Genomic DNA, 144,179 nt, shown 5'->3' with positions numbered 1-144,179 from the left:
AGTAATTCGATACCTAAATTACTTGCCTGGACAATAACATCAGGGTGTACACTCAAAATATTGCAACTATGCAAACACAGCATCCAGGCCACTCACACTGGAATTTGACATTTAGCAGACAACCAAGCTCTGACAGAAGGGTAGAAGGATTTTTCTTTCCTGTCAATAGTTTCATTAAAACAGAATTTAAAGGATAAACTATGTTAGAATGATTTCCAGACATATTTGGGCATTTCTCTGTGCAGTATTTTGGATTCAGTCTTAAAACTGTGATTTAGTCCTAAAATTGTTTTAAAGTTTGAACTCAGTGTCTGCATGCAGAGGGTTGTAAAATGTCACCTATTTTTTCTCATTTAAAAATGATATTTTACCACTTGTTCTTCCCATTTTCGCAACTTTCAATCCATACCTTTCTGCCCATTGTTGCCTCTGTTGGTCAATTTTTGCTACTATTAACCCCTTCGACCACTTTTTACACCCATTTTTGCCCATTTTAAATGTCTTTCACTATCTGTTCTACCCATTTTTGCAGCTTTCTTGCCATTTTTACCTCTTTCAGCCCAGTGTTGCCTCTGTTGACCCATTTCTGCAACTATTAAATGCTTTCACCAACATTTACGCCAATTTATGCCAATTTTGTCTGTATTTCACTATTGGTTATTGCCACTCTGAACCAATTTGTGCCATGTGTAACCTCTTTCCAAAATTTTTTCTGCCATTTTTGCCACTATTAACCCATTTTTGTTACTTTTCCCTTATTTTTGCAAATCTTTGAACCATATTTTGCGACCTTAAACATGTTTCTCCACCTTTAAACCAATTTCTCCTACTTTCAAAACCACATTTCACCAACTTTTCTGCCAATATTTGCCACTTTCAACCCAAATATTGACACTATTAACAAATTTTTGACTCTTTTGCTATTGTTGCCACTATTAGCCCCTTTCACCACTTTTTACTCACATTTTTGCCAATTTAGACTGTAATTCACTATTTGCTGTGCAGATTTTTGCCACTTGTAACTCCTTTTCCCACCATTCTTTCTGCTGGTTTTGGCCACTTTCAACCATTTTTCCCGCTTAAACACATTTGTACTTCTTTTAAAACCACATTTCATCACTTTTCTGCCAATTTTGCCCATTTTAACCCATTTTTGACAATTACTGCAGATTGTTGCCTCTGTTGACCCATTCTGCCACTTTAAGCCCCTTTCACCAACTTTAACCTAATTTAGACAACTTTAACTTAAATTCACTATTAGCTATGCCCATTTTTTGACACGTTAAACCCTTTCTGCCACTTTATGCCATTTCTTTTACTCTTTTTGCCACTTATAACACACTGTTTCCAGTTTAAACCCATTTCTGCTACTTTAAAACCCCATTTCACCACCTTTCCACCCATTTTTGCCACTTTTAAACCTTTTTGAGTCTGTTTTAAGAAAAGGGGGTTACACTTTTAAGAAGTCCTGATACTATGGCATAAATAATTACGATCTGGTTGCTCTTGAAAAAGTGCTGACCATTCAGTTTAAAAGATAAATTATGGTTGATTTTACAATGGACCGTAATGTGCTGATCTCTATGGGCCCCCAGTTTGACTGGGCCCTAGAAGGCTCTCCTCTTTATCCCTCTTATGGGCAGTCTTAGGACATGTAGGGGGGCCTGGAGTCCACCTGAAGATTACTACATTAAATCATCACAGGTCTAACAACAAACTGTAGGTGATGTTGGTTCAGCTTCATTCATAATGATCTGATTTGTAACTTCAGGTCTTGCTAAAATGATGACGTTCTCTCTGCTGTTCATGCTGTGTTCTGACAGAGATCACAGCTGGGTGTGTTCAGGTGCAACAGAGAACACCACTTCCATATTGATGCAGATCTTTGTGTTCAAAAAGGTTAGAATGGGTTCTGCTCAGTGAAATAGGATTCCTCTGGTCTTTATGAGACAACTGTAGTTTTTGTAGGTCATTTACCAGAGTCAGATTGGGACTCCTTTTTCATCCCTGGACTTTCATGGTTCAGATCAGCCCAGTTTAGTTCACATTTCACTAGAGTTATTTAATTGTGAATTTATTACATTTATGATAATACTTTTCTACAATTATGAATATTTAAAACAATTAAAAGTCACTTTTATTTGAGTACAAATGTGTATGATATTTGAATTGATCTGAAGTGCAGTTGTTCACACAGGTAAAACAGCTCATTGACATTAACAATACACTACTACTACTGGGTCCTGGCACTTCTACTGGCACAAAGATCAGGTTTAACAATGGTGTCATTCATTACTATCTCATAATTAGGTCTTATCATAGGATTAACATTTTTACAACGTGATACAGTTTTATAGTTTTACAAGTCTTTGTTGTTGTAGAAATTCCAGACATCTTTAAGCCAAGCAAGTTGTAAATATATGAGGCTGAATCGATACGTTTTGTTACAGAGTACTTTTCATATAGAGCAGGTCTGTGAGCAGGACTGGAGGCTGCTCTTTAGAAATACAAACATAAACTGAAGCCTACCTGCCCTCTCTCACGGTTAGTACCTGGTAGAGTTGGCTCTTCCTCACTCTCACTGTCAGCAGCAAACTGTTTCAGGTGCTGCAGCTGCTGCAGGGGTGCAACATGGCAATGTTTCACACTTTGTTCATGTTTCAGCATAATTAGCATTTGCCAAGAGCTTGTTATCGTATGCATTAGGCTTTAAAACACCACATTACTCACTGAATTGATTCATAAACTTGGACGGTGGCCTGCATGTTATAAGCCGTGTTTTATGTTGCACACCTGGTACTGCTAGCTTATCTGAGTCACCCCCATCCGGCACGTTTCTATCAGGCTGCATGCTTGTAATACGTTTTGCACAAACCTTTTCAGCACCACTTTTGCTCTTTTTTTTAATTCCACTCAGACTTGGATGGACTTCTCAACGAAGCGTACTGTTTGGCTGTCAGTCGGGTAGGAATACAGAGGTGTTGAGAGATGCCGAAAGAGACAGAGAGGGCCGCTGAAAGAGAGCGGAACTGTACGGCCCTTGTTGCTCCATAAGCAGTCTGGCCCACCATGAATACTCCCAGTTCTCTTGATTAGTGACTTCTGTCCCATGTACATATTATACCATGTGGCCAGCATAAGAAATGAACAGTTATTAAAAACTGAATGCCATTTTTTTCTAGTTGTAGTCTATTTTCCACTCCCTCTGTTTCCTTGCAGACAAAGGCTTTTAATGACTGAACTAATCTAAACTGTTATCGCCTGCAGGGAGGGAGTTTTGCTCCGTGACTTTGGGTAAACCCCTCAACTTGGCAATGCATGAGATCCTCTGGCTCAATGGAAAATGACTCACATGGCTGTAAAAGATACGACTAAACATTCATGACATCCTGCAGGAGTTGTGGTTTCATGTCTCTAGTTTCTGTTTTAAAATTTGATGTGGTTTGATATCCTAACAAATGTAATCTGACTTTATTCAGAAGGTAAAGACTATTCAGACTCCCATCTCCTCTGAAGTATGTCTTGCTCACACGACCAGGGCTTGTAATAAGATCTAAGGGTAATTCAATCAAAACACTGGGTTTCATTATACAAAAAGTTCTGTGGTATTTACCCCACAGTTACAGGAATCCTGGCCATGGGTGCAATTTGATTTCAAATAAACTTAGAATCTGACAGCACAGATGCTGAGGAAAGATGAGAAGGAGCTGCATTATTGTTTAAAATATCAGATTATTTATTGTAATTGCCTTTATCCCTCACCTCTGGCACTTTTTCATTCGCCTCTCCAGAGATTTCTTTGATTTTCCTTCTTTATTGAGGTTTCTCATGGCGTCTCCTTCTTCTTCTTTGACAGTTTTGGCCAAATCAGCACTGAACCATCACTGATGTGTGCCAGTAAGGTCTGTTGGGGCACTGTATGTGATGGTATGAAGTCATAAGAATGGTGCAACACCTGGCTTTGGTTTTATTTTTCCCTCTACATCATACTTTTTCAAGTGTGAAACTTTGGGGTTGCTTCATACCAGTTATGCTTTATGGGAAAGCAGGGTGTTGGATATTATTAAAAACTAGTTTCCAACTGCATGATGACTATCGATTTTTGAAGGGAAAGAGCCGGACAAAAGTGCTGATACTGCATCAGATAGGCAGCTGTTTTACAGGTGTTGAATCAGCAACTTTGACTAAAATCTAAATTGAAATAGGATGTTGGAAGATCAGTGTCTTTGCATAACAAACATCCTCTTTTTTAAAGTCCACGATCAAGGTAAATGTTTAAATTAAAAGGGCTCAACATAAAGAATACTCTAAGTGGACTAAAGTATGTGGCAACACCTGTTAATTATTGAATTCAGGTGTTTCATTTAGCAACTACCCATGCAATCTCCATTTACAAACATTTGGTTTACAAAATGGGCCATTCTGAAGAGCAGTGACTTTAAGCATGGTACTGGGATGGATGCCACCTTTGCAATAAGACAGTCTGTTAAATGTCAACCCTGCTGGATATTCTAAATTGTACTGTGAGTGATATTGTTAGAAAGTGGAAGCGTTTAGGAACAATGGCAACTCAGTCACAAAGCCGAAGACCATGTAAATTCACAGAGCACAGTCAATGATCTTAATGCTTCAGCATACCAAGACATTTTGGACACTGCTATGCTTCCAACTTTGTGGCAACAGTTTGGGGAAGGCCCTTTTCTATTCCAAATGACTGTGCCCCAGTGCACAAAGCAAGGACCATGGTTTGACATAAAGACGTGGTTTAATGATTTCCGTGTGGAAGAACTTGACTTGCCCACACAGAACCCTGACCTCAACCCCGTCAAGCACCTTTGGGGGGAACTGGAAGAGATTGCGAGCCAGGCCTTCTTTGTCCAACATCAGTGCCTGACCTCATAAACACTCTACAAAATGAATGGGTACACATTCCCACAGAAACCCTCCAAAACACTTTGGAAAGCCTTCCAAGAAGAGTGGGGCCTGTTATAGTTGCAAAACAGTGTAACTCCATATCAGAGTACAGTGTTGTTAGTTGGTGTCCCTGTTGTAATAGCCAGGCAGTTAAAAACTTTAATCCATATAGTGTATAAGTCTAATGCAGTATCACACAATTATTGCATAGGCCTAGCTCAGCTCAGCACAAAAATTAGAAAATCAACCATCTAGAGTCTCCAGTGCTCACTGATCAACACATTATGTTATTCTTTGTTGAGTCTGTACAAACCTGAAGTGTGAATATTAATCTTTGACGTAGGGTATCGGCATTTTCTCAGCACTGGGATGTAACGTCTTTAATCCTTGGTCGTTTCCTGCAAATCCAGTAAATTAAAAAAGCAATTCTTCAAGAATGATGTGCAGCATGTAGCTGTTTCTAAAACCCCAAATTGTTGTTTAAACGTCTGTGTTTATGGGTTAGACAAACAAAATGCTTTGTGTATTTGTGCTGAGAGGCTGTGGAGTTACTCAGGCCTATTTTAACTTTGGAGGTCCGTGCTGCCTGTGTCCCCGTGCTTCTTGACAAACAGCATGAAGTTTTATAAAGACCATTAATTAAATATTAATAATAGATGATGAATAGAATCAAAGATTGTTTATAGAATCACAGAGAGACCAACCATTTGTACCGTAGACTTATCCTGGAAATAGGTACAACTACAGATGAACAATCACCAAATAACACTGATGATATAACAGATATTACAGATAGAACATAAACTAATGGGTAGAACATGAAAAGAATCACAGATTAATCATGAAATTAATGACAGACACCAAATATAAAGAATCACACACTAAAGATACAATCACACATATCTACATCATACATAGAAACACAGACTATGATTAAACTACTTAAGGTCCATGATAGAATCCAAGGGTGTTGATAGGCCCAGACAGACAGACATGTTTATTTTCTGCCAGCAGTAAGAGAATTAGCAACAAACTGCGAGGTTAGCAATGCCTTTTTAACCACTTTTCTCCTTCATGTTGAGATAAATTTGCTTTTAAGGGACACTGGAATGTACAATTTAGCACAATTAAGCAAATTAATATAATGGGGTACTAGTCTGAAATGACAACTCAAGTCTAGTTATGATGTATCATTCACGGTGTAGCCTGTTCCAAGAGCAGCCCCGGTTAAATTGTGGTTTGTGTCCAGGCCTGATACAACCCTCCACTGCCATGGCCTTCACATCAAATATTTCTAAACACCTACAAAGGCAGCATACTAACACAGTGCTAGAAGCTAAAGACCCCCAGAGCCCAGGCGAGGCTCAAGACAACTGCATGACGCGGACACCTATGAAGTTGCTGAAACCTTCTTTTCAACAACAGCGACAGTGTCCACAAAAGCTGAGATAAATGGCTTAAAGCAGCATATATCCTGGAGGAAACGTTTCCTATTTTTGCCTTGTTCTTGATGTACATATTTGTCTGTAAGGTGCTGTTTTGGTCTGATTTTTACAACTTTGCTGTCACCTTTTCTTGTTAGAATAAGGATTTGTGCTAATGTAGGAATATGTAGGTTAAACATTTTATTTTTATTTGGCAATTAGATTATTGAAGAGCTCAGGTGATAAGGTGTAATGCAAAAGTAATGTAAATTTTAGTGCAACTCTACTTTTAGCTGTAAGTAACTAAGAAATGTAATGCATTACTTTTAGAAAGTGACTAATGCATTTGTTTTACTGAATGACTTCCCTGCCACTGGTCTAGTCCATTAGATCCCAACCCAGGGTCTGGGACCCCCCAGGGGAGTGTCAAAGATCTTATGGGGGGCGCGAGGCTTTGTCTGCTCTGAGGCTGCCAAAATTAGATTTGCAAATATTGACTAAAACCATGATAAAGCAGTTATAAATCAGTTTATACAAATGACTTTTGATAAGAAAAGCATGCATAGGCCTTATCAGTTAAACAATTAAAATCTATGTTGATTTTTGGTGGCAGTGTGTCACTTTTTCTCCTCACTTGGGTCCTGGCGGTGGCTCCACTTTTTTTCGGTACATGTAGGGGGACTCCAAGGAAAAATGGTCGGGAAACACTGCCCTAGACAACCAATCCAGTCAGAATTTCAGAATGCATTTTGTTGCATCCACACCTAGCATCAAGGATTACCACTTGGCATCCAAATGCACAAATAGGATCTAAACCCCTGTTAATTCAATGTATTACCCTAACTCTACACAAACAAAGAGACACTACAAGTCAGTGTTGATAAGTCATTAGTGACTGACTTATGTAAGAGCCAGCTCTCACTTGAGAGACTGTTTCCTTTTTCCATTCTTGTTGTTTTTTTAAATAGACACAGTAAAAACCAAAATGGTACCAAATGAAGAGCTGTCTGGAAGCCAAAAGACTGACTGTCATTACTGAGCTTAGCTAAATGATCCAGATCTAACAAGAGAACAGGAATTCCCACCACGAGTGAGGCTGAATGCAATAAATAATGCCCTGTTGTTTTATTACTGGTGGGCTACCACAGTTATGTGAGGCTGTCTCTAATGTGTGCCAGTATGCATGAACATCTACACTAACAAACCAATCCAGATTAAGTCATACCAGACCACTTCTATGCAGTCTGAGATATCTGATATCAACCTGTCCTCGGTATGCATTGAGTTTTACCTTTTGATATCCAAAGGTTCAAAATGGATCTGTGTTCATGCAAGGTTTGAAAAATTAGCCAAATCTTCTCTGCCAGTGCCAAACAGTTTATTCTACCATTGACTCTTGTTTGGCAGATTGAATGATTGAAGTCTGAAGAAACAAGACAGACTGGCAATTTAAAAATGTATTTATTTAACAAACAGGAGCCTCAGTAGCAAGTGGAAAAACCATACACCCACAACAGCCTAGAACCTCCTCCTCATGCTGGTCACCAGCCTGGTCACACACTGCTGTGGAATGGCATCCCATTCTTCAACCAGCATTTGACACAAGTCAGCCATAAGTGTTCAGTGGGGTTGAGGTGAGGACTGCTGGTCAGCCATTCCATCCTCTCCACTCCCAACTTCTGGAGGTAGTCCCTGATAAACCCCGCTCTATGAGGACGAGCTTTGTCACTTTAGAGGACAGAGTTTGATCCCACACTGTTGCAGAATCTCATCTTGATATCTCTGCGTTGAGATTGCCTCCAATGATGGCATGCCTTGTTTTCCAGTGAGGGAGATGCCCCCCCACACTATCACTCTGCCTCTATCAAAAGATGTTACTCTCAGTGCAGCAATTGGCATAGCGTTCTCCACATCTTTTCCACACTTTGACCCTTCAATCCAACTAATGTAGACAGAATCTGGACTCGTGGCTGAACATAATTTTACAGTCCACATGTTGCTAACACCAGTGCAAATGGGCCTGATAATGAAGGGCAGTCACGGCAGACCTCCTGGCAGTCTTATGAGACAAGAGATTGGCTGCTGGCAGTCTGTTCTGGATTGTCTGGGCAGAGGACCGTCATCCATATTGTCCTGCAAACCTTAACTGCAAAATCTGTAGAAGACAGTCTACAGTTCTTAAGTGCTGACAGGATGAGGAGAATTCTTAGAGGGTCATCTTCTTGGGATGGCCACTTCACTGCCTGTCTTTGACATCTCCCTTTACAAGAAACTTGGCCTTCAATTTGGAGATGGTACTAAGATTCACTCCAAATAATGCCACAGCTTGGTTTTGCAGAACACCAGCTTGAAGTTGCCTTGAAGATAGGTCAAACATAGCATGCCAATTCTTGGAGGAGACACCTACTGAACACTGTAGCAGGGCCCATACTCACAGGTGCTCACAATCAAGGCACCTGATTGTCAGGGGGGGTACCAGACACTCAAAACTACGGTCAATAGCAACAGCAAAATAAGCCATTTGGCATTGGCAGAGAAGTTTGGTAAAATTTTCATGGGTGCAACCCACATACAACTCTGCTGCTCATCCCACGAATACATGTTCCTCACAAATGCGACACCATTACAAAGGGACGTAACAGGCTTTCCAAGTGTATAAGATTTATTGCCATGAAGCATTGTTACAGTAAAGAAATATCAGCCAAACACACATTTCCTTACTATTTGTGCGAAGTTTAATATATAGATTCACAAACACTAGAGAGAGTCCCTGTTATTCAGTACATTAACTACCAGACAACAGACAGACAACATAGACTAAATATAAAATCATCGATGGCCCACAAGTAGACCTGCAAACAGAGAAGGTTGTCACAACAGAACAAAAGCAGTAACAAAAGAAAATCATATTTACTTTCATTCTGGTCACATGAATTTTTTTATAAAATATAAGTAATGTGTTTTTATAATCCAGTTGTCCTCTTTCCAAAGCATACTGTGACTGAAAGAAGTTCTCCTTTTGTTTGTGCTTTCTCCAGTCCTCCAAGTTGAGTCACTGTGAGCATCCACCCATCCCTCAGAGAGCAACCACACACTGAGGAAAGTGACAGTTTGTCAGGCACTCAGAGACCCCTGCTACCAGGAATTTCTGTGAATCTTAGCCATTTTTAAACCTTGTGAGTCTTGCGCAAAGGCTTTTTTTTCAGGGCCTTCATCCAGAGATTGTCTCACTCTTGGAGTGAAAGATGCTTGTCCTGGAGTCTGTCTCAGTTATGTGTGATTGAGAGACTGATTTCACTTAGTAAAAAACTCGTCAGATAATTTCTTGCCCTACAGCAATTCAGAGCAGAATTTATGTTACAGTATCAGGAGAAGGGTGAGGATTTGCTGTACAGGAGACGTCACGTTAATCCGGCTAATGTTCTTTCCAGAGTTGTGAGGACAGTTCATGTTAGTCTCACTGAACCTGTGTGACTCAGATAACCCAAAACATCACCCTAACAATGATTGTTATTCAGCTGCAGGTTTCCTGTTATGCTCCCACATTTGATCGCAGAGAACATCATCTCTTTCTCTTTCCCTCCCTCAGTCAGACTCTCTGTATTCCTGATGATATCACAGCTGAGGGGTCAGCGGTTAAACTCTTCCAGCCAGGCAGAGGTGGTCTGACTACACCAAACAAGCTTAAACACGGATTATTTCAGCATGCTGCAGAGATCATTTCTGACCATAATAAGCACCCAGCAGACCACAGTTGTCCCCTTTTGCTCTTCTGGTGATGAAATGATCTTCATTTTTCTGGTCAAGACCCAATTATCTCCACTGTGCTGCATCATATTTCTTTGCATGTGTGGGAGGTGCTGGGAATGTGATGGCTGGAGGTCGAGATTCGGGACTTGTGTGTCATTTTCAGGTCAGGTTGGTTTGGATAAACTTCAGCTTGGATTGAAAAAAATCAAAGACATTTTTATACATGTTGAGGGCCAGGCTGCTGGAGCAGTGACTCTGCCAACGTAGTGGGGGTCTATGGTGGGGTCTAATTTTTGTTTGTTGCATCAACACAGTGCAACATGATTTCTTAATGTTATAGCATGCATCGTGGAAAAATTGCTGTCAGTGAACAATAGTCACTAAAAATGACTTTGCTTGTCATTTAATAGATGTTGGATATTTCGGTGGTACGATACACTACTCTGCAGCTCATAGTGATTCAGTATGAAATATGTTGTACAGTACAGCACAATGCAATGTGATATAATGCAATATGAGACTGTGGAGTGTTTTTGTGGGAATTTGTACCAGGCTATGTTGTTAGATGAGAAGGCCTGGCTCACAATCTCTATCACAGTTCATCCCAAAGGTGTTCGATAGGGTTGAGGTCGGAGTTTTGTGCAGGCCTGTTGAGTTCTTCCACACCAAACTCATCAAACCATGCCTTTATAGACCTTGCTTTGTGCACTAGTGCACAATCATTATGATGGAATGGAAAAGGAAACAGAACAAAAAAACTGTTTCCACAAAGTTGGAAGCATAGCATTGTCAAAAATGTCTTGTTTGCTGAAGCATTAAGATTGGCCTTCACTGGAGTCAAGTGGCCTTGCCCAAACTCTGAAAAAGGCCCTATACCATTATCTCTCCTTCACCAGACTTCACAGTTGGAACAATGCACTCAGGCAGGTAATGCTCTCCTGGCATTTGCCAAACCCAGACAAGCCCATCTGCCTGCCAAACAGAGAGGCGTGATTCATCACTCCACAGATCATGTTTCCACAGCTCCATAGTCCAGGATTGGTGTGCTTCATACTGCTCCATCTGATGCTTGGCATTGGACTAGGTCAGGGGTCATCAACTCCATTCACACAAGGGCCAGCTTTTTCTTGACAGATGCTGTAGGGGCCGGACATTGAAAAACTAAAATCATACTTATCACCTATACTGAAGCCAGCCACAAGGGGGTGACTGAGATATTTACCTCCACCAAGGACGTTATGTGATCGGCAGGATTTGTTAGTTAGTTTGTTTGTTTGTTAGCAACATAACTCAAAAAGTTTTGGACGGATTTTGATAAAATTTTCAGGAAATGTCACAAATGGCATAAGGAAGAAATAATTCGATTTTGGGAGTGATCCGGATCACCGTCTGGATCCAGGGATTTTTTAAAGGATTCTGTACTATTGGGGGATAGGGCTAATGGCGGAGGTCTGCGCTCTCCGAATGCTTATCTAGTTTATACATATATCTGGGGCCCTCTTGATGTCTATCGCTGGGTTTGATACAAATAAGCTGTGCCGGGATTGGTCAAATACACATGCAGGAAACAAATCTTTTGTGTAGATTTTCAGAAAGGAAAATTGCACTCTAAAACAACAACACTCAGCAATAACATGCTTTCCTTCTCACATTTTAGGAATTATCTTCCAAGGGCCAGATGGAGAGCCACGGGGGGACTGATGTAGCCCCAGGGCCCTTGGAAGATAATTCCTGGCCTAGGTGATGTGAGGCTTGCATGCAGCTGCTTAGCCATGGAAACCCATTCATGAAGCTTCTGCTGCACAGTTGTTGTGCTTAGATTAATGCAAATGGAAATTCAGAACTCTCTATCTATGCAATCAGCAGAGCACTGGCGACTTTTATGCACCATGCACCCTAACAGTCGTTGACACCGCTCTGTGATTTTATGGGGTCTTTTGGTTTGTGGCTGTGTTGCTGTTGTTCCTAAACGCTTCCACTTTGTCTTATTGCACTAGTAGAATCAATCAAAGTACCACACTTGAAGTCACTGAACTTTTCAGAATGACCCATTCAGTATCACAAATGTTTGCAAATGGAGATTGCATGGCTTGGTGATTGATTCTATACAACTGTGGCAACAGGTCTGATTGAAACACCTGATTTCAATAACTAATAGGTGTGGCCAAATACTTTTGTCTATTTAGTGCACATTAAGTCATGATGAACTAATGCTCCACATAAACAAGTTAAAATATGGACATAATAAGTTTTCTTACAGGTAGTATTTAGTGAAAAAACAACAGTAGTCAGCCTGTAATCAGAAAAGCCACTAAACAGTTTGTGCCATTTTTTTTAACTCTTTTTATCAATCAATCCCCACCACTGATGCATTGATAAGCTGACAAGCATCAAAGTACAGATAAAGGCTTCATAAGAACATTTCTAGTAAATAAGGGGTAAATTGACTACACAGACTTAATGTAGAAAATATGGAAACTATTTCTTTTTTTCAGGCATGATTTATTTTGTCTGAACTAATTCTGAAGGAAAACACTGCATTCACTCCTGAGAGTAAACTTCAGTACAGCTCAACAGAATGACCCACATCTCAAACATTAAAACTATCCAGTGGGCATCTGGCTGCAGAAATAGTTTTAGAAAGTTGACGTTCACAGTCCTCCCAAAGATAGTGTTTTCATTCAGTGTTCGTTTAATGTGGTATGATAAGAAGCAGAAGTTCTTCAGTGATTCCAGAAGTCATGTGTCCCTGAGAGGGTTGAGATGTTTTTCCCCTGAATCATAACATGATAATGGCTGCTTTCACAGTCATGAACACTATTAACTCAGCTGGTGTTTGGCAAGAGGGAAACTTCATGGAGCGTAATGTTGTAAAGTCACAGTTATAGGGAAGTAGAGACAAACACTCTGCTGAGGTCCACACCTGTGCTTTATCTGCCTCTGTGTGTGCAAACACAAAGCCTTTCACTGCAGAATGTGTTTTAGTGATCCATGTCTCCCCAAGGATGAACTGTAATCATTTTAACATAAAGATCTGCATGTTTTCATTCAATCTAAAGTATAATGCATGTATAATTACCAACATTCCCATGAGCCCCAGCTGTAGTTGGTGCCAATTTACAAATACTAAACAGAGATGGTGATATGGTTGACTTTAAACTAGCTACTGCAGTGCCATTTTGGGCAGCTTACCATGCTGATGTTAGGATTTTGTCTGGGTATCATTATTACTAACGCTGACTACATGCTAGAAGGTTTGAAGACAGTTTTTAGACCCAATTTTGCTCCTAGTAAGAAGGGTGTGACCTATGCATAGGGCTGTGGTGGATGTCATCTTTGCAATCAGACTGCTGTGAAATTTCATCCCTGCTGGATATTCCACCATCAACTGTAAGAGATATTTTTTGAAAGTGGAAGCGTTTAGGAACAACAGCAACTTAGCCATGAAGCAGAGGGCCACATAAAATCCCAGAGTGGGGTCAACCACTTCTAAGACTCATGGTGTGTAAAAGTCAACAGTGCTTTGCTGACTCCATAGCTGAAGAGTTCTGAACTTCCACTGGCATTCATTTAAGCACAAAAACTGATCAGCAGGAGCTTCATGGAATGGGTTTTCATGACCAAGCAGCTGCATGCAAGCCTCACATTTCCAAGTCTAATGCCAAGTGTAAGATGAACTGGAGAAAAGCACACCACTACATTAGCTGCATTTTTCTGACAGTGAAGTTTGGTGTAGGAGGGACAATGGTATGAGGCTGTTTTTCAGGGTTTGGGATAGGCCCCTTATTTCCAGTGAAGGCCAATCTTAATGCTTCAGCAAACCAAGACATTTTGGACCATGCTATGCATCCAACTTTGTGGCAACAGTTTGTAGAAGACCCTTTTCTGTTCCAATTGACTGTGCCCCAGTGCACAAACCCAGATTATAAAGACATGATTTGATGAATTTCAGTGTGAAACCCTGTCAAGCACCTTTAGGATGAAGTGGAACAGAGTTTTAGCCAGGCCTTCTTGTCCAACATCAGTGTCTGAGCTCATAAATGCTCTTCAGAATGAATGGGCACAAATTCACACATAAACCTCTAAAATCTTGTGGAATCCTTCCCAAGAAGAGTGGAGGATGTTATAGCTGCAAACTTCTTATTAGAGTACATGGATTTGTATACAGTGTCATTACAGTCCCTGCTGGTGTAATGGTCAGATGGCTAATTACTTTAGTCAATATAGTGTCTATTTTACAGGCTATAGGAGCTGGTTGAATCCAAACAAGCTTAATACTTCCTGCAGTTGGGTCAGAACAAGGTCTGTTAAAGTCTGAATAAAAGCAGACTGAGACTCAAGCAGGCATGGTGTGGTTGATTCGTCCAGACCTTTGTCCGTTTAATTGAAAGCTTTCACACCAGTGCAAACATATTGCACCAACTCAGCAAACAGACTTGTGTTTAACAGAACCAAACAGGTTAGGTGTGACAGCAACCTCACTAATGCTATCCTTTGGTTTCTATAGATGAGTCAGGAGGCCAAAAAATAGTGGTTGCCATATTGGAATTGAAGTCTCTGCCTTACCTTCAGTCAATTTAGAAACAGTAAACAGGTGGAGTTGGGGTGGACCTATGGCATCCTGGCAAACAGCTATGGGCTTACCTGTGAGTCAACTCAGCCACGGCCCTTGTTATGCAAATCTATGCTGAACTCATAGTTTGAGCGACAAGCTCTAAAAGAAAGATAAAACTAATGAAATGAGCAAACGTGAAATTTGACATCTGCACCAGGCTACAGACATGTTAATGTGCTGTAAACTGGTTGGTGTAAAGACGGTGGTTTAATATGACATAACATGGATTCTTTGGCCTCTGTAGCCAAGTTTTTTCATTTTCAACACCAGATATCACCACTCTGTCTTTTTTCCCTTTTTTAAAGATTTTTTTTTTTGCCTTAATTACAGATATAGGACAGTGGACAGAGACAGAAACAGGGATGAGAGCAGGGAATAGCACATGTTGAATGAGCCACAGGCTGGACTTGAAGCTGGGCCACCACGCACATGGGGCGCAGCCCAACCACTAGGCCATCTGCGCTTAACCACTTGGTCTTTTAACCTTGTGACTAAGTGGACACCAGGATAACTGACCAAGAATAAGAGCCTCTTATACTGCTCCCGCAGTGATAAATCTTTATGATCCTTGTCAGAGGTAATAGTCTGATGTTTGAGTAAACACCAGATTGTTGTGGTCCAGTCTGCCTCTGTGTCCACCTCAGACAAACTTCTCTCTTTAGCCGTCTTCTGACCTCTTTCTCCACTCCTTACTCCCACAGAACAACTGTTGCCTTGGTAACCCCTTAACCAGGGCACAATCACTGACCAGCAGGAAGTGTGGAGCACGTCGGGCTAATGAGAGCGTCCGTGTGAGACTGGGTGTGTTCGCAGCAGGTGGGAGACCTCTGCGTCACTCTGACAAAGGGGTTTTCCATGTTTTTATGACGGTGGGAATGTTGTTCCACAGTTCCAGGCTATTTTCTTTTTTCCTGTCGGGGTTATGCATTATTTCCAACATCTATTGTGTGTGATCTCTTTAAAACATTTCCTCATTCCACAGCATGTCTAAACAGAGAATATCAGTCTTTTTTTCTGTTTTCTTTCTGATAAAGAAAGAATAACTCACTTGACTGGAATAATTTGATTTGATCGATCAAATCTATGACATCACCTCATCTAAGAGCAGTTAACCTCGCTCACCCTGCTGCATTCCTTCAAATCATTTCTCATGAACTGTAACAGCATCAAAACAATGACTTTTCCAGAGAATTCACTCCTAAAAACCAAAAATCAGCACAGAGTTTTTGACTAAGATTGATGCTCATATTACAGTTGTCTCGGTGGGATACGCCTGTAATCCAACATTTCCTCCAAGGATCTGTGCCTGAGCTGTTTCTGAAAGAGGACTGATTGCAGTTCACGTGTGTTTTTCAGTGTAATCTATCAAGCTCAAGGCTGAAGTGTTGTAATATTGAGTACGTACAGTCTGGATCAGGGGTTGCAGCAGGAAATGGCCTGCAGCCAGTTTGGCCCAACTTCAAGTAAGCGAGTAATTATATTAGCCTATGTTCTGGCTGATCTCAGACCTGATCTGCTGTCCTAACGCACACTGTAACACACAGCCTGGCTTTGCAGCAGCAGAGAGCACAGAGGATGTGAAAGATTAGCACTTGTTGATTTACGTAGAATCATATAGCCCTGATTTAAGGGGGCAAAGAAGTAGTTTTATATTTGCTGTTGGTAGAATTAGTAGATAATTTAGATAGATACAAATTCAAATGTCTACGGTGCCTACAAAAATATTCAACCCCTTAGATGTTTAGCCTTATATTGATTTCATAAATCAATCATATTCAATATAACAAGACTTTTTGGCAGTTTTTTTTTTTAACAGAAAAGCCTCTTTAATGTCAAATCAGATTTATATATAAATATTTAGCTCCTTCAAGTCAGTATTTAGTAGATGCACCTTTGGCTGCAATCACAGCGCTGGGTCTGTGTGGATAGGTTTCAATCAGGCTTGCACTTCAGGACACTGAAATTTTATGTAATTCTTCTTTGCTAAATTGCTCAACCTTTGTCAGTTTGCACAGGGATCAGGTGTGAACAGCCCCTATCAAGTCCAGCTGAAATTTTGTATTGGATTGAGGTCTGGGCTTTGAGTCAGCCACATTCACCTTGTTGTCCTTAAATAATTTCTGTGTAATTTTCTCTGTATGCCTTGGGTCATTCTCTTGCTGGAAAATAAATCTTCTCCCAAGCTGTAGATCTCTTGCAGACTGAATAAGATTGTCCTCCAGGATTTTACCATATTTTACCCTCTACCTTTACAAGCCTCCAGGCCACAGCATCACAGCATGATGCTGCCACCACTGTGCTTCACATTGGGGATTGTGTGTTTGTGGTTGTGCAGTGTTTGGTGACAACCAAACAGCATCTTATCTGAAGGGAATAAAGGATGTAGGTGTCTTGGTGGCCTCTCTCACTAGTCTATATCTTGCATGGTCCCTCAGTTTGTGAGAACAGCCTGATCTAGGCAGATTTATACATGTGCTATATTCCCTCAACTCCTTGAAGGATTTAACTGAGCTCCTGGGGATGTTCAATGCCTTTTCCCCTGACTTAGGCCCAAAATACACTGGCACCACACTGTTGTGGAGCGTCATTTGATGTGCGTCAGTTGCCGAGCGCAGCACCAGCCACCAGTCACTGCTGATCCGGGCACTTGTTACCAGAGCCGAGAGCCTGTGAAAAGTGAAAAAATGATTGGAATAGTGGTATTTCACCAAGAGCTGAGGACTCCTGCTTATTCTACACGTTGAACTAGAAATGGCTCTAAATTTCTGTTTCTGTACGCTCAGACAGAGCTGCTACTATGACAGCTAATATAGACAAAACTGTTCTCTCAGGAAAATACTTGCCAGCTGCGGTCAGCTGTGCTGGGACTAGGCCAGAGGTGTAAAGTGCCACAGCTTACACGTCCATGGGCACAGCTGGTGTGTTCTTATTCATAGATAAAGCTCTGGTGTGTTTTTGGCTTTATACTTTCCAGTAACCTTTTCTCTGACTTGCTTGGAGGGTTCTTTTGTCTTAATGGTGCAATGGTAGCCAGGAATACCAATTAATCAGTGACAGTTGTCTTCACACTACAATCACTTGAGCCAAAATTAGTCTGCTTGCAGTTGTTTCCATAAAGGGTGATAAAGCCAGTTAGTATGTTATGATTTTTTCTCATACGGTCGGGAAGGTTTCAAAGGCTTTTTTCCCTTAATAAATGGAATCATCATTTAAAAACTGTAATTTGTATTTACTTGGGTTATCTTTGTCTAATTAATTTGATGATCTTAAACATTTAAGTGTGACAAATGTGCAAAAACATAAGAAGGGGCAAATTCTTTTTCACAACACTGTAGTTAACCTGCCTTGTCTGCCATGTTGTTTTTGACTCCCCCTAAGCCCGGCCCGGTTCCAGGCAATGGGCCACATCAGACCGGCCTCAGGCTCGGGCAGATGATCTGGCCCCTACTGACTGCCACATTAGCTCTGATACAGAGCAGTGACATAGAACTAAAACAGTAAAGCTGTGGTTAAAACTATCAAAACACCAGGCTGTGAGAGATTAAAATGCTTCATGAGCCAAAGGAACAACTGTCTCATACACTGATCCAATCATTACAGCAGGGATTAGTGAAGCTTTAATGTTCTTTAACCAATTTTTAGCTAAGTCCTGAATTAAATTAGCGGTCTGAGGAATGACTAAAATGTGTTTGGACCTTCTAACACCTTCAGTAATCCTTCAAGGTGAGCCTTTGCAAATGTAAGCACAAACTATGGCTAAAAGCACACGTGTGGGCAGGCCTTGTGTCTTGGTTTTGGCATGTTGTCAACATTATTTCCATCTCTCTTTTCTTCCTCTGCTCCCAGCTGTTCATATCTATCAGACTGGACTCATTAGCAGAAGGTAATTAAGGTGCTGGAATAGAGCTATTGTACTGTTCAAACAGACTCCTACCCTCACACAGGAACACACATGCTCACAGTGACATCCACTGTGGTGTTTTTGTTCAGGCAGAGCAGCAGTGTAATCAGTCATGCTGCTGCAATACCTTAACCATGATCTGTTTGCAGCTGGATCACACTGAAGTCTTTAGGGGCTCCTCCCTGCTTTTATCTGCCAAAGTGTTGCATTAAAAGAAAAATCTCCACCTCGTGCTTTCAGACCCGACCTGAAACTGCAGCTCTGTGGGACCTGATCCTTTATAATGTCAGGAGACACCCTCCGTCTCAGTTATTAACCAACACTGAGCGAGTGCAGAGGGATCGGAGGGAATGAGCTGTGTATGATTAACAAGTGTTGACATGCGGACTAGCCTGCATGCAGTTTAGAGGAGTTTGTGCAAGCGTGTATCTAAAAAGCTTTGCTTTGCATGTGAACCTTATTGTCACTCCTTGTCTGTTTTGTTGTTAATATTTTCATAAGGCTGTAATTTGAACGACTGCACTGCAGGATTTGTCAGTGATGTTTTAAACAGAGTGTTGCATTCATATGATGACTTTTTCAGCTGTGTAAAGGATCAAGATTCAGTATTCAGCCATTACATTTATACCACTGAAGTGATGCATGAGGACTTAGCAACTTCATGGGCCAGCTTGTTGATGGTTGGTTGACGTTCATTTTGGCTGCATGTTCAGTGAAGAGAGTGGCTGTGTTAGCTTGGCATGAGATCCTAAATTAACCTTGCAAAGCAGAAAGACTAACCACATTCGGTGTCTTTCATCAGGGCAGTCCATCTTGCAAAACAAGCTGAAACACTCGTTCCCAGTCAGAGAATGAATCGACCAATCAGCATCATTTGAGGAGAACGAGGTGGTAGCTATGGGGTTGGGTAACTCTTTATTTCCCCTATGATACTAGTGCTACATAACTTTTTAAATGACACCAGTGCCTAAACGGTGCCTGAATCAATGCTTTTAAGAGACAAAATGTGACAATGGTCAACAACATTAGAAAATACTAAACATAAAAAACTAGAAAAGCACTTGAAGAGCGCAGACCTCCACGATTAGCCCCAACTCCCAATAGTAAGGAATCCTTTAAAAAATTCCTGGATCCAGACAGATCCAGAAAGATCCCAATTTGGCAAGGGGTAAAAAAACAAACTGGTGGTCTTCCTGCTGGGCATTTCTTCCTGTTGCACCTCCAACGGTGCCTATGCTTGCAGGTGTGCTCCCAGAATGCCTACTCCAGGAGATGCCTTCCTCAACACCTCTTTGGGCCTCAGCCGGTCATCAGTTGAGGACCACCCATCCTGGATGTTTCGCTCCTTTAAACCCGATACATCTCCCAGAGGCAGAGTGGTTGCAGGAACCTCTCTTTGTCACCTTGCTGATGCCCTAGGTGTTATTTTGCACCCAACTCTTCTCCTTCCTCCTCAGCCACAACCAGAAGCTGCCTCTTCCTCAGTTGGCTCTTTCAATGGTCTCTGATGCCCAGCTCCTGTTTATCCTATATCACAAATCAGAGGAGCGGTTAAGGAGCAAACAAAGACCCTACAACCCACTCCCACAGCCTCCCTGCACTCTGTCGCCAGGTCTGAGTATTTCGCCCGTTTTTGCTCATGGGCAGCACCCAGACCCTCCTCCCATGGGACAGTAAGTTCCACTAGCAGGGCCATTTTGTTAGCCGTGGACCATATCACTATGTCTAGCCAAAGAGATGTTTCGACAATCTCCATCCCAAGGTCCACTTTCATGCTCCATCCATTGCCAGGTGAGAGGAGCCTTGCTGTGCTTGCCAGATGGTGGAAGTTACAGCAACAAGATAGGGTGTGATATGTTGATGCATCAGGAAGCTGAGCCTACGCTGGGGGATATTCCACAGGTCAGACCATGACATTGGCCTGTCCAGGAGACGTTCCCATGCTGTCCACCGCCCCCACAGCTCTTGGACACTGCTTTGATGTAGCCTTCCTGCCCTGCACTTGCTACTTTTGCCACCACCATGGCTTTCCTTAAACTGGCACTGCATCACAGACAACTCTAAGCAAATAGAACAAGGAAACATGCAAGCAGAGCAGGGATGTTGCACAAACAGCAAAATGAATAAGACCTTTATGCTATGTTGAAATAAGACAAGTGTAGGCCTACAAAAATGTACATCGATTCTGTAAGATATTTTGTGCCTTTCGTTGGAGTGGTAGGGTTGTGTTGAGGTGGTAGCGTACTGAAATGAAGCACTGAAATCTGTGTTTTGCTTTGGCTTGGTAGGTATTGGACATGCACCAGATTTCAGTGCTACTACTAACATGGGTTTAGCTTTGCTAGCAGTCTTATCAGAACTGGACAATTCCTTTTTTTTTTTTTTTTTAACAAGAAAATGGCTTCAAAGTTTGTTTGTTTTTTTTGGTGGAAAAGATGTGTCTGCTCTTCCTTGACCAGCTTCAGCAAGAGTTTAACAACAATTACAGCTAACCAAGCTTTTGTCACGTATTTTACTCCCCAGGTCAGCACATGCCCTCTCTGTCATACCCTTTTTTTTTAGCTTTGATTGGCCCATATTGAATGTGACTAAACACAGCATTTGTCTAATCATCCTTCAAGGTCTTTTTTGAAAGGTTCAGCCCTTCCCAGACACCGTTTATGGGCTGCTGCCCAGATGGATTTGATCCCATGCCAAGGATATTTCAAACAGTCTACTCAGCATGTCAGGTTAATCCTAAGGTGATTTGAGGGGATTAGTCTTTACTGGGAAAAGAAAAGTGTGACCCCAAGGGAATAATAGTCAGAAAAGGGAGGTATTCTTTTAACTGTTTTCACACATGCGCTCCTGAGTGGTGTGTGTGCACTCCTTGTGTGATTAAGTTTTCCTTCTCAGAAGGCTGGGTGGTGTGGCAGGAAGTACATGCATCGAAAGAATGCCATGCTTGCTTTGTTCACAAGATGTCAAAGATAGCAGGCAAAGTGAAGTACAACACTTTACCTTTGCATCAGTGCTAGGTGTTATTAAACATATCCACAGTATTAATTAAAGAGTGGAAAATGATGTGTGTATGAAGGATGAATCTGTTGTAATGAATAAACAACAGTTAAAATAGTTATGCACCGTTTGTAATATGAACACCAAACCCTTACTCATTTTCTGACAGTCTGACTACCCAAAGAACTTATTACACCGCAGGTCACACTTAAGGCCACCTCAGACCACACTAATTCAGCCAGATTTTGGCCTGACTGCACATGGCAGCTCACTGTTGAACCTCAGGCCCGATTTTGGGCAGCAGGAACGACAAATAGTCTTGTAGTGTGAAGCATCCAAGACGCCCACAGCCTGATTCAACAAGACTGGTATGTCCGAGTTTTTCTAGTTTGATACCCTGACCTGACGTCAACAACGTGTATCCTGGCACCTACCAAAAGGAGAGCATTTGCTCCTTATCTTTCTGTCATCATTTACCAGAGTGACATTATACAAGCCCACACTTATTCTCCCTCTTTGGATTTATGGGTACATACAGTGATTTTGATCACATTTAAGTTCTATTTGAAGGATATGCGGTGCATATTGTCCTCCTCTTGATACATCGGGTAGAGCCTATAATTGTTTATTTCTTTCTTCTTGTTAGAATCACATGAAGCATTTCTGATGTAGCTATGATTCACTCTCTTTGACCTACACCCCCGATGACCTGTGAACTCTCAGATGGTCGCAGTGATGGTGGTGACATCAGCAAACCATGAGCGGTCAGGATCCCACTTGTGGTGTGACCAGGCTGATTGGCCAAAACGGATTAAGATTTTAGTTGCATAGATGCCGTTGTAATCGACCAAAACATAGTGTAGTCTGAGCCAGCCTTTAGACATTTACAAACTGATGGCCATCGTATCGACTAATTCCATTCATGTGCATCTGTACACATTCACACATCACTAACGCAGCAGTGCGAGCAATTTGTGTTAAGTGCATTGTCCTCTAACATGCTGACGTGTGACTGCAGGAGCAAGCTGACCACCTCTACCTAACTGAGCCAAAGTCACTCATGAAGATGGCCTTGTGTTTTCCTTTTCCATTGATTTCATTACCTCTTGCGATGTGATAAATAATCGCTTACATTTTCAGATATTAGCCACAGCTGCTGTTGTGTTTTTGTTTCACGTGTTGCCAAATGTAGACTGTAAATCAAATTTCCCTCGTGAGACATAAAGCACTGAACTGAACTCAGGCCTGAAATTATTTGGAGAATCATGGTTAGCAGACTTACGGCAACAATTTAAATTTTCATCCCATCATTCAGCCTGTTATTCCCATGTCTGCTGCTGTGCTCTGACATAGCCTGTCTGCATAGTTTGACCATAAACAGACTCGAGGGAGGCTCAGCAACACACAAGAATAACACGCTGCAAATGCAAATATGCACACAAGCAAAGATGTAACCGGAAGTCTAGACTTATTTTAGTGCTAATGCAAATTCCACCTGCTCCATCGAGTGAATAGAAATGCAAAACAGCATGCTACCCAAACAGTTTTAAACTCTAGTTTAATTTCAGCTCAGTATGGAAGTCATTAAACTGAGCATAGAATGCCTCAGCGGTTTGAACGTGTGAACTGTCGGCTTGAAGAAAGAGGATTCTTTGACGCTCTTTGTGCTGTTCAATTTAACAGCATTGTACCACAGACCACAACACACGCACGCACTTTGGCACATCCGCACCAACCACTGAGTGTCACTGCCAAGACAGGCTTCCTGCAGCAGCTGTCTTTATGCCTTTAACAAAAGACATGTGTGTTAAGGTGGATAGGAAATCAGTTTAATGCACTGGAGATGGGCAAACACAGAGGGATGGATGAAAGTGAAATGAGATAAATATGTTTAGGAGTCATGAAGGAGGATATAAAACCATGTGTAGTTACATTGCAGTGGAAAGTAGTGGAGAAAGGTGAAGAAAAACTTAAATGTATAGAGTTAAAGGGAGGAAGGATGAGTAGGAGGGGCTCAAAATTCACAGTGAACATCTCTGTATGTGCCTGCACGTATACACGTTAAAGTGATTTATGTATGAACCATCAGGATGTACCTTACGATTGGAAGAGGAACAGGAAAGGAGGAGGCTTCAGCAGAACAGTAAGAGTATATTTTTGTCAGGAAGCTGCATTTTCTGACATGCAGAGAGGGTGACATCTGATGCCCTCATGCTGTGTGTTTATGAGACTGTGTCCACTCACATGTTCATGTGTAGGACATGATGTTAGGAGGTTCAGGGAGAAGGAGAGGCGTGGTTGTTTTCAGGGCTTCTGCTCTCTGGAGTCATTGAACTTTTGCTTCTGAATGCTCAAAACGAATTAAATAGATAACAGAAGTCCTGATCACCTTTAACTCCTTTTTGATTGCTGAGTCTTTTGAATTTTATTGAAAAGCTAAATTTTGATTCCTAACCTCAGGGGGAGTTTTGGTAACAGGATCATATGGTCTCAATGAAATCAACCACAACAGCTCATTTTTTTCAATGGACAACAGTATTATGAAGAGGAGGAGTTTCATAGGCACGTTGGAATCACAGAAATTCTCATAGGAAGGAATGAACTTTGAGTTGGCTTACCTCCATCACTGCACATAAGTTAAAATGAAGGTTATTCTTCTCTTTTTTCCCTTTTATTAGCTGCATCTAAATAGAAGACATTTCTGGACAGTCAGCTAAAGATGTCAACCTCCTCCATGTTTGTTCGCCCACGAAAACCATGTTTGATTACATAAGTTTCTATAAGATATCACGTGTCAGGAATCTCCTCTTAGACACTGTAACAACAACATGAGATTTTGGAGTGTTTCTGTGGGAATTTGTGCCCATTCATTCTGTAGAGCATTTATGAGGTCAGGCACTGATGTTGGAGGAGAAGGTCTGGCTTGAACTCTCTGTTCCAATTCATCCCAAAGGTGCTTGATGGGGTTAAGGTCAGGCCTCTTTGGCCTTCCGTAACTATTGCAACAAAGCTGGAAGTATGGCATGGGCCAAAATGTCTTGGTATGCTTAAGCATTAAGATTGGCCCTAACTGGAGATAAGGGGCCTGGCCCAAACCCTGAAAAACAGCCCCATATCATTACTGCTCCACCAAACTTTACAGTTGGCACAGTACTGTTCTCCTGGCATCTGCCAAACCCAGACTCCCTCATCTAGGAGAGTGATTCATCACTCCACAGAACACATTTCCACTGCTCCACAGTCCCGTGTCTGTGCACTTTACACAACTCCATCTGATGCTTGGCTGGGACTTGGTTTTTGAGGCTTGCATGCAGCTGCTTGGCCATGGAACCACGTTCATGAAGCTCCCGACGCAGTTTATGTGTTTACATTAATGACAGTGGAAATTCAGGACTCTCCAGCTATAGAATCAACAGAGCATTGGTGACTTTAACGCACCATGCACCTAAGCAGTCATTGACTGAGCTCTGTGAATTTACGCAGTCCTCTGCTTCATGGCTGAGTTGCTGTTGTTCCTAAACGCTTCTACTTTCTTATTATATCACGTACAGTTGACAGAGAAATTTCCAGCAGGGATGAAATTTCACAAACTGTCTTATTACAAAGGTAGCATTCATCACAGTATCACACTTTGAGTCACTGAGCTCTTCAGAATTTTGTATCACAAGTGTTTGCAAATAGATACTGCAAAGGTACACCATGCTAATCCGCTGCAAAAATTGACTAAACAGTTCCGAAATTATAAGCAAAAACCATCAAAATACTGAGCTGTGGAGTGACAGAGTAATTCCCAAAGGACACTCATTATGCGCCTTTCACATTAGACATCACAGAATTTATATTTAAGAAAAAAGTTGACCAGTTGAGATTTAAGGCATCTTTATTTTCTCATTTACATTTTCCCTCCCTCCTGACCCACACTATGATGTCCTTTTTAGGATAACAGTATTTGAATCCCATGAATATACATGGACCATTTGTTCTGGCTCATTTCATTTGAATTGAAGCCATACTCCATACATAACCAGTTTCTGACACTCTGTCTTTCCTCATTAGTTTCTCTCTGAGAGTAAACAGCTGATCCTGTGCTGCTTGTCATTTAATCTCACAGCCAGCTTGCTCTCATATTGTGTGTTTTTGTTGTGGTGATTGGACTCGTTGGTAGATGCCCGGGTGGGAACATCTGGAAGGGAAATATTGAAAAATAGTAAGATTACCAATTAGATATACTGGCCTGGGAAACTGGGAATGCATACAAAGGAACGTTCTAGCAAAGGCAGGACACCGAGGGGAAATGAGGGTGTGTACAGTGTTTCACAAGTTTCAACCCGGGGGTGATGTCTGTATTGTTGTATAAGTTTGTCCACTGAGATGACTGCTTTTTCGTTCTTTGATCATTTGTTTTGGATTACAAATAGCTGTTTGTCTTTGACAAATTTCTGTCGTTTCACACATCTCACAGATTCTCTCCAGAGGATATCATTTCACAATAATTGCACATTTCATGACAATATCTGAGACCACTTTTGCTGCAGAGCAGTTCAGCCTTATTTAACCCCATCGTTGGATTTTAGTCATCATAGCCATGACAGACAGCATAAGTATGTTGCTGTTGGCCTCCTGCTGTCTGCTCCTCACAGGGGAACATAGACATCCCATGAGGCCGTGCTCTCCACCCTTATGTTAACTAAACAAAGTGTCCCGATGACTCAGCTTTGACATTACCACATCGATGAGGCTAATAATGATGAGTCCATACACAGCTAATGTAGTGTAGTCAGCAAACCCTTTAAAGTCCTAAATCCTGCGTTCAACCCAACTTTCCATGTCAGGAAACGACTCAGACTTGAAATAATCCAGGCTAGAAGCAGGATTAGCAAAAGAGCATTAAGAGCTTTTGTTATATTTGAGCTAATGGATATATGCTCATCACTCATACACTATACTGACTGAAGTATTTGGGCACATCTGTTAAGTACTGAATTCAGGTGTTTCAATCAGACCTGTGCCACAGGTGTATAAAATCAAGCACCTCTCCATGCAGTCTTCATTTGCAAACATTTGTGAGACAAAATGGGTCATAAGTAATATCACGGCAAGTGGTATTATCAGAAAGTGGAAGCATTTAGGAATAACAGCAACTCAGCCACGAAGCAGAAGACCAAATTAATTCACAGAGTGGGGTCATTGTCTGCTACAGTGTATGGAGCTTAAAGAGTTTTATTCCCTGTTTACACGGAGACGGGGGCATTTTGGAAAACTTCCACTCTGGAGCCCGTTTCCAGCAACTTGCATTTTCAGGCACCAAAACGCCGTTGCCGTGTAAACGGACAGCCAAAACGCTGTCATTGTAGTGTAAATGGGGCCTTAAACTTCCACTAGCATTAATGAAAGCTCAAAAACTGCAGCAGGAGCTTCATGAAGGGAAAGTTCATGTATATAAAGATAATATCATTACATTCCCTGGTGGTGTTATCATCAGGGGGCCATATATTTTGTCCATTTAGTACATTATATTTTGAAACCCTCTTCCTCTTTAGCCCTAAGGGAATTTATTTTGCAAACTTTTTTGACCTCAGCTCTTTAAAGGTCAAACTCTGACAACCCCACTTGAGTTTGTGCAGCATTGTAACATCAGAGGAGAATTTTAGAAGATCTTGTGAGATGACTAACAAGAGAAAGCTTCAAGACTTTGCAGGAGAAGGGTGTGTCAAACACAGAGACATACAAACACTGGAGGCAGATGAGAAGAAAAAAGAGTCAGTGCTTTTTAATGGTGTCACTTTTAAAAATGTTTCACCCACTGAATCAGGTCAGAACTGTTGGTGTGTGTATGAACTTTCTCACAATTGTGTCATCAGATTTTTTACAGGATCAGTTGATGCAGAATTGCTGCAAAAACCTTGCAGAAAAGTAAAACCATCCTCCCGTCAGTGTTTCCCAATAACTACAAGCTATTCAGATAAAAGAGTTTCGAACTGGACTGTACACGTTTATTCATGCTGTTAAAAGGCTTTTAAGAATGGGTGATGATGGGAGTTCTTTGTGTTCTGCTGTTGAGTTTAAGAAGACACACGAGGAGCTGCAGCTCTTCATACTGATGCATTGGCTTACTCTATGAACCAGATGGTTGCTACTTGTTGGCCACATATGAAACATGATAACAATCCATTAGTGACCCATAACCCATTCAGACTTTCTATCTACTCATTTCTGCTCATCACACACCATCACCCAACGCCCTCTTATTCTCCCATCAACATTACTAAGGACATTAGAAGTTGCTTCCTAACAATGGATGTACAACGAGGTTAAAAAAAATGCTTGCACAGCAACCTGTGTGGCTGTGAACTTGTGAGACCAGGGCTTTCAGGGTCAGTCCTCCTCTGGATCAAATGTGTTGCTGAGATTGATAAGATTCTGTACAACCTCACAGTTTACACACAACAACACACTGCCACGTGTGCACTAACACACACATGTCTTTGTCCTTCTGTCCGTTAGCGAATCAATCAGCCGGAGTTAGTGTGGTTGTTAATTGTGCATCTGTTTCAGTACAAAGACCTTCAGAAAGCCTTCATGAGCTCATTAGGGGAGTTCTGGCTTCACAGAGAGCCGGGACCACCGCCAGAAGAATACTGTCATGATCCTGAAGCACATCTATCATCTATACAAACTCCCCCTCAACGCATGAACCCGTCCTCACATATCAGACTCACATACCTACTTTCATCTTCAGCCTGTTTTATTTTCCTTCACTTTATTTTCAAATGTTTTTACACTCTCGTGAATAATGAAGAAACCCACAACCATTTATAATGATTGTGTTTTTTTCTCGTCTATCATAAACTTGGGGCCCTGTGAGGCCCTTCTTCTTTTCATCTCTCTCAGTGTTATGTACGTCACTATTTGCATTATAGCATGGGTCGCATATAGGACACCCATCCTTCAAAGTCTATAAATCACAGAGAACAAGGACTCAACAGCACATACCGCTCCTCACAAATACCAAGTTCTTTAATAACACCTAAATTTAACATGGTAGCATGCCAGTCCCGTGTTACAGCCTAGTTAAGACTGCAATCTGCACTGTGAACAGAGTTAACTAGAACAAACTTCACTGCACTAATGTTCTGTTTCTGTATCTATTTGATTATCTTCTCCACTGATAAACAGCCTCACATTTATACACTGAGCTTTTAACTAAAATAAATGAGAACCCCCAGAGTGAAGATTTGTTTTTCCTCCACAATAAAACAATAACGTCGGGAAAAGCTTGAGCAACAAGCTAATAGGTGAGAAAGGGAACAAAAAAAATAAAAAAAGAAAAAAGCCGTAGTAAAAAAAAAAAAACTAGTCTGTTTCATGGTTCTCTAAAGGAAGGATATGTAATTTTAACTAAAGTTACTCAGGCTCTATGTTGAATAAACTCTTCTGTGACCAACTTGTTCTTTTGGCTCGGTTAAACTTGGGGTTTAACTCGAGAGTCTTTGGTTTCAAATCTTTAACACCAAGTCTGAACTCTTTTCTGACTTTGAAAGTTAGACCCTTTATCAAAAATCAACCCTTCAATCATTCGTCTGAGCCAGTCTCACCACTTTTAAACATAAGTGGGAGAAAATGTTGAACCTGGCTTAATTTGACCTCATTCACCTTAAATAATGTGAACTTGACTCAACTGTTTACATCAAGGTCCATAAAGCTCAAATAAAATATTATTTCTCTGATTGTTTTCCAGATAACTCTTAAAAGTGAAACTCTGTGAGTGCTTTGGTACCTGATCAGTCCAGATCCTGCATAGAGTCCAGACTCTATACACAGGGGTCGTGACTTTCAGCATGTTAAGTGTTCTGGTCTCTGAGTTGCTTGGACTGTTCTTTTGTCTTCACAGTGTAATGGTAGCCAGGAATATGGATTAACCAGTGGCTAGACCTTCCAGACACAGGTGTCTTTATAATACAATCACTTGAGACACATTTACTGCACTCAGGTGATCCCCATTTCACTGTGAGACTAAAAGCACCAATTAACCTGACCTTTGTTGAATTAGGTCAGCCTTCTTAAAGAGGGTGACTATTTATATGTTCAAGTATTTACCTTGGTATTTTCATTTATTTCTCATTACTTTGTAGGAATCTGTTTTTAGTTTGAAGTCAAAGAGGTTTCTTTGTAAATTTTTTTTCATCAGACAGCCAAATGATATCGACCATGATTGATTTTTAAACTGAATAAAAGGGTCAACCATCCAAGGAGGTGAATACTTTTTACAGGCACTGTACATATCAGCAGGATTTTTGCTGTATACAAGGTAAACGCTCTCTGTTGATGACTATAGGTAGGTGGAACTTTCTCCATACTGTCGGCAAACCAGCTTCTAGTGATAGTATACAAAACATGGATAAAAATCCATTATAATTCAAGCATTTAAACATGATCCACAATGCTGACACTGTGTGGAGAAAGACAATCAGCGGTTCGATTTCCTCAAGACCTGAAACGCATCAAAAGAAATCAGATGAAACTTCTTACAAAAATCATGACATTTAAAGTTTTTTTTTTCTGCTCTTAAAGAGAGAGACCTGACAAACCATACTTTTGATCCTCTTTATGAAGCTTGACTTATCATTTCTTCAAACTTAACTCTCTTTAAGTGTGAGAAAACCATCTTCAAATGAGTTTCTCTTTTGGGCTTATACAGCCAAGGTAAATGACTGGACTCATCAGATAAACAATAATCTTGTCGAAAGTCATTTTACAATTACTAGAAAAAATAGCCTCTGTTCCCAGAGATATAAAGCATCTATCAGACCTCTTAGATTGTATTCTGTCACCTCACTTGTACCAATCCACCCATCCAACAGCTACCCCCCAGCTTCATAGCTGTAGCTGCATATTCCACAGTATTTTGGGCTGGATGTTGCTCAGTAGGTAGAGCTGAGAAGTCTGGGGGTTCAGTTCCCAGCTCCTGCAGTCACATGCTGCTGTCATTAGGTGAGACTCTTAACCCCAGTGTGCTCCTACTGCTGTGTCAGTGGCATGGATGCAATTGAATATAAGTTTAAGCTGATGGCCTCTCTACAAAGCAGTCTTCTTTATCAGTGTGTGAATGTGGAGTGAATGGCCGTGAACAGGTCAGTGTGACCTGTAGAGTGAAAAGCACTTTGAGTGGTCTGATGGTGAGGAATGTGCCGTACAAGCCCAAGTCCATTTCCTGTTTTACCATTTTCCTCTAAAAGAAGAAGAGCCAGTCAACTGGTGCAACCAGCATGTTTGTTGTGTAATATAATTTAGGGACTGAGGGAAGAAGATGATCATTTTATTGACTCATTTTGTTGTGTCTTTGGTAGCATGGGATCTTGGGACACATAAATAACAAAACTACTATATTCTAGTACAAATAAAGCAAAACAAAAAGGCCATCTAAAGACTGATAAAAGAAAAAGATTATTCAGACAGTCCGTACTGCTCAATGCTCCAGTAGCCGTTAAATCCTGAAATTCAGGAGTTTGTGTCTTGTGTAGACTGTGTGGTTTTGGGGTTTACATGCTGCTGTTGTCCACGTCGTTCATCAGATCATGAACTGAGAGCCTGAGAGATAATGAGAGTCTTTCCAGATGTTGGTCTCGCCGTAGTTTGTCGTCTTCCTCTTACACTGACAGCAGCGTCTGTACTGTGACAGCTTATCTACCAGGAGCTCACCAGCAGACCTGATGAAAAAGAGACAGAGCGAAGGTTGAATGAAGTGGGCTGTGACGCATCTTTAGGTCAGACAGCAGAAAAGCACATTACATTACAATCAGATGAATGTTGAGGCAGATCTGACTGTGAAAGGATGAGGTTATTGGTTAAATTAGCAGCAGGTTGAACATTCAACTCTGAGGTCTAAAGGTATTTCATCGATTTACACATTATTTTTTAATTCACCCTTTTTAAGGTACTTTCAAAGAACACAATACCCAGGTGTTGTATATCAAAATTTTCAGGACAATCTCAGCTTATGCACACTGGGGCTCATTCAGTCCTAGAGGACTGTGTAAAGAGTTATTTTAGCCCAAATCCAAGTTCTAAAAATGTTTGAATCTCTTGTGAAAACACACCTTCACTCATGTGGTTGAATTTTTTTGGTGCTTGATTAAGTTTTACCAAAGTGTTAGCTTTGCACAAGTAGTGGGATATACTGTATGAATAAAAATAACGAGTAAGTGCAGAAAACATGTCTACAATTAAATGTTGTCATATCGTTTTATAGCGTAAATGTTGTCTGTCATTCTGTTTTCCCCCAAATGAAGCTGTGTCATCTTCATCACTGCTTCTCAGTATTTATTCCAAGGCTTCTGCAACATTTAAATCCTTATTCGATATCTTCTGCGATCAACAGGTCTTATTCTCTCCTCTCGCTCCGGTCTCTTGCCTTTACTCTCCTGCAAAACTCCGATAGGGAGGGCCTTATGGATTCCAGAGTGCCGATTGGTTGGCAAAAGAAAGATTCAACCAATTATGTATACACAAGTTGATGTACAAAGGATTCATCCAGTGATGCACAGTGAGAGGTGGCGGCATGTGCTCATTGCTCTCTTATTGACCCTGTGACTCTGGCTGTCAATCACATGGGATGGTACGTGAGGGTGGAAGTAAAAGATGAGATTGTCCCGTTCATGGAAGTGTTTAAACCACATTTCTACAACATAAAATGACAAAGTTATTAATAAAAATGTAGGGGTAATGTGCCAGCGAGTGTGCAGACCTCAAAGGGTTAACAGCAAACCTACAGTATGTGAATAGTTCATTATAGCCTTTAAAATAAAACAGTTTGACGTTCTATTAGGTGAATTTGATTTCTACAGTCTAAGATAGCTGGTTAGAATGAATCAGTGGTGTCTTTATAATGTGTAAAGCTAGAAGGAGAGTTGGAGAGTGCGGACCTCTGCCAAGACCAACAAGTCTTGCTTATTTACAAGTCAAAGAAGCAGTTTTTGATTCTTATTTAAGAATCTTTCTCTTCTCTAAATTGTATTAGGCTCAGGTAGCTTTTCTGTAATCCCAGTAACCTCAGAACTAAAGTGAGGATCATTCATTTCTTTTCGGTCAAATATGCAACACCTTTACTGCTAGTTAGACTACACTGTAACTTTTAGGTCAGTGTATGAACGTAACATCTTCTGACATGAGCAGATGTAATGAGAAGAGTGCTAATTGTTAATCCAAAAACCTCAGGAAGCGTTTCTCCTCTTCTTCTCGTTGGTGTTTGAGCTTCACACTGCGACTCCACTCGTCCTCTAAAGATTTACTGATGTCCCGCTGCTTCTCAAAGCGATTGATGCGACTCAGCGTTAACCTGGAGGAATAAAACACCAGAGAGACACACTGTGAAAGCTTTCAAATAGATAATCATTATGTCTAACGCTGCTGCTTCCTCATAGTCTTCTACAGCCTTCTTGTTCTCTCCATACTCACTCCGTTTTGTTGTGTTTGAGCATTTCTTTTTCTTTCTCCAGCTGTTCAAGGCGTTTGTGTTGGTCTTCTGTTTTCTTCTGTGTGGCGGTGTTGAAATTTACCTGAAAAACCTGCAAGGATGCAAAACACACTGCAGATTTAGATAGTAAATTTATAGTTTCAGACGAGGATATTTGTGGGCCAGAACAAACAGAACCCAACAAAGTGTACAATATGTTCTGTGACAATGCTTCCCAAACTTACATGTGCTGGGGTCCAGTTTGAAACCTGCATTTGCACGCTCACAAAGTTTGTGTTGTGTTCTTTGCTAATACTTATCTCTTTATTTGTCTTTAAAGGCACTGATGAATTCTTATTGGCTAATCAGGAAGTAAATGGCTTAGAGGAATGCTTAAAAGAGTCATGTCTGCTATTTTAAAACAATTTAAACCATGACACTGGTGCTCTATATCAGACATAAACAGTACATTCTGAAAGTATTCAGACCCCCTTCACTTTTTCAGTTTTGTTATGCTGCAGCCTGATGCTACAATAAATTAAATTCTCTTTTTCTCTCATAAATCTAACCTCAGTGGCCCATCATGACGAAGTAAAACAGAATTTCAGACTCATCTCAGCAACAGTTAAGAGAAACGGAAGGAACCTGAGCTAGATTTGAGATGTTTTTGCAAAGGGTCTGAATACTTATTTCAATGTGATATTTCAGTTTTGCCTTTTTAATACATTTGCAAAAAAAAAAAAAAAATCTGTTTTCATGTCATGTCATTACGGGGTACAGAACGCAGATTAATGAGAATAAAAAGGAATTGAAGCGATTGTAGCATCAGGCCTCAACATAACAAAATTTAAAAATATTTAATATTATAGTTAAATATTCTGGGTATATTTGTTTTAGATATGGGACTTGTTTCAAAAATAATCATGTGATAAAAATGTATTTATGGACATTTAAAATAAGATTTTAACTTCTAAATGATGTTTTTTTTTTTTTTAATGAACATGGCCTCTGCCAACCTGCAGTGTCTCCCTTGCCCACAGGGGGGCTGCAGCCCACACTTTGGAAAGCACTGCTCAATGTGTCTGTTTGCTTTACTTCAGCCGCCAGCATCGCTACCTGTCAAGTGATGTTAGTTAGTCCTCAGGAAAATATTAAAATCATTAACATCAATAATACAAAAGCAATGGTCAAGCTATACTCCTTTGTATATTGCTAAAAAATAAATCACCACCCATTCTTTTGGAATTGTCTGCCTTTTTTACTTTGTGCAATTCTAAATGCAAGACTCAATACTGAGTATTTTTGCTGGATTTTCCCCAGTTGCAAAAGCAAACACAGGGAAATTAAATAAAACATTGGAAACAGCTGCTACTGCAGGTATTCCTGGCATCTGCACAATCTTTAAATCGAAAAGTAAACACAGCCGACCTTCTGTGCCCGTTCCCGGCTCTCGGCGTTGCAGACTGCTGTCTCACAGCGGGGGATTGCTGAGCTGTCAGACTGGCACTGTGGAAGGTCCGTGCTCTTTTTATCACTCATCTTTAAGACAAAGAAAATGATTTTAGTCACCATGTTGCCACAGCATGGATCATGCAAAATCACCTCTTTTTCACATGAGACAAGGAAACAGGCGAGGCTGATAGAATGACATAAAAGTGAAATGCTGCTGAGACTGAAGGATAACATGACGTACAAAGTGGGTGTAAATAAAAAGCACATGTCAGGCATTCTCATAATTGTTCCAAGTGCATCTGAGTTCAAATAAGCAGAGCGTGTGGGGGGCCTGATAGCAAAAGCTTGGTTAAACTTTGTCACTATCTGTGACCTGGCTGTAACAAACAACTACTTACCCATGTGTTTTAGTGGTTTAAAGTTCTAGTGATGTCTACTGATTCAACCTGAAACCGTGTTAAAATAACAACCTGTCCCTCACTGTTAGGATGGGACTGGGAATCATTTACAGTCATGCAAGGTAACATCAGGTTTTCCAGACTTTTTGAAACAACTCAGCCTCTGCTGTATCAGTGAATCCTCGCTGAGCTGTTCTGTATTTGCAAAGCAGTTGAAGCATCCTCTTTTGTTTTGTGGTGCTTTTTTATGTTACTAACATCATCTCTTAAAATATTAGGCACTTTAGTGAACTAATGAATCATTCGATTGGTTGCGGTTAGAGTTTGCATCTTGTAACACTGCACTGTAACATCATAGTTGGCACAGTATAGAACTAAACTGTATAGATCCTTAATGACTGGCCCCATGGATCGACCCATTGTCGTAGGTACCCTGTCTAGCTACTTGAGTCAGGATGGGGATGATATCTGATACCAGGACTGGATCAGTGTATCCTTAGATAGGGCTCACTGCAAGTGAGTAATTTGGAGGGGGCACTGAGTGTGCTGAAGCCTGTGAGACAGAAACATGAAAACAGCTCTAAGAGTCTGTCTGGCAGCCTGCCTAGATGTGTGTCCTTGACTGGCAGGATGGGAGGTAACCTCTCTGCTGCCTTCCTTTGACCTACTGCCTTCCTCAGTCCAAGCAAAAACATAGCAAAACGTGGACATCATAATATACTAGAAATATATATCACATAAAAATGGAATTGTTTCTTGCCTGAGTGTCTAGAGCCTTCTTGTAGTTGGTGGTTCTCTCATGTTTCTGCTGCAGCTGCTGAGCCTTCTGCAAAGCTAGTCTAGAACAAACATGATCATGAAACATCCGTTATCACAACAGGTTAATGTCTGGAACAGACACAGATTTAGACTCACTCCTGGACCAGCTGAAGCTGGTCGAGATGCTCCATGAGGAGACGGTTCTGCTGGTCCTGAGCCTCATGTTGTCGTCGGCTCTCTATCTGACTCTGCAGGTCGCTCATGTAGCGATGCTGTTGGGTCCTCCTGGCAGGAGTGAGGGGCCGGGATGGGAAGATAAATGAAGTCTAAATACAGAAAGCAGCAAGAAGATAGTTAAGTTTTACATGTCATAGTTAGATGACAAATGCAATGGATAATTAATGTCATCCATTGCCAGAACAGGGATGAGGGGGAGTGGTAGTGTTACCCATTAGGGGGCAATCTTTTATGGCAGAACACAAGGCCAGTGGCAGAAAATAACTGCAGTCCATCACAAGTAAGCAGCAAAAACCAGATGATATACAGTGGCAGAAGGACAGCTTACAGTAGTAGTTCATGCTTCCCTCCACTGTTTGCATGGCAACAATAAACATGCTTGTGTTGTCATGGCGCCTCTGTTGATACTTCTGTTACAATTTTAAGAAATCAGTTTCCCTGGCTTTAAAAACTGATGGAAACATTTGAGATTACTGTAAAATATGTTCATGTTACAGTGAAAAACGAATTTTAAAAATCAGTTTGACATTTCAGTGTAAAAATTATACATATTGTACCTTTTAATGTTCAGTAATACTCACAGGGAAGTGAGGAAAGAGAGTCTTCTCCTTCTTCTGTTCATTCATTTGCAGGTTGAATGTAGCCACCTGCTTTGCATGCTGACGCTGCTCATTCAACTTTTCCTGCCATCAAACAACAAAAAACACTTTTATTTTAAATGCACTGAGAAAGAAATCCTCTGAGCATAAAGTAGCATAAAGAGAAAGCTTTTTCAGTTTGAACTGAAACAATACTGGCAAAAACAACATGCAAGAGACTTGATGTGGTTCAGTTTGGACTTTTAATGACCCACATATGTGCTGCTGAGGGAATGAAACCGTTTTCTGAGCTCTCTGACCCCAAACACTCTGGAACCACCCGGACTTTTCAGTTTTATTATCCTGGGTATTTTCATTGTACAGGATTTTATTGCAGCCTTTAATTGACCTGAAATATTAGTTTGAGTTTTATTTCACTCCTGCTGTTGGGTGTGTGGGACAAAGTGTTTCATTTTCAGTCTGTTTCACAAACCTTTTTAACTATTAACCATGCAAAAATCCCCACTGCTCTGAAATTTCACTCATGATATACAACAAGGAGAGAGAGAGGCAGGCTGAGAAGGAGTTCATTGCATTTAAAGAGATTCACAACAAAACCAAAAGGGTCAAAATGGGGCATGATATGTCACCTTTAAAAGCTATCCAAAACGAAATACTTAACATAATAGACTCATTTAACTCATTACATCCCACTTTCACACACCTGCTCTTCCTTCATGAACTGTTTGTCTCTATGTTGTTCTTGAAGCAGTAAGAGTTTCTCCTGGGCTTTCTCCTCGGCCTCCTGCTGCCTCCTCAGGTACACAGGAACATTTCTCTTGGCCCGCTGCATACAAACGTAACACAGCTCCTGTAATGGTCAGAGGAAATGTAAATGTAATAATAAATAATTGATAGAAAATGCATTTTTGTCAGACAGACATCTGAACTTCCCACAAAAAAAATGAAGATCATTTATTTCAGGCTCTTCATTCCAAATAATAAGCAGTTTAGCCCTCCATCCTTTCATTTCTCCAGCCACCTCCCCTTCCTAATAGATAGGCTGACACTACAAGGACATCCCATGGAAGATATAACTCACTGAAAAATCACTAAAACCTCTAAATTTAACTTTCACAGCTCCAGCAGAAGAGTGACTCCACCCTAAACCCCATCTTGACTTTCAAAGACAACAATTAAAGTCAGTATAAATCTATAATAACACACACAAAGTAAAAAGATTCACAAGTATACTGTATCTACTCACTCACCTGTCCAGCCCGGGTGTGGCCAGAGCAGCTGAGAGTCACATGAGGTTCCTCCGGTACAAGAGAGACCTCTGGTGGTGAGATGGAGGTGGTAGGCCTTGGGACAGGAGACAGAGTCTTGACTGTATACCTCATATGACAAAGAGAGTCTATTTTATCTTGGACATCGAAGTCAAACAGACTCTAATCCATAAGATTTCATTGTGCATGAGAGATATTTACAGTATGGCATGGATAGTTTTAACACTTTCTGTCTAGTACTGTTTTTCTCTCTTAAGATTATGTGTTTGAGCTTTTATGTCTCTATTTGAGAGACAGGACAGTGGATAGTGTTGGAAACTGGGGGATAAAATATGAGAAAAGAGCCAGAGGCCGGGCTCAGACCTGGACTACCTGCATTAAGGACAACAGCCTCTGTACTTGGGGTGCACGGATGTTAACACTGGTGCCACTGCCTAATCCTTTCAAAGTCTTTTTTTGTGACATTACAGTAGCTCTGTTGAACTAGAAAAGATTAAATTAACAAAAAATAACTTTTTTCAAATGGAGGAATGCACAGTTGTGCAGTGGTTAACACTGCCTCCTCACAGCAAAAAGGGTCCTGGTTCAAATCCCTGCTGGACTGCGACCTTTCTGCGTGGAGTTCGCATGTCCTCCCCGTGCATGCTTGGGTTCTCTGTGGTAGTTATGCCCTGTTCCTGCAACTGGTCCACACCCCTGCTTAAAAATGTAGCAGTGCATTTTAAAGCACCCTGCTCTACGATTGTCATCCTAACTTATGTCAAAATATCAACAAACTGCAGACATGGCTCCAAATTTGCAAATTTTATTCATTAAAGTAATTAGAGGCTAATACCATGATGCAAATTTATATCAAGTGCAGTATCTTCGGTGTTTATTGAGTACAAGTATTTATAGGCATCTCTAACTACAGCTGTACAACAGCTAAAGACACTGTGACAAGTGTTGAAGAGGCTATTTCACGTGTATAAGGACCTTGTATTTTTGACTTGAGAAAGAAAGGTTTCAGAATCACAGGTGTAGATAATTGGTGATTCAAATAGAATAAATGAAGTTTTTATAATCAATACACTTCACTTGTTTGATCAGATAAATAAATCAGATAATACTCTTACTTAATTCTTTAGTTATAGTCACTATCTGTGCTCATTTTTGCAGGACATCTCCTTTCTTAATTTTAATTTTTTGATACTCTTCATGCTACATCTCTTTAAATGCATTTAATGTTCCTTATGAAATGTTCTTCATTATGTTAAGCACCCCCTAGATCCCTGCCTTGACCTGAGTGACCTGTAGGTAACCTAGGCCTCTTGGGCAGGGTTTACTAGCTGCTAGTGAACGCCCTTCCTGTAGACACACGATCTGCTGTCTCTGTTAACACTTTAGAAAACACCTGAACACTCAAATTTGAACTAGCCTCACCTTTTGCTCTCTAGGTTTTGTAATTCAGAAAGTACATGACTGTCAAGTAGAAGGATCATAAATCTCAGGGCCCCTAATTTTGTTACAACACCACCAGAAGCAGCTGAAGCCTCCTCTGCATAATGTACAGAGATTATTAATGGCCTTATTGTACATCAGGTTTTAATTATGTATTTAAAGTAAAATCTGCAATGGACAACTAATGGAACTAAGCCAATGGCTATCATATTTACACTATCCTGTCCTGCACTTGTTTTTTCATCAATATTCACTTTCCCATTTAGATCAACATTACTATTATAAGGAAGAACACTGAGGATTGGTTTGTTGGGTTGAAACAACTAGGACCATCTTCCCTTCTGCCCCTCTCTCCATTATAGAATTTGTTTCCTGAGTATTTTTCCATAGCTGTTTACCTAGATTACTGGTGTCTATGTGTGTGGCTGAAGTGCAGGTAGATGATGACAGAAGAAGAATCTGTCCCACAGGTGGTCGTGCATCATTGATGGAGCAGGACGCTGCCTCGGGGCAGTGACAATACGAGCCCCCTGCTGAGCTCTCAGCTCTCATCTACCTGCAATCAGCAGCTCTGTGCCCTGCAATCTGAGCCTCTCCTAAGAGAGTGTGTGCTCCTTTGTGTCTTTGAGTGTAGTACTTGTTTGCAGCCTCTGTTGGGGGTTTTGGATTCGGTTCTTCAGATGGGGTGACAGCTTTCAACTTGGCGGGCTGTAGTGGCTGATAGGATTTAGGTTCTCTCTGTTGGGGAACTTCTGTAGAGACACAATATACTGTCCGTCATTCTGCTGTATTTCTTTGCTGTAGTTATAACACCCTGTTAAGTCTTTGTTTGTTTTTCATAAAGAGGGGTTTCAACATCAGTTTAATAGTTAAATAACAGATCAGAGTTTGCCCAATAGGGGACTTCGTCTGCCTCCTAAAAAACTTTTTGAAGCAGCATTTATGTGTACTACCTGTAGATGCCATCGTTAACTTGACTGAACACAACAAATAAACACTGGCTAGTGTTATCTGCCAGATGCTACAGTTGAAATCATTTCTATAATCAATAATCTACACTCAGTACCCCATTGTGACAAAGTCAAATCAGAATTTTTGAAATTTTTGCAAATTTATTTTAAAAAACTGAAATCTCACACTGACATAAGTATTCAGACCCTTTGCAACAATACTGGAAATTTAACTCAGGTTCTCTTGTTTTCCCAATCTTTACTGAGATGTTTCTACACCTTGACTGGAGTCCACCTGTGTCAAATGAAATTGATTGGACAGGAACTGCCTTCAGAGCTCAGAGACAGGATTGTTGCAAGGCACAGATCTGAGGAAGGCTATAATAAAAACTCTGCTGCACTGATGTTACCAAGAGTGCAGTGGTCCCTATAACCCTCAAATGGAAGTTTAGCACAACCAAGACTCTGCCAGGACTCTTCCAAGAGCTTGTCACCCAGCCAAACTGAGCATTCTGGGAAGAAGGGCCTTACCAAGAACCCGATGGTCACACTGACTGAGCCCCAGAGATCCTCTGTGGAGATGGGACAAAGTTCCAGAAGGACAAGCATCACTGATCTGGGCTTAATGGCAGAGTGGTTAGACAAAAGCCTCTCTTCAGTGCAGAACACTTGAAAGCCTACTTGCAGGTGCAAAAAAGCTCCATGTAAGAGCAAAGGCTTCCATCTCGCTACTCCGCTATTAAGCCTATGTAGGTGGAGGGCTGCAGTGATGTTTGCCCTTCTGGGACTTAGTCACCTCTCTCACTGAGGCCCTTGTCCTTGAATACTCAGCTTGGCCGGTTGGCCAGCTCACTGAAGAGTCCTGGTTGTGCCAAACTTCTTTAAATTGAGAATTATGGAGGCCACTGTGCTCTAAGGAACCTTGAGTGCAGCAGAACCTCTTTTTGCGGCCTTCCCCAGATCTGTGCCTTGAAACAGTCCTGCCTCTGAGGTCTGTAGGCAGTTCCTTTGACCTCATGACCCCTGTTATACATTGTCAGATGTGAGGCCTTCTATAGAGAGGTGTGTGCCTTTCCAAATTGTGTCCGATCAATTTAATTGACCACAGGTGAACTCCAGTCATGGTGTAGAAACATCTTACGTTCCCCAAAACCCCAAATGGGATAAGCGGTGTAGAAAATGGAGAAATATAATGTGCCAAATAGAAAATAGTTCAGCATTAAACTCTCCCTAAAAGTAGAAACTTTAATTTGTATGACCGTGTTTGAAAAATAGGGCATAATGTGTTAATGAGTGAGTTTAAAACAGGAATTATGTAGATCTTGCTCTCTGTGGATAAACCAGGCAAGCTTCTTCCTCCCCCTCATATTTGAACTAAGCCAAGTTAATCAACCCTCAGCTGAACTTCCCATTTAATAGACTTCCAAACAATAATTCAAATAAGGCTTATTTTCTCTACTGTCAATTAAACAGCTAAAGTAATTAGTAAATTTTGAGAGTTAACATCAGATGAGAATCAACATCATTTCTGCTATATTATGATTGGTACAGCCTCTGCAGAGACTGCAGTGCCAGTTCAGCCAAACAGAGAGGAACAAAAGTCTTTTGCCTTGCATAAGCGTTTGAAAGGACTTGGATTGGATTCAACATTTAATTTAGCCTCATTAAAGTGCTATCAAACGCCAAATTGTCAGCCTTGTGAAGAAAAGCTCTTTCACCTCCTGCATTCCTCTGGTCTGGGGCTGGTGACGAGCACCGAGGATCTTTGTCACTGGCTCTGTTGTCTGGTGGAGGAGAGCAGACACTTGGCAGGGTGATGGGGTTGGCAGGCCGTGGCTTGTGAAGCCTGGACGGTCCACTAGACAGTAAAGACACGCTGCTCCCAGGTCTCTGCAGGGGCAAAGTACCAATTATCTGTATGAAAGCACTTACTGTGCACTCATTATTTACTGTGAGATGCAAACACACATTAACATGTTCAGACTCACTTTAGTAAAGGCTAACAGCAGCCTTCCAGTCCCATCCATGGAGTTAATAAAATCTCTGTTGAACTTCATCTGCACCTTTAAATGACATCAGTGACACTAGATTAATATTAAACCACTGGCCTACCTAGACCATAACAATAAACAAGAGTCATAGAACGAGCAGGAGAGCCACCTTGCTGTTCTTAAAGGACAAAACTCCAATCCCCTGTAAGGTGAGGAAGATATTTTGTTCAGTGGCCAAAGCTTTGTAGAGCAGCAGAAGAGTTTCTCTGACACAGCCCTCCACCACGTCTCGACTGAAGGGAGTCTCCTGTGACACTGCTGCAAAATTTAGCTGCACCACAGGTATGTGTGTTGCTGCAATGGACACAGACACAAAAGTACCGTTATTGTTCTTTCAACTGTTTTCATGAGTGATTGTCCTGTAGGCAGCAGTGGAAAATAACTCATTACATTTACTCAAATGACTGTAATCAAGTAACTGCATTGTGCACCAATAATTGCACTGTTACTTTTGTGTATTCTGGGGGAAGTCATTCAAAATTAACACTTACAGTTAAAATGAGGAGTTTGTAGCTTTCTGTCAGCACCATGAAATTGGCCGGTAAAGTGACTGCACATGACAGTCAGCAGCACAGAGCAAGAGAATGATTCTATATCCCAAAACAGCTGCTGGATTTTAATATGCATGTGTGCATTTCTCTAAATAACCTGGTTGGAGATCCATACCCTCATGCTGCTTTTGCCAATAAGGAATCATCATATTTTACTTTACAACCCCTTAATATCTACTCAGTACCATAGAAATAACCTTCAAATGAAATAAGGTTTACTTGTACTTCAGTAGATTTATTGGTCAGTTCTTTACTTCTGCTTGCGTATATTTTAACCAAAATAGTTAACTGTACTTTTATTTGAGTAAAACAGTCTTGTACCGCTGCTAGTAGGCTGTAGCTTCTTTTTTTCTTATTTGTACATAAAGCCTAGGAACATTTGGCTTCAAATTTTAATATTTTGTTACACTGAAAAGAAACATGTACTACATAACCTGACCTGTTTGAGTATTGTTGATTCAGATGAAAATAAAATATCTATCATTTTCTTTAAGTTTAACTCAGAGCAAAGATTCTAAATTTCTAGAACAAAAGTAAAGGAGCGAATACCAAAACCTTACACTATTACCTTGAATTATCAAGTAAAACTACAGATACTCTGGTAAAAAATTATTGAAGTAAAAATACTGGCCTGTAAATTTACTCAATTAAAAGGAACAAGTAATTTCATTTATAGTTTACTTTAAGCCACTGAGGGATTTTATCGTAAAATATGATAAGAGACTACATCTCCAGCTAGGTTGTTCAGGTAAAGTACCACCTCTATAGTGAAGTAAAACACACAGCATGATTTACAGTGTTAACTAATACAAAGTTAAACTTAGCACTTTAAAAGTGTCTATATCGACCCACGCTACTCATGGTTAAACTACACCTTTGAAAGTCTGAAATATTTCACAATTTGACAGAGCTGGAGTACCATCTTACAATAGCAATGCACACTAATGAATAATACTATGGGTCTTTAAGGAGCAGGCAGGAACTCTGACTCACTGGATAACTTCTGCCATGGTGCAAATGTGTCTCACATAAAAAACAAAAATCCATCAGAAACATGAGAAAAGGAATTCTAGCGAGGATCCCTGTATAATAGGCAGCATCCAAACACAATTAAACACTCTGCCCAAGGGCATGATTTGAGATGGCGATGGCCGAGGCTCAGCTCACCTGATGCTTTACAGTGTTGAACTCACACTGGTAGATCAACACTGCCAAATAACTCCAACACTGAGGACCATTTTACTCAGACTTGAGTTAAAATAACTCTTTGGGAGTTAAAATCAACTCAGAAATGTTCAACCCTAAGATATATTAACACTCCAGTTTGTGATGTGTACAGGTGTTGTTTTGGGATGTGATGCGGAACCATTTTCTAACTTTGTGCTACTATGTAGTCAGCAGAGGTTAAGAAAGTACAAGAGTATTTTGCTCAAGTAAAAGCACAGTTACTCTGGTTAAGTAGGAGTAAAAGTACTCATTTCAAATTGTACATCATAAAGTACAAGTACCACCAAAAAACACTACTCAATTACAGTAATTTGAGTAAATGTAAAATTGCTTTCCACCCCTGATTACTTCTCAGAATATTATACCACTATCACACTGCAACAGCTCAAATCTTAGTGTATCTGTCGAATGTCTAGTCAAAAATACCTCCATACACTTATTAGAAGCTCCAATTATCTGTGAAGTCCAAATAAACAATCTTAAAAATAAAAGCAAACCCCACATTGCTTTTAAGAAGTAAAACAGTCCAATAAATCTACAAATAAGGCAAGACATTTTTATTTGCTTGGCGCCTATAAAGGATAATGGCTAATTTAGACATATATCAGCAGATGTCACATTTAAAGATATTTAAAAAGTAAACCCCCTTTCCCAGTGAATGTGGCATATATTAAGCATACTATCAAGCAAACTTCTGGCTCCAGTTCAGACAAATTCACTTGCCAAGATTTGTGTTTTTGCAGTGCAGAACATATATTTACTTTGTTTTTATGAATAAAAATGTGCTCACCTGCAGCCAGTGGCCTGCCCTGCTTTAAACCCAGGGACTGGATTAGTTTGCCTGCAAGGATGAAGATGGGTCTTTGGATCATTGTGAACCTGTTTCCGATGTCCAACTTCTGCTGAGAGAAGGTGAAGGTGCCAAGTCCTGCCAGCTGAACCCCCTGTTAGAATCGATCAATTTATGAGTTTCAGATAGATAGATAGATAGATAGATAGATAGATAGATAGATAGATAGATAGATAGATAGTCTGGCTGTTTAGTCGGGTTGCTGCAAAGAGTTGGCTGCCAGGGGAGGACACATTCACGCCCTAAATAGGCTGTGAGGAAGGACTACCCTCACAGAAACACACACATACATTCTGAGTTAAAATAAATACAGGCACAAAACCACACACACACACAAACAAAACACAAAATTAAAAAAACTCTTAACCTAGGCCCTAAACGTCTACATGCATATTAAAATAATGAGTATCAATATTTGTGTTTTTTAAATCACTGATTCTCACCCTGGGCTGGCCCCGAAGATTTTAACTCTCTCTGGCCTGAGATTTTCAAAATTAGATTTGCACATACAGCATTAACCTAAATAGTTACAGCACGCTGATGGGACAGTGTATACAAAGGGCTTATGGTAAGAATTGTGTGGGTCTCTCCTGATGGGATTTTATTGGTGAAAACAGTTGATGTTTTTAATGTTTGACAAAAAATGATGTGGGTCCTGGGGGGGCTTGGCTTTAAAATATTAAATAGTGCCTATAAAAATATTCACACCCTTGGATGTTTTTCACTTTTATTGATTTTATAACTCAATCATGGTCAATATAATTTGGCTTTTTGACAAAAAAAAAAAAAAGAAAGAAATACAGTGGTGACAGCATCATATTGTGGGGATGCTTCTCGGCAGCCAGCCCTGTAAGGCTTGCAGAGGTAGAGGTTGAAATGAATAAAATATAGGAAAATCCTGGAGGACAATCTTATTCAGTCTGCAAGAGGATTACAGATTGGGAAAAGATTTATATTCCAGCAAGACAATAACCTGAGGCATACAGCGAAGGCTACACTGAAATGGTTTGAAGACAACAAGGTGAACTTGTTGGAGTGACCTCCATCCAACTGAGAAATTGTGTCTGGACTTGAAAAGGGCTGTTCACGCCTGATCCCTGTGCAACCTGACAGAGATTGAGCAGTTTTGCAAAGAAGAAAGGAATACAGTTTCAGTGTATAGATATGCAAGTCCAGTTGAGACATCTTGCGGAGCTGTAATTGCAGCCAAAGGTGCGTCTAAATACTGGCTTAAAGGAGGTGAATGTTCTACAGTCACTTATTTTAAATAACGTATTTTCATTTGATTGATATTACTTTGTAGAAATCTGTTTTCACTTTAAAGATGGTTTTTGGATTTTTTTTTGTGCAAAAAGCCTAACTAGATTGATCATGATTGATTAAAAAACAGTAAAAGGGTAAAACATCCAAAGTGGTTAAAACTTTTTAGGCACTGAAAATAGGCCATCATGCTATATGGCTATAATGTAAAGTCAATAGCGTCCCTGTCATGTTCATGCCAGATAGACAGAATGACAGACTAACCTTCTGTAAGGTCATCTGACGTTCAATATAAGCGGACACATCAGCCCAGATACCGTTGATATCTACAACAAACATTAAGAATTGTCAGATGGCAGCATAGAGAAAATGAAATGACAGACATGCGCAGTTAAGCCTACTCGTTAAAAAGTTTGCCGACCGTTTTCAGACAGCTTAGAGAGAGTAGGTGAAGTCCGTCTGTCCGCCTCTGACACCAGCCTCAGTATGTCCGTCATTTCTCTTAAACCGTCCGGGAAAACTCCACAAGATGAAGCTTGGAACTATTTATTTAAAGTCATAGTTCCTCTTCTTGCTCTCCCTCTTGGCTCTAACAGCCAGGCATCAAGACAAGCGTTTGACAGCCGCGGTTGCCCCTAGCAATGCACCCCCCGCAGTGCACGCGCCAATCCGGGTACTACGTCTCAATGCTACAACAATTTGAAGAGCTCAGATTTCAGCTCCAAGAGGTAAAGCCTTAACATGTTTTCTCTGATTTTTAAAGGTTTAGCGAAGTAAACGGAAACTTCTGCTTATTCTTTGGCTGTGTGAAAGAAAGAAAAGGCAAAAATGGCACTGTAGATTTAGTTAGTGTTTATGCAACTATAGACACACTTTGCTGTGTTTGTCTTGGCTGTTAAAGCTGACGTTCTGGGAATTCTCATGTAGTATTTACCTTACGTTTCCTATATCCTCTTTCACTTTTGGTTGACGGAAACCGCAGAAAGCTACGGCCAGGCTGCAGTGCTTTAGAACAGCTGATCAATATGACTCAGATTGTTTACAAGCTGACTCACACGTTTGAGTGACTCAGCCTAAATTGCTAGTATAAAGAGACATGTGGACAAGTCAAGGCGAACATCCTTGTTGTGAGGTATCACTATGATGACTGGCACAGTACCTCTGCTTCTCCTCTCTGCTCTGGTGACAGGTAAGAGAACCACCACTTTACTACAATATGTCAAAAACTGTTGACAAAGGAATTATCATCACTGCCCATCTATGTTATACCTACATACCATGTTCTTAATTCAAAAAGAGGGATAATCATCACCTTGGTTTCCAACCTGGGGTCCAGGAACCCCTTAGGGGGCGCCTGAGATTTCAGGGGGGTGTGAGGCTCTGTCTGATCTGAGGTTAAAATTGGATTTGTAATTATTAACTAATTAAGATGAAATACAAAAACAATCCATTTGTGTTTAGGACAATTTTGTTTGGATTTTCATTGAAGAAAAAAATTGAATTGATGTGAATTTGACCATAATGCATCACTTTTTTTGTGTTGGTCCTGGGGAGGATCTTAGAAGGATTAGGGTTTCTGGAAAATATTATCATAATATTGAGAAAAGACAAAAAATTCTAAAAAAAAAAAAAAATACAGAATTCTGAGATTGAAGTTAGAATTCTGACTTTTTCCTCAGTATTGAAAAGGAATTTTCATCTCAAATTTTTTCAGTGGCCCTCAAATTATTTAAGTTACATGTGTAATAATTTGTTTTTAATGATACAAGATAGAAGCAGATACAATCATGCATTTATCCACCTTAATCCTTCATTCAGTATTACAAATTTTTGATGATGTTTTTTTAATTACTCAGACACAGAAAGCTAAAATGAGCCAAAATTTCCCCAAATAAAAAAATGCAGCAAAATTCCTTCCAGTCCCCATTATTCATCTCTTGACTCATTGGTTTTTTTCCTGTAATCCATTTTAAGACAGCTTAAGCAGTACAGTACATTTTAACGCAGTGGTTCCCAAAGTGGGGTTCAGGACCCCCCAAGGGTTGCGAGACACAAAGACAGGGGTTGCGGGATGCCTTCCATAAAACAACAAACATTTTAAATCAATTTAAAATGGTTTATTTTTTCATCTTTTGTAAAAATAGAACGAGTTAATTTAAGAATAAAACTATAGGTATTTGGTAAGATTTCTACTGAAATGAAAGTTTTTTTTTTTCAAATCCTTAAAATATAAATAAAGGCATGTACTACAGCATAAATAAATAGAAGTAATGTTTTGTTGCTCTTATAAGAGCATTTATTATTCAGGTTAAAAATAAAATATGGTTATCCCAGGTGAACTTTAGAATGCACCATGACTTTGCTGACCTCCATGGGCCCCTATGCTGGTCCCCAGAAAGCTCTCCCTTTTATCCCCCCTTATGGGCAGCCTTGTCTGGCCAGGTTAGCACTTGGATGGAAAACCAGCTGGGACTACCAGGTGCTGTAAGCATACCGGGTTTACTACACTCAACCCTGAAGCTTAACAGTTCTGACTCATTTTCATCCATTCTAGTGTAGTTAAAGATTCTTTTACCTTGTACCTCTTATACCTCTATTTATTAACATACAAATTTCCATGCAGATTCTTTTGACCTTTAATTTTTGAGTTTGGCTCCCTCCAAAATGGGCTCTGTAGATGTTTAAGTCTTGATTTCATGTATAAAGGATTTTTTTTCCAGCAGCAGTAGCTATGACAGTTTTATTTTTAACAGTAGTCGTGTAGCAGGAGATGTTACAGCTTCCTTATCCATCATCATCCATCTGACGTGTGACATACTGACTGTCTTTGTGATTCTTTTCCTAAAACCAAAACGGGGTTTATAAGTCATCAACAAAGTCATATGACATGAAAACATCAATGTTCATTGTTATAAAGGTACATCTGCGTTTAAAGTGTGTTTCAACCTTTTAAACAGCCCACAAGCCTGTCATTTCCTGTGAAATGTGACCACCAACATGAAGTAAGCATTTATCAGCAGCTCTAGCACTTCCACAAACATTGACCAGATTTGCTTACATGGAAATTGGAAGACTGAATGGGATTTTTTTTTAAGGTCACTAAGTTTCACAATATTTCTGTCACTGTTAAGGTATTGGTTTACAAGAAGTAGCATTTACCTTTGTGATCAAAGGGCATGGTAATAGCGCTGATTCATTTCATGTTTGCTATCTAATCTTTGTTACTGTTTGAAAAGACAGATTAACTAAACTCGTGACTTTTTTTCACAGGCGTGCTTTCATGGAGACCAAAAGAGGTATATATCAAGGCTGGAGAGATGGTGGCACTGTGGTGCCCCCATTATAAAGGGTTTGATGACACCAATCTGATCTGGACCAATCACACAGACCAGGAGACTGGTCTAAGCAGCAGTATGTCATCAGCTGAGCAGAGAAAGATGGGAGTGCTGCTTCATGAGAGAACTCTTGTGATTCTCAGCGCTAACATAAACCATCAGGGGAATTACTCATGCTCTTACGGGTAATGTATACAATCCAAACTGATAAACGGCATTCCTCTTTTCCCCAGGCAAGCCGATGTCCAACATGATATAGTTAAACTACAGCAGACTTCTGTGAACCGTCACCCATAATCTTGAACCAAAATACTCACCATATATAATATTCATTTATTGTTGCCTGTTTCTAAATGTACAGCCTCTTTTCTTACAATTGTATGAGCCTTTATTTCACCACATTCGTGTAATCAGCCATCCCGTTGAACTTAACTGTCAGGACAGGGAGCTTCTTATGCACCAGAATAAAGATGATTTTCTAAATTAACAAAAAAAAATTAATAAGAATACAATTTTTACTACATGAACAAAGAAATTCTCCTATAACAAAAGTTATTTTTTACCATTAGCAAATAAAATCTTCAAAAATAAAGCTATTTTCTCAATTAACAAGAAATTCTGTAATAAGAAAGCTAGTTTTCTACATTTACAAAGAATGTTTTTTTCAATAACAAAACTACTGTTTTCCATTAACAAATAGATTATTCCATTAACAAAGTTAGTTTTCTCCACAAACCAAACAAAACTTCAATAAGAAAACCAGTTTTCTGCCTTTCAAAGCGATTTTTCTAATAACATAAACTATCCTCCATTTACAAAGAAATTATTTAATGAGCGGGCTAGTTTTTTTTCCATAAACAAAGTTTAATAATAATAATAATAATAATAATAATACATTTTATTTGTGGGCGCCTTTCTGACACTCAAGGTCACTTTACAGACAACAATAGAGCAAAACAATAAGACAATAGTGAAAATTTTTTTGCTTTTTTCACACCAACAAAGCTGCTTTCCCCTTAAAGAAATTCTGTGATTAAAAGCTAGTTAATTTTTTTTAATCTCAAAGCTACTTTTCTCCATAAACAATGATGCTCTAATAAGAATTCTAGTTTTCTACAATTACAAAGCATTTCTTGAATTACTAAGCTCGTTTTTGATATCAACAAAGAATTTTATAAATAACAAAGCAACTTTCCTCTATTAACAAATAAATTCTTTAATAAAAAAGCTAGTTTTCAGTCATTTAGAAAGTAATTTTTCAGCAGTAAAGCTGATATTAGGCTTAATACCAAATGAATAACTCAACAAGAGAGCTAGTTTTCTCCATTTGATAAGCAGTTTTTAAAATAACATCTTGTTTATTCATTAATCAAAAACCAAGCTAATTTTCTCCTGTTAGCAAAGCTATTTGTCTAAAGAAAAAATCCAGTTTCCCCCCAACAGGGCATTTATTTAAAATATCAAAGCCAGTTTTCTACAAATTAAACAATCAGTTTTTTTTAGATGAAATAATACTTCATCTGTAATCACAGCATTTTTTTCAAATAACAATGCTAGTGTCTTCTTTTAATATGAGAGCTAGTTGATTCAAAACAACAAAGTCATTTTTCTCCATCGTACAAGCTTTTTTTTAAGTAATAAATCAAGTGTGGTACAAGCAATGAAGTTTTTTTTTTCAAATAGCAAATCTTTTTTCAAATAAGGAAGTTGTTTCCCAATAAAAAAGCAAATTTTCTAAATATTATGAAGCCTGATTTCTCTTGGTATGAGAGAACACATCTGTCTGTTGAGGAAAACCAACAGCCAATTTTGGAGTCAATGATAAAACACTATTTGTCTTCAGTAATCACAGAAATTTAGATTTTTTTTTAATCACTCCAATAGTAGTTGAGGATGAATAAAGCACAGTCTGCTGCTGTATAATAGTAGTAGACATTTTGAGAATAAGCAGGTTGCAACAGTTGTCAGGTGCCTTGATGTTGTTAACCAGAGATAATATATATTATATAAAAGGTTAAAACTCAGACCATTTTCTGCTAAATTTACTGTTCAGTGGTGGGAAAGTCAACAATACCCCTGGCCAAGGACAACAAGGGGTCTCACTCTCCATTTGCTTTGTTTCATTTTTCCCGGGCATGGGAGATAAGGCTGACTCTATTTATACCCAGCCAGAGACTCCCAGAAATCAAAAGTTCACTGTGGTTTAGTGAAAGCAAAGATTAACAAAGCTCAGTCATAACTAAAGAATTTGCTATTTTAATGTAAAATCCTAATGATTAATTGTCCTTTCATCTTTTTGTTGACATGGCAGGAATGTCAGTCGTCAGTTCTGGTTCAGACTGACTGTTTACACAACACAGAGCAGAGAGTATGAAGAGAAGGCCACATACTCTAAAACATGCTACACTCAAGAGTCCTGCACGTTGAATTGTCCTGATGTTGGTCTCCCTGCTGTAAATACACCAAATATGACCAGGAGCGGCCTCTCTTGGCACAAGGTATTTACAGATTTTTTATGAGGTCAGTTAAATTTGGCCATCAAGCATAATCTGTTTTATCAAATGTTGAGTCCTAAACACACTTTCATTGACTGAATGCTCAATAATTGAACTTCATTTTTCATCTTGTAGAAAGGAGAGTCACGGCAAAAGGTTGATTACTTCAATAGTGTGGAGGAGAATGACCAAGGTGTCTACATCTGTACCAGATCTTACTCGTACAATCAGCATACATACAAAATGACCTTTGCAGTGGCCCTTGATGTCCATCCAAGAAGTAAGTTTTCGCCTTCAGATTTATGTCTCTTCAAAGATGGAGATTTGTTATCTTCAAATTTAACATATTTGCTCTTCTTTTTGCACAGTAATATCTGGAAAAACAGAGATACTCTCACCACACCACAATGAAGTATTTCATGTAGATTTAGGTAGGTTTCTTTGTTATTTCTATTAAACATGCACTCAGCTATAGATATGATAATGAGATATAGCTATCCAGTGCCTATAAAAATTATTCAATCCCTCAGATGTTTTAGCCTTTTATTGTTTTTATGAATTAATCATGGTCAATTTAATTTAACTTAAAAAAATGAAATAATGTCAGTCTCCCATGTACCTTCTGGTGAACTCTAGTCAAGATTTAATATGATTTTTCAGGGCAACAGTTGTTGTATGCAGAGGCTCTCCCATCTTAGTTGAAGTTTGTAACTCCTTCAGAGTAGTCATAGGAGTCTTGGTGGCCTCTCTCACTAGACTCCTTCTCTCACAGTCACTCAGTTCGTGAGGATGACCTGATCTAGGCAGATTTACACATGTGGCATATTCCCTCCATTTCTTGATGATGGGTTGAACTGAACTCTGAGGAAGTTCAGTGCCTGGGAATTTTTTGTGATCCCATCCCCTGACTCATACTTCTCAGTAACTTTTTCTCTGAGTTGCTTTAAATGTGTTCTTTTGTCTTTATGATATAATGGTCGCCAGGAATACTGATTAACCAGTGACTGGACTTTCCAGACACAGGTGTCGTTACACTACAGTCAGTTGAGACACATTCACTGCATTCAGGGGATCCCCATTTCACTAATAATGAGACTACTAGCACCAGTTGGCTGGACCTCTGATGAATTAGGTCAGTCACTTTAAAAGGGGGTGAATATTAATGCAGTGAAGTATTTGACCTTAAATGTTTTTGTTTAATTGAAATTACTTCATAGAAGTCTGTTTTTACGTTGACATTAAAGTGGGTTTAATTGATTTATTTGTCAAGAAAGCCTAAATATACTGACCATGACTGATTTATAAAATCAAAAAAGGGTAAAACATCCAAGGGAATGAAAACTTAATAGGCACTGTACTAGGACATAAATGATCAAATCTGTGTATGCTCTGTGTTCCAGGCTTGACAGTGGTGATTGAATGCAAAGCTGTGATATATTCAGATTTTGATGAGGTGTTTTGGTTAAGTGGAACTTCCTTTGTGGAAAGGAATGACAACCTACCAGTTTTCTATAATTCTACACGGTAAACACTTGACACTGTCCCAGCTCTGATAAACAAGTTTGAAAATGTGAATGTTCACCATATCTCTAGCTAACATTTTACTCTTGATTTTCAGAGAAAATGCTGCTGAGGAAATGAAGGTGACGGCCTCCTTGATTTTCAAAAAAGTGTCAAAGGAGGATATAAAGAGAAAGTACACCTGTAAACTAGAGTCTGATGATCAGCCGTCAAGCTTTGCCACCATCACTTTGGCTCAAAAAGGTAGACAGCATTGAGGACAGCTTTGGCTTTGGCTTTGATTTATTATAATAATCATAGGTTCACTAGAGCTAGTATAGCTTCAATCAAATCAAATTGTGGACTAATTTATTTAGCAACTTGATATGAAGCAACAGGCATCGATGACAGGATTGTAATCTGCTCTGATATATTAATGTGTTTTTTCACGGGCAAGGGCCACACTTTCAATGGGATACTAATTTAAAATATATATGTATATATATATATATTAGGGCTACAATCCACAGTTAGGACACTAATTGTTTAGAAATACGATTAATTGCATGCATTATTTTTGTTTTTAACAAACATGGTTAAGCCACTGCACCATCTTCCTGCAGCCACAGTGATGAAAAACATGTCCACCACTGCACCCGAATGTCTCATTTTACTTTTAAAAACTCACAAACGGCTCAGTGGACAAGTCAAAAATCACCTGAACCTCATGTTATCAAACATTTACCTTTTTACCGTTTACATATTTACTTTTTAGTACGCAGTTCCTTTTTCTGTGGTTAAGTGTGTGTTAAAATCTTAAATATATTCTGTAAGACCAAACAGTTGAAGGTTGTTAAAAATTTAAGTTGTGTTCACTTAAATACGAAATAGCTATTTCAGTTCTATTTGTCTGAGTTGACTGACCACATTTTTTGTTTCCGGAAACAGTACTCAGTTATTCTAAATGTTTTTTTTTCTTATTGTTTCCAGAATGTCTTTGGGCATTAGACACTTTTGCACCATGAGTGAAGTTATTGACTCAGAGAAGTCACGTCTGTTGGGAAAACTGTAATATGCAGTGTATGGTATACTCAACATAACAGAGGAAGATTTCCTGGTTCAGTGTGCACTTCAAGATTAGAGTATGTGATATAGATAAGGGAACATTGCGGTGGATGGGACTATGCAGCTTTACGAAAAAGGATTTACACAGAATTTTAAAGTGTAGGAAAGTTTCCACAGTGCAGTTTAACTTACGTAAGTCAAGTCAACCCAACATAAATGTATGAGTAATGATTACTCAAAAAAATCTATTTCTGCTACTTAAAAATGTTGATGTAATCAGTTTCAACCAAAATTTTGTGCAGTTATAATTTACTTGGTTTAAAGCATACCTATTAAAGCCGGTCTGTATCAAAACTGGAAGTCGGTTACTCTTAGATTAAGACGAAAAATCAAAAATGACACAAAAAAAGTTTTGGATGCAAAATAGTGGAATTTTAGGATGTGACAATAAGGGTGTGAGTTATCTGGATTAACTACAGAAATCCTGAGATTACTGTGATTTTAAAAAAAGAATCTTTTGAAAGGGAATTGGAGTGTTGTTCTCCATTTGTGAGGATCTCATGAAAACCATAAAAAGTGACTCTTTATCGCAGCTTAAGGATTCTGCACATCATGGCATAGATACTGTAAGTCGAGATCTAAAATCAAACAAACAAACAAAAAAAAAACCCTGGAGGCTATATGGATTCATGTCAACTAAAGGCTTCTGTACATCAAACTCTTTTGCCCCATTATTTATTTGCAGTTACAAAGTGGCAACCCAGTGAAAACAGCTTTGTGACACATTTTTGGTTCCCAATCCAGCAGTTTAGTACCGCTGGTTTAAAGGACAAATTATTAAACAACGAGACAAGAAAAAACAAAGATGCTTGACAAGTGAAGCCCTGGAAGGACATGCATGCATACATTTTATTTAAAGGAAATTAACGCATTATCATGGGAAAACGTCTTTCTTATCCCAAAATAACAAGAAGATAAGGAGGAGGTCTTAAGAGAATGTATATGTTATAAAGGTAGAAGGAACCAAATAAAATATATAGGTGTATGTCGTCTTAGGGCCTCCATACATCATAGACTAGTTGTTGCATTGCAGGCATGAATTTGCCCCCCACTGTTAGCAGCTCTTAGAACCACTTTTGGGTCCTGACCCGTCAGATGACAAGCACTGTTTTAAGAAAATGTATTTTGACCGATGTCCCAACCAATTTGCGCTCTGTTTATTTCATGCCACGACACAGTTTAGCCAAAGTTTGATCAATTCATTAATTACCAGACTAAATAGAAACCAGAGCAGCTCTGACATCAAACTCTCTGCTCCATATGCCCAGCTTACATAGATTTCCCATACTGTCTGCTTCTTTACCTAAACCATAATATTTTGTGTTAAGTTGCCCTTTGTGTCCCTGCAGCTTCTCCTTTGTCTGTCACTCTGGTGCTCAGCATTGGGGGCATCATGATGATGATAGTTTTACTAACAGCAGTTCTTTGTGTGAAGTTCAAAGTGGACATTGCCCTTTTCCTACAGGGCTTTCTTTGTTGCTCTCACAGTGTCTCAGGTGGGACTCAAGCTTCAGCTTTTTTATTAAACTGTTATTTACAGGTACACATATTTTTCCCAAAAGTTGCATGACTAAAGTTGCCAGCCATGCCATTTTTCTACCTGCATCAGTTTGTCACAGCAGAGACATAAAGCTGTTTGTGTTTTGTTTTAGATGGAAAAAGCCATGATGTCTCTCTGACGAACTACAAGAGCGTCACAGACGCAGGACCAAATGAGGTGGACAGAGAAAGGCAGGAGAATGTATGAATGAAAGGTATGCTACTGGCGTATTATCAGGAAAACTTTTTTCAATAAATATGCAAAAAAATATCAAAATCAAATTCACCTTAATAAAGAGATGCATCATTTTGTTTCTTACAGCTGTACCAGAGGCAGTGTCGGACTGTATCAAACACAGCTGAACAGTGATTCTGTTTCTCACTGCTTTAGCTCCTGGTCTAGAATCTGCTCTGCTGAAAGACATTCATGCATTTGTTCTGGAGCAAAAGACTCGCTTAGTTTTCATCAAAACAAGGTCAAAAGAAGGTCCGGCTCAGTAGCAGAGACTTTACAGCTTCTCAGTGACTCTCTGTTCTCTGTCACCTGCAAAGGAAAATGCCCCATGATATCCTCCTCCTCCTTCTGGAAGCAGCTACGCTATCACCTTCAAGCTCCACAGCATGAACCAAAAACAAGGCTTTTACCTGAGACAGCTTCTCCTCTGTTAATGAATGTACCCTATCAGAGCTTTTCAGTATTAGAAATAGGAGTCTCTCACTGTAACTTAAGATACTCTCCAAGATCAGAATAGAACAGATCATCTGTATTTAACTAAAAACTATTTAACACTATATTAATGTTTTTATTGTAGCTTTTATGATTTTATTGTAAAGAATTGAAATTAAGCTAAGTTAGTCCTTGAAGACTGTCATACTCACTGGTACTATTTACTCTATACTCCTGATTCTTTCAGATCCTTCTTCTTCAAACCTAATGATAAGATATTCTAAGCTTTTGTGTATTTGTGAATCCTGCTGCCCATTATTCCTACTCTGCAGACATTGTGACTACCTACTTTGTATTAAGCTATTATAGAAAAATGCACTTTTTTTGTAACTGCTGCTACATCACTACTGTTAAATTTGCTTTGACTATTGTAGTTGATAATCAACAATATTGAATAAATGCTGTGATTTATTATCATTCATTCTGGTGGATGTTATATTTTTACTTGGTTAAAAGTACATCTGAGTCTAAACATTAGTGAACACTGGCTTTGTCTGCATCAGGGTGCTGGGTACATATCAGCCAGTGATTGGTCAATTCCCACAGAGAAGCAATAAGAGGTGCCAAGATGAGTTTCAGGGTGGGTTTTAGTTTTAGTCTACTGTTAAATTTGCTTTGACTATTGTAGTTGATAATCAACAATATTGAATAAATGCTGTGATTTATTATCATTCATTCTGGTGGATGTTATATTTTTACTTGGTTAAAAGTACATCTGAGTCTAAACATTAGTGAACACTGGCTTTGTCTGCATCAGGGTGCTGGGTACATATCAGCCAGTGATTGGTCAATTCCCACAGAGAAGCAATAAGAGGTGCCAAGATGAGTTTCAGGGTGGGTTTTAGTTTAGGTTTTGCTGCCATCTAGTGGAAGAAAGTAAGCACAACTTCAAAGAATAATATCCTTTTTAATTATTTTTTTATTATTAAATATTAAAAAACATTTACTAAGGCAGTGGTTGTCAACTGGAAAACATCAGGACTGTCGACCACCGTGGGAGAAATCATGGCCCAGATTTGTAAAAATGTTTTTAATACAAATTTTGGAGCCAAAATAGAAAAAAAAAACATATTGAATGAAGAGACAAACATGTTTAAAAGCACATTGATACAGAAGGACATGCATACATCTTATTTTACTTTCTTCTAGTGACAGCATGGAAATTTGGTCATTTCTTGAGGAACTTCCTCATTAAATTGAGAAAACCAGCAGTGTTATCAATGACAAGGAGATAAATAAGTGGAAAGCACAAGAGACAACCACTGAAATTACATGTAATCATAGGAAAACCTGATAAATGCACATTTGGCACACTGGTACTTAAGGGGATTGTGGACAGGTCAAGGGCAGATATCTTTGTTAGAAAACCTTAAAAGTTAATTTTTAAATAATACCTCCCCTTTTAAAATTGTACCTGAAACAATACAGAATCAGATAGCACACATAACAACAGATGTCCTTCAGTACACGTAATTCAATTAGAATTCAATTCAGCTTCGTTTGACAGCACAAACATTTAGGCTATTACCTGGCACAGATGCTTAGATCATCGATTAATCAGTATCTGGGGATGAATTTCTAATGCCTGGGGAGAGTATAGGGAATGACCTGGGAAAGGAGCCACAGGCCGGATTCAAACCCAGGCTGCCCTTCAAGGATGATAGTTTCTGTACATGGGGTTTGAATATATGCATAGGTTATCATCAGAGTTAATTTAATCAACAAACTTTGACCAAAAATGTTAGACAACAGCCTTTTCCCATGAGAGCGATGAGACTAAGATGAGTTAAAATAAGATCTATGGTGATAAATACTCTGATGAAAAGTAAGTTTAGATTTAGATACAGGGACTAAAACTAGACTAAATTGTTGGTGCTGGATTGTTGGAAATTAAAAATCCATATATTCTACTATACTTACAGCAGGTCTGTATTATAAAACAAAGTAATTAATTCTTAGTTTAAGAAAATATAAAATCCAAAATGACACAATAACAGTTTAATATGCAAAATAGTGGAATCTCAAAATGTGACAAAAAGGATGTAATTAATTGCAGTGAACTCATGTTTCTGGTGACCATGTTGCAACAATAGTTCAGTATTCATGCACTTTATAAATCTGTTTTTTTGGTCTCTACAAACCTCTGAAGAAATATCAGGCTTTTTTATCTACATTGTTTTGTCTTCTTTGCAGCTGAAGGGCCCTTTACAGACAGTGATCTCTCACATTGGTTTCATTGTTGTTCTTCTGATATGAGTTATAGTAATTTTGCTTTATGTAATTTAGCAGTTATTTTTTAGTAATGCTCCAGGTATTTTAGTATTCAGTGTAATTTAAAATAATCATATGATAATAAACCCCTTAACCAGCTGACATAGCTATATTAGAGTGGAAATACAAGTATAGGAACTACGTTGTTGTTTCAAAAAGCTGTGGTATTTAGTTCCTCTAGGGAAACAGTTTGATTCAGTTGCTTCGGAGAAACTCGTTCACGGCTCTTAAAATAACTCTGATGTCATGAAAAAACTTGAGGTTTCACTTTGGGAAATGTACTTGTAGAAGATGTAGGGGCAAAAGATTTTTGACCTACACTAGAGACTTAAAGGTCACATATTTTACCCTTTTAAGACAAATTTATATTGGTCTCAGAGCTCCCCAAAACATGCCTGTAGAGTTTGTTGCTGAAAAAAGCACTCCAGTATTGGATATATGTCTAAAAACCTCTCTGTTTCGGCCCTGCTCAGAGCAAGCTGTTTCTGTGTCTGTGGCTTTAAATGTTACTGAGCTGTCTGACTCCGCCCCAGACCATGCCCCTCTTAGGAAATGGATGTGGCTTAATGGATGTGAGCCTCCTCTCAGCTGGCAGCCTTGGACAGAGTTCGAAACGGGGATGAGAGAGTGGGGAATAGCATGAAGTGAAAGAGCAACAGGCCAGATCTGAGCCTGGGCGGCCTCCGTACATAGAAATACGTGACCTGATGTCATCTGTGCTTCTAATTTCTACTTTTTATCTCATAATTATGACTTACTTTTTCATAAATTTGACTTTCTATCTCAAATTTCAACTTTTTGTCATAATTATGACTAACTTTGGGCTGCGCCACAGGGGTTAGGGCTATAGCCTCACAGCTGATGGGGCCTGACCTGGTTAGCTTCCTGGTATGGCCTTTCTGTGCAGAGTTTCATATTCTCCCCGTGGTTTTCTCCACGTATTCTGGCTTCCTCCCACCATCACTCGTTAGATTAATTAGTGACTCTTAACTGGCTATAGGTGTGAGCGTGAGACGGCCTGGTTGTTTGTCTCTATATGTCAGCCCTGTGATTGACTCTTGACCAGACCAGGGTGTACCCTGCATCACTGACAGCCGAGGTAGGCTCCATTCCCCCAGAGAATGGATGGATGCCTTACAGTCTTATAATTTGACTCTTATTTTTTTGTTACCTGTAATTTCAAAGTTTTATGTCAAATTTCTACTTTTTTCCTCAAAATTATGACTATATTTCTCTTAATTATGACTTACTTTGACCATTTTTTAAAACTTTATTACCTTAAATTTCAACTTTTGATCTAAAACGTCTAAAAATTATGACTTTATTTCTCATAATTTTGATGTTTAAACCTCATCATCATGACTTATTTTTTTCAAAATTTTGACTTCTAATGTTGTCATTTCATCTTTTGTTATCATAATTATTATTTTCTTGATCATCCTTGCATAATTTAAATGTATGCTTTTTCTTCTTTTTTTTTTTAACTTTCTTTACTTTTTTTAGAATTACCTTACTTCCACATTGTTTTCTATTTTTAAGTGGTAGAAATAGGCTTCTGTACATACTTACCTTTTAATTCAGTCATTCCTTTTATTTGCTATTTGCAAGCTTCAAGAAAGCTGAACCTCATAAATTCCTGAGAAATTCACAAGACTTTGGTGAATTAACAGACCAAAGTGGATTATAAAAGGCTATTTTTTTTTGTTGTAGGCTGTGTCCTTTAACCAACAGACAAATAGAAAGATGTTTTTAATAATACTCTTCTACTACTACTACTACTACTTGTGATAATACTACTTCTACTACTACTAATAGTAATGATAATAATAATATTATTGTTATTATCAATTGTAGTAGTATAAGTAGTAGTATTCATAATACTATTATTTTTGTCTTTATTATTTTTAGTATTATTGTAGTCATAAAAACTTCAAAGTTTTCTATTTCATGTATGGTCTGTCTATTACACTTAAGTTATCGTGTTAAATCTTTGCTGCAGTTTTTTTCTGTTTGAACAACTCTTTGCTCTTGTCTCTCTAACCCTGAGCTAACCTGAAGTCTGATCTATTTTACATCCAGATATGTGAGTCTTTGTGGTGAAATATTGTGGTGGATAATTCGCAGGAAACTGCAGAGAAGGCGTTCTTATCTGCTATGACGGGAAATAAGTCCGTTTCAGTAAAAGTCACCTACTCCCTGTGGTTATTTCTGTTTTAAGAAAATATGTTCAAGTCCTTCAGCGTTTCTACAGAAGTGACTGTTCTACCTCGTTAATGTAACACCAAACCACAAAGAAAGGTCTAGAAGGTGAAAGTTTGACCATTTATCCCCGAGGATATCTTTCCAGAGGGGGGATTTTCGGGGGTGCTGACACTGAAGTGACATTATGACGCTCTTCCTTAAGTTTCCTTTTTTCGTCAGCACGCGGGCTCGTTTAGGGAAATGACGAGCTTTAATTCAGCTGAACTTCATATTTGGATTATTTTGTCACAGCACATGTTTGACGACGCTGCAGCCTGTCAGCATGAAGGTGAAACTGATGCTAGTCCTGCTCGGCTTCCTCCTAATAGCACTCACAGGTAAGAGAAAGCTTCCAGTGGTTTTGTGCCGTGAAGATTTAAGCGTAATAGTTTGATATCATATGACTCTGTCATTAAAAAGATGCAAACATTCAAGTTTTAATGCAGAAACAAGACAAGAAAGAGGAAGGCGAAGTAAGCAGATAGAAGCATGTGGAATCAAAACTCCTTTAAAGATGCATGCCTCAGCATTATGCATCACATGATTTAGATCAGGTCACATCTCATACTGTCAAGGCAAATCAGGGACAAATCCTGTTAAATGCTGCTTTAGCAAAGGTACAAGTGTGGTGATAAGTGGTTATACACTTTTCTACTTACTGTAATTGAATTGAATATGCTTAATTACTGCAATGCACAAAACAGATATGATTATTGATAATCCACAGCTGTGACTAGTGATCTCACTTTTTCTTGCACATTCAAACCTCTGCCTTCAAGTAATATGTTTACTTTCTTTTATACTTGCTGCAAGAAGCCCAGTGATTATAGAATTTTAATAGCCTATGTATGCTTATTTTGATACAATTATATGACACTTTATCTGTACTTTTAGATAACTTAATGCTTGTAATATGTTTATACTTTTGACTACATAGTTTTAATGCTTATTTATGGTGTATTTATTCTGCTGCTGCTTTCCTGTTAATAACCAGCTGCTGTAACACCGCAATTCCCCAGTTTGAGACCGGTAAAGTCTGTCCATCCATCCATCCATCCAAAAAATTAAATTCATGTGTTCTCTTTCTTGTGTGCAGTAGCACACAAGAAAGAGAAATTTCACTGAGAGAACCTGAGTAAATCTACCTGAACTCCACAGAGCAAGGGTCCTCAACTACATTTGTACATGAACCAGCTTTTTCCTCAACAGACCCTGGAGGCCAGACTTTCAAGTAAACTAAAATGGTCTAAGTAATATATTTTAGATTAAATATTTTGATTTTCTTTAGCAGTGAGATAAGTCACAATCTCCTGTACTACAACCAGCCACAAGTCAGTGATTGAGATATTTTGTCCACATGTATCTGGAGCTGTCATGTTGTCCATCACCGGGTTTGACACGCTGTGTTATGACTGGCATGTACAGGAAACCTGCCATTTGTTTTGATTCTCAAGCAGGGAAAATCCTGAATCAGAAAGTTCATGCAGAGCAACACAGTTTTAATTAAATATTGACTGATTAGCATGTGGTTATGAGACATTGTATTTGCTTATTATTAGTCAACAGGGGTTTCTATAAAATGGATCAAATATTACATCCTTTATGATGAAATTGTTTCATTTTCAATTGTTTTGAGGTTGTTCAAATAGCTCAAGGGAGTTCAAGAAAAAAAGATGCCCTAAATACCACTACCTTTTTTTCCCCTCTGAATTTAACAATCTTCTAGATTCTGAGAATCCTCTAGGGGCTGGATGGGAAACTGAAGGGGGCCTGACGTGGCCCCCTGGCTACCAGTTGATGATCACTGTGATATGGTGTCTCAGAGGTTTCCTGTTTCTCCAGATTCTCTCAACAGCTGTCTTACAGTGAACATGCAGGTGTAGTCTTCATAAATATTTCATATTATGCAAATTTTGCACTTATTATTCCACATTTAGACTTCACCAGCACATTTTTGCACTTCGTCTAATCGCATGGCCGATGCTGACTCGCACAAAGTTTAACCACTTTCCTTCTTGCTGCATCACAAGACTGAATTGCTCTCAAAAATCAGGATGTGGTTAAGAAGCCCCAGTCCCAGTTGTCAATAATAAACTGTTAGATAAGAGGCACTCAGTCATTGGTGTCATTCTCGACAAATTAATGACAAATTGGTCAAGATTTTTTTTAAGATAATCACTTTGAAATGTAAAAACTCTGCTTGTTTAAGATGAATTAGTTTTTTCTGACAAATTAAAAAATTCTAATAAAAAATGATTCAATTTTCACTTCAATGGACTAAACAAAAATGGATTTCTCACTACTTCCTGACAAGCACCTTATGAGGTTACATATAAGCTTAAAAGATTAGCTTTAAAAAACTAAAGGCTTATTTTAAATGAATAATTGTCTGAAGGTGATAAGGTATTGATTATAAAAGCTTGAACTACATGCTCAGCAAATAAATTAATCTCTAAATCTGTGGTTATGGTGAAATAGATACCAATCTGAAATCTGCCACTCCATCTGCTTGTATTGAATCATGCAGTTGATATTTGATTGACAGCACCACTGACCAATTAGCTGACAGGATGGTCTCCTCTTTTATATTTCTCTGTGGTATGATGGATTGATTGATTCTGGCCTCTGCAGGGTTCTTGCTTTCCATGAACCATTCATGCTGTAGTTTGCTCACTAAAATGAATTCAAACTTTGAACTCTTATTGCAGGTGTGTGTTTCTGTGGACCCAAAGAGGTTTGTGTTAGGTCAGGTGAGATGGTGGCGCTGCAATGTCCTCCTTTTGGAGCACAAAATCACAGTGAAACCAAACTGATCTGGAACAGTCACACAGCACAGGAGATGGCTCTGAGCAGCAACACTTCATCAGCTGAGCTGAGGAGGATGGGAGTGCTTCTTCATGGGAGAAGTCTTGTGATTCTAAGTGCTGCTGTGAACCATCAGGGGAATTACTCATGCTCTTCAAGGTAAAAGCCAATGAGCTCTTCAATGATCGTGTGTATTTGTTTTGTACTTTTGTGTTTGTGTGGTTTCAGTTTTGTTTCTCTTGAAAAACAAAACTATACTCAGTTTCACTTCTGTTTGGCACAAGTGTTAAAACATGGCAGAAGGATCATATTCATGTTCTTTATATTTGGTAATCAGTTGTCCAAAAAGGTTAAAAATTCTGGTAGTTTTGCTCTTTGTTGCTCCCGGTCGCAAAAATGATTTGGTCCACAATCACCTTAAACCTGCATTTTTGTTAATGGCAAGTAAGAGGCAACTCCACTGATATAGAAATACTGTATATGTGAAAATAACTCTAGTTTTCACTTGATTTATCAGCTCATGAAGTAAGTTCATGGTCTCAATTAGTATTTACGCCTATCTTTAATACATCATAATGGGAATTTTATATATAAAGTTTAGTGTTGGGGTAGTTACTCAAAAAGCAATCCATTACATATTGGTTATTTAAAAAAGTAATGCATTACATTTCTTAGTTACTGACAACAAAAAGTAACTAGTTACACTACTACTTCGGTTACTTTTGCATGACTCTTTGTCACCTGAGATCTTCTGTAACTTAATGAAAGATATAATGATAAACCTTACACATTAGTGTCATATAATGTAAAGGTACTATTTTTTGTAAAGATAAAGGCGTAAGGATATTTCAATCAGGAGAGACCAGTGACTGGTTTAAAGATAACACTTTATTTTACATGTGAGATAATGAACAAATCCCCCCCGTGGAGTCCAAACACTGGTGGTGGTGGTGATGGCTGAAGAAGTCATCTTAGTCCATAGCTGATGGACTTGTAGACTTGGCGGTGATGGGGAGGTGGAGGGTGGCTCGGAACCACGCCATGAATGAACTGATGGGGGAGAAAGCCAGATTTAAAAGGGGCAGCAAAGATTTGATAGGCCAACAGTGAGGAAGTGGAGCAGTGCTATTGGATATGTGTGACCAGGTGATGTGCACAGCTGATTATGATGTGACAAGGGCAAAAGGAGGGAGTGCATGAAATAGTGCAGGCATAAGCTACTAAACCCGCGTGGAGAATATGGTCTTCCTGACTGAACTTATGCTAAGCTTCATATGAGTGATATCAACATAAGAAGTGGTGTTAAAAGACAGGAGAAGTTAGTCTGCAGTTAAGTAAGTCTGTCATATGTTATGTTATGTCTTAATAAAGTCAAAAAAGACAGTCGCTGCCTCCTGATAATTCTAAATAGCATTAAAATTAGCACAAATCTATATTCTCATGACATACACAAAATCTTTCCTTTCTGCTCTTTAATACAAAAAAAATCTGACAGCAAAGTTGTGAAAATCCCGCCAAAAAAGCACTTCACAAATATGTCAAGAACAAGGCCACAGTAGGTAACATTTCCTCCACGTATATGCTGCCACAAGCCTATTTATCTCCGCTTTTGGGGTAACCTGTTATTGCAGTTGAAAATGGAGCTTTGGGCTTGGTAGGTATCGGCTTCATGCAGTTATCTTGACTCTTTTTGAAGTCATCAGTCTAAAGCTGGGTGTACACTGTGCGATTTCAAGCCGACCATACGACAGTTGTGGCAGAATCACATCTCATACAGTGCGACTGAATCGTTTAAGACGCACGACCATCACACACGAGTTGTGTGCACACACAGTATGATCCGAAGGTCATACACGACCTGAGTGCTCACACTGTGCAAGTGACGTCAGGACAGACTGTGACAGAAACCCGTGGAGTTTCCTTTTTAAAAAGTCTCACCCACTGAGGGTGAAGTGTTTCCAGTCATATTCTCTCTCTCTCTCTGTCTTTCTGTCTCTTTCCATCTCTCTATCCCACACACACACAAACAGCATCACCATACGTGTCAGCTTCAGGTCCGCAGGTAGGAATATTTCCTGCTCATTTATTTCCTTTATCAAAGTGGGGGTGCATCAGAAAGTCATTCTAGCTATTGTCATGGTAATTTAGGATGTCTGATAGTTTACAAAGGAACACAACCCCCCAAAGTGTTTTTGCTCTCACTGTGAAATAGGGCTGGGCAATAAATCGAAAATTAGATTAAACCACAATATGACCTGCTGCAATTTTCAAATCACAGAAGGCGGAATATTTCTTTGACCTGAAATTTGTGTCAGAATAGCAGTTTTAAACTTTTTTTCAGATATGCTATGCATGACATATCATGAAATCATTAAAGTGCCATTTTTTTTAGAATAGTCTATAAAAAAATTGTACATTCATTTTTATACTTTTTTCTTATTAAATATGAGAATGACAAAGATTTAGATTTTTTTAGAGTTTATCATCCTTTGTTTAGCAATTAAAGAGAGTAAAGGAATAATCACATATCGAATTGCAATCTCAATATTGAAGAAAAAATTGCAATTCAATTATTTTCGAAAATCATTCAGCCATACCGTGAAGTGTCTGGAGTTGTACGACCAAAATATCAAACATTCCAGAAATCCTCAAAATTCAACTCAAAATTCGTGGCTGAATCAGAGGAAAATTGCACAGTGTACACCCGGCTTTAGGGTTCACTTACTTTTCAGACAGCACTATGAATGTTTAATACCTGTGTTCAATAAAGACTTTAAATATTATAATTGTTTGTGTGGTGTTAGGTTAAGCATATTGTGTTTATCTATACTTGTGACTTGGATACAGATCAGTTCACATTTGATGACCAATTATTGCAGAAAACTAGAAAACTAATAAGGGCTCACATACTTTTTCTTGCCTCTTTTTTCTTATGTGAATGCATCTACTACCTAGTGTTCAACAACGTGCCACCAATGCATATTAACAAGATTGAGATGACGTGTAATCTTCTGCTGCACCCCTTATCCAAATCTCTTCAATTTTGGCTCCAAATAAATAAAATAGCTTTGTCAAAAAATTCAAAACTCAGGGCCCGAAAAGGATTGTCCACAAACAAATCTGTTAAGTCTGTTTACCTATCAGAGTCCAATTTTATAATTAAATTATTTTTATCTTTTTCATCAATTGTATTCCAGGGATGGTAGCGGCCAGTTCTGGTTCAGGCTGACCGTTTTCACAACACCGAGCAGAGAGTGCGAAGCGAGGACCACATACCGAACAACATGCTATACACAAGAGTCCTGCAAATTGAACTGTCCTGAAGTTAATATCCCTGATGTAAATACACCAAATATGACCAGCAACGACATATTATGGCACAAGGTATTTCCATGAAGATAACAAATATCTGTTCGTCTGTTTGAAAGATCTCCTTTTATTCTAACATCTAATAATTTCAGCTTCATGTCTGATCTCGTAGAGAGGCAATTCCTCGCCAATTAGCGGTTACTTCACGAGTGTGGAAGAGAAAGACAGCGGTGCCTACATCTGTACCAGATCTTACCTGTACAATCAGCATCAATATAACATGACCTCTACAGTGGTGCTCGATGTCGAGCCCAACAGTAAGAAAAGAGCCCTTATTTTTCTTATGTGTTGTGTCTTTGTTGAAATTTATATGATAAAAAAAATCTTTATCACCCATTGTTGTCCAGAAAAAGCTGAAAAATCTGCAGTGATCGTTTCACCCCATGAGAATGATGTGATTCATGTAGATTTAGGTGAGCTTCAGTCTATGTACTCTTACAAGCACTGTTTACCTTCCTTAACTGCTTCTTTTAAATCATGTGTTAATGTTTTTTTCAAGGCTCCACAGTGGTGATTTCTTGTAAAGCTGTGACATTTTCAGAATTTGATGATCTGTCCTGGATGAGTGGAAACTCGCTGGTGGAAATGAATGAAAGCTTACCAGTTTTCTTAAATATAACCAGGTAAATCACATCACATGCTTTAATTTGCTTTAATACTTCATTATGTTTACCTCAGAAGTTAGAGCAGGGAATGATGCCACACCTCAGTTCATCCATTTCAAAAGCAAAGTTGCTCACAGTGATTGTCAAAGCTTTGGTTTAATGACAATACATTTCATCATATCTGATCTAACACTGCCAGATTCATGCTGCAAAACAAGTCCACACTGTGTTGAAAACTAGTGTACACACTCAGACTTGGCGTTGGATTTGAGCATATCATATGCTCACAGATTGACTGATAAATGCCAGTCTGGTCGTGGTAATGACTGTACAACCAAGTTTCTGGTGTACAAAGTTTGATAAATGAAGGCCAGCCTGTTGTAAATGTTTGGTCTAAACTGGGCTGGGATGGGACAATATACGATACATTATCACCGTGCTTCTTGTGAGACAGTAATTGAGATCGCTGGTGCAAAATATCGGTATCTCAATAAAACATGATATGTGATACTTTAAACAGATTTTCATGCAAATTGGATTCACCTCATCACTTTCTGGTCAATAAATGAAGGAAATATGAATAATAATAATAATAAAAATAATATCTTGAATTTATATAGCACCTTTCAAGAAACCCAAGGATGCTTTACAGGAACACATATACATGGAAAACTATGTGAGAGGTAGGATGAGTGTAAGGGGTGGTTTAGTGAAGACCGTAGGCTGTGGTGAACAGGTGGTGCTTGAGACGTTTTTTGAAAATGTCCAGAGATGGAGCGCTATGAATGTCTGCAGGAAGAGTGTTCCAGAGGGTGGGAGCTGCAGCACTGAAGGCTCTGTCTCCATAGGTTCGGAGTTTGGTTTTGGGCATGGAAAGTAGGCCGGTGTCTGGAGATCGAAGGTTGCGGGATGGTGTGTATGGATGGAGGAGATCAGAAAGGTACTGGGGAGCCAGAGCATGGAGAGATTTGTATGTGAGGAGGAGGACTTTGTAGTTGATACGGGACTTGATAGGGAGCCAGTGGAGGTGGATGAGGGTCGGAGTGATGTGTTGCCAGGGTCTAGTGCGGGTGAGAACTCTAGCTGCAGAGTTTTAGACATACTGAAGCCTGTCCAGGGTTTTGCTGGGAACTCCAGACAGGACTCCATTACAGTAGTCCAGGCGGGAGGTTATGAAAGCATGAATGAGTGTTTCAGCCACAGAATCAGGGAGTGATGGTCGGAGTCTGGAGATGTTCTTGAGATGATAGAAGGCAGATTTGGTGACAGACTTTATGTGGGACTGGAAGGAGAGGGTGGAGTCCAGGATGATGCCCAGGTTTCGGACCTCAGAGGACAGACAGATGGAGGTCCCGTCCACATCGAGCATGAGATCTCCAACCTTCTGCAGCAGCGCTTTGGGGGCCACCACCATGAGCTCTTTTTTATTGCTGTTGAGACAGGCGGTCAAGGAGGATGGTGTGGGATATTGTGTCGAAGGCAGCGGTTAGGTCAAGGAGAATGAGGAGGCTGATGTGTCCAGAATCTGCAGCTGTGAGGAGGTAGATGAAGTTACTTTGGCCAAAAAAGACCGCAGGAAAAAATAAATTAAAAAAGAATTGTGAATGGGTCAAACTGAAGTGAACAAGTTAAAAACTCCAGCACTTCCACAGTGGCATGTTATACTCTTGAGTTAACCCTCTGAGACCACCGGGTTTGATGTTTCACAAGCTTTTTAAGACACTAAGTTCAGGTGAGAAAAAACGGTTAAAATAGCTTGGGCTCAGAGGGTTAAGTAGATATCATGATGTATTACTGTATGGTTTTCTTACAGTACTGTATATCAACTATCCCTGCAATTCCCACCCATATTATTTCTGCATTAACTGCTACACTGTGTCCCACATTATTATGCAAGTAATACTGCTTAAGGAGGTTGTTCCACATTATTAGGCAAGTCACAGGTTTCATGCATGGGGAAAAAGAAAGATCCTTGTGAGGTGAAGAGCATGAAGTAGTGCAGTATCTTGCAAAAGGTATGAAGGCACTCAATATTTCACAAAATGTGAAGAGAGATCATCGTACATGTGTGTGATTCAGAGCGCAGATGGCTTTGTTCAGATAAAGGCATATTATATTATAACCTGACACGCCAGATGGATTTGTTTCACACATCCATCTGGGGAAGCTTCAATAGGAAACGTTTGAGAAAACATGACATGTAGACATGTAAGTACTCGACTTTTGTCGTTTTTGAAAAGAAAACAACTCACTGCTGTTCTTTGTTCTTCTTTTAACGAAGAATTGTTGTCAAGTTCTGATGAAACTTACGCTTTAGCAGCATCCACGCTAAGCTCTTCCGTCATAATATCCATCTGCTTTGCAAGGTTAATTATATATTAAAGAAAGTTTCTATACAGCAAGTTCATCATATTAAGAGAGCAGCTGATGAGTAGCAAACAGGTATTTGAACGTCTCAATGCAGGTTCCTCCAGAGTTTTGCTGATGTGCATAAAGCTGTATTTCAGCCATCCTTAACCAGTGCCCACAAGGAGAAGCACTTGCAGTGGACTTAGAAATATATGAAGACTCATTTCAAACAGTTGTATTCACTGAAAAATGTTATGCTACACTGGATGAATGGAGTTCTTGATGGTTGGTGGATGGCCACCATGTCCCAACAAGGCTGCAACGTCAGCAAGGAGGTGGTGGAGTGATGTTTCAGGATGGAATCATAGGAAGTGGGTTGATAGGCCCCTTTAAGGTGCCTCAAGGTGTCAAAATAACCTCAGTAAGTATGTGGAGTTCCTAATTGCCCATTTCCTGCCATGGTATAAAAAGAAGAACTGTGCCTTCCAGAGTAAAATCACCCACCATCCCATGCTGCAAAAATCCCATGCTGAGGCCTTAGGCATAAATGGAGAAAAATCATGGTGTGGCCATCATCATCCCCTGAACTCGACACTATTGAGAACCTGTGGAGCATCCTTAAAAGGAAGCTCTATGAGGGTGGACGGCAGTTTACTTTAGAACAGCAGCTCTGGGAGACAATTCTGGCATACTCAAAGGAAATACAGGCAGAAGCTACACATGGACTTACAAGTTCAATGGGTGTTAGAGGTGATATCAAAGAAGGGCTCCTATGTTTAATATTATCTGTGAAGATGTTTTTGATTGAAATGGCTTTGTTTAGAGAAAAAAATACCTCTGAATGCAAAAAATTACAACAGATTTCTGTTTGTAATCCTTTGGAAACTGTTGAGTGTGTTTAAACTCTGTTTTGCATAATAATTTGGAACACTGCATTCTAAGTTATTTTGCAAAAAATTGCCATTGTCATCATTGGTAACTTTGTCAAACAAAGTCCAGATTACAATATAATTGTTGAGAAATGAAAAATCCTATTGACTGCCAATTATATAGACTATTTAGGAAAAAATGAACAAAAACAGTTTATGCATATAATTTGGAACAAAATGTATTGATGTGTAGAGCAGCCATCTATGATGTTTTCAACAGAGTTGGTGACATATTTCTGTCTTTTCAAGTCTGAAATCTGGTTAAAATCTCAAATCAGAGCACCAAACCTCCCTTAACAAACTGAACGCTGCATTACAGCCAGATCTGGAGGAGCAAAGATTCCACAAAAACACTCAATTCATTCATACATGTATCCTGTCTCAGTTACAGAAATGATAATGGGGAAAAAATCAACACGACAGCCTTATTGGTTTTTAAAAAAGTGACCAAAGAGGATCTATTGAAAACTTACACCTGCAAACTGGAATCTGAAGACCAACCCTCAAGCTCTGTCACCGTTACCCTGGCTCAAAAAGGTGAAAAGTTGTATCTATCTGATGTTTCAAATTGTTTTCCTAATCTTTACATAATCATAACTAACTATTTTGTTAAATATCTCATACTCGGTTCAATCTTTTTAAAACAGTGAATCATGTAGTCTTAAAATGTCAAATTCTTTGTTAACCAGGGCTAACTTCACCATCATGTATGATACAGATCTCTTTTAAATATTCATAAATACATCATCAGATCTGTTTGACTGTCTAATGAGTTCATTTCCTCTGTTATTTCCTTACAGTTCGCCCCTCCTATGTTTCCTTGGCTGTTTGCAGCGTCTGCATTGTGGTGGTGATGATTTTGATCACAATTGTCTACATCAAGCTCAAAATTCCCATCACTCTTTTCCTGAGGGACACTCTTGGCTGCCACAGAAGCACTTTAGGTTCTGTTTTATTTTATAGCTTAAGCAGTATGCACATTATTGTGATCTCAGATGAAAGCAGTGACAAAGCTGTTCTTTACTGTCTTTTAGATGGAAAAAGCTACGACGCCTTTTTAATGTGTTATGAAAGCACAGACGCAGGATTGAATGAAGATGACAGGGACAAGCTGAAAACTGTTTTGGAGAAGTTTGGCTACAGTCTGTGTCTGTATGATCGTGATGTCTTACCGGGAAAAGGTACGTGTTTAAAGATGTCTACCAATTGTCTTTATAAACTAATGTTTAAAATTAACCCTGTTTGCTTTCAGCTGTATCAGAGGCAGTATTGGACTGTATCGAGCAGAGTCGGACAGCACTTTTGGTCCCCACCTCTTCAGATCCCGGTCTTGGGTCCAGTCTACTGAGCGTCATCTATTCAGCGCTTGTAGAGAGAAAGACTCACTTAGTTTTCATCACCACTGAGTCGACAGAGAAGTCCAGGTCTGGTTCAGTACCAGAGGCCTTACAGCTTCTCAGTGAGGCTGGAGACTGTGTCACTTGGAAAGGAGAACACTCCATGATGCCCTCCTCCTCCTTCTGGAAGCGGCTACGCTATCACCTTCCTGCTCCACAACATGCCACAAAATTCAGACTTTTAAATGGGAGTGGGATAGAACTTTAGAGTAAAATATAACCACGACTAATGTAGCTTTGTTAAATTTACAACTTGAGCCTGGTTTATACAGTACTGTGAATAACCTTTAGGCACGTTTTGGCCAATATTGAGGTTGTATTAAGGCATAGATGTGGCAAGTAAGCTGCCTGAGCACGCCATCAGACGTAAAGGAGGATTGACACAGCCCTGGTCGTACTCTGGATGTCCTTGCATATTGCCAGGAGCATGGAAAAGAACCTGTTGAATAAAATAAAGTCTACACCTTTATGGTGGCATACAAAGTGGATGTGGTTACATTTTTAGGAGGTGTATATCGACTTTGTGTGTAAAGCTATGTGTAGGGTCCAGGGCTGCAAGATTTAGCATCTTATCTTGATGTTACTTGCATAAGTGACCTTTTCCTGGTATGAATGCACTATGAGAGCGAAAACAGACAAGCATTTAATGTCAGAGGCAAAGACCTAAAATAATCAGGAAAAAATGCTGTCCGAAAGAAAATGTAACTGTCTGTTGAAGACAGCAAAGGTTGTTGTCTAGGTGTCCCATGAGCTCTATATCTCTATCCTATGTGCACACAATAAGACTGATATTTCCACAGGTATGCATGTGTAAAAACATAATGGTCTTTAATTTTGTCACATATCACAAATTTGCAACACATATAACATGCTCAAATATGTGCTTTTTGAATTATCGAGCAATAAACAAACTGCAGTAAAGGTGTATGGTTGTGTAATTACACTTGTTAATGTAAACACACCAGTCAATATTCCTGAAATAACTTTTCAGTATTCATTCTCTTTAGAGCTGTAAGTTTGAGCTGTTACTCTCTATTCTGTAGTTTCATCATTTCTTTTTTGTAATTTATTTAATCTGAAACTGTACAAACTGCACAATAACAGATTACTGTGATTCCTATGGGCAACGTTTTAAAATTGCACCTAAAAATTAAAATGTATTTATTTTTTCTGTATTGATGAGTCATGTTTTTATACAAACAAAGGCTCTAAAAGTAAAGAGGGGGCACACATCGTTTTAGCCTCTTTTTGCAGTTTGTTAACCAGACATGCCAGATGGATTTGTTTGTGAAAAAAAAAAAAAAACTCAGAGGGTGATTGGATACACGTTCTGTCTGTCACATCTTTACAGGCAAATCAGAGCAACATGGAGTAACAACAGCTGGAGTAAACTCCATAGAGAACTGCATAAAGCAAACCATGGTGACTGTAGACATGTCAGTACATGACTTTTGTCATTTTTGAAAAGAAAACAACTAAGTTCTGTTCTTTGTTCTTCTTTTAACGAAGAAATGTCAAGTTCTGATGAAACTTGCGCTTTAGCAGCATCCATGCTAATGTCTTCCACCATATGCACCGGTCTCTTGTCCCTGCTTGCTGACATCATGATCTCACCACGCCTAAAAGTACTGCCCCTCGATGCTGATTGGTCCTGTCACTTTCTAACTGGGCCCAAACTGTTAAGGGAAGGGAGCTTTGCAAGATGGATACGCAAGTAAGAAACACAGAAACGGGCGAATCCATATGCTTTGCAAGGTTAGCAGTTTGCAGTTTCCAACTATCGGTCTTGTGGAAAACCAGATATAATTTTATTTAGCAGACACTGTTGTCCAATGTGACATACATGTTGCTGCTGTCAAGCCATAACCTCCAATGTCCAAAATCCCCACCTTTCAGAGACTGAAAAAAAAGGTTTTGAATAATTTAATATTGACTGGTCAAATTCAGCATCTTTTTGACACGTTAAAGTGTTTTAAAATGTAAAGCACTACTGACAGATGTTAATGGTGGCCAAAAGCACTGATTTATGAAAAAAATAAAACAAAATCTTGAAAAATGGAGATTGGAGGTTATGGCCCAATGCCAGTGATCAATACTAGAATCTATACAGTGTAACTGCATGCACCCTGCTAAATAGATGCACAGAATCGAGGCACAAGGTTTGAATGTCATGAATGAAACAGGTACTTTGTAGACGTCATGAGCATTGTAAAATAAATGCAAATGTACGGGTGCTTTCTCACCTGGATCTTTTGGGGATAGTACTGGGAATTCCTTCTCTTTTTAGTGATCCGGGTCATTTGGCATTTAATTTGAGTACCAGTTTGGCTTCATCAGATTTAGCAGTTTCATGACATATTATTGATATTTATGCTGGTATTTTACTCCAATTATGCATTTTTTTAATTAATGAAAATATTGTGCAATTATTTTTCAAAATTTACCGTTTCCCAAAAATGCATTGTGGGTCAGATGAAATCAGCTCACTGGCTGGGCTGTATGACACACCTGATATAAAACATTGTTAGGCTTATGTCCCTAATTTTTTATGTGCCTGTGGGAGAGCAGTGTGGAGACAAGATCATCCATCAAATAACACACAGACACAAACAAAATAAATACTACTACTAATAATAATAATAATAATGATTATTGCAATAATGACAAGCAGCTTTAAAGCTGTCCCTGGGTCTTACTGTAAAAAGTAAGAGCCATCTCCTTGAACTGACTGGTTCATGAACGACACATCACTATTTGGAGAGGTTGTTGCAAAACAAGGGGCCGTTAATTCTTTAGTACAAAAAATCATCTTGAAATGGCTTAGAACAGGCCGTCTTCGATGGCTTTTTTATCAGTGGTCTCATCACTCTCCAGTAGCCAGAAGTGTAAGCACTAGCAGTAGCCTTGTAGTAAAACAGCTACCAAACAATTTCAATTATAACTGATAATAAAATTATTAAAATTTAAAATAATAATTTGCAATCAAATAGAGTTCTCGCACTGTGTTCAGTGCTTGGGAACTAAATTACTTGAAAATAGTGATAGGTTAACGTGACTCATCATCTTGCCACTGTCTCATCAGCACAAGACGCTTGTGCAAATCCCTTTCTTTCTCTTTTTCAAACAGTGAACCACAAAATCATCTTGCTTTTGGTCTTCACAGCTCACAATCATTTTGTCTGGTATTGAAATTTAAATGACAGAGTTCAAATGATGTAAACATCATTTGAACTCTGTCATACCCTTAATGACACATGGCCAAATTTATCATACTAATGGGTGTCCGCCTGTAAAACCTCATTAGTTCCGTAACAGCGAGTCATTCCTTGACTCAGAACATCCTATACACAAACTTTGGTTTCTTGTGAAGTGAACAATCATAGATTTTCCTGTAGATAAAGATTATCACACATTTTTTTTAACTGCCACTCACTGATGTTAACTCTGACTTAGTTAAAAACTAACCAAGAGCTAAAGCCAGGGCCAGTTAAAGTGAGCGAGAATGAAACATTAATGCGTGATTAACAACATGCCAAACTTAGGAGTTGTTAAAAGAGTAAATACAAGTTTGGCGGACTGATAACCACTCAAATTAGATTATATTTTTGTTAACCAAAGTAGTTAAAAATGTCTTTGTGTTTCAGGTGTTTTCTCCTGGATTTTATTGCATCAAAAAAGCACACCTTATAAATATGCCTGACCTTTTATGTTATACTAATTGCTTTATGCTTAAAATCCCACTAGATGTTCTGTCACGGTGGGTGTTTCCTCTACAGCAGTAAAATATAACATTTCTAAGAGCAGCTCTTCTGCTTCTCTCATAGGAAGTGGCTAACAACTTTCAGCAACTCAAAAGGTCTTCAACAGCTAGCTCAAATGAAATCAAGAGCAAAACAACCATACAGGAAACCAAGAGCAACTGCAACATACACGTGTGTCCTAATAGGTGTTCACACCTCGAGTAATACTGCCTCAGAGATTAGATGGAAAGAGTAACAGTGAAGAGAAAATACCTGAACTCCACATGTGGTTACGCATCAGCAAGCCAAGAAGACAGCAGTTTTTTCTCCCATGTGAACGAAATCAACGGATTTTGTGATACAGGATGCAAACTGAATGCTTGCTTTTCTTTTTAATAATTCCTTTTTTCTCTGAGCCATGCTGTGTGGGAAACCAACAAAACACAAGAAAAGGTATTTTATCAAAACTTAAATTATATATAAATATTACACCCGAAAAAAGTGATTTCCTATGTTTTTAAAAGAATCCTGTACATGCATCCCAGGTTGTTTTACTCTGTAGAATTAAAAATAAACACATCTACATTTATCTGTCTGTGTCTGTGTCTTTAGGTCTCCAGCAGAATAAAACACACCAGCGTTATAAAGCTGTGGAGGGGGAAATCTTTGTGATGCCTTGCGTTGAACGCATCAATCAGCTGACTGAGGTGGTGTGTTCCAGGACTGCAGAAGGAAACAAAGAAGATAAAAGTCAATCTCTTCAGTGTGGGAGGGAGTTTCTAGCTGAAGAAAAACATTCAGGAGAGTACACCTGCCTCGAAGGGTAAATTTACATGTTTCTTATTACATCATTATCACTGCTCTAAGAAATGCTTATGGCTGCAGAAGCCATCAGAGAACATGCATCCAGACATGTTATACAAGTTTTTTAAGTTGTTTTTTCCAAGACATCATCCACTTATCATGAAAAAAATAGCATTGTTATCCTGAGATAAAAAGAAAAAATACTCAAAAACTGAGGTAAAACAACACAGGAAAAAGGTGTACAATAAAATGTTTGGATACATGCTGCCTGGGACTTCTGTATAACTGCTGCACTAAAACTATTTCGACACTCTAAGCCAGTGTCAGTAAAATAGAAGCAGCATGTCTAAAAGAAGCTGTTAAATGAGGAATTACATATGAAACAGAGAAATACAATTAAAAAGGACTGAAACATGAATATAAGAATAATCATACGCAGCTATATAGTTCGTATAAAAAAGTAGTCACCCCTTTGGATGTTTTACCCTTTTATTGATGTTATAAATCAATCATGGACAATATAATTTGGCTTTTTGACTAAAAGAAAACTAAGGGTGCTAAAACACCCTTTTTAATATCAAAGTAAAATCAGATTTCATCAGAGTAATGTCAAATTAAAATATAATGCTCAAGCCTCTGTCAGGTTGCATGGGGATTGGATGTGAGCTGCCCTTATTAAGTTCAGCGACAAATTTTCTGTTGGATTGAGGTCTGGGCTTTGACTCAGCCACTCCAGAACAATTAGCTTGTTGTCTTTAAAGCATTTCTGTGTAACTTTCTCTGTATGCCTTAGGTCATTGTCCTGCTGGAAAATAAATATCCTCACAAGCTGTAGTTGTCTTGTAGACTGAATAAGATTGTCTTCCAGGGTCTTCCTTTATTTTGTCACATTTATTTTACCCTCTACCTTTACAAGCCTTTCAGTGCCGGCTGCTGAGAAGCATCCCCACAATATGATGCCACCACTGTGCTTCACAGTGTTAATTTTGTTGACTAATTATTTTCGTTATAGTTTTCGTTAATAGTCTTTTTTCCCCTGACGAAAACTAGACAGTAACTAATAAAAACAAGTGCACATAGACAAAAACTAAAACTAAATTAATTGACATTTTAGTCAACAAATAAAAATGAGACGAAAATGTTTGACAGAGACTTTATCCAATTGGAACTAATTTCATCATGTAGAAAGTAGGGGCAAGTTAGGCATATATCCAATCACAGCTACTTTGGCTGTGTGGAAAGATGAGATGAGACATGAGGGAGATCCAATCAGCTGCGTGGTGGTGGGATAAGTTGGGGAGAGATCCAATCAAATTTACTGTAAATTTCGTCGACTAAAATGTTGGGAAATTTCCACAACTAAAACTAGACTAAAACTAAAACAATTTAGATGACTAAATTATGACTAAAACTAAAAGATATTTTTGGCAAAAGACTAAAACTAAAACTAAATTAAAGCTGCAAGCAGTGATAACGGGCCCTCGCAGCCTGCTGCATGTTGAGGTGTTACGTGAAAGTGGATATGTAGCAACCGTTGCATGCCAGCAACAAGGCTCGCTGCACCCATGGGTTATGTGAGCTTTGCAACACTCACACTGTCACAGAAACAGAGGGTGAAACCTGTCATTAATTTCCAGAGCTTGCCATTATTTTGGCAGTAAAACTAATGGGAAGGAGGCATGCGCCCTGAAAATTTTGAATGCAGCTCCAAATTATGAACAAATCACTGTATTGTCATTATCACAGCTCTTCTTTCTGCTCTTCTTGGCTCAGCCACTGTTTCTCTGTCTCTCTCTCCTGCATGCTTGCAGCCTCACTCCCTCTCCACCTTAAGCACGCTAACTCCACTGGAGAAAAATGACTGAGTGGCTAAAAGCATTAACTGAAAGTTCCAATCATTGGTGATGAACATCGACCAGAGGAGCAAATAGAGAGCTCAAGATGTGTACAAGCTTGTTTCATCATTTTCGTCAGTGCTTTTATATCTATTTATATCTCCTCTCAAGTATGAAAATGGTCTCCAGCAGCAAAGATTGTGGATTGTAGAGATTTTCGACTAAGATGTGAAATCTCAGAGAAACTGCAGCTAGCTTTAGCCTTTGTGTTAGCTCAGTAGGACAGGTAACTGCCCTGAAATCATGAGGTTGTTGGTTCAAATCTTCTGTAAATTTTTGAAGCTGCTGGTGTAAATTGCTGACTTGGGAGTCAGCAACCTTCCAGCTCTGCCTTAAGGAAGGTTGTGGGTTTGATTCTTGGTGCATTTTTAAGTCCAGTCCCCAAAAGCAGAGATCAGATCCTCTGAGAAACATGAACAGATAAATGTGTCTCAGTGGATTAGTGGAAAAGACAACTGACTTTGAAGCAGGAGTTCACAGGTTCAAATCTTACCATGGGTTCATTTATCTTAAAAGTCTGAGTCCAAATTTAGACTTCAGGAGACCTGGACAGGAGGTGGCCTTTCAAATCTAACCAGTGTCTTTAAGTTTTCAAGATTTGAGTCCAAATAAAGAAGGAAAAGCCCCTCTGAGGCTCTGCTGCATGTCTGGCTCTGTAGCCTAAAGAGAAAGTGGCCTGACTCAGAATCCGGAGGTTCCAGGTTCAACTCCCATCTTGGTCTCAGTGAATTTTAAAGCCACATCCTGAACAAAAAGGATAAATGCGCCAGGAGAAGAGATGGTAGTGTGAAAGGTATGGCGGCGGTGGCACAGAGGACTGGACTAGACCAGTTCTGCAGGGGATGCTGGGGTTCAAACCCCACTGTGGCCGGTACCTGGACCAAGGCATGCCTGATGGAGAAGGGGGGACGTGGTGCGGCGCCCCCCCTGGGGAGTCGTCAGAGATGTAAGTAGGGGGTTATGCAACAAAAACGCAGACACAGCTGGAGTTTTACAGGATGGAGTCTTTATTTGCATGCATGGATGAGCAATGAGCCCCTCATGGGGACTTCATCTCCTCCACTGTAGAAACACGAAATATGTACCACGCTCCCCTCCAGGGTCAGGGTACCAAAGTATCATTTATTTCGAAAAGGCATTTGAATGTACGGAAATCAAGAAAACGGACAACTTCACTCGTTTTTCGATTTGTGTCCAGAATCGAAAAACGAGTGAAGTTGTCCGTTTTCTTGATTTCCGTACATTCAAATGCCCTTTCGAAATAAATGATACTTTGGTACCCTGACCCTCCAAGCCCTTCAGGTCCTCTCTGCTCATTCAGTAGCCTGCAAACAAAAATCACATGAACTCACATTCCACATAAATAAATGTACGGATGAGTCCTTTACTCACATGAGTTTCTGCAGCTTGGCGTCGTTCTCCTGCTTTTCAGTCTTCAGTTTGTCGTAGTCTGACATCAGCCTCTCCTGCTCCAGCAGCAGACCCTGGTTCAGACTGAGAGGAGATGCTTGCTAAGCTCTGATTGGGCACTTTTTAATGGCAGAGTAACTGTCTAGAGAAATGTCAACAAACCACATGAACATAGATTCATTTTGTTCATCTGATTTCTGGAAATTTCTCAAAACAGTTATTTGGCTTCAAAAATGGCACAAGGCAAAACATTTCTGAAATGATAGGCCTTAACATCAGTGGGTCCCAACCTTTTTTCTTTGGGGTCCCTCTACTCTAAACACTCTAAAGCCCCCAGGACAATCTCTGAAAAATTACACATCATTTTTAATTGTTTTATTGACTAAATCCCAGCATAACAGGCCTGCATTAACGAGTTCTTCATAAACATCTGCATATAAAGTATCAATTATTAAAACAGCATTTAGAACCACCATAAGAATACAAAAATGTGAAGGTTCAGTCAATTTTTAAGTAAAATCTCAAAAAATTCTAATTTAACAAGTCATACATTTAACAGAAAAAGAAAATTGGAAATTTATGTCAGCTAAAAGGTAGAATTTTTTGTCATTCTAAAATCCAAAAGAGCTGTGGGAAAAAAAAAATGACAAGAGAAGAAGCGGTCACCTTTTTCCAAGAAATGTACAGATCCTCTTTATTTTGTTTGACCTTTTAGAGGGCTCTAATACTTCCTCTTACATTACATTTTCAGTCATGACTCTATAAATAAAAGTCCATTATAGGCCAACCCCCTAGGGGTGCTCGGACCCCAGGTAGGGAACCTTCACATGACAACAATGTAACAGGTGTGTGTAGACTTTTAGAGCCAGTGTAAAGCCAGACTATAGTCGTATGCAGCTAAAAGTTCCTGGCTCAGTAAAGAGGAGTGGTACAAGGATTTTACATCCTTCCACATGAGGATCACACACAGTAGACAGTCGTAATGACTGTCACTACTTTGGTTTGAAAAACCAAAAACAAACCAACTTTAGGATCATTTAAACCAGCATTAAGTGGTTCAATGAGAACCAATCAAATCTGTGGAAATATCCTAGATCTAAAAAAACATCAAACATGAATAGGTTTGTTGATTTTTCTACTGCTTCATTCATCTCTGTGGACTTGAAGTCAAAATTTTAGGCCCAGTTTAGACAGTTTTAGACTAAATTCCAGATCCAGTTCAAGTCTCGTCACAAACAGTTATTAGTCTAAATGAGTAAAACTCAACGTGTGGCTTCATTAGGATGGTTTGTGGCTCTTCATTTAAAATATTTTTCCCCAGAAAAACTTAAAAAACTTTCACCTCAGGAATGATCCATATCAAGTCACATTCATCAGCTTGTTTCCACTCTTATACAGGAGGCTTTAATTGTCAACCTTTATTTTTTCTCTTAGTTTTTTCATTACCCTTATTTCTAATTCTTCTCCCTTTTTTACTTTTTTTGGACACTTTTAATCCATTTTTGCCTCTTTACGTCCATTTGTGCCACTTCTTCTTGCCAGTTTTGTAGCTTTTGCCACTTTCATCCTGCTTTTTGCTATTTGCAATTCTTTCCGCTTTTGGCAATTTTTTGGCCACTTTTCACCCAATTTAAGCTGCTTTTTGACATTAAATGACACTTTTTACCTTTTTGTCAGTCTTTGCAGCATTTTGCCCATTTAGTCACTTTTCACCAATAATTTACCACATCTTTGCCACTTTTTGACTATTTAACTCAATTTTCACTTTTTTTTTTTACCACATTTTTGTCACCTTTTACAATTAAAGTCACTTTTCACATAATTTTTTAGCCCATTTTGCCACTTTTTCCCCCCTTGAATCACTTTTCACCATTATTTTACCATATTTTTGACACTTTGTGACCATTTTAATCATCTGTTACTCCTTTTTTTATGTCGTTTCTCACCCATTTTTTGCCATTTAATACCAATTTTGCACCTTCTCACAATATTTTGCTGCTTTTGCCCATTTTAGTCACTATCCACTATTTTTTAACCACATTTTTTCATTTTTTTGCCATTTTAGTCACTTTTCACCATTTTATACCACATTTTTGCAGCTTTTTGACCATTTTAGTCCATAACTCCTTTTTTTAATCACTTTACCCCCATTTTTGCTACTTGTAACCTAGTTTTTGCTATTTAATGCCTATTTTTTGCCTTTTCACCAATTCTGTTTCTGCTTTTTGGCCATTTTTTGGCCACTTTTCACCCAATTTAAGCTGCTTTTTGACATTAAATGACACTTTTTACCTTTTTGTCAGTCTTTGCAGCATTTTGCCCATTTAGTCACTTTTCACCAATAATTTACCACATCTTTGCCACTTTTTGACTATTTAACTCAATTTTGAACCTTTTTTTTTTGCCCGTTTTAGTCACTTGTTACTATTTCTTACCACATTTTTGCAGCTTCTGACTGTTTTTATCATCCATAACTCCTTTTTTTAATCACTTTACCCCCATTTTTGCTACTTGTAACCTAGTTTTTGCTATTTAATGCCTATTTTTTGCCTTTTCACCAATTCTGTTTCTGCTTTTTGGCCATTTTTTGGCCACTTTTCACCCAATTTAAGCTGCTTTTTGACATTAAATGACACTTTTTACCTTTTTGTCAGTCTTTGTAGTCACTTTTCACTATTTTTAGCACATTTTTTGCTGCTTTCTGACCATTTTTGTTATCTGTAACTCCTTTTTCGACACTTTTCACTAGGGGTGCACCGATTGCAATTTTCTGGCCGATCACCGATCGCCGATCTTTAAAAAAGCCTGCCCTGCCGATTCCGATTTTGGCCGATACCAATTTTTTTATAACTGACAGCATACACCTTCAATGTTCCAATCTTATTTTATTGAATAACATTGACCAATACCCGTGAAACAAACTTGTTGTTTTAACTGCACATAAGGTAGTTCTCTCAAATATAAATGAAAAGTTTAAAGCATTGCTGTCCAAACTACTAAATTATATCAGTTCCTTTAGTCTTTCATTTTTTCACATTTTAGTAGGTAGAGGCATATGAAACCGATCTTATCCACCGATCTTATTTACAAAGATCGGCCGATCGCCGATCTCCTAAAATTAAGGAAATCAGCGCCGATACCGATTTTGGCCGATCAACAGTGCATCCCTACTTTTTACCCAGTTTTTGCCATTTTATTCCAATTTTGAACCTTTTTACCATTCTGCTTTTTGACCATTTATGCCTCTTTTAATCAATTTTTGCCACTTTTCACCACTTTAAATGTGGCTATTACAACGGTATTTTTCATCAATTTGGCTCTTTTGTTGAGCAGTTTTCAGTAACAATGGTCTAAATAATTAGTATACTTATTTTACTGCAGACTTTGTTTCAAATATCTCATGCCATGTGTTTGCTTCTTATCTCTGTGGTCTCTAAAAATGTAGTTTGATTTTAAACAGTCAGTCTTACTCTGTGAGCTCATCCAGCATCCTCTTCCTTTCTACAGTCTGGTCTCTCAGTGGGCTCAGCTGTTTGTGGTGAGCCTCTCTGTGGTTCTCCAGCTGCTCCTCCAGAGTTTTCTGTGCCACAGAGACACAAAAACATTCAGCTATTTCACATTTCTGTAACAGAGATTCTCAGTGACATGTTTCCTCCTCACCTTTATGTCCCCGTCCCCATCATGTCTGCCGATGTCCTCCTTCTCCTTCTCCTCTCCTGACATCTTGTGTCTTTTCTCTGATGAAAAACAGAGAGGAAAATTCCATCAAGTTAGCCTGTTTTTACTTGAGCTAAGATGTTTTAATGGTTAATATAAATGTGCAAACCGTGAGCCTGCAGCTTAGCAAGCTCCTCGGTCAGAGCGTCCTGGCTCTCCTCCAGCTGTCTGTTCTTCTGCTGCATGTTCTGCATGTAGTCCATCAGAGACTTGATCTTGGCCTGGTGCTGCACAGACCACACAAAAATGTGCTGTTGGTTTGTGCTGTTCACTTCCTGCCAATGTTTATATGTTCCCATTTTTTAAATATCTATTTATTTTGTGGTTGACTGTCACTAGGAAGCAACCCAACTTCATCTGTTCACACAAACATTTGTGTGTCAGCCATGCTTGTCTGTAGAGACCACCAGGAGGAAGGAAAGGTGTGCATGCATGTGTTTCATTGTCAGTCACACTGCCAACTACTGGCCTGGCATACATACTACAGCAGTTTCAGGCACATTAGTGGATCTGATTGACATTTAAACACCAAACCTTAAAAAAAAAGAAAGAAAACAAGAAGAAAAGGGATTCTGTTCTCAGAGGATAGTTTTGTGTAAAAATGGCTTTAGTGATAATTATGCTAAATGTGCTGGTTTTTGACCACAAAAATAAAAATGGCAGACTTCCTGTTTGTTTTATGGCATGGGTCCAAAAGGCTTTTTTGTAGAACTTAAAATGATGTATAAGCTCAAGAATTTTCCAAATCCTTGGATAATCCTGCTGCAGGGGCTGAATTTTCCAACTACTGTAGGGGGCATTACTGAGCCAAAAAGCCATGCCCACCGACAATCATCCTATCAATCATCTCATTTTGCCACTGGGTGTTTTTCTGCCAAGTTTCATGGCTTTACAAGTTTTGTAAGCACTAGATAATTCTACTTCCTGTTCATGGCGAATGAAAAATTGTCACCGCCACATCATTTTAGGTAAGGACTCTTGACCTTTAAATTTGAGTAATACTAACCTTGAGGGATGTCCCTTGGCTAATTTCAGCAGGATTTGGCCAATCTTGTAATAAATGGAAATTTTTTTATGAGCATCAGCCACTTTTATCACATGATGAAGCATTTCAATTTGAGGAGCCACCATGGCCACGCCTTTCGACTAATGAGAAAATCCCAAATAACTTTGCACCTAAGACATCTCTTCTTGCTCTACATCAAAGATCAAGTAGTTTGGATGAACGCCCTAGAATGAGTTTGTTCAAATACAACCCCTAAAATATGGCTTGTTTTACCAAAAAATTCAAAATGTCCGACTTCCTGTTTGACTTATGATATGGGTCCAAGAGGATTTTTTTTGCATCCTGACATGACATGGGGGGCCGAATTTTTGAAAGGTTGTAGGGAGCGCCATTGAGCCGATAGGCCACGCCCACCTACAAAATGAATATCAATCATCTCAGAATGCCAATGAGATTTTTTTTTTTGTCTACTAGTCTACATAGTACTTTTATTAGAAGCTACGAACTCCACCATTGGACGGTCTTAGTTGGAGAAAATCGGCTATCTAAATACAGTAATACAGTGTGGCACAGTGGTACCATAATTTGATATTGTGAATTTTTCAAAGCATTTAAAATGATAGTTTCATAATGTTAATGTCTATCTTACAACTACACTGTCATTTCTATGTGTATATAAAGAATTCTTTGCAATGCTTGTCTGTGTACTGGGCATTTAAAGAGCTTGTCCTCTGAAATTTTGAAATATTGAATAAAGTTATACACAGAGAGTAATAGTTACCCCTTTTCAGCCTTTTTTTAGTCTCAATGCACATTTTGTGGAAAAAAGGAGTAAACTGCAACTGCAAAAGTAAATTTGAAGTATCTGGGCTGTACAGTATGTGAGCTGCTGTTAAGAGTAAAGGTCTGTGCTGTCCAATGGCAGCAAACTGTTCTTCTATCTACAGGTGGTGAAGAAAAACAGTCTGAGATGCTTCGATCCAGAGGAGAGCAGCGTACTGCTGCTGGTTCCATCTGGTTCAAAGATCGCCTGTCCGGGTCTAAACTGCAGTGACAACACAGATGTCACCTGGTACAAGGTAGAGCAACCACACGCATGAAAACAGACAAATATATCACAGTGGAAACACTAAAACAGGGTAAATAAACTGTTGCTGTTACCAATATGAGTGTTTTCTAACAGGGTAACAAAGCTATGTCTAAGCAATGGAGCCAATCCTGTGAAAAAGATGGAGTGCTGCATCTCTGCAGTGTCCGTGAACAACATACGGGTGTTTATTTCTGTGACAGACTAGTAACTGAAGGAGGAGTCAAATGGACCTTTAGGAGGGCTGTTAACGCCACAGCTGTACGTAAGTAATGTGTGTGTGTGTGTGTGTGTGTGTGATGCCTCTGCCTAAGGTGATAAGTCATCAAATCTGATAACATCTCTATTAATCATATGAAGACATTAATTACAGTAACAGTACATGATTCATGTTCTGTATTGCATTAGAAGTATGTGTAAGTTGATATTTAGACCAAGCTGGTAATATATCATGAGTTATTTGGAGAAAACAGGCAAATCTATGTAAATACAGACATTTATTACCCTCTTGTAGCTGCGATAAAATGATCATAGTTTCATAAGCAGGTATACAGCTGTGATACTGCTACTTAAATTAGGCTTTTTTTTTTTAACAAATCCTCGACTATTTTGGGTCAACCCTCATTATTACGATGATTATTTGTACAAGTGTTCATGGTCACCAGGTGAAATATCCCAGAAACTGTGAAGTTTACCATTTAATTTTTATCAAACACCACAGGAAGTGCAAAGTTTTTTCTTAGTTGGTAATATACTTCCACATCAACAGGTCTGGGTTGCTCACACATCTGCAGAATTAAATGGTTTCATGACAACAGTAATAATGGCCTCAGAGTATTGTGTTGACATGCAGCTGGTTACCAACTGAAAATGACTAAATCTTATTGGGTAACATGGGTTGGGAAATAAAGTCAGTCAAAGTTCGCAGTGGTTCACATTTCTGTCATACTGAACTTCACATACTAAACTCAGCAACAAAATTAAGCCAATTACATATTTCTCTTCAATTTGTCAGTCTTCATCTACCTATGATAAAGTGTGTTTTTCTTACCTTTCACCTTAGTTAAAAAAAGTGCTTGAATTGAACTGTATCACTTAATTTTCTGTGTCCAAACAGCTCATTACACACCACCTTACCTTCCTAGGATTACATATCCTGACACCAGCACGACACAGGAAGTGGAGCTTGGTAAGTGTGCCCGAATATCCTATGATAGAATCCCCTTTTTGTATCTTTCTGATACTAGATATACAAACTATATGGACAAACTATATGACCATTACACTGGTAGGGACTGTAATGATAATGCATTCAAATGTATGTACGCACTTTAATATGTTCTACCCCTTTTTGCCATTATAACAGCCTCCGATCTTCTTGGAAAGCTTTCCAGAAGACTTGAGAGTGTTTTTCTGGGAATCTGTGCCCATTCATATAGAGCATTTGTGAGGCCAGACACTAATGTTGAACGAGACGGCTGGGCTCACAATCTCCTTTCTAGTTCATTCTCAAAGGAGCTTAATAGGGTTGAGATCAGGGCTCTGTATGGTAAAGTTCTCATCAAACCATGTCTGTATAGTCCTTGCTTTGTGCACTGGGGCACGGTCATGTTGGAATAGAAAAGGGCCTTCCCTGAACTGTTGCCACAAAGTTGGAAGCATGGCATTGTCCTAAATGTCCTGGTATGCTGGAGCATTAAGATTGCCCTTCACAGGGGATAAGGGGCCTTCGCCCAGACCAATGTTATAAATGTCTTTTTTTAAATTTAGTTTTCACTTTCTGTGTTCGGTTTCAGTTTAGTTTTTATTAGTTTTGACTGCCGGTTTGTTAGTTTAGTTTTTAATTTTGAAAAAAATGCTTCATCTTAGTTTAGTTTTTATTAGTTTAAGTGTTAGTTTTAGATTTTTTTCCTGGATAGATGTCAGGGCTCAGTGAGCGTTATACATTTTTAAAAACATATTCAAACAGGCTTCTCTTCACATATCATTTTACTTATTTAAAGATGATGTTTGAATACAACTCCAGACATACAAGTACCACTGTGTGAAGTTTTAACCAATAGGATCAGGCAATTTTACACTCCCCAGACTCGTGTGTAGGTGCCAGTCAGTATGGTTGTGTCAAAGACTAAAACTAGGGATATTCTGTCTCCATTTTTACTTTATTTTAGTTTGTTTTGTCAGTACAATGTACTTTGAGTTAGTTTTTTTTTTGGCAAAGCTAAGTTTTTATTTAGTTTCAGTTAACTAAAAAGATTTGTGAATTTTAGTTTTAGTTAACTGGCCCAAACCCAGAGCCATTATTACAAACCATTATTCCTCCTCTGTCAAACTTCACAGTTGGCATAGTGCAGTCAGGTAGATAACTTTCTCCTGGAAGATGCCAAATCCAGACTCGCCCATCTGACTTCCAAACAGAGGAGTGTGATTCGGCAATCCATAGAGCACATTTCCACTCCTCCACAGTCCAGTGTCGGTGTGCTTTATGGCACCCAAACACATTCCATGGAGGTTCCTCTGCAGAATTTTAGTACTTACTCTAATGCCAGTGGAAGTTTAGAACTCTTCGGCCATGGAATCAGCACTGTTGACTGACGACTTTTACGCACTAGTTGCTGTTGTTCTTAAATGCTTCCACTTTCTAATACTCACTCACAGTTGATTGGAATATCTACATGGTTTCCACTAAACTTTATTCACTTATTAATAAGTCTAACATTGGTAGGAAATATAAGGTTAATAAGACTGAACTGTGACTACACTTATGTAACATTTATGCAGATATTGTTTCATTATTATCATGTTTTGTTCATATTTTAGGTCAAGCTCACACTCTGACATGTGAGGTGTATTTTCCTTCTGAGATAAAGTTTTCACCAAAGGTGCAGTGGTTCATGCATCACAGTGGCAATGTGGAGAATATGACTGCACTAAACATGGAGAAACCACAGTGAGTTCACTAACCGATGTTTGTTTTAGGAACCCACCATCGCTTTCATTATGCATCTGCAGTGTTCATTTTTTGACTGATTTGATTCAGCTCTGCCTGCACAGTAAGTTTTCATTCAGCTGAAACAGTGCAGTCATTCTTTTTCTCTGTGCAGAATAGACAAATGGAATTTTCAAGAGAACAAAGTCACAGGAAGATCTATCATAACAGAGGTGACTCAACAATACTTGAACAACACATTTACCTGCTTCGCCAGAAATTCTGTTGGGAACAGCAGCGTCACTATCAAACTGAAGAAGAAAGTTAAAGGTACCGTTGTGATTCTCTCCAGTATGTCTTAACATGTCTGGAGAAGGTCAAAATGTACTTGACCTAGCAGTAGACTACAAGGCTCAGTAGCATCAACCATACATTTATCTATACCACTTGTCCTATTCAGGGCTGCTTGATCAAAAATTGAACTCATATGGTTTCCTACAAAGCATCCCACACAGATTCTTGGTATTCAAGAAATAGCACCGGAAAGTCTTCTGTTTGTTTTGTTACGATGTGATAGTAGCTAATAATGATGGCAGTAGTCAGTTGAGCATAGTGCCAGATCTGGACCCTGAAAATGAGCTAAAGGAGTGTTAACAGTTAGCTTTCATTTTTATTTAGATACAGATCTGCCTAAAATAAATAATGATGTAGCTCCATGTCCTCTTTGTCTGTAAATATCTCAAAAAACAGCTGCATCAGGCGATAGCTGAACAACACTTTTATGACTACAGCTCATTTCTGCTGCCCTCAAATCCACTAATAAAATCTGTTATCGTTTTTTACTGTTTCAGTTATATGGCCGTCTCTGGTTGGGTATCCTATTGCATCATTGCTCTTTGTAGGTGGGCTAGGGGTCATTTTGCATGTGAAATGGCTGGAGCTACAGCTGATCTACAGATCCCGCTTTCAACACAATGAAGGTCTGGATGCAGAAACACACAAACTCATACAGAGAGAGAATATAGCCAAAATTCAATGGTACATGTAAGCCTACACAAATACCTTGGCATATTAACCACAGCAGTTGCTTCTTGTCACAGGATGTGGCTTCACCTTAAGTTGTAAGCTCACTATGTGTAGATTTAATCTGTTTTCATCACACCTATTCCCACACAGTTTAAAAACTACACTTACTGTATCAGTGCCAAAAAAAGACAGGGTGACATTTTATCACAAATGAATCTTGACACTTCACATTTCTAAAGTTTGGGTTTTGTTTTCTCATGTCCAAACAGAGGAAAAGGACTTTGATGTTTTTCTGTCGTTTGTGTGGAGCGATCCTTCAGCAACAACTGAGGGACAGGGAGGGGGAGGTAAACTTACAGGTTTTTTCCACATTACATTATAATGATCATTTGATCCAATTTTGATGTAATTACACAGGAAAGCTCTGAGCAGATATGCATCCATTCATTTATTTTTACTTCATATCTCAGAGGAAACAAGTCATTTCAGGTTATATTCTAAAGGTTTTGGCATATCTAAGTACAAAACAAACATAACTTACCTCACTAGCATGGCATGTTTTAGTCAGGTCTACCATAGCGACCAGATTATTGTTTGTTTTCCACATAGCAAGAAAATGATCTTGTTATTATGAAAAAAGAACCTTGTTATCTAAAGATAATAAAAAAGAAATAATGCATTTAAAATGCAGTTATCTTGGGCTCTTTGCCTTTAGTATATAGGTTTGCTGAGGGGAGACAGGAAGTATGGAGAGAGATGGAGGGTAAAATGTGTTAAAAGCACCAAGATTTGAACCTGTGACCAGTGCCGAGGACTGGGGCCTCTTTATATAGGCACTAGTTCTACCAATTGAGTTAAACTAAAACCCAAAAATCAGCTTTATTAACCCACGTTAATATGAAAAAAGCTCCTAGGATGATATCTGAAATGAATTTGATATTCAGGGAGAACTGGTGCAGTATCCTGAGTCACTTAAATGAATCAAGATAGCCTTAAATCAACAGAAAATTTGTCGTTATCACAGGAAGTACAGTTAGTGAAATGAGTGGCTACATGTCTGCTATGGGCCTCAGTGGATAAAGATAATATGTTTTATTTATCTTTACCAGCAGGATGTTATTCAAGCTTGGACTTCCTGAACTCAGAGGAAGGAAAAGTCCTCCACAGACCACCTGAGGTGCTGCTACCCCAGGTGTTAGAGGGCAGGTGGGGGTATCGGCTCTGTCTTCTAGAGAGGGATATCCTGCCAGGAGGAGGTGAGAGGATTCAAAGATTGTCTGTGTATTTTTATAGTTTATAGCAGTGGTGTAGCCCTATTGATGGGCATGTTTTAACAAAGAAATTTATCCTCAAACGCTGGAAGACACCAGCGCCACCCTGCTTCAGAGACAGAGAAAATAATAGAGATAGCACTGATAAATACTTAGATATTCTGAGCTATAAGGTAGCTATACTCAAATAAATCCTCGAGTACTTTCCTTGTATAAAATAACAAATAAAAGACTAAGTAAACTGATCACTTATACAAAACAATGAATGATTTCAGACACGACTGAGGCAGTGGGCAATGACGTCATCGTCGTCTCACAATTAAAATGGCTTGTAGATTTCCATGACAACAGATAAGGACCGAAATTAATGGTAGAATTTCACTGAAAACTGATACTAAATGCAACATATTTTCCTGAAAAACAAAAATACCAATGATAAAAAAGTTTGGGGACTTTAGTGGAAAAAAGTAGAGATTTTTGTGTGTATTGTCATTTAATTTCGCAATAAGATGATAGTCTCATGTCTTGTAATCATCATGGGGGATAAAGCTTGTTCATTTTGTATCTTTAACACTTTATTACAGTTTATATACTGCACAATATAGTGAATAACAATGCTCACTCAGAATTCGGACCCCACTACAAAATGGTGTAGTCACTATATAGAGTGCACTATATAGTGAGTAGGGAGTGATTCCGGACACAGGCACAGTTTGACGTCTCATTTTGTCACAAACAAACGGCCCTAAAATCATAACTAAGAACGATAAGTTGATGAAACTCACACATTATAAAGTTGAACAGTAGTGCTCAATGCCATTATAGGTTTTGTTTCTGTTGGAATTCTAGCAATTGCTAAAATTTAAGCATGAAAAACGGAGGCACCATCTTTGGTCATACGCCCATTTAGGGGTTTAAAATCGTATCTATTACGTGTGTGTTTATCTATCTATCTATCTATCCATCTATCTATCTATCTATCTATCTATCTATCTATATCATATATATGATATATATATATCATATATCATACATCATAAAGGAGGCCAACCTAAAGGTACTTTCTTGAAAGTTAACTTATAATAATGTAGGATAATAGTACTGATAGTACAGTTAAATGTTGCCACAGATTTTTAAAAAATGAAAAGGATTCACTGGTAAAATTAACTAATTCATACACATTTTCTGGGTATAAATAATAAAAATAGTAAAATAGTAAAAGTTTTAGAACCTTAGAACAGTTCCATTATACTTTTGTGGTTATATCAGTTTTTTTATTTTTACTGTCAGCCCTTTTCTGCTTAAATTAACTCAGATGTTTACTATTTTGGATGTTTCTTACATTTTCTGGTGGAATCATTAAGAAAAAATAAGTGGTATAGATCATTAAATATATGGGATTTTTGTCAGTTTTACAACAGTGTAACAGTTTTATTGTGAGCCTCAGCACTGCTAAAATTCACGTAGTTATTCAATATTTGTGATTATTATAGGTGTCCTGTTATAATTATAAGATAAAACTGGTGGCACTACCATTGCTTATTTAATTTTCTGAAGCTAGTCATGTCTCTCCTCTAAAAGATCTCAGAATTTAAAGGCAACCTCACTATGTCTTGTAAAATGAATATTTTGCACTTAAATATCTTTCTAATGTGCAAGCAAAGCAAACACTCATTATACTGTGTTTATTTTCCATTACTGACATCTTTATATGTATACACTTTATGGAAAATGTTTTTATACCATACAGAGGTAAGAAGCCATATATAGTCAATTTGTTGATCTTGATTTTCACCATAATAATAAAAAATGTATCTATAAAAATGACAAAAGTAAGAAAGTATTGGGATGTTCACCAATAATACTCTAGGGCTTAAATTTTAAATTTCTAAGTATTTCAATGGGTGTCTTATAACAGGATTTTCATGGTAGTTTCTGGTTTGTATTGCAGCATACACGAATGACGTGGTCCATGCAATACAGGGGAGCCGAATGCTCATCTGTCTCCTGTCAGCTGAATATCTCTCCAACAGCGATGCTGTGTTTGTTCTCGAATCAGGAGTCCAGGTGGGTGTAAACATCAGAAATGAAGGGTAGGTGGGCTAAAGCAGCCGTCATATCACATTTAAGTTATCAATACCAGCATTTCAAGGAGTTTCCAACTTTTAATAAAAATCAGGCAAATAGATTCCACGTGTAAATACAGGTCATGGTCAGTTTTTGAATGATTTTTAATACTTTCAAGGCTATATATTACTTATACTCCTAATAACATGATGAATTATACAACTAAGACCCATGTAAAGTGCTAACAGTTGCTTAGTGTAAACATACGTAAATATGAGATACTGAAAGCTTTATAGGATTTTTATAAACTCCAAATGCTTGTTTTTCTGTGACCAACATCTCTAACGTTGACAGTCGTTTCAAAATTAAAATATGAGATGTCAACGAAGGGCAGGAGTCATTTCAAATATGATCCACCTAAAGTAGATTCCTGTTTAAAAGTAGCCATCATAAAATGTTTACATTTGCTACATATTCATTCCCACAATAAGTAAACTGATCTTTAAGCCAGCGATACTCAACGTGTGGCTCTTGAGCCACATGCAGCTCTTTTGGGATGATTTGTGGCTCTTTTCTATCTTAATTTGAAATATTATCCTCCCAGAAAACCTTCAAAAAGGAAAATTTGACCTCAGAAATTATCCATTGCAAATCACATTAATCAGTTTGTTTCTCACACTTATACATAGGCTTAACTGTCCAACTTTATTTTTTGTCTGTATGTTTCCATTGCCCTTATTTGCAATTAATTCTTGTTTGTTCCTGCCTTTTTCCATTTCTTTGCCACTTTTAATCCATTTTTACTGCTTTAAACCCACTTTTGCCATTTCTTTTTGCCACTTTTTGCCCATTGTTGACACTTTTACCCTGTTTTTGCCATTTTTCACCAGTTTTTGCCTCTTTTATCCTGCTTTTAATGATTTGAAGTTTTTCCCCCTTTTTTTTGCCCATTTTTGCACTTTCCCCCTTTTTTGTCAATGTTTCCAACCTTTTTGATGCTTATGGTCCATTTTTGTCACTTTTCACTCATTTTTCCATGTTTTTGCCACTTTTCATCCATTTTTGCCACCTTCAACTTGTTTTTAATCACCACTTTAACCAATTTTGCCTCTTTTTGGTTGAGCAGGGTTGAGTATCACTGCTTTAAGCACTAGCAAATACAGTTCTGCTACAGTGTAATTAAACAGGGAAGAGTTTCACCGTACATTGGATGCTGTAGCAATTTTATTTTTATTAAAGCGTGACTACTCAGAATATTGCAACGGCATCTTATCTTTTTGGTTTTGATTTCCTGTGAATTGAAACATGAAAATTAATCTTAGACCGCATTGTTTCATTTTTATCTCTTTGCTGACACAAAGTGAAACCAGCGGCTGCCGAAAATAAAGGAAAATTTGCTTAAAGAATTGAATGCACACTGCAATACAATAACGGCAACACATATCCTCTCTCTGACAATTTCCATTGTCTGTAAAGTTAAGTTTGATATGACTCAACTCGAGATAACTGATTAAATGTACGAGTTTTTATTTTATTGCTCTGTTTTCAAGGTTTACTCAGAATAGTACATCAGTGATAAATCACTTTTTCTGTTTTTTTTTAGGCTCTGCTTCAAAATTCAAGCCCTAAACTTCTGCTAATATGGACCAACAATGCAACAGCATCCCTCCAACAGCCAGACCCCCCTCTGCCCGTCCTGGTCCAGAGGGCCTTAAAGGTGCTCCCCAGCCTGCATTGGACCACTATGGATAAAACACCAAGAGCTACCAGTGACTTCTGGAAGTCTTTGAGAAAAGCCCTTCCTGACCTCAAAGAGAGAAGCAGGTCTGGGCTGATGATTACCAACCATCATTAACAAGTTTTCTAACTTGATGTAAAGAATATTTATTTTACAGTGCTGATTTTTGACTGAAAGAGTTTGAAACCTCTATTAATAACTGTTTTGTGTAAGTGCACCATTTTACATTCATTTTTATCATCTTAATCTTTGTACTCTAACTGCTTAGCTCATTTTTTCTTTCATTATTTAACACCATCTTAATCTATTTTAATAATTCAGACCTTTTGCTGTTCTTAAGTAGAATATCATGATTTAGAATATTCGTTGATTTACTTAGAAAAGCTAAAATTCCATAAATTCTAGATTAACCTCGGACAAAGTGAAACATTTCAAGACTTTTTTTTTTGTTTTTTTTTAGTCTTTATGATTACTGCTTACCAACATCAAAAAATCCACTATCTGAAAATATCAGAATACAGAATAGAAAGATCTGGACCTTTGCTCAGTGGTCCTGTTTTCAGATGAAAGTAAATTTTGCATTTCATGTAGAAATTAAGCTCCCACAGTCTAGGGGAAGATCAGAGAGGCACAGAGTCCAGAGTCAACGCTGTCAGCTGTCTACGAGGAGGTTTTAGAGCACTTCATGCTTCCATCTGCTGAGCTTTATGGAGATACTAATTTCATTTTCCAGCAGGACTTGGCACCTGTTGACAGTGAAGTCAAAACTACCAGAAACTGGTCTGCTGGACATGGTATTACTGTGTTTGATTGGCTAGCCAACTGGTCTGACCTGAGAACCATAGACAATCTCTGGGGAAATGTCAAGAAGAAGATGAGAGACACCAGACAATACAGACAAGCTGGAGGCTGCTATCAGGCAACCTAGGCTTCATAACACCCCAGCAGTGCCACAGACTGACTGCCTCCATGCCATGGTGCAAACATAGATAGATGTTGTCATTTGTATAAAAGAAGCTCCAACTAATTACTGAGTTCATAAAGGAGCATAATTTTCTAGAGAGTCAAAATTTCTGTATCATAAATCCCTTTTTGGACTATTGTTTGATTTTGTGAGCTATAATCATCACATTAAAACAAAAGTCTTGAAATATTTCACTTTGTATGAGGTGAATCTTGAAGATAAAGACATTTTACTTCTTTAATTAAATCACAGCAGAAAAAAATAACTGTTTCATGGTGTTGTATTTTTAGATGCACCTTTAAGTTTAGGTTATTTTAACTCCTTCTTATCAATCTCTCTTCTGTTTATAACCACTTTGTATTCTTTATATCTCTTCTATAATTAACTCAACATCCTGTAAATGAGGGATGATTTTTCAAGTATAATAAAGGTTGATTGAATGATTAAACGTGAGTGTGACTTAATAGAACTTACAAAATGTCAGAAAGTTCCCCGATGAGCCTGCTGTTTCATCATTAAATGTATGGGAAGAAATGAGTCACCCTACAGTATGTTGTTGCCAAATTTAAATTTACATCCCTCGCTAAAAGAGCTGCTAAATTTCAGTTGGATTGACACAAAATTAAGAAAAACAATTGTATCCCTCTTGAGACGTGGAAAAAAACACTGAACTGAACAAAAATATTTGTACATTCAGTTTCACTGTGGGTGTTAATATTGAAATTTAATTGTCAGTTTAAAGTCAGTTAGTCCCTGGCTGGCACATAACTGTATTCATCTCTCCATCTGCCCACTTTAAGACATCCTTTTAAAAAACAAAGCAGTATGTGGAGGAAACTTACGTTTTCTGTTAGAAAAGACAGCCCACATGTCTGACAGTCATGTCATTCACTTTTTTATTTTAATGACTGTGTATTAAATCTGTATTCAAGAGAACTGTGTTTGATAAAACAGACTGAAACAGTGGATATGGGTGTAGTTCAGTAGGAGAAAGTCTAAACAAAGGTTAGGTAACCAAGATTATCTGAGTGAGGAGAAACACAGAGGTACCATATTAACTCTAAGAGTTTGCTTTCTGAACAATAATAATCATAATACAAAGAAAAGTATACAATTTTGCCTGATCTCTACCTTCCAACAATGATTTCATATGACTTACCAGCATGCTGGTACTCAAGTCATCTCTGCTCTATTCTGCTCTTTAAAACTCCAAACAAAAACACATTTGCATCCTTCCTTTGTCTAAAAGCAAGCACACATAAAGACTGAACTATTTGCCAGAGTTAGCAGACAGAGATAGTACTGTGTGTACAAATAAGAGCTACTTGGAGCTCAAACAAACAAAAAATATAAAAGGCTGCCTATGATGTGGCACAGCAGGTGAACCCAAAGGGTTGTATACTTATTAGGGGAAATTATTTATTGACTAATCTATGCCCACACACACACAAGCACAAACTGACATTGCATTCAAACGCACACTTTGCATTTATGGGTTTGGGAAAGAAAAAAAAACGTGTCACACTTTTTACATTTTTACACTAAGATGAGACAATCAATACAGACAGATTGCTGGCGCCCGTACCTAGCTAGCCTCAGATCTAACAAGCAGTTCTTAAAAAGGAGAATGAGGTCTCAGATTTCCCTGTTACCCAGAAATAGGCAACGGCAGCAAATAAATCACTTAAAACAATACACTGACCATGTTAGTTTTTGTCTCTCCCATCTCCACATCTCTCTTCCCAATTAGCCTCCACCGGTAGTGGTCACGAACATGAACATAAATTCAGTCCAAGAGTATCATTGAAGGCTAAAGTTGTCCTTCAAATTATCTCTGACAAGGTTTAAACTATACAAAAACCTTCATTAAGGACAAAAAAACGGTTGTAGATCTACAATTTGTCTGCTTGGGCCTTCAGTTTCCTCTCCCAAAGTTTTTGATGATCAGAGAAGCCTTGCTTGCCCTTGTTGAATGAGTTGGGTCCTGCAGATGTCGGTGTCTCCCTGAAACACAGCAGAGAACTCAAATTATATTCAAACATTGAAATTTTACATTATTTGGGCATCAGTATATTATGTATGACTCATTTTGTAATGTTTTAAAGTTAAATGCTTCAGTAGAAGTGTAAGTTGATGAAAAAATAATGCATATGTACAAGTAGAAGTGTGTTTACCTTCCGATGTTTTTCATTCTCATCTTTGCCTCGGGAGGCATCTCCTCAGGTTCACTCTGCATGGCAAGAGAAATGGAAAGGTAGTCTCTTAGGGTTTGTTGTGTATGGATATTTTTAAACCATGAAATGACTGTCGTTATGCACACTTACATCATCACTGTCATTAAAAACAGAAGCCAGTCCTGCTTTTTTTGGAGGTAGGGATGGTGCAGGCTCTTTGGGTTTCTAGAACAGAAAGGAACACAAGATTTAGGTTAGAAATATATGAGGAGTATCACATTTTTCACTTTTGAATACTAATATATATATATATATATATATATATATATATATATATATACAGTATCACACATAATTTTCAATCAAACTTTGTCACTATTCTTGAGATGCAAGAAATGATTCATTAATATGAAAATTTCTGCCCATATTTTGGCTATAAAAATCGACCTATACCAGCTGTAAATACTGGCCTTACAAGTAGTTAGTGGAGTTTTAGGCTGGACCAACAACCCTTCGTCAGCTCAAGTCTATTTCTTTACTCATCATCATTCCTTATGCTTTAGAGCGTGTTTTAAGGATTGAAATTTGTTAATATGTTCACCCTCAAACTTCAAATTGTTTTTAAAGACAGAAGTTTTAGTTGTGAAATATATTTAAATATCAGTATTGTCCAAAACTACCTTGTAAATATTGGCATACTGGATTTCTGCAAAAATCCAATATCATGCATCCCTTTCATCAATTTTGTAAAAAAGAAAAAGACCCTGAAATGAACACTGATTCAATGCAAGATAAAATAAAGGTATCATTCAAGTCATTCTTATTCTCTTTTTCATGTTAAAAAGGTTTACTCAATTAATCTGTTCATGGCTGTGCTGAGAAGTGTGTTCTGTGAACTATGTTATGAGCATTACACATCAAATTCAGTCTATAACGTTTGCTCTTTTGGTGTCGCTGTGTTGCAGTATGTTGTGTAAATTAGAGTTATGATGATATCAGAGTTTTACACTTGGACTATAAAAACAGAAGGAAACTAATACCTCTTTTGATTACCACAGCTGCAACAGTTTTAGTCCTAGGCGACCAATTATGGATAACTTATTGCTTTCAGCTACCATCAAAACTCCTGGTAGGCAAACGACTGCACATTGTCTTTAGTACACAGTAAATTGGAAGTATTTCAGTACCAAAATGTTAACAATTTTTTCATGCATTTCAGACAGTGTGCAGGAGTTTGCCTTCATTTTCATGGATTCATGTGCTACTTTATTATCAAATAAATGCTGTTTTTAACCTTTTGTACTTTTTGATGCTTTGGATCATTAAAATATTTGAGATTGTATTTCTGTTTTAGCAAGTAGTATCGAAAGGGACTCAAGTATAAAACATCCCGACAACCTTGGTGAAAGTTACAGCTGTGACAACAAACTTACTGAAGCTCCCAGTTTGATAGAAATGGGGTTGGACTTCTTCCCCATCTGACTGCCCATGCTAAAGCCTATCTTGGAGACTTTGCGGGGTGCCGGTGGGCCTGCGGAGGACTCATCTTCGTCTTCAGATGTGAGATGCTGGGATGTGCGCTTAACTGCGGTCCCATCTCCTCCCCCAGTACTACAAGAGACAGGCTTAGTTTTCACTCTGCCTTCCTCCTCTTGCGGCCCTGCTTGAGGCAAGACAACTCAACAAGGTGAACATCGGTTTACTGGGAACTAGAGATCGATTCAAATCTATCATATTTACCTGTGTGGCTAATTTCGTTTTTATAACCATTAATTTTAGCATTTAGTTGTCTGTTTTGATGCCCGGTTAAAGACTGACCGTACAAAATACCAAGAGTTTAAAAGTGATTATAATCACGGTGAGACTCATCCACATAAACTACTTCCACACTAGCTAGGCTAACCCACAGCTTGCAGGCTAACGAGGTGTCTTTAGTTAAATAATTTGCATGCTAGCCAGGCAAATCTTAGCTGTAACTTAAAGCCGTAAGAATCGACCAAATTTCCAAACATCTGTACATTCATAACTTCTATATTTTATTAGCGTTAGCTAACATATGTTAGCTAACAGTAAGTCAGCTTTACGGGGTTTCACAAACGTTTTTAAGTAAACTTAAGGTAGTTTGGCTAATTTTACAAGTTAGGCGGCAATTAAGCTACGGCTAATTGCCATAAATCTGTTAAATACAATATAGTGTTTAAAACAGCGCAAATATCACCTCCGTCTTTGTGGAAAACTCTTCTGTTATGCTTGTGGTCTTCCATCATTTCGCCTCTCAAATCTTGTGATTCCCTATCACGCCACTAGGCTTCCTGGAGCGCTGTGTTTCAAACGAGTAGTGTTCACGCAACGAAGAGGAAGGAGGCGAAGAAGAAGAAAAAGAAGCGAGAAGTTGATATAAAAACCTTTTATCGACATTAAAAATGTGTGTTTTTTTTTTAATAAAATCAACTTTTGTTTTCTTATAAGTATTTTATAATGTGTATGTTTAAATGATTTTGATAATAATGTTAGTCAACACAACACATAACCCCTCTTAAAAAATACTTCAGAGCTTTCTTTAAGGACCTCCAAATATTAAAATCTCTTTTCTAATATGATGGGGCCTCAGGTAGGAAAGAACATCTTAATTTTATCCCTATATGAGATTTTCTAGAGGCCAAGGTATACACATATCATCAATGACAGGAGAAAAAAATGATGGAATTAATGAAGGCCAAGACCCAAAAAAGACAGTATGTTAATTTGACATCTTTTACGTATTTGTCAGGGAGATCTGCTCCCAGTTTTTTGCCCTGCTCATGTGTCTGAGCTCTGCGGTTTCTTTCCCGGTTTTTTTCAGCAGGTATAGTTCCGTGTACAGTTTTCTGATAAGTTATGGACTGTGTAGGTGCACTAGGTGACTCAGTAAGATATTTACAGATACATTGATGTTTTTCTTTTAAACATGCAAATAACAACAAAAACAGTGTTTAAAAATATTAGAAATTAAAGCTGTCCATATTTAGGTGTCTCAGTTTACATACGCAAAGGTAGTATCTTGATAGTTCGGTTAGCAAAGAAATCTTAATTCTTAACTTCAGATTGATATTACCTTAATAACTGAAGTTACTAATGTACCGGCACTTTATTTGTATGAAGAAAAGTGCAGGAGATCTGAGAATTAACCTGTAATACATACCACTGTTACTCACAAATGGTATATATATGCATTGATAGCTTGTCTGCTGTAAAAACACTTTAGGGTGTTTACAAAATTATTTAAATTGATTAAAACTGTGTTCCCTTATTTGTATTTGAACTTAAAATAGACATTCAGACGTCAATGAAACACACTTTGACCACACAAGCTAAACTGAATCTGAATTTCAGACACATGGCATTCAACTGTATACAACAGTCAATAAAGTTATTACATTGAGGATATCATGGTGTCTGTGTAAAGTAAACACGAGGTATATTACAATAACGATTGGCAGGGATGCAGCATCTAGACATAAAATGTTTAAGCAACTTCTTAATTTAAAGTTTGAAAATAAAGGGCTATATAAAATAAATACAATTTTATCAATTATTCTGGCCCAATAGTGGACCCAATAATACCACCCTGGCATTTTACAAGATTGTGATGTTTTCGCATTTGTAAAAAGTGACTGAAGCTATTTAGGTTGCCCAAGCAAGATTTTTTTATGGTTATTTTATTGTATTTTATTTTATTTTTTACTTGAAAACTACGTTTATTTTTCTAGTATTTTTCAGCCAGGAGGTGGCGGTAACGCGCATCATATTTACAGACTAAAACTAGAGAAGAAGAATCCGCATTGGGAAAGCTAATATGGCAGGAAGCTAACTTGATAAACAGAAAACAAACAGGTAGGATTTGACGCCTAAAGTCGCAATTTACTCCCTCGGGTTCTTATTTTTTATATATCCACTATCATTTATTAAAATAAAAGTACACAGGGATCGAGGCTGAGGTAATAAAACGACGTTTATGTTCTATTTGCCAGGTATTAAATACGAGTTCGTGTCGATGATTTCTATGTTAGCTCACGTAACTGTTAACGTTTATTTTCTTTTACTTCGTGAACTATACGAACAGGTGCATTTCCTCTATTCTAGACTATTTGAGGATAGTCTTCTGTCACTTTTTTGTGACCGCTTCTCATATACAAACCCTTTCCCTTCAGGACCCGAAGAGTTTGATGTTAAACAATGTACCAGTCAGGATGGGACAAACGCTGTGCATATGCTCCCGTGGCTCCATCACCATTGATAACAAGAGATATTACTTTGTTCAGAAACTAGACGAAGGGTAAGTTAACTAGCTGTTACTGTTTCTTTTAAACCTCACCTCATTCCACCATGTCATAGAAATTTGTTTGTTATTATTGATAACTAGTGTCATGACAAGTGCAATATAAACAAGAACACCAAAATATCATCTATAGTACTCATATTTAAAGACATGTACAACTAAAACATCTTTGAAGACATGTACGTGAGCAATGTGATAACAGTCTCAGAATATTCAGATGAATGGTTTAAATAATTTCATCAAAACAAGAAGGATAAAACAGGAATTATGAAAATGGTAACCAATGGGTCAATAGAGTTACACAACAGGGTATCGACTAAATCAGCTTCTATCAGCTTATTTAGTCAGACCTCGTGGAAAATGTAGAAATGTTAAAAGAATTTAGCCTAATTGTGCCACCTGCTTTGACCTCCATTGTTGTCCATCCTCACATGACAGAGCCTTACTATTGTATGTGGTGACATCTTTCAATCATGTGAACATGAGCACTATAGTGTGTACAGAAGATGTAGTGTTTTGTAAATGTATCCTTTCTCTGCTGCTCTGTTAAAGCCAATGCAAACGGGCAAACACCATCTTGATTAAACATAAAATAACATGCACTAGTTATCCCCCTTTGATGAAAATGTATACAAAAAATAATACCCAGCTATAACAAAAGTGTATTTTAATTGTTTTTAAAGTCTGGGCTTTCAACCAAGAGCCAGAGAGTGAACATTGGTAACTACTATAAGAAAAAATTCCAATGTTCTGAAATAAATTGACACTTGAATGTTTGCATAATGTGTAGGGCATAACATCTCTGCTGCAAAACAGGTATTAAACTGGCATTTTGAAACACATTTCAGGTCAAAAAAAAGAAAAAAAGGAAAGTGAATGAGGTACTTCTGGCACAACCTCACTTCCAAGGTGCATGGGGGATGAATGAAGATGTTTCCAAAAAGATATTGCACCTCCTGCGATTTTAAAATTGCCCAGGCCTACGATAAACATATGGAGTTTTGACAGCCCTATATCTTTAAGTCTAGTCTAAAATTGTGCAGAATTCTAATCTATTTGTCTCCTCTTTTCAGTGGGTTTAGCTATGTTGATCTGGTAGAGGGGGTAAAAGATGGGCGCTTCTATGCCCTAAAAAGGATCCTGTGCCATGACAGAGAAGGGCGCCAGGAGGCACAGACAGAAGTGGAAATGCATCAGATGTTCAGTCACCCCAACATCTTGAGCCTGGTTGCACACACCTTTATCGATCGTGGAGGCAAGACTGAAGCCTGGTTACTTCTGCCTTATATTAGAGTAAGTTGATTTAGCAGCTTGAGTGATCAGAATAACCTTTCTGGCAGTTTGGTTTCTGATTTGTTGGCGTGTTTATCTCAACAGAAAGGTAGTCTCTGGTCTGTTCTGGAGAAGCTGAGAGACAAGGGGAGCTGGATGCCCGAGAAACAGATTTTGCAGATCTTGCGTGGTATCTGCTCTGGGCTTAAGGCCATTCATGAAAAGGGCTATGCACACAGGTAGTATGTCTCCAGTGATGCACACTAACATTTGTTAGAATGATTTAATCTTCTAAAGGTGTCGAGTATATTTGGTATCAATCAGCTCATCGTAGTCAATTCTACCAACTACATCTTTATGTTTTTATTAACTCAATTACTTACCTCTTCATTGACGCTATATATGTCTACTTTAACTTTACAGGGACCTGAAACCCACAAATGTGCTTCTAGACGAGGATGACAGGCCGGTACTGATGGACCTGGGCTCAATGAACCGTGCCAGGATTGAGGTAAGGGCATTAAGTCTATTAATGTTTTACCGTCTGTATCAAACAAACACTGGATGTCTCATTCTTTTTATTTCCCAAAATGCAGGTTTAACTCTGTAGATATGCTGCCCACATGCAAATGCAATCTAGAATGTGATAGAAGGACTCACAAGGGATTTTACTCCTTACTGCTAATCTGCAGGGGCTGTTAAATTCTTGTCCATGGTACAGCAAGAAGTTTATTTCATCACAATTTACACATATTTCAACTGGGAGCTTGAAGTACTCATATTTTTCATTTTGCGTTTATGTTGGTGAAGTATTTTGCTTTTCACAATTGGCATAATTGCAATTAGAAGAGGAAGTAAAGTTATGAGATAGGTTTGGAAATTTAACAGCATTACAGGCTGCATAGAAGTTTCTGTGTTACTGAAAGCTTATGTTTTGAATATAAACTTAGTCATCTATACTGAGGTAATGTTTTTGATAACACTGATTTAATTTCAGGTTAGAGGAAGCAGAGAAGCCATGACCATACAGGACTGGGCAGCCCAGCGTTGCACCATTTCCTACCGTGCTCCTGAGCTCTTCAATGTGGAAAGCCACTGCATAATAGATGAGCGCACAGATATCTGGGTAAAAAAAGTGATCATTCCTCTTTTCTTGAGTATTTTCTGCATTTTGTATTTTAGACATCACTAAATCATTGAAACCTTAAAGTTGTGTTGGTATGGAACAGTTTTTGACTTCTTCTGTTGATGTCTCTATCCAGTCACTTGGCTGTGTGCTCTACTGCATGATGATGTTGGAGGGGCCGTATGATCTGGTGTTTCAGAAAGGGGACAGTGTTGCTCTGGCTGTCCAGAATCCAGTGACCATCCCCCAGTCCTGCAGGTCCGTTTCACCCTGTAAATAATCTAAAATGTAACTTGAAGAAAGTGTCCTGGTCATCAGACAGTGTCCGTTGTTCTGATGGATAGTGGATTGAAACATTAAGAAGTTTAGCTATGACAAACACTATATTTAAAGACAAACTGTTCTTAAACAGTCAAATGCTGCATTGCAGTTAACATCCCAAATTGGCATATCATTAAAACCTACTTAAATGCCATTGCAGAAAGAAATTTCTCTCCCACTAGACTTTTCTTTGAATACTGTTTATGAATTAGCCATATTGGTCTACAGTCAAGAAGACTTGGCCAAGAAAAAGCTTTATTTTGGAATTTCCCCTTGTGGGACTAATAAAGGAATATTTTATGTTATAAACCACTCAATAGTAGTTAAATTTCTTTATTAAGTGCATAAAATGTAATGGAAAAAATACACATTGGTTACCAACAGTCATGTGCATAACTTATAGGCATGTAGGCCACTAAGGGTTGATCACAGGGCTCGCTGTGCCACAAACCGGGGCTGGAGAGAGAGAGGGGGTAGGGTAGCCAGTGTCAAGCTTGACATATGTCAATACATATGTATGTATCCAAGGTCAAGCTCGACGGCATCTCTTTTTTCCAGGCTTTTTCACCACTGGCAATACCCCTGGAGACTTTCCACTGTTTGGGGGCCCTTGGGATATCTATAGCACAACACTGCTGCTGGTTAGGGCAGTACCCTGCCTTTTAGGTGTGGGCTTTCTTATCATTTCCACAGATTATTTTCCCATACCCCTCGGAATATACAAGAACATCTAGAGCTCAACTGGGGTTGTGTCAGTCCCCCTTCCTGCCAAATGTAGCCCCCAGGTGGCTTACTCACCACATCTACGCCTTACCCCAGCCTCCATTTTTGGCCCAAACATGCCTAATAGTTCTGCACAGTTCTGTAGATTGGTGTTGTTTTGTAACCACGCAACTCTTGCAATGTTTTGTGTTAGAAATAAAATAATTCTGAACAGATGTGCGATTAACAGCATTTTATCAAAGTGTGTATAACTAAATGAGGAACCAGCCTAAGTTGTTCTAACTCTGTATCTGTTTTCATCATGCCCAGTTACTCGGAGGGCCTGCAGATGCTGCTGAGCTCCATAATGGTGTCTAATCCTCAGGAGAGACCAAACATCCACTGGGTTCTTGACCAGGTACAAGACCTGCAGAGTCGCAGCCCAAACACCCAAACCAACATGGTGTGATGTTGCACGGTGCACTGGATGTGGGGTCTTGGAAATCTTTGCACACATATTCACACCTCTTCTGTTTGAATTTATCCTTGTATTTATTGATCTTACTGTTTAATCCAAGGTACAGTCTTTGACTCAGTCTGGTGAACCTGGTTAAAAGGTTTGATTTGAATGGTCCATCCCAACCGGCCCGCCTCTAAGGACTTCTGTGGTCCTTGTGAACTTGGCAAACAATATAAAAACAGAGTAGCCTTACATTTGATCTGATCCTGATGTATGATGCCTATTACAAGTGCTTTTTGGGATGGTCCAAAATGTTTGAATTGATATCTGCCCATTTTATCTTAAAGTTATACAAAAAGATAGATACTTGTCTGTCTGTTCAATGTGCTGCAGCAGCCTGTTAGCTTTGCTTTGCAGGGTTCATGGCTAGCCCGGCTTGTTTCAATGGTAACAAAATTCATGAGCTTTAGGCCTGAAGTTTGGCAGATATTTTACTCCAGCTTGTTGTTTTTCCCTCTTTCCAGTTTCTTTATGCTAAACTTACCTTAGGGAGCAAGTGTACTTTTTCATACACATAAAACTCTTTAAAATTGTAGATTGCACCTTTAATAGGTAAGATCATAACTTTAAGGCGCTGACAAACTTTCCAGAGGGTGAAAGTAACCTGAGCTCAATACATATCAAATTACATTCCCTCTTTCAACAAAGTTATTCCTTGTATTCCATCTTGATTCCTGAGTTTTGTGTGTATTTACTCTTCTGTGCTGTAATCATAAATGTACAGCTGCCCCTGCAGCTTTTCTCACTTTCACTCTGTTTGTCTATAGAGTTCCTTATTGCAATGCTGCATTTGAACACACAGAGGTGCTCCACCATCACAGTCTCCTGCTCCACACATTGACGTGATCATTGATTATGATGCTGCACGGTTACTCTTGTGTGATCGAGCTCTTTGTAAAACACAGCAAACATCTGCTCAGACAAAAAGGCATTGTTAATAAGAAGAGGTAGAGTGTAACTGTTGCAGACCTTAACAAATGGACATGAACTTTATGTCAGTTGAAGGAAAAACTTGATTTTAAATATTAAATTATTGTATGTTTATTTTAAAGTCATTGTCATACCTGACATTGCAGATGAATCTTAATTTCACTTGTATCTGTTTTAGTTTTTAAAAAGGTATCCTCCATTTCTTCTCTACATGTGTTTCCTCTTACATGTAAATGTAGTCTCACGCTTTTGTTCTCTCAGGGTTCTCCCACATCTCAAAAGGTCTTGCATAGTCCACCTAAACAGTACCATTTAAAGCTTTTAACAGGAAACCAACAATATTTTGGGCATTTACATGAAGATGATTGCTTTTGTGATTCTGTATTGCGGTGATATTGGACCTAATGGAGCTAAAAAAATTAACTCAAAGTTAACTTGTACTGTTATTGGTTTGAGCTGTGATTCACTTTATATTTAAATATAATGTGTTATAATGCTTTAGGTTTGCCTTTGTCAAATGCACATGAGTTTTGATGTAGTTGGTAATAATGAAACAATAGTGGCATCACAGCACTGGTAAAGTAAGGGTTTTATTCAGTGTGCTGTAAGTGAGCTATTTGATTATGGGAAAATCTATTGAAATGTTTCATCTTTTCTTCACTGCACAGTAAAGGATTCACCAGTCTATAAAATGTAGCACTCTGTGTACAGTTTTTATTCTAATCATGAAATAAAGAGGCATCAAACTCATGTGAATGAATATTCAGTCAGTTCAGTTGACTCAAATTCTGCAGAATGAAAAAAGAAATGAACAAGCATTGGAAAAAAAGTGGTCAGAAATTAAGGAGTAATGATGTTCCCCTTAACTCAGTGATGTTTTAACTCCTGCAAATAGATTGGCGCATTTAAAAGAGACCTACATTTATTGAATGCTTTCAAAAACAGATTTAATATTTGAAGGTTCCCTAAATAACACTTCACAAAACATCTTTGGGAAAGAAAGAAGCACCAACTTTGAGCCAGACCTTACCTTTAAAATTCAATAGTCTACTAATTTGCTGGAGCAGAAATTCTCAACTGGTGGGTGGGGATCCTAAATTGGGTCGCGGAGCTGTTTTCAGTAGGTCCTGAATGTGTACCTGGAAGAAATGTTGTGACCAAGGTCTATGGTATATGGAAGCCCTACACAGACATGCATCCATATATTTCATTTCCCCCGATAATAAAAACATTTGGGTAGTTTTCTTGAGATGTTGACTTTATAATCTGACAGTGTGTTAACGTCTGAAAACAACAAACTTCTGTAATGACAGGCTTTTTAAACATGCTTGTTTTGTCAAGTTTTTGTTCAGTCTAAGGCCCAAACTTTACTGTTTTTCATTAAATGAATTCAGTTGAAATTATTTTAGAAATCCAGGTGCAGTTTCCCATTAAGGAGGGTGTGGAGGGTCCTATAGACCAGTTGAGGACCACAGCTCTAGAAACTGATTGAGCAAATCCCTACATCAAGGCTCGAATTTTTTAAATCACTGTTATGTATGGAATACTATATTTAAAAACATCATATGTAAAATGTTTGTTTTTTTAGGCACTTTCAACCATGTAGATAAGATAATCTTTCTAGACATTTTAATTAACATTTTAAGCTTAAAGATAACAGTATTCATGATTATAATAATTCATGTATACAGTCAAACCTGCAAAGAAATCTTTTTTTTTGCCTCGTTTTGGTACTAGACCTTTAATGAAGGTTGCAAATTAATATTTTCTTTGGAAGTTATAAAGTGTGCGGGACACTATGCACTCCTACACATCTAACTTTACTCTCCATTTCACCCTATGATAATAAAACAAGGAGGTACTGCCAAATAATTACAGAAAAATTAAAAGATATACAAACACCTGCTGTTTTTTGCGTTTACATGTTACATTTTGCTGACTTTATTTTTGAAAACATACAAGAGATAGTTGTTGCAAAGACAGGGATGCTCCTTTCGTGGAAAAAGAATAAAACATGTAAAGATGTTGACTAATTAATTGGGTGGAAGCAAAAGTTTATTATAAGGAAAAAAAATAAGTCAAACGTTATAAAGCACATTTTATTAACAGGACAAATATGCTTCATCTTCAGCCAATCAGTATTTTTTTGTATAGTACCAATTCATGGTAAGCTGCTTTACAAAAAGAGCAGGTCAAGAGTGTACACTTTGTTACCATATTCTACAAAGAGTAGTTATTACAGGGGAAAGGTTAGTTGTTGTATGAGTGGTTATATACAAAGGCCGCTAGTGGAGTGATTACTTTTGTCAGAACTCAACAACATGTCTTTTTTAAAACAAGAGCAGAGGGCAACACTGAAAATTTTTCATGACATAAAAGATGTTTTCGCTCTTCTCCCGGTTCACTTCGCCTTAAGTTTGCAGTCGTTACAGGCAGGTGCAGTGGCTGCCACGGTAGCTATTAGCTACTAGCTTTATGAAAGCAGCAGTTTAATTGGAACTGGCCCATATTTCTTTTCAAAACAGGAGCAGAGAGCCTTATTGAAAGCTTGTCTTGGCAGAGAAAGTGTTTTTACATGTCTCCCGACCAGCCTTGGCATCAATTTTATCTACCCAGAAGCTCCACCATCAAAATCTATGGCAGCAGTCAAGAGAAGTGCATGTTTACAACATCATTTTGTCTTGTCGCTCTAATTGGCCCATTATAACTGTGACTGACAGAACGTTCCTCCAAACACCTTCCAAGAATATTTTAAAAATACCTGCCCCTTCCAAAAAAAATATATATATATCCATGCAGTAGATATTTGAGTAGATTAACTTGTGTGCCAGGGTAATTTTTAATTTGTTAGCAGGCAGACTTAAGAGGAACTGCTAATCTAAAAGTTTAAATTAAAATTTATTTTTCCCATGGTGTGTGAGGAAAAACAGCTTTATTTAATTAGCTCAGCCTCTGAATAAATGTTTCTCATCACAGATTCACACAACCTTTCACTCCCAGTATAAAGAATTGGTCTTTGTTTCTCCTGTCTCTGCCTGTGTTTGTGTCTATTTGTGCACGCATGCTGAGAAATTTACAGCCCTGTACGTCCTCTCAGATCGGCGAGGAGTCACACTCCACTGCTGCTCCAATTACTTTCAAAGGTAATTCCCGACCTCACACACAAACTCCTGCAGATGACCAGTCATAAAGTATACACAGCACATCACATATTTACAGTACAAACGCCCTTTCATACGTAAACACCCAAAGGATTCATTACAGTAGAATTAATGACATCCCAGCTGATTTCCTCCTCATGCCCACCCACAAAACCCCAGACTCCCCTGGGAGAGGGTTCAGGATGAAGCTGGGGTTTATGGGTTCAGTACGTGCCCACACACAATCCGCCCCCACCTTTTATATTCACCATCATCTGCCTGTGAGGGGCTGAAATGATGTCATTCAAGAGGAGTGCAAGGTCAACTCCATGTTCGCTAACATTTTAGCACCAATTTCGTGTGTTTGCTTATCATTCAGTTAGAAGGAGACATTTGGCATGTGCTTCATTTGTAATCCAAACGCACCCCTCAAACACAAACACACTTTAGCTCTCACACCATAAACCATCTGCAGGGTTTTATTGATTTGGCGATGAATCAATTAATGAATTATTTAATTAGCAAAGCATTATGGGTCAGTGCAGAGCTGCTCCCACCCTATAGTGATCCTGGGTCTCTTTAAATCATTTTACACGTATGTTCAGACTCCATGAGCGTAAAGCTGTGGTTTCAAAGCGACCCTTGAAAGTTTTCTGCACCGAGTGAAATCAGATGTGATTCCAGAGAGACCTTGTAAAGTCGTCCAGTAAAGTTTCTGTTGTTACTCTGCAGACGAGTGATTGTGTTTCTCAAAGCTTTATGTGTCCAGACCCAGAACTTTTGCTGTCACTCAAGTCCAAATTAGCCTTGGCTGCGGCTGAAGGGGGAAGAAATATGGACATTACGTCTGCTGCTTTGAGTGGATGAGTTATGACTTGTGTTTGTGATCGAGGAGTTCTCTCCACCCGGGCTTTTCTTTTTGCTCATTAATTCATGGGAGTGTTTGGGTTAAAATGCATAATGACTTCATTAAGGGGGATTGGCGTAATCAGGAAAGGTATTGCTTTAATTACTGGCTCAAGGCCAGACCTATCCGTCCTCTGTGAAAAGCGTAACCCACCCTGTCCACAGAGCTCACTAATTTAATTAAGTGTACAAAATGCTACACCCTAACGTCGCCCTTGGGGGCAATTATGGCACTGGAGATTGAAAGATCTCCGGCAGGGGTATTTTACTTACTGGCAGGAGATTGCCTGTGTCAGTTAGCTGATTGCATTGATTATATTGATTTGTAACAGCTTTTCGGGTAATTTCATCTGCAAAGGTGAGAGCAACACGTTGGCCCGGGGACTTTTTTATTTATTCTTTCTTTATTTAGACCCCGGACTCTTTTGCCAAGTGATTAGATGAAATGGAGCTCCACAATAAGTCTTTTAAAGTGGGAGTCAGGGAGGGGAGATCGATAGTTTTTATTTGCTGTATAAGGTCAGTAAAGGTTGGGTGTTATGAATTATTTTAAAGGCATCACAACTCTTGCACGGTTACACTACAGCGACACAAAGAGGGCTTAAAGAAGAGGGTAGAGCACACCTTCGGCTCAAAAGTGAGACAAGCTGGAAGAATTTTGTTATATAGTTCAGCACATTGGAAAAGCCTGTTCTTTTTTTGTTTCTTTTAATTGTGATGATTCCGACTTAAAGTTACTGAAACCCCAAAATTCAGTGTCTCAGAAAATTATATTACATAAGACCAATAAAAAATGCTTTTTAATAGAGAAAAGTTGGCCTTATTCACTCAATACTTGGTTGGGGCTCCTTTTGCACGATTACTGCATCAATTCAGTGTGGCATGGAGGCGATCAGCCTGTGGCACAGCGGAGATGATATGGAAGCCCAGTGCCTTGATAACACCCCTCAGCTCGTCCACCCTGTTGAGTCTGGTGTCACTCATATTCGTCTTGACTATACCCCATAAGTTCTCTATGGGTTTCGGGTCTGGCATGTGAAGTCCTCCAAAACTTCCTGGAAAACGGCTGCTTTGACTATGGACTTCAGAAACACAGTGGCCCAACAGCAGCAGATGACAAGGCCCCCCATCCACCACTGACTATGGAAACTGAACTGGACTTCTAGCATCTTGGATTCTTTTTTTCTCTGATCTTCCTCCAGACTCTTGGACCTTGATTTCCAAATGAAATGCAAAACTTACTTTCACCCGAAAAGAGGATGGTGGAATACTGAGCAACAGTCCAGTTCTTTTTAGCCAAGGTGAGATGCCTGTTACGGCTCTGGCTGACACCGGGAATGCAACATTAGGAGCCAAATTCCTTTATGTCTCTGTGCGTGGTGGCTCTTGATGAACTGACCCCAACCTCAGTCTACTCCTTGTGGCATTCCCTGAAATTCTTGAATAGGTTTTGCTTGATAATCCACTTGAGGCTGTAGTTATCCCTGTTGCTTGTGCATACTACACTTTTTGCTTCCATTCAGCTTTCTAGTAAGACTGACGACCAGTCCAGGGTGTACCCTGCTTCCCAATGACAGCGAGGATATGCTCAAGCCCCCTGACCCTCAACGGGATAAACTGTGTAGAAAAAAACTTTTCATTAATGTGCTTGGATATGGCACTCTGAGCAACCACCTTCTTTGGCAATGACCTTTTGTGTCTACCCTGCTTGTGCAGGGTGTAATGATTGTCTTCTGGACATCTGTCAAGTCAGCAGTCTTCCACATGACTGTGCTGCCTGCTGAACCAGACTAAGAGGCCATTTAAAGATTCAGGAAACCTTTGCAGGTGTTTTGAGTTAATTAGCTGATTAGGGTGTGACACCATTAGTTTACAATTTTGAACTTTTTCAAAATATTCTAATTTTCTAAAATTCCGAATTTTGGTATTTATTAGCTATAAGCAGTCATCATTACAATTAAACAAAATAAAGACTTATTTTTCACTCCATGTGTAATGAATCTCAAAGCTGAGTTTATCTTTTTGGATTGCACTGAAATTAATGAACTTTTCCACGATATTCTAATTTAATGAGGTGCACCTGTAAATGGGTTGAGGGGCTCGTGAGAGGCCTTGTGGTAGAGTTGGTAATATCACTGTTGTCTCAAACTGGAGCTTGTGAGTACAGCTGGGTCTGCAATACTTTAGCACCAATTAGTCATAGGGTTGGTTAGCTAACTTACCAGTAGTGCATAGTTAAAATTAGTGGTATTTTCACTGTATCCTTTTATTAGGGCACAAGTATCTGATGTTTATTTCAACTTAAGTTACCCTGTATCAAAATTGCTTGTTTGGTGACTTTAAGGTTAACTTCATTAAGTCATTATTGGCTTTCACATGGAGTGTTTTGCAAACTCCAATATAGGCTTTAACATGTTTTGCACATGAAAACCTGAGGGGGGGCTTCCGTAAAGCCCAGATTTCTTGGTAACCTCTCTTACTAAGGCCCTTCTCCCCAGATAGCTCTGTTTTGCCAGCTCTTGGAAGAGTCCTGGTTGTGCTAAACTGCTTCCTTTTGAGAATTATGGAGGCCATTTTAATCTTGGGAACCTTCAGTGCATCAGTATTTTTTTTTTTTTTTGTAGCCTTCCCCAGATCTGTGTCTCCCAACAGTCAGCTGTCAGCTGTAAGGCCTTCTAGAGATGCGTGCCTTTCCAAATCATGTCCAATCAATCCAGTTTACCTCAGGTGGACTCCAATTAAGGTTTACCAACATCTCAGCAAAGATCCAGGGAAATGGGAGGAACCTGAGATAAATTCCAAGTGTTGTTGTGAAGGGTCTGAGTACTTTTGTCATTGTGATAGTTCACTTTTTAATCTTGCATAAATGTGCAAACAAAATGATAAAACACAGCTGCTCCACAGCTGCTGAAGATGGAAAAAAGGAGCAAATCTAGAATGTTAGAGAGGCTTATCGGGTACAGATTCCCTTCTAAATGTACATTTACTGCTTTTATTTTCAATCAAAGCTGCTCATGTGTCGTCAGATGTGAACTTATTTGCTGTGCTTCCTTTAGAGTGTCGGTATCTCGGCCTCTGCAGCAATGCTCCTGTTGCCACCCCTATTCTGCCAATTAAAGAGAACGATGTGACCCAACAGATTAGTTTTAATTACAGGCCTCTAACCTTTGCTAAGCATGGCAAAAGGCAAAAGGGGGCTAATAGTTTGATGAGCAGTTCATCAGCACTGATTAAGAGGCCAGGATGACAAGATAATCCAGAGGTGGCACGGTCATTAACAGCCACCAGAAAAGAGCAAATTAGCTGATTAAACAGCGTCTTGCCCAGCCAATGCCGAGCAGGCAGGAGGGCGGGTCTTCATGAGTGATGGATGAGGAGGGGCGGAGGAAGTGTTTATGTCGCCGCCAGCAGAGTTGTCACCGAATGAGTGAAGTGTCTTCATCAATTTGGAGCCATTACCATGTCAAAAGGAGAGGATGGTGCTTAAAGGAGGAGAACAGGCTGGGGGAGGAGAGAAACAGAGAGGCCATCTGCATACTACCAGCTTATTCATTTCCACACAGACTCCCCCTCCCCCTCCAGGACGGCCAGTTTACCGTAAGGCCGTTTAATTTTCCTGAAATAGGGCTGTGACAGCTGTGTCATGCTGATGAGCAGAGTGGCAGCCTGTCACATCTCATCTATCTCAGCTCTCATACTGCCGAACCTCCTACACCTCCTCTTCATCCTCCTTTTATCCTCTTCATCCTCCTCTTTCTTGTTCTTTAATACCCCCTCTTCATCCTCCTTTTTATCCCTCTCCTTATCCCCTCTCTCTTTTTTTTCCTCATCCTCCTCTTTTTCTCCCCTTTCTTCCTCTTCTGCATTCGTCACTTTGTCCTTCCTCTTTTGTTCCTCCTGTTCTTCTTCAGCATCATCTACCTCCTCTTCTCTTCCTCCTCGTCCTTTTTCTTCCTCTTTCTCCTGTTCTTCTTCCTCCCCTTTCCTCCTTTCTAACCTTGTCTTTTTCTTTCCTTTCTTCCTACTCCTTTCATCTTCCTCCTCCTTTTTTTCGTCTTCTGCCTCCTCCTCCTCCTCACTGTCCACTATCTTCTCATTCTGATCTTCATGCTCCTTCTCCTCATCCTTGTCTTTCTCATTCTTATCTTCCTCCTTCCTGTCAACCTCCTTCCCACCTCTTCAGCCTCCTCTTCTTCTCTTCTTCCCAACCTCCCCTTTTCTTTCTCTTCCTCCATTTCAACTTTTTCTTTCTCCTCATTCTTCTCTTTCTCCTCTCCCTCTTCTACTCTTCCTTCTTTTCTTTCTCTTCATTGTCCTCTTTAACTATCTTAATCTCTTTCCTCTCTTCATCTTCCCATTCTCCTTCTTTTCTTCTTCTACTCTATCTCCTACTTTTTACATCCTCTCTCTCCTCTTCAACCTTTTGTCTTCTTTTCTTCCTTTTGCTCCTCTTTCCCTTCCTTCAGGACCTGTTGGCTGCAGTGGGTGCTCAGTCTTTCCTCTTCAGGGATCCCGCTTTGTCTGTGGCGTCCTCTCTTGATGGTCAGGTTGTGCACCCACAGTCCGATATTGTCAAATATTTCCTCAGCCATGGATCACTCACAGTGTTTTTTATATTTTAGTAATCTGCAACTGCAGATTGCCTATTAAGGGACAAATACAATTCCAGTTGGCTTTGTTTTTCTGGTCCATTCTTGCCAGTGAGTTAAATAGTTTCCTTTTTGTTGTTGAAAAATTTGGTTTAAGCTGGTTGGTTTTGTGTCTGAGGTCTCTGCAGGTGAACAGACTCTCTATACTAGGTGTCTGAGGGGAGCGCTCTCATCAGTCTCTGGAGGTCAGGGCTTTATTATGCAGCATGGCAGACTGGCTTTCTTTTTAATGGTGTAAAAAAGCCTCCTCTTCTTCATCCTCTTTTCGACCATTTCAACCTCCTCTGTCTCCTTCCTTTCTTCCAGCTACTAGGCTTTATCCTCCTCCTTCCTCTACTCTTTTTCTTCCTCTGCCTCCTACTCCTGCCCTTCTTTGTTCATTGTTTTCTCCTTCTGATCTTCTTCTTTCTCTTCTTCCTCCTGCTTTCCTTCTTTTCTTTCTCTCTTCGTCATCCTCTTCAACCACCCTTACCTCCTCCTTCTCTTCATCCTCCTCTACTCCTTATTACTTTCTCATCTTCCTCTTCAACTTTGCCTCTTATTGTCTTCCTCTTACTCCTCTTTCCCTTCCTTCTCCTCTTCATCATATTTTCACTTCTCTTCTTCCTCTCATCTTCCTCCTTTTTTTCCTTATTCTTTCCTCCCCATCCTTCTTCCTTCTCTTTTTTCCTTCCTCCACATCCTCCTCTCCAATCTTCCATCTTCTCTCCTTCTTTTCCCTTTTTTCAATCCTCCTTGATATTTTTTCTCTTTCTTTTTATCCTCCTCTTTCTCCTCCTTATGTCCTCCTTTATCTCCTCCGCCTTTTCTTCCTCTTTCTCTCCCTACCTTCTCCACACCCCTCTTCCTCTGCTCCTTCCTTTTCATCCTTTTCCCTTTTCTTCTTCCTTTAGTCTCCCCTCCTTTTCATCCTCTTCCTCCTTCTCTTCTTCTAGCCTCCCCTCCTTGTATCTCATTGATTCTCCTGCTGTGTAGTCATTTCCCCCAAATAAAGGCCGTAGTTCCACTCTGTTAAACTGTGTTAGTGCGTGCGTGGGGGGGGGCAGTGATTGACGTTAGAAAAGGACAAAAGTAATAACTGGGAGCTGTTTTTTATTTCACCTACATTGATTGTTATAGGTCTCTTTATCATCTGACCCGGCTCAATTATGCCAATTGGATCGCAGCGTGACACCGTGAGGTTGAGGGGACAGTAAAATCAACCTCAGAGAGTGAGGGGGGGATTAATGTGTGTGTGTGTGTGTGTGTGTGTGTTTGAGAAAGGTGGAGTAAAGATGGAGGAGATGAGAGCAGAAACAGCTCGCTGGTAGAATATGCATCACTTAGGATGTATTACTCTGCACAGAGAAGGACAACAATTTAAATGTTTGTGATGTCATTTCCAGCTGTCAGTCATGTCAGGCTGCGATAAATGTGGAGCCATTACATAAATGAGATGTTGACGTGACCCTCTGTATGCATGTATGCATGCAGACGCACATGCCGCTGTCTCTTTAGTGGTGTGTAAAAAGAATACAAATCCAGCAGAAGACCTGGATCCAGTCTTTGCTTCTACAAGAGACACTTTTATTATCCTTGTGCGTTCCCTCAGGAGAGGGTTGCACCATATTGTCTGCATGATATCAGGATCAGCAGATATTAGATTAAAATAAGCTGATGATTGGTGTCTGCATATGTGAACATTTCTGTAGTGGCTGTATATATCAGCTGTACATATGAATAAGACCTATGTCAGCTGAAGTCTCCTCTTTTGTTTGTGGTCCTAAAACTGCTGCCTGCAAGCCTGCAGATACGTACTATTTTTTGATGTGGCATGAAATGACCATAGGACAGATGCACAGAAAGTTTCTCTCCTTAATGCAGTCACCATTTATAACTCTGTCCATTGCAGATTCAGTTCCAGCAAAGGCAAAGCGCAAAATTGTAGTTATACTTTGGTGATTGAAGAAATTGAACATTGTTTTTTATTCCAGCGCTGCAAAGAGTAGAAAGTTGATGCCATAAAACTAAGTAACCATCTGGGATAGTGCAAAGGATGAAAATAAATCCTGTCTGTCTTCGGCTGCCCTGTCCAATAAAAGTAAACCCTGACAAAAATGATGTTAAAAAAGCCCAACAATTATACTTACAAAAAGCTCAATTCAGAGCTACATCAGTCCAACTAAATCTGGTTCACATCTCCTTCTCTCTTTTCTAGACATGAACATTTTACTACAGAATAATACATTTCTTTGCTACATTGTCACTCATGTTTTTCTGAGCATCAGCGCACAGTCATCGTGGTTTGTGGGAAAGATATCTGCACTTTATACAAAAACACCCTGTACTTTACAAGTGTGATGGCTGCAGTAACATCCTTAATCATTCACTAGAGGTATGTCTTTTATATCTTTCATGTTTGTCCCGTGAAAGAAATAACTTCCCTTTGAGCTGTAGTTTATAGTAATCCTCAATCCAGTCAAAGAATCTCTGAGATGCTCTGGAAATTTTTGCACAAACAGTAAAAAGATCGATGATTTCTGCCTGACATTCAGTGCTATCAGGTTTAAATTAGAAAGTGTCATTTTACTCAGAGTGAGAAGTCCCATGCATCTATTCACAGGTTTTCATCAGGTTGTTATTGGTTGGGTTTCTTTTGGCCACTAGACATGTTTTCGCCCTGCACTTGCTATAGATATCTATTAGAATTGTAAACAGTGAAGGACTGATGCTGCTCTCTGGCCCATGGAAAAGTAAACCAGTTCTCTGACAGGTCTTGGATTGAAGTAGCTGACCCTAGAACTGGCTTGGTGAGAATGGGATATTTGTGGATTTTCCATGTTCTCCCCGTGCCTGCATGGCTTCTCTCCAAGACGATCTCCCACAGTCCTTAGACATACCTGTTAGGTTAGCTGGCTCTATATTGTCTGTAGGTGTGAACTGTAGTACACTTGGATGTTTGTCTCTCTGTGTCTGTAGGCTGGCTCACTGGCTGGGATGGGGATGGGTCTGCCCCAGTTGTGATTTACACTTACATTTAAATACACTTAATACAATTTTTGCCACTTTTAACCCATTAACGCCACTTTTTCAACCATTGTACTACTTTAAATGGCTATCTTTGCATGTTTTCTACCACTTGAAACCTCTTTTTTTGCTACACTTTAACCCACTTTGCCTCTTAAATTCATTTTTCCACTTTTTGCCCTTTTTTGCCACTTTTAACCATTTTTTTCCTCTTTTTAACCACTTTCACCAATTTTTCCAACCAAGTTTGCCCTTATTTTGCATTTTTGAAACCCATTTAAGACACTTTTATCCTATTTTTGATTCCTTTAACCCTTTTATCACCACATTTTTCAAATTTTTACCATTGTTAGCCCATTTATACTACTTTTTAACCCTACTTTATCTATTTTTAAACTTTTCTTCCACTTTTAACCACTTTTTTATGCTCACTTTGCCTCTTTTTAACCATTCGTACCACTTTTTGCCCATATTTGCCATTTTTTTCCAGTTTTTGCCACTTTTTCACCACTTTTTCCACCCATGTTTGCCCCTTTTTTGCAGTTTTGTAACTCATTTAAGACACCTTTATCCTAATTTTTCCTCCTTTATTCCTTTTTTCCCCACTTTTTGCATTTTTATGACCTCTTTTGACCCACGTATCTTTTCCCTTAAAGTTGTCTCAGTTGTCCCCTTTAACTTTATTTGATGACATCCTTAAGTTTTTATCACATCATGGCTTAGCTCTAAATTCTGACATCACTTTCCATATCATTTATATCAGGTTGGATCCACATTGGTAACATAATCCAAAAAGGTAACTGGTTTAAGAAAAAGGGGGTTTCATTTAAAAAAAAAAAAGGCTGTAGTGAACTACAACTTAGATAAATGAAATTCATTTTGTTGTTGGTAAGAATGGTTGAGTATAAATATGGTTTTGGTGGACCATGATTTTGCTGACCTTCATGGGCCCCCATTTGGGCCCCTAGAAAGCTCGACCCTTTATCCCCCCTTATAGGTGGCCTTGCATGTCAGCCCTGTGACTGACTGGTGACCAGTCTAAGGTGTACCCCGCCTTTAACCCGAAGCAGCTGATTGCTTCAAGCCCCGTGATCCCAAACAAGGTAAGCAGCTCAACTAAAGAAGAACTTTGTTGTTTGTGTTAATAAGATGTCACCTGTGCTTAGAAAATATAACCAAAGTCAAAATAGGTTCAGAAATGCAACATTTAAAGAGGAAAATAATTATTAGTTGAGCTGAACTTTCTCCTCTAATTGTTCCACATCATAAAATAAAAGTACCTGTAGTGACATGCGGACATCCAGGTTCATGTGTAACCTTCACAAACAGAGGATGGAGCCGTTGTGACTATGTGACAGCCATGAGCTGTATTAATGATACCCGCTGCTTTGATGCTGTCAGTCAGACATATTACACTACTCTTAACCTCCCTTTGAACCCAGCGTGCCACACAAGAGCCAGCTGTGTGCCTTCATACCAGAGCAAACACATTAATGCCACTTTATACACTGTCATTATTTAAAAGTGATGGAGGGACACCTTTATTCTGAGTCAGCTTTAAGTTCACACTCAGCCCTGGCTGGATTATAGGAGGTCAGCAGTTCGTACAGAGGTGACGGAGGGAAAGTGTCATCAGGACATGCTGATTGGCTCAACTGTTCTGGGAAAGCAAACACAACTGTTACAACAAAACAGTTCAATGTTTGACAGTAAAAAAAGTTTCCTTCTTTCAGTTTAAATGTAATAACCTGTTAAACAGTATCACGCTAGACTTTTGGTTTTGGATTTATGTCAACATTCACTAAGGATCATAAAGTACCTTTGCTTACATTGTTGTCTCACATCTTCATTCTCTAGCTTCTCAGAAAACCTCATATTAGTGATGTATAAGCGTGTACATTGATAGATCAATTTTCTAAGTTATGACGGCATAAATTTCAATAAAAGCACAGGAATTTATTTCTTTTTTTAGATCTCATGCTTTTCTGTTGCGGTCTGAGCTGGAAGTCTGGGTGTATTGTGTAGCTGTAAGAAATGAAATCTACGCTCAGGACCTCATCAAGTGAAAACAGAATTTTAGAAATGTTTTCAAATTTATCAAAAATGAAAAACTAATTTATCACACTGACATGAGTATGCAGACCAAGCCTGTATTCCAGCATGGTTGTATTCACATCTCGTGTGAGACTGTGCTTGGACATGAACCGTGCCCAAGCCTGCTTCAAGATGTGGTCTCAGCAACAGTACCCAAGCCTCAAGTTCACTCTGAGCCACACTTTGGGGTCAAGTGTACTCAGTCTCAGGCCTGGGTCCCTAAAGTGGAACCATCCGCTGGAGTTTTTCGTTCACGTCAAAGGGCGAACACGTTGCTTTGTATTTTGCAGAGCTGAGGAGGAGATTCAGGGGGAGGCTGGGTTGGAAGGTCAGAGTCTCTCCTGCTGGAGGGGGGAGGTAGTCTGTGAGCTGTGGGTGGGGAGGTGGGGGGAGTTTAATTAGAGCGAGTGCCTTCACCCCCTCTGGTCTCCTGCTCCGTGTTACTACTAGCTGCTAAGGGTTAACTGGCCTGATAAATGGGATCAGTCACACTTTAACACCCACACACATGCACACCTGTGATGTGGAGAGGGGGTGACTAAGGCCTGTAGGATTCTGATAGAAAAGGTGAAAATAGAGTTAGATGCTGTTATTCATGAGTTAGCCCGGAAGACAAATGTTTAAGTGGCTCGCTGCTCAGAAGTGAGTGTAAGCCATTTTAAGAGTTAAAATATTCAAATGCAGAATGGCTTTGGATGTGCCAGTGTCAGCTTTTCAGTCCATCAACTTGCGATTTTCCCCCCAAATATTGCGATTTACGATTATCCTTTGGTCAATCTTGTGTATTTTTTGACAAATTCAAGCAAAAAAAATTCCATAAATAAGACCATGTGTGTGAAAACAATGAAATTATCCCCAAAGCAATTAATCCATAGAAGCATGAATCTGAATATGGGGGTGCAACAAGCTTTAAGCTATAAAGGAGGCAGCTGGGGTGGGGGAGGTGAGGTTGGCTACCAGCTGATCGCAGCTGGGGTATGACTTTTGTGAAGTAACGCTAGGCTTCAACAGTTTTAGATAGAATGAGCTAACTTTTTTTGCTCTTATTGCAAAGTGATTTCAGTTTCTTTGTTTAAGGGCATTATCATTTTTATGTCACTCATTTTGATTAAGAAAAACATACATAAAACACTAAAAGGAGGATTTTTGTAAACCATTCTTGAAAATTGACACTTAAAATTTGCATAATGAGCATAAAATCTCTGCAAAACATGATTTATTAAACTGGTAAACCAACATGAGTGGATGGATTGTTTTAAAATGACACAGACATTTCATAGTCCCCAGATAGATACTACTACCTCTGGCCATCCATTCACTTTCCCTGTAGTGATGCTGATATGATGAAATTTTATTTTTAACTCACCATGAAATACATTTGCAGGGAATTTAGTCCTGTGTTTTAAAGGAGAAGACCACAAAAATTGTCACTGATCAAAGTGTCACCTGAGCTTCAGCATGGTATGCAGCAAGTTCCCTTGTAATGTGAGAACGCCCTTATCTTAAGGTTGTTGTTTTTTTTTTATAGAAGCCCATTTGCACCAATTAGAAAAGAAAAAACGTGAAAGTAAGGCAATTCTTGAAAAAAGAAAATCCTAAGTCATAATTATGAGACAAAAAGTCAAAATTATAAGATAAAAAGTCAAAATTGAGAAATTTATTATTATTATTATTTTTAATTTCCTACCTTCCACATATTCCTTTTTAAGTAGTGGAAACTGGCTTCCACAGTTTTTATACGCTCTTGGCAAAAGAAAATTCTCAGGTGTCAGTCAAAACTACTCTGCCCACTCTGCAAATTTATGCAAGTTCTTAGCTTTAGTCAACCCCCCACCCCACCTCCAAACAAATAAATGAGCAATAGTTTCCGAAACTCTTTTTAGTACAACTCTGGAAACATGTTTATTTATTTTTTCAAGCATGTGTATCTTAATATGAGACACAATGGGGGTTTGTTGAATTTTGCAGCCAGCCTCATGTGGACACTAGAACTGTAGCTTCAGGCCTTGTCCACATGGAGACAAAACCGTATTTCTGTTTCGTTTTGAGAAAGTTTTCCGTAAACATGGGATTGTTTTAGGAAATGTTTGCATAAGCACGGAACCACTGAAAATGACTGAAAACACTGTAGTATATATGCCAAGCCTGTAAGTGTCACACTGCCATGGAAATGCACCAAAAGAGGGAAGAAGATTATGGAAAACTGCCCAAAACTTTCTCCTGGTTGCCCTTCTGGTTGTTCTCCACGGTGGATTTAAGAACATCTGGTGTCTGCTGTTCTCGGTGGTGGTACAGGAGCATCGGATTTTGCTGTAAAAGCCATAATAAGCTCAGTAGCTTCTGCAGCACAAACAACCCTGTAATCCGCCATTGTTGTTTTGGTTTGACAGCGCATGTGGCTTATGTGGGCTATGCTATGTATGAAGTAATCGTTTCAAGAAAGATGTGGTTGGCTGTCCACACGGAGACGAATCGGTAAGCGTTTACAGATTTGTTCACTCTGGGACCCGGTTTCTCAAAAGTAGCCTTTACGGCTTCCTAAAAGGCTGTTTCTGTATGGACGAAAATGCAGATACAACAAAAAACTTTTGCTTATACTCCTGAATTTGTCTCAATGTGGATGGGGCTTCAGTTTTTATGAAAGCAATGTATCCAAATGGTAACTTCTGGAAAATTTTTCGAAAGGAAAATGCCGATCAGCGTCCTGTTAAAAGTGAAGTGGGTGTGGAAAAGTTATGAAGCATTCAATATAAAGTTCTTTTAGATTTTTGTATGATTTTGTTGAGTATTTAAAAAGACACTACTTGAGTGAACTGTGTGTACATGAAGGGAATCAGATCCTTAATTTCTCAAATTACAAACTCTGGTACATCCCGCTTTGTGTGAATATCTCCATCTGAAAACAACTCAGTGAATGAAGGTACAGTACGTTCCGTGATTGTGTATTTTCATAAATCTGTGGTCTCAATCAAAGCTGATGCTCCATTAATAACTCAGTGTGGTTGGCCTGATGACAGAAAACAATGCACCTAATGGAACAATTTATTTCCATAATGTTACTTTGTCAGATCGAGCACACAGCCTGACAGAGGGTGATCAGAGGAGAGTGAAGGAGAGGGAACCTGTGCATGGAAACAAAGGACAATGAAGGACAATACAGGACAATTTAGTGAGTTTGGAAAATTGGTTAACTATCTATAATAAAAAAAGACTTGGCACTTCATCTAACATCCCATCAGAGTCTGAAAAAGCAAGAAAAGCCTAACCAGCTTTGTCCTCTTGAGAGGTTTTAATCAACAAACACCAACATTTAACCCCATAAACAGCTACTCTGTTTAACTTTAGTGGCATTAATGCTTATGATTGTCATCAGTATGCAGGCATAGGTATACCTTTAACTTTTTTGAAAGAGATAGTACTTTCTAAAGACACCCAAGAAAAATCCCATGTTGACTCAAAGGTTTGCATATAAAGACTCAGCCAGGTATAACTGGACAAAGGATAAGAACTTCCTATTGACCATGTGGGAATTCGTGCCCATTCAGTCTGTAGAGCATTGATGAGGTCAGGCACTGATGTTGGACGAGAAGGCCTGGCTCATGATCTCTGTGTTCATCCCAAAGGGGCTTGACAGGGTTTAGGTCAGGGGTTTAGGCTAAGTGCGGGCCAGTCAAGTTCTTCCACACCAGACTCATCAAACCATGTCTTTGGTCTGCTGACCAATCAATCAGGGAGCCAACAGCAGTTAAATTCTGGAAATGCTAATTCCCCCATTATCTCACTCTGACCTGGAACTATTGAATACCTCAGGTACATTTACTGACACTCAACACATCATTGCAGCAGGAGCAAACAGCACAAACAGTGCTACACACATAAAGGTATTTGCATAAAACTTAATGTCAATAACTAAGAGATTAAGTTATGCAAATATGGTGGGTGTAAAACTGTTGGGATGAAAGAAAGAAGAGTGTTGACTTAATAACGGTTTATTTAACACACGTGACAAAGTGTTTCAGTGTACAAAAGTACAAAAAAACCATAAAAGAAGGAAAACAATGGGTTTATGCACAAGTTAATCAAATAATTAATCTACACTGGAACTCATTTTAGGTATAAACGTTCAAAAAATCTCATTCTAACCACCATCAAAAATGAAACTATAACTCTGTTTTAGCTTGGTTTAACCCTCTGAGCTCCTGTTATTTTTGACTACTTTGTTTTGCCTGGACAATAAAAAGCTTGTAAAACATCAACCCTGTCTAGCTCTAAACATCCTTTTTTTCAGGCCTATTGGGGACCAAAAAGTGACAAAAATAATCTATGACAAAATAATCTTCAAAACATTCACATATTTACAAAAAAAGTCCTTGTGCTTCTTTGTATTGTCTGTATTTGTGCAGTTTTTAAAGCAGTTCCTGTCTGCAGTGACACAGAGGGACACATCACAGGCTCTCTGTCTCTCTTTCTCTCTCCATTATGAGCAATTCAGGCCATCCTGACGTGAGGCATGTACAGTTTGACACCCCGTGACATGGCAATGCCTGCTGTTCGTTGACAACCCCTCACAATGCATTCTGGGAAATAATATGGTGTGTAGCATTTGCCACTAGTGGCAGAAATATAGCAAAATGGATAAAAAGATGATCAATGTCAGATTTACTAGTGTGGATTTAATCTTTGGAGACCCTGAAATGTCAACCATATTCCAGGCTTTCTATAAAGGCTTTCATAAGGAATTTGAAGTCATGGATAGTGTCTTTGGAATGGCTCAACGGCTAGCTTGAAGAGTGAAAAAAGTAAAAGGCTATGATTTTTACATGCTTTTATAAACTGCATCTCTTCTTGTCGTATACAACAATGCCAGGCTGAGTGGGTGAGATAATTGCTAGATGTTTTACTGCAATAAAAATCCTCAGACATATGATGAGTAAGGAACAAAATGCCCAATGGTTGATCCCTGAGAGCTCTTCTGCTAGAAAAACAAACCAGTGAAACACATGTCAAAATTTTATTTCAACACATTTTGAACAAGCAGACCTAATTGTTACTCAAAGTACATACGCTGTTAAAAACCTTTCTGATTCAGCATTTGAACTCTGAGATTACATGTGCAATGTTTCTGAAGACTTGTATTTAACAAAAAAAAAAGAATAATTCACAGAATACCCCAGTTTATTTTCTGTGGACAGTTATTTTTAAAAACCATCTATATACATGCAGATCTATTGATTCTCTACACTCATATGTGACTAAATGTGCTAAGAAATACTTAAAAAGTTAAACTTTTTGACTTTTAAGAAGCACATCCTGAATCACAGAGAGACAGAGAATTTGACCTTCTTCTTTGCGACAGACTGTCTAAAAATGATTTAGGCCACCTTTAAAGATTGAGCACAAGTAGTTTATTGGGAGGAGGGGCAGCTTATTCAAACCAATTAGCACACTGACAGAGAGATATGAGCTCCCTGACCTCAGCACCCTTGTAGTCATAAATAGAACAAATATAATGAACAAGGAGTGGAGAACAGACGAGTGAACAAGGCACAGATGAATGTATTTGAACCGCTTCGAAACTTTTATTGTTCCCTTCAAGTCAGAGGGACCAATCATCTACAGATGAGTTTGGTTCCAATACAACAACAGCAATATTACTAAAAGATACTGAAAGTCAAAGAGGGCTCACTCTGATTTACACGGGTGTTCAGGTGGGGTTCACTAATGTTTTCACCTGTAAAATATTCTCAGATGAAGCTAAATGAATAGAAACCAGTTTGTATTTTGACTGTTTGGTCACTTCATCACAGCTCTGGTGCTAAAGGAGACGTACTGACCACACTTTGTCACACCTCTGACGACATTTTCATCAATCAGAAGCCATTAAAATACAACAGAACGCTGTGATTTACTCCTGCCATAACTTCATAGATTGACAAATCTCAACAGCACTCCATTAGTCTATTGACAAAGTCATTGACTGATCAGCACATTTCAATTTTTTGCTATTGATCACATCCTAACAGAAATAACCTTATGTAAGGTGGCAGTATGAGCAGTTAAAGAAATTAAATCACTTAAAAGATTAGCCTGAAAGTGATTGAATTTGTTCCTGTGTATAGGCACTGCTCTCAACAGAGAGAGGAACAAAGGAGAGGAGACAATGGAAAGTATGGCCGCTGTATCAGTCGGGACTGATGACTGGGACACATGATGAAGAAAATAGCAACCCTCTGATGCCATAAAGTAGTTTTGACTTTCTATATCTTCAACTGTGGCCATTCGTCTCACTCTAGACTACACACAACATGCCTGTAAACATTTGTGTGTGTGTGTGTGTGTGTGTTTATTTGTAAAGGGACATGTATGACACAAGTAAACCTTGGCAGCACGACAGCATCTCCAGCTACAGCCACCTACCAGTGACTGGACTTTTCAGACACAGGTGTCTTTATACTGCAATTACTTGGGACACATTCACTGCACTCAGATGATCCACATTTCGTTAACTTTGGGACTACTAGCACCAGTTACCTGGACTCCTTGTTGCATCAGGTCAGTCACTTTAAAGGGGGTGAATATTTATGCAGTCACTTGCAATCATACAATGCAATCACAAGCCAAATTACACTGACTGTGATTGATTTATAACATTTTTAAAAACTGCTAAAACATCCAAGGGGGTAAATACTTTTATAGGCACTGTATGTTGTAAAGCTCATCCACTGCTCAAGGTGTTCAATTAAGACACAACCTACAGAGACCAAAACTGTTTTAACAGGTTCGAAACATGTTTATTTCTGCTGTCAATATGTGCCTTTTAACATGTGTGTTAATGGAACTACCAGGGCTTTTGCAGCCAACCCAAGTGGACACTGAAAGAACTGCAGTTTTCCACACTGGCTTCATTTTTCATCACTGGAGTTTGCCACCTGGTCAAACCCAAACATACTGATTATTTACAGTAAAAGCAGGCCTTTAAAACTTTTTACAGTTTTGACAGATAAAAAGAGAGTCTGTTTATCTCATACTCTGACTGCAAGGTCTATCTGTCCCTCTGTACTTTGCTTTGTGTTAACAGGTAAATTGGGCAATAAGAAGACATTACTGTAGTGCTAATGGCAGTCTGATATCCTCACAGCAGAAAGCATGGCAGAAAATCTGCTGTAATGAGCAATAAGCCCATAGCAATAATCCCTAATGTAGCAGTTAGACATAGATTTAACTGTCATTTTAAACAGCAACGTGTGGCTGAGAGAGGATTAACAGACAGTGTGTTTAAAGTGCCCTTTACAGGCCGATGTGCAGAAATGAAGAAACAGAAAGAGCAAACAGTAACCTGTCGCTGATCTTCAAAGCTCTTGATTGCTCTGAATGTCCTCATAAGTGGGCAGATAATGCTCTGAGGAGAGGGAAGGTGAGATAGCAGGGTGAAAGTAATGATGTGTTGTTGAGGCTGATAAGGTGTATTTATCTCCGATTTTCCCATGTCCGTGCACAATGGGGCCCTTGTAAGGGTGATAGTAAAACTCAGAGCTGTTAGATGGAAGGACCCATTAAATGGTCATAAAACTCACGCTAGACTGGGTTATGTTGAAAGGAAGCTTTTGTCCCTATAAACAGGTAAGCCAGAAGGGAGATTGGAGAGTCTCAAGGTTGGACTTCCCCAGTTTAGATGTAAAGCAGACGGCAAACCTGTGCGGTTTTATCTGGCACACTTCATTTGAAGTTTATCAAATGTGTCAGCTTTATTAAGTCGTCAGTGATTTATCTGAGATGTTATCTGAAAGATGTGAGAGAGCAGCTCCGATCCGATTATCTGTCATTACAGTAAACAGCACGGTTACTTTCACTTCAGCACCCTGTCTTTACACAGGCCGTCATACATCATATATTTGTTCAACAGCAGGGCTCAACATTTCACCAAACATTAAACCCAGAAAGGGGAACTACTACAACTGTCAGAGTTAAAAGCAAGTTATACTCATGTTGTTATTAAAAATCAGACTTCATACCTTCATATTTAACTCTAAAAATGCTCAGGTAGCCCTAAGGTTTGGCCAAATGTGACTAAAGGTTAACTGTCTTCAAACAGCAGAAATTTTATGCTGGTGTTCCTCACATATTGTCAAGGAATCCTTCTGCTTTGGTGTTGTAAACTTATTGACTTGTAAATGTAACTTGTGATGAGTAGGACATGTCCTTGTTTACTGAAATGTGCAAATCAAAAATTTTAATGAATTGATGCTAATTTAATAATTCACTGTCAGGAAAACATTTCTTTGCACTTTTAAAACAAAAAAAGTAATGTTTAAGATGATTGTTTAAAGGTACAATATGTAGATCGTTTTCACTGAAATCAAGAAAATGATGATACAAATACAACACAGTGATACATTGATTAAAAGAAATCACAGCTTCTACATCATATTTTTTGTTGATTGTTTATTTAACCTCAAATATTTCCCACAGTTTTCAACTCCAGAGAAATTCTTGATTTTTTAAAAATGTGTCATTGTCTCGTCATGGAGTCGCTGTCATGGACATGAAATGTTTATTGTTGCCGTGGAGGCTGCTTAAAAGTGAGCTGCTACTGAAAGCTGCCACTCTGTTGCTGTATCTCAAGCATGTTTTGTTCTGCTTATTTGGATGGCCCATGATTAACCTGTACAGCCCTACGCTTTATTTCAACCGTTTAGTCTCGCCTGGACTTATTGTCCAGAAACATTTGTAAAACATCAACCCTGTGGTGCACAGTCAAGCTCTAAACGACTTTTTTCAGGACAGCCTGGCCTTTAAGAAAATGCGTGCTGCAGTAATGTCACTGGAATTAAAAAAGAAATGTTATGAGGCTATGAAGACAAAAGAAAAAGAAATGGAAACTCAGTGATTTTTATTTGTGACACAAAGTCAAGAATTATGAATAAGACTTTTTTTGCACAAACTTGTTCTCCCATCTCAAAAAGTGAAAAAATAATCATTCTGCGACAAAAGGCCTTCAACATACTGGCATATTTACACAAAAAGTCCTAGCACTTTTTTTTTTACAAATTTATATCATTGTACTGCATGTAATAACTTGTGTCATTTCCCATCATACAGGACAGCATCAGTCAGGAGGAGTTATTCTTTACCATCAGTTGTGTGCTCCGTCACCCTCCAGTCCTGACAGAGTTGTGCCTCCACTAGTAGGGATGAGTATCGAAAACCGGAACCGACAAGGTACCAATACCAAGACATCCAAACAATCAAACTGAATTACAACACAGATATCGACATTTCGTTTTGATACCCCGCCACGCAATGAAAGGCAAGAAATATGCAATGGAATATGTGTAATTTATGTGTTAAGTTACACTGGTTTCCTTTTATATCCCATGTTTGACTGGCACCTTACAAAGATATTTCTGCAAATCATTTATGATACCCAGACAGCTTTTATTCTCCCACTGACTTTCAACACGTTTTTTCCCCTCAAAACTGTCAGTCAGGCACCGTTTAGGCACTGGTACCATATTAAAAGGATCAATTTAACACTGGTATCAGAAAAAAAAAAACAACAAAAAAAAAAAACAAATTGATGGCCAATCCTATCCACTAGACATGTTCAAAATGATTTTTCTGGTAAACACTGAGAGCAATCCCATGATACTGTGTGATCAGCTTGTAGCATTAACCAGGAAGTCAACTTTTAACAGCTTTTCTCCCTCATTCTGTGGAATTAATCCGTGAAAAGATTGTTTGATTGAATGATTGTTTACCGTTTGGAAATACAGAAAACAAGTGCATTTTTGTACAGAGTCCATAATTTGGTAGCACTTTATTTTAGTGGTCCCTAACTATCTAGTCATTTTAAAGCAATAAGTGAAATTCTCTAGTTTCTCAAGAATGAGATAGTAATTATGAGTTGGCTTTTTACAATAATAACTCAGAAATATGTCTTATCAAAAAGAATATTTACCTTGACCTAATGATTTAATCATCAAGTAATTCCTTGTAATACTGGGGCAATTCTCTGTGAATGATTAGGTCTTCTACTCTAACTCCAACTCTAACACCTAAATCCAACCCTTACCTTAAAAATTACTTTAAAAATATTCAGGATGGAGTGACTTAAGTGGGTCAAAATAAAGATATCACCTGGGAATTACCAAGCAACTTGTATATGGCAAATTATCATCTTTTTCTAAGAAATACCTTGGTGAAATACTACCCAATTACCACAGAACTGCCACAGTATTACAAGGAATATTATACAGATTATACTTCTAAAAATCTGTCATTTTTGGGCACTTCCTGAAACAGGTGATTCCATTATTCATTCTAGGGAGAGCAAGAAAGTTCCAGTTTTTAGCAGTACATACAGCTTAAATTAGTTGAGTTTATTACTACCTTTATCAGCCACAACTCTGCAACAATGATGTGATATTCAGAAAAGCTAAACCTTATTTCCATTACACATTGAATAACATAACTTTAAGTTCACAAACAGCTATATTTCTCCACCAGCAGCTCCCCTAAGTAGTAAAAACACCTGAAGAGAGAGCGAGAGGGAAGTGAGCCAAAGCAGCAAAGACAGACAAAAGGAGATTCACATCCAGCAGGGGAGATGTCGTATGGCAAAGCTCAATATTGGTTAATAAATGATGTGGACAGGGTACAGAGACCATGAAGAGAAGTAAAACTCTAATAAATTACTTTTATCTCCTTAATGAGACAACATTAATTTTGCTCTCAAGGTCCTGTAGTAACTGGGCTGATTTATTGTCTGCCTTTAACTTTGTGGGAATTAGTCTAATTAGCAGGGGTACAGAGAGCTGATTTTATACTTCACAGAAAGCTTATTGTGCGTCTGAATCATTTATCACAGCTGCTGTCAGGACGCTGTACTGCAGGCCTGATGGGAGAACTTGCTCTGCTGCCTAACAGCGTCCCTGAAGAGTAAAGGTGTTACAAGATACTGGAGAGAGCACAGACAGGAATAATCAAACACACAACATTTAAACAAGATGGATAAAAACTATTAACACATCTGAAGACTATCGATGACAGTGAATCAGTCAGTGTTTTAAAATTGTCAGTTTAGGGAGATTAGACAGAGAAACGGTTCGATGGAAAGGATGACAAAGGAGGGAAATATTGTGTCACAGAAAGGATTAGGACTTTGACTTATTTTTTATTAGTGATAAATCCTGTTATAGAGGCCGTTTGTCTCTATAGTTTGGATAATAATAAACTTGGAATACTTTGTCCTTTGGAGTAAAGCTGGCATGTGTGGTCCCCTGCATGAATGTTCATTTGTTATCTTTGTTTGGCAACAGTTCCTGCTGGGATGCCTCCAACGGCAACATGAACTGTTTGTTTTGCTCTCAAAGATTTCAAGATTGCAAGTTGGGACTCGACTAAGACTCAGATGATGGTCACTTCATACAAATTCTTCTTTGGTGGCTCAGACTTGAACAATAAAGACTCTAGACATGATGAAGGGCGCGCTCACACTAGGCAATCCATACTGTTGTTACGGGCTAAACCCGGGTAAATAAACAATGCCAGAAACTAAAGCCCTAACGTCCAGAGTATTAAGAAAGTAGGAAAGAAAACAGGACTGGTTTTCAGTATTGGAAACAGGCTGAGTAAGCTCACCTGCACGCCGTTGTCGTCAGGGCCTCTGACCTAGTTCGCTCTTGAAGCGTTGCGTGAACGGCGAGCTCAAGCTTCATTATAGTTCAATTTTAGGTTGGTTGGGATTCAACTCAAAACAATGACTAGGCTCATTCAAGTCCGTGGGAAACAGTTTTTTGTAGTTCGCTGACAAGTTGGCATCATCTTCTCTCAGTGGCAGCGTTCCCCACTACCTGAGTCTGCTGACGTTATTTAAAGGTGACACAGTCGCAGCTTCACAGCACTGCTGTCATGGTGCATTCAAGACTGTCGGACATTCCAACACAGCTTAACCCAGTGTTTATTCCCCACATGAAACCAGTCCAAAACAATTTACAAAGACAAGAGAAAGGAAAAGAAGAGGAACTCTATCTGTCATGGTTATTCCTAACACTGTGCCCAAGCACATTTGGCCCCAAATCCTAGTTTGTTTGATAAAACTTGCTTGGCCCTGATATGGTACGAGGAGGTGGGCCTCAGTGTGATACAGTTACTCAATTGCAAGCACAAGCATGGGTATGCAATGTGGATGTGACATATAGGGGAGACCGGGGTTGGTTGTCACATTCCTTATATCTAGCCACCAGCTGGCGTTGTCTCCCAACATTTCATATGGAAATTTCCAGAATTTGGATCAGATCTCAGCTACATAGTCTTCTCTGGAGTAGGACTGCTGAACTTGAGGTGAGAGGACTTTTTATGTTTTCATGTCAAATTGAAAATTTTCCACTCCTCAGTATTTTTCTTCAAGCCTTTTACACAATGAGTTTATAACAAAACAATTGTTACATTTACAAAGTGTGAATGGTAAGGGTTTGTTTAGATTGTTGTTAGCTAGCTAACTATTTGTTAGACGGTTGTTAGCCTTGATGCTAGCAAAACATTCCACTTGGGGTTGGTGGTCACATTCTCTTTGGGGTTGTCACAGCTGTTGAGGGGAGCAATGGGATAGTGTTGGATGTGCAACCAGTGGGTACACAAGCTCTGCTTAGTTGGAGTGCAAAAATAATTTTGTCCATAAAATGTATATGAATATTCATAGTCTGCTGGACAAGCATATGTAAATGAGGCAACTGTGCCCAGGACTGGTTGGGCTTGGAGCAGTGTGAGTGCAGGCTAGCAGGGGACAGGAGATTGGCCCAACATTGCTGTAGATAAAGTAGAACTCAGTCATAATACACAGAGGTTTTGATGTGATTCGCTCATGAAGATTGCATGAAGTGTGCAAAAGCCATGTGCAGGACCAGAACAGAGTGCTATTTGATTGACAGAGATTAGAAGCATGGTCTTGACATGTTATCATCATCTGTAGAAGATCTTCCTTGTTTCAGCTCCTGCACTTTCTCATCTATCAACGGAATGAGGGATCTTATCAGTGGGTTAAATAAACCAGTGACCTAGTGGAAGAGGGTAAAACGCTGACTGGGCCAGGATTCACAGAGCACAAAAGCACTTTTGTATTAGTTTAAGGACACAGTGAGCTGCCTTAGAGCTGTGGTAATGATTGAAAAATATGCCTGTAATTGCTGATAAGCCCTTTAATGTTTCAGTAAACTCCTGTCGACCGCTCAGTTAACTGATGCATAAGCCGTCAGTAAACGCTGGCTTTGTAGTGCACTGGAAGGGCCGGCGGTCTCTTTGAAGCGATTGTCTTCTCACGGTGTGAGGGCGTGTGCTGCATCTTGAGAGCTCTGCAGTGGAGTTCAAAAGGGCATGTGCATGTGAGGACATGTATGACAGGGACAGATTTTACATCTTTTGCTGAGATTCTAAGAAAACGTTCAGCAAAGTCGCAGACCGACGTTTATTCATCAGTCAGATGAACTATAGAATCATCCACACTGCTAAGATGTCCTTTAATAACACAATAAAGAGTACCACTGGGCTGCAGTTTTAGAGGTTCTTCTCAGGAAGATCATATTTTATGTAAAGCAAGAAAACGAGAAAGTCTTGCGCCATCATGCATGAGATTCTTCCTTGCAGTAAAATACTAATGTGAACCTACTAGGTTCAGGTGGATCCCTTTGTGATGACTTCTATTCTGCACAGTTTTGTAATATTTCTGCATATTTTTGTAATATTTCTGCACATTTTTAGATATTGTTGGTCCATGCATTTAATGCTGACATATTCAGGGGAGCAGGCATGGGGTCAACTGCTGGATACAGGAGGAGCTTCTGCACTTCTGTGGGCACCTGTCACACTTTCTTGTGCCTGATCCACTACATATTGAGTGCCCAGGACCTGGCGAGTTGGACCAGACCTCAGGGTGGCTGTGTGCAACATGGAGGGTTTTGCTGGAAAGATACCCAGAGAGATGGGGCATGGGCCTGGATAAGGCCTGGTTGATGAAGTGTCAAAACTGCATATGCTCCCATACCTGACCTGAGCTGTAACAGTGTATTATTGCTGTCTGAGCATGTTATTTCAAAACAATTTCAAAATCCTAAATCGTTTTAAAAACAAAGAAAACCACAGACATAAAGGCAGTTTCAATCAGTTTTTCATCATATAAAGATTCCCCACACATGAGATCTCACAGAATTTCACATGATCAAATGTGATGGAAGAAGAAAAATCCTCAGCTGGCTGTCCTTGTGTGCCTTACAGTTGCTGCAAATTGAATAAAAAACATCTGTAAACACAAGCCACATCTACAAGGACTGTCCTAACTGCAAAATTATCAGTTGAATACCTCCAAATTGATCATGAGTGTGGAAATATGAGACCTATTCAGCAGTGATAGTGCCATTTGATCTGCAGAAGTTACAAGTGTTTCAATAACTGCCAGACTCACCAGAAAAGATGTTTTACTTGAAAATAGCTGTTTTGTAGTATAGGTTATAACCGTGATGTCTTGGTTGTTATTATCTAAATTGATCACAAATGTGAGTTAATAATTTTACACTCTAAAAATCGATCAACTTATTCTTGAATCTTGTTGATGGGAAGAGGAACCGCTTTCACCTTCCAGTCTTCTAGATTTACCATTCTGTAAATGTTTGAGTTTTTTATTATCAGTGATGCCAAGCCTTCAAAAACACTCCTTCCATTGTGATTGGTGGATGTAATTGATTTTATTTTGTCTATTTTATGTACTTGTTGTGCACTTGGAGATAAACCAGTGTTGGCCTGTCAGTGTCAGAATAGTGCTGACCCCCCCACACACACTTTTCCTACCTATTTTGGCCACTATTCAATCATATTTCACCACCTTTTCTGCCCATTTTAAACCCATTTTTGCCATAGTCCACCTGTGTTTTGCCTCTGTTAAACCATTTTTTGCCTCTGTTAACCCATTTTCACAAATCTTATGCCCGGTTGTGCAGTTTTAACAGAAATGTTCTCTGTTTATGCCTTTTTTGTCACTTTAACCCATTTTCACCACTTTTTCCAGCTTTTTTTTTAGCCACTTTCAACCAATTTCAAGCATTCTCGTCTCTTTTTACCAATTTTTGATCCTCCCTTTAATCCTATTACACCTCTTTGACTGCCATTTTATTACACTTAAAACCCATTTGTGCCACTTTCTTCCTATTTTTTGCCCATTTGCCTTTTTTTGTTCATTTTGACCCAGTTTTGCAACTTTCTTATCTAATTTCACCAACTTTATAACCCATTATTCCCACTTTTATCTCTTTTTTGCCACTTTTTAATCTTATTTCAAAACCTTTATTGTCTATTCATGCCACTTTAATCACATTTCAGCCTCTTTTTTCATCTGATTTTGCCAACTTTTCAACCCTTTTTGGCCTCTTTAATTACATTTTTTTTCCACTTTTTAACCTTATTTCACCACCCTCTTTTCCACTTTTGCTACTCTAAGCCACCATCCCCACCCTTGCACCTTTTTTTTATCTATTCATTCCTCTTTGACCCATTTTTGCCACTTTATTATCCTATTTCACCTCCTTTAATGCCCATGTATGCCCCTTTAAACCTATGGGCCACTTTCTGCCTATTTTTTCCCATTTACCCGTTTTTGCCTCTTTGAACTGCATTCAACCTCTTTTTAATCCTGTTTCATCACCTTTTTTATGCCACATTTAACCCATTTTGATTCAGTTTTGAGAAAAGGGGTTAAGACTTTGAAAGCTATACACTTCATCAAAAATGAATAAAAAACATTTGTTGCTTTGATTATTATTCAGGTTAAAATTAAATCTGGTTATCACAGTTTAACTTTACTCTAGACTTTGATTTCTCTGACCTCTGGGCCTCAGAAGGCTCTCCTCTTTATCCCCCCTTATGGACGGCCTTGCCTGTCTGTAACCAGTTTTACAGTTTCATAAATGGCTGGCTGCACAGGCCCTGCTCCGAGACAAATGTAAATATTACTTTCTGTTGTTCTTGTGTTTGTTTTAATTTCCTGCAGTAGAATTACAAATTCAGCCTCAAATCTCCAAATGTGGTTTATCGGGAGTCCCTTCATCTCCTCCTACACAATCCTGAAATATTTACTGGTGGTGGATTTCTTTTTTCTGCATAGTAAGAAATGACTTACATTGGACTGCCACGGTTTATGTGCTCACATTTAAGCCCATCTGATCTCTTCAAGGAGAGAGACAGCAGTTTCTGTTCAGTCTAATTTGTGCGCCTGTCTCAGCAGGCCTGAGTGAAGGATGTTCCTTCAGCCCGGCTATTTAAATGATCTTCAATTCATAAAAACAAGGAAACGGTGAGTTACAGGGGAGAGGTTGCGAGAAAGAGGCAGAAAGCAGCCATGATCTTCCAGGAAGAAATTTCCCTTCATATCAGCGCCAGAGAGAGAGAGAGAGAGAGAGGTGGGCGGGGCTGCTCGAGCGCTCCAATTTTCTGGAGGTCAACTCCATGCGCAAACGCACGCGCGTACGCGCACCAACCAATTACATATCAAGGGTGGAGGTCTCGAAGAGATTCTGTTTTATTCATATCAGCAGAATGGGTTTCAATTTGTTGATTTACACGATTTGGCGCCTTTAGGGCGGAGGCTGAGCTGGGTCTGGATTAGACTGGGACTCTTCTGTTTGTTCCTGCGGCCCTCTGACCGAGCCTGAAGAGCTGCTTTCAAACTTTGAAACATCAGAGTCGTTGTCTCTGGATTAGAAAATTTTTACCAAAGGCAGGCTTTATATCGCTTAACGGGAATGCAACTCTTGTTATTTCAGAAGGCCTCGACAGTTATGATTAGTTAGTTCATTTATTCAGGCTATTTTTTATTTATATATGAGCACATTCCGTTTATTATCAAATATAAATTTCATTCATTCCTTCAAATGAATGAAAAATAAAAGGCAAATCAGAATTAAACTCCACAGCTAAAAAAGATGCAATCAATACATGATTTCTTACCTGATTCCAGGGGAAATGACTCTGCACTGATTTTGTTACCCTTAGTTATAAGGGTTATAAGGGTTTAGTTAGACACTAAAAAGCCAAGAGAGTTTTATATTTGGCTGCCTCGACAATAAAAACGTGCACGTGGACTTTAAGGACAGTGGTATTTTTTGTGCTATTCCAGTTAAAACTCGCAAAGAAACTTTTAAAAAAAAAAGGGGGGGAGGGGAGGGACCCAACAATAAAAAAAAAGCTTTGATTCGGGCAGCAGAACCTGATCTCTGAGGTGGATTTAGACTTTATTGCAAGAAAATAAAACGTCCTCTTAATATCGAACATGGGTTTTTTTTATTTATTTATTATTTATTTATCTTGGTGGGGGTGTTTGAGGTATATTTGCCTTGGCAGCACTCCTGCTTCTAACGTGTTGTACTGCGCAATTGCGCACTGCTTCTCCCCTCTTTGCGCAGAAGGGAAAAAAAGTTACGCACTCAGATATCCCCGATAAGATGTCACTGTTTTTTTCTTCTAATGCTCGCTGCGAAGGATGAAATTATGAGTGGATCAGTAAACAGTTCTGAATCATTTTAGTCGCTTGTAATGATGTTTGGGGATGGAGAGGTGATGCCATGGCGCTCACCCACACTGTCTGAGGTTGGCGCTCAGGGGAATTGAATGTCTGCCCAGGAGTCTTAAAATGAGTCAGGTCTTACGACACAACGTTTCTTTTGATACTTGAAGGCTGAAAATGGGCCTTTTCAAAATAAAATTCACTCTGTTTTTGCAGGTTTATTGATCAATCACACTGAATATAAAAATGCCAAATTAGAAGTCTTGGATTAAAACACTTCCTTTTTTAAATAAGAGCCAACCCTTTTTTCCCTTCATCCCTCCAGACAGAGGGTTTAAAAAACAAAGAGGATGGCAACAAAAACAGCTGTGTTCCTGCTGCTGACACTGAAGAGGATAACTATATTTGCACATATATATTTAAAACATCCTAGGTCCTAAACTTGCCCTTACCCAGACTTAATACAATATGTTATTGATCTGTCATTAGTAACTCATTTTTTAGGTTTATATTCATTTTTTATGATGAGCCCCGATTTGCTGAGCCTTCAGCATTTTTAAATTGTTTTTAAACAATGACAAAATAATTTTAGTGGTGTTACATCAATTTTATTTCTCTCTAATGTGTCATCCAATCAAACATCATTTTTGTGTTTGTCACCATGCCTGCCACTTTCTCACAGGCTGCAAAATAAACCTACAGACTGATGCAGATATATTTAAATACAGTAGCATGCCTTTAGACTAAGGTTGCATGTAAGGGGGGATAAAGGGGAGAGCTTTCTGAGGCCCAGCCCAACTGGTGGCCCATGGAGGTCAGCAAAATCCTGGTCCATTTTAAAGTTAGGCTGTATTAACCATATTTTATTTTGAACCTGAATGATAACCACTCTTATTTATTTATTTATTTATTTATTTCGGACAAACAAAATGAAAAATAAAACAACAATAAATTAATTCAGTTCAATGGTTCTATGATTCCATAATGCCATACAACCAAAAAATAGAGCATTTCATAAGTTTGAAAAGGAGTAGGAAGAAGCGGAAGCTTTTGGAGTCCTACCCCCACGTACTCTCCTTTTATAATAACCACCATGTGCTTCTATTACTCTTTACCCTAAACCCCCCTCACCCACCCCCTCATTCTTTCACTCACTCATCCTCCCTTCATTCTGAAGTGTGGCAAAGTCAGCGAAGACAAACATGATACCAGATGTGCATCTCAATACATGATGAGTCCACAAGTCCAACAGTTCCAACAGAAAGAAAATGACAACAAAAATACTAACAAAAATGAACAATTTGTTCATGAGGATTAACTGAACAGCCCTTAAGCAACACTAGGCTCTCCTGTTATTCTTTCAAGAATAGCTTTTTTTAAATATATATCTTCTTGAGTTGTTTGACATTTTAACTCATCTTCATATGTTTTTCTAGACCATTCCACAGTGTCTCCCCACAGACAGAAATGCATATACTTTTAATCCATACTTTTATCAGAGCAACAATTTTTCAAATGTGTTTGTGTCTTTGTGTACTGGCTTCTCTAAAATGTAAACCACTTGTCTTAGCACTGAATTTTAAAAATGGGTTAAAGGTGGCAAAAATGTGTTAACAGAGGCAAACTAGAAAAACACTGGGAGAGCACAGACCTCTGCCATTAGCCCTATCTCCCAATAGTACAGAATCCTTTAAAAAGTTCCTGGATCCAGATGGTGATCTGGATCACTCCCAAAATCTAATCAGTTCTTCCTTATGCCATGTCTGACAATCCCTGAAAATGTCATCAAAATCCATCCATAACTTTTTGAGTTATGTTGTTTACTATCTAACTAACTAACTAACAAACCCTGCCAATCACATAACCTCTTTGGTGGAGGTAATAAATAGGTGAGAGGAGGCACACATGGGTTTAAAGTGGGGAAAAATAGGCAAAAAGTGAATTAAAAATGTGTCTACAACGGGCAAAAATGAGTTTAAAATGAGAAACAGGCAGAAAAAAAGTGGTGGAAAGGGTTTAAAGAGTGGCAGGATGGCTTAATAGTGGCAACGCTGGCAGAAGAGGTGGTGATATGGGACTCACACGTGGCACTAAAGGGTGAACAGAAGCAAAAATGGGCAGAAAGTGACAAAAAAAAGTCAAAAGTGGTTAAAAAAAAAAGAGAGAGAGATAAAGGGGTGAAAAGCGGTTCAAAAAGTGATGAAAAGGGGCTTAAATGAGGCAAAGTGAGTAAAAAGTGTGCAAAATTAATGAAAAGTTGTAAAAATGATGAGGAAAAGGGGTTAAAAAGTGGCACAGATATCTATTTTGAACATCAGAACCTAAAAGGAACATGCCACTTTTCAGCTCCATCATGAGGGAAGTGTTAGCCAGGAGCACCAGTGCTACTGAGCCAACGCACCTGCACTGATAGACCTGTGGAGGGCCTTCTTGTTGGGTTTCTCAGTGACCCGGACAATTCTGTGGGCCGGCCTGCTCTAGACCAATTACAATCAAGGGTTAAAAAATTAAGAATTGATTTTTCCCTTTGTTATAACACATCAGTGATCACTGGCTTGTCTGTACTACTTTACTGAAATGACGTGCATACTGAGTCCACTGATGCTCCACTTTTTGTTTTATTTGTCCTCATTTCACTCTAAGCAGAGGACCAATTAGCTTAAAGCTTCTTCAACTCATTACACCTGAAGCAAACAATTAATATGAATGATTAATAGTGGAGTAAAGAGAATATTTGAGCACCAAATCAGAGTTATCCCATCCCCTTAAAACTGCTGAGAAACAGCCCGTTTTTGGTGCTACGGTGTTCAGGCTGTTTCCAGCCTTGATAATGAGTTTGGACGGTTCAAAGCCGTGTATAAATAACACTCACTTTATGGTAAAGGTATCTGCAGTGTGTGGAGAGTCTGACGAGCTGGCACTAAGATAGATACTGAAAATACAATTGGCTAATCTTCTAATGTACCTCGGCGCTTTGATGCAGTTGAAGGTGTTTGCAGGCGGGACAGGGGTTGGACATTACCTCACTCTGAATGCTTTCTGGGGGGAGAAACGAGCGAGTAATTAGCTGATTAGAGGCCCGTCAGAGCAGCTCAGCCTGCAGCCAATCACAGCGCAGCGGCCTGCAGGGGTGGAGGAGGGCAGCTGATGGAGTCAGGCTACCTCTGGGAAGTTGGTGTTAAACATCAGGACGGGTTCAATGCTGCAGAGGGGCACGTGTGGCTGAAAGTGGAGGAAACAGGTGGAGGGATGCACGCGCAAGCACAAGGAAAAGTTACAAAAGATAGCAGAAAGACAGGAGTTGGTAATGCATCAGTCCGTTTTTACTGAATATTTCTGATTTTCATGAGATTGCATGAGTTTGTGAGGGAAGAAGCTCCGCTTTGCGCGCTGACGCACGGCACAGGTGCGCACCAGCCGAACCTGACGCGTCTCTGATTTGAAGTCTCTAGTCTTACTAACATTCATCTGCCATGGAGAAATCAAGAAACTTCAGAATCGACGCACTGCTCGCTGACGAGACGAACCGGAGCAGCAGAGAGCTCTCCCCGGGTCTGAGCAGCGACAGCCCCGCAGGAAGCCCGCTCTCCTGCCGCCGCGCTGACACCCCGTCTCCGCGGGCCGCCGTGCAGCTCCAGACCGGAATAATCCACAAACCTGGCGTGCTAAATCTCCCACATCCAGGACTCGCTGCAATCCCTGGCATGTATCCCGCACCCATGTATCCACTCTCGGCGCTGGGTGGCCAGCACCCCGCGTTTGCGTACACCGGGTTCACTCAGCTGACGCAGACCTACCCGGAGCACCTGAAGGCGGCGGCCATGGCGGGGTCTCTGCCGCTGGAGCACTGGATCCGGGCCGGGATCATGATGCCCAGACTGCCAGATTACAGCTGTGAGTACAGATGTGGTCAGATAAGGGTTTGTTTTATTGCTGTGAAACATCCAGACTTTTAACACAAAGAGAAAAAAGTCGAGATAAAAAAGGTGCAGAAGGTTCCAGTTTCTAGTTTCTTCTCAGACTCAGACTCATAAACTCTTATCAGCCTGACAAAGACCAGATCAAAGGGTTTGACTTTTGAAGAACTCACGCGCAGAGATTATAAAAAATAATTTAACACCAGCAAGAATTAACCGTCACCAAATGTTATTAGTATTATTAATTTTATTTTTATGTTTTTTATTTCTTTTTTTTTTTTAGATATACATTTTTGTCATTATCATTAGTTTATTATTTTTATTATTTATTTATTTATTTATTTTATTTTTATCCATTTTTTTAAAATCATTCTTAGCTTGATTTTTTTTGTGTTATTATTTTTTAAATGGATATTTTGGCCCACTAGACTAGTTTAATTCTAACGTATTAATGCTTAAATATTCCCCTATCTGTTTTTGTTTTTGTTTATCATTTGTATGTTGTCTTTTTATCTGTCAGTGCCACACTATCAAATTAAATGATTGTTTTTTTAATCCATAATTTATGCCTTATATTTTCACAATAATTAAAAAGATTTTTTTTTTGTTATTTTTAAATCAGCTCTAGTGTTTGTTTTCCTCAGTCCTAAATAAATCAATTATTCAGCCAGTATTATGATAATTTACAGTTGTTTCTAAAAGCATCTTTGCCCTTAATAATGTTTTATTTCAAGAATAAAGGAGTAGTTTATTTATTCCCTGTTACTGTCGCATCCACTCTTTACTGTTCATCCCTCTGTGTCATATTTTAATTTCAGCCCATTTATTTCTCTATAAACGCCAACCGGATGAAAATTGTCTTTGTGCGATGAAGAAACTATAAACAAACACCTAAACCATTCTGTAGTTCATCAATAAAATCCCCAAAGCCTTCATTGGATTTTCATTAAGTTAATGGCATGCCTGTGTTTTTATGGCCCCTGCGCCCGCTTCTGCCGTGTCCCCCCGTCAACAATAAACTGGAGGAAAGCTATTAGAGTTAATGATGGCCCGAGAGAGCCGCCATATGTGAGCCTGATCCAACCCACAAAATACACTCAACTTCCTGTGTCCTTGGATACTT

At 38.9% G+C, this 144,179-nt stretch overlaps 7 protein-coding genes across 13 annotated transcripts in view; 5 read left to right on the top strand and 2 right to left on the bottom strand.

The window, feature by feature from the left end:
* Positions 1–31,133: 31,133 nt before the first annotated feature.
* On the bottom strand, positions 31,134–46,592 carry LOC121514567 (coiled-coil domain-containing protein 81-like). Its single transcript, XM_041794722.1, has 16 exons — positions 46,517–46,592; positions 46,360–46,421; positions 44,776–44,929; positions 42,317–42,501; positions 42,145–42,219; positions 41,875–42,046; positions 39,844–39,958; positions 37,749–37,842; positions 37,202–37,348; positions 36,481–36,582; positions 35,819–35,988; positions 35,664–35,742; positions 34,482–34,592; positions 33,056–33,165; positions 32,811–32,936; positions 31,134–31,308 (listed from the first exon to the last, which is right to left on the bottom strand). The coding sequence occupies exons 1-16, from the start codon at positions 46,590–46,592 to the stop codon at positions 31,170–31,172; spliced, it is 1,917 nt and encodes a 638-aa protein (XP_041650656.1). The 3' UTR covers positions 31,134–31,169.
* A 645-nt stretch (positions 46,593–47,237) lies between these two features.
* LOC121513476 (interleukin-1 receptor accessory protein-like) lies at positions 47,238–57,095 on the top strand. The gene is made up of 9 exons (XM_041793266.1): positions 47,238–47,284; positions 49,366–49,615; positions 51,742–51,928; positions 52,061–52,205; positions 52,294–52,356; positions 53,326–53,449; positions 53,544–53,689; positions 56,203–56,304; positions 56,412–57,095. Exons 1-8 carry the CDS (start codon positions 47,239–47,241, stop codon positions 56,295–56,297), a joined length of 1,056 nt encoding a protein of 351 aa, XP_041649200.1. The 5' UTR covers position 47,238; the 3' UTR covers positions 56,298–56,304; positions 56,412–57,095.
* Positions 57,096–61,575: 4,480 nt separating this feature from the next.
* Positions 61,576–73,919, top strand: LOC121526181 (interleukin-18 receptor 1-like). 4 transcript variants are annotated; one of them, XM_041812826.1, is made up of 10 exons: positions 61,576–61,666; positions 64,037–64,292; positions 67,331–67,517; positions 67,615–67,759; positions 67,850–67,915; positions 68,002–68,125; positions 71,771–71,922; positions 72,186–72,329; positions 72,420–72,566; positions 72,638–73,919. In XM_041812826.1, the coding sequence occupies exons 1-10, from the start codon at positions 61,612–61,614 to the stop codon at positions 72,988–72,990; spliced, it is 1,629 nt and encodes a 542-aa protein (XP_041668760.1). In that variant the 5' UTR covers positions 61,576–61,611; the 3' UTR covers positions 72,991–73,919. The 4 variants fall into 4 exon arrangements, with proteins under 4 accessions (XP_041668760.1, XP_041668678.1, XP_041668595.1 ...); XM_041812906.1 differs by adding an exon at positions 63,055–63,205 and having other exon boundaries at positions 61,579–61,666; positions 72,186–72,566; XM_041812744.1 differs by having other exon boundaries at positions 68,044–68,125; positions 72,186–72,566.
* Positions 73,920–76,859: 2,940 nt separating this feature from the next.
* LOC121504699 (interleukin-18 receptor accessory protein-like) lies at positions 76,860–96,174 on the top strand. The gene is made up of 12 exons (XM_041779760.1): positions 76,860–76,975; positions 77,135–77,345; positions 86,280–86,433; positions 86,538–86,706; positions 87,559–87,630; positions 89,262–89,391; positions 89,546–89,700; positions 90,222–90,350; positions 90,636–90,743; positions 91,509–91,652; positions 93,619–93,734; positions 95,338–96,174. The coding sequence occupies exons 1-12, from the start codon at positions 76,888–76,890 to the stop codon at positions 95,587–95,589; spliced, it is 1,728 nt and encodes a 575-aa protein (XP_041635694.1). The 5' UTR covers positions 76,860–76,887; the 3' UTR covers positions 95,590–96,174.
* Positions 96,175–97,314: 1,140 nt separating this feature from the next.
* On the bottom strand, positions 97,315–100,908 carry LOC121507900 (PEST proteolytic signal-containing nuclear protein-like). Of its 2 annotated transcripts, none has more exons than XM_041784407.1 (5): positions 100,829–100,908; positions 100,044–100,270; positions 98,761–98,835; positions 98,611–98,666; positions 97,315–98,440 (listed from the first exon to the last, which is right to left on the bottom strand). In XM_041784407.1, the coding sequence occupies exons 1-5, from the start codon at positions 100,875–100,877 to the stop codon at positions 98,329–98,331; spliced, it is 519 nt and encodes a 172-aa protein (XP_041640341.1). In that variant the 5' UTR covers positions 100,878–100,908; the 3' UTR covers positions 97,315–98,328. The 2 variants fall into 2 exon arrangements, with proteins under 2 accessions (XP_041640341.1, XP_041640258.1); XM_041784324.1 differs by having other exon boundaries at positions 100,044–100,273; positions 100,829–100,897.
* A 1,511-nt stretch (positions 100,909–102,419) lies between these two features.
* stk16 (serine/threonine kinase 16) lies at positions 102,420–108,549 on the top strand. Of its 2 annotated transcripts, XM_041795026.1 has the most exons (9): positions 102,420–102,483; positions 102,801–102,925; positions 104,002–104,221; positions 104,306–104,439; positions 104,624–104,711; positions 105,198–105,326; positions 105,463–105,584; positions 106,680–106,767; positions 107,637–108,549. In XM_041795026.1, exons 2-9 carry the CDS (start codon positions 102,816–102,818, stop codon positions 107,661–107,663), a joined length of 918 nt encoding a protein of 305 aa, XP_041650960.1. In that variant the 5' UTR covers positions 102,420–102,483; positions 102,801–102,815; the 3' UTR covers positions 107,664–108,549. The 2 variants fall into 2 exon arrangements, with proteins under 2 accessions (XP_041650960.1, XP_041650950.1); XM_041795016.1 differs by having other exon boundaries at positions 106,680–108,549.
* A 34,063-nt stretch (positions 108,550–142,612) lies between these two features.
* Positions 142,613–144,179, top strand: part of mnx2b (motor neuron and pancreas homeobox 2b) — a 5,064-nt gene continuing 3,497 nt past the window's right edge. Inside the window, exon 1 of one of the 2 annotated variants that reach the window (XM_041794548.1) lies at positions 142,613–143,033. In XM_041794548.1, the coding sequence (XP_041650482.1) occupies positions 142,613–143,033 (421 nt within the window). Of the gene's footprint in view, positions 143,064–144,179 lie in introns of both variants that reach the window. The other variant, XM_041794541.1, reaches the window with a different exon arrangement.

This window comes from Cheilinus undulatus, linkage group 1 (genome assembly GCF_018320785.1).
Source record: "Cheilinus undulatus linkage group 1, ASM1832078v1, whole genome shotgun sequence".
Classification (NCBI taxonomy): Eukaryota; Metazoa; Chordata; class Actinopteri; order Labriformes; family Labridae; genus Cheilinus; species Cheilinus undulatus.
Note: the sequence above shows the minus strand (reverse complement) of the source record. Positions and strands in the feature narration are given on the sequence as shown.

Excerpts from the sequence above, each read along its gene's own strand:
- LOC121514567 (XM_041794722.1), bottom strand. The coding sequence starts at position 46,592 with ATGACGGACATACTGAGGCTGGTGTCAGAGGCGGACAGACGGACTTCA. Across the intron at positions 44,930-46,359 it reads GTCAGATGACCTTACAGAAG|GGGGTTCAGCTGGCAGGACT; the intron begins GTTAGTCTGTCA and ends CGATTCTAACAG. Across the intron at positions 42,502-44,775 it reads GGGCAGGCCACTGGCTGCAG|CAACACACATACCTGTGGTG; the intron begins GTGAGCACATTT and ends TGTCCATTGCAG.
- LOC121513476 (XM_041793266.1), top strand. The coding sequence starts at position 47,239 with ATGACTGGCACAGTACCTCTGCTTCTCCTCTCTGCTCTGGTGACAG. Across the intron at positions 51,929-52,060 it reads GCGGCCTCTCTTGGCACAAG|AAAGGAGAGTCACGGCAAAA; the intron begins GTATTTACAGAT and ends TTCATCTTGTAG. Across the intron at positions 53,690-56,202 it reads CATCACTTTGGCTCAAAAAG|ATGGAAAAAGCCATGATGTC; the intron begins GTAGACAGCATT and ends GTTTTGTTTTAG.
- LOC121526181 (XM_041812661.1), top strand. The coding sequence starts at position 61,612 with ATGAAGGTGAAACTGATGCTAGTCCTGCTCGGCTTCCTCCTAATAGCA. Across the intron at positions 67,760-67,849 it reads GCTCGATGTCGAGCCCAACA|AAAAAGCTGAAAAATCTGCA; the intron begins GTAAGAAAAGAG and ends ATTGTTGTCCAG. Across the intron at positions 72,567-72,637 it reads TGATGTCTTACCGGGAAAAG|CTGTATCAGAGGCAGTATTG; the intron begins GTACGTGTTTAA and ends GTTTGCTTTCAG.
- LOC121507900 (XM_041784324.1), bottom strand. The coding sequence starts at position 100,877 with ATGATGGAAGACCACAAGCATAACAGAAGAGTTTTCCACAAAGACGGA. Across the intron at positions 98,836-100,043 it reads CTATCAAACTGGGAGCTTCA|AAACCCAAAGAGCCTGCACC; the intron begins GTAAGTTTGTTG and ends TTTCTGTTCTAG. Across the intron at positions 98,667-98,760 it reads TTTTTAATGACAGTGATGAT|AGTGAACCTGAGGAGATGCC; the intron begins GTAAGTGTGCAT and ends CTTGCCATGCAG.
- stk16 (XM_041795016.1), top strand. The coding sequence starts at position 102,816 with ATGTTAAACAATGTACCAGTCAGGATGGGACAAACGCTGTGCATATGC. Across the intron at positions 104,712-105,197 it reads TGAACCGTGCCAGGATTGAG|GTTAGAGGAAGCAGAGAAGC; the intron begins GTAAGGGCATTA and ends ATTTAATTTCAG. Across the intron at positions 105,585-106,679 it reads ACCATCCCCCAGTCCTGCAG|TTACTCGGAGGGCCTGCAGA; the intron begins GTCCGTTTCACC and ends CATCATGCCCAG.
- LOC121504699 (XM_041779760.1), top strand. The coding sequence starts at position 76,888 with ATGCAAACTGAATGCTTGCTTTTCTTTTTAATAATTCCTTTTTTCTCT. Across the intron at positions 89,701-90,221 it reads ACTGAAGAAGAAAGTTAAAG|TTATATGGCCGTCTCTGGTT; the intron begins GTACCGTTGTGA and ends TTACTGTTTCAG. Across the intron at positions 90,351-90,635 it reads CCGCTTTCAACACAATGAAG|TTTGGGTTTTGTTTTCTCAT; the intron begins GTCTGGATGCAG and ends ACATTTCTAAAG.